The sequence below is a fragment of the Dermacentor variabilis genome, chromosome 4, assembly GCF_050947875.1.
Source record: "Dermacentor variabilis isolate Ectoservices chromosome 4, ASM5094787v1, whole genome shotgun sequence".
NCBI classification, from domain to species: domain Eukaryota; kingdom Metazoa; phylum Arthropoda; class Arachnida; order Ixodida; family Ixodidae; genus Dermacentor; species Dermacentor variabilis.
The window spans coordinates 181,563,420-181,707,598 of record NC_134571.1 but is presented as its reverse complement, the minus strand read 5'-3'; the positions used below and the strand labels follow the sequence as shown (position 1 = coordinate 181,707,598).

The 144,179-nt window shown below is 45.7% G+C and overlaps 2 protein-coding genes across 2 annotated transcripts; both read right to left on the bottom strand.

Moving 5' to 3' along the window:
- Positions 1 to 10,361: 10,361 nt before the first annotated feature.
- Positions 10,362 to 58,227, bottom strand: LOC142578086 (putative 4-coumarate--CoA ligase 3). Its single transcript, XM_075687504.1, has 7 exons — positions 58,120 to 58,227; positions 55,722 to 55,815; positions 52,662 to 52,830; positions 25,070 to 25,351; positions 19,663 to 19,807; positions 13,560 to 13,829; positions 10,362 to 10,671 (listed from the first exon to the last, which is right to left on the bottom strand). Exons 3-7 carry the CDS (start codon positions 52,761 to 52,763, stop codon positions 10,532 to 10,534), a joined length of 939 nt encoding a protein of 312 aa, XP_075543619.1. The 5' UTR covers positions 52,764 to 52,830; positions 55,722 to 55,815; positions 58,120 to 58,227; the 3' UTR covers positions 10,362 to 10,531.
- Positions 58,228 to 89,808: 31,581 nt separating this feature from the next.
- Positions 89,809 to 121,253, bottom strand: LOC142578447 (feruloyl-CoA synthase-like). The gene is made up of 6 exons (XM_075687829.1): positions 121,198 to 121,253; positions 109,518 to 109,665; positions 107,167 to 107,368; positions 97,145 to 97,248; positions 92,717 to 92,919; positions 89,809 to 89,965 (listed from the first exon to the last, which is right to left on the bottom strand). The coding sequence occupies exons 1-6, from the start codon at positions 121,251 to 121,253 to the stop codon at positions 89,809 to 89,811; spliced, it is 870 nt and encodes a 289-aa protein (XP_075543944.1).
- Positions 121,254 to 144,179: the final 22,926 nt, after the last annotated feature.

Below are 144,179 nucleotides of genomic sequence, written 5' to 3'. Positions count from 1 at the left end.
CATGGCAAGAACACATAGATACTCTCAGACAAGTCTTTGAGAAAATCAAACAAGCCAACCTCACAGTCAGGCCAAGTAAATTTGAAATAGGAGAGAGCGGCATAGCATTCCTGGGTCATCGGATTGGGAAGTCTAAAGTTGAACCACTTCTCAGAACACTAGACGAGATTCTGGCTACTATGCGTCGTACCAACAAGAAAGCAGTGCAGACATTTCTTGGCCTGACCGGCTACTACAGGAAGTTCATCCCGAACTACGCCGAACTGACCAAGCCGTTCGAGTCATTCACTGATGACATAATGGTCGATAGGGGTTTCTTCAATGATGAATTGTTTAGTACCCGTGGAATTAGCGTAATTCAGCCACATTTTCTTAAAAAGGACAGCCAGTTTGACCACAATGATGCCCTTAGGACAGCTGATATTGCTAGGGCACGGGTTCATGTAGAACGAACAATACAGCTAGTTAAAATATTTAACCTCTTCAACTGAACTCTGCCCTCGGAAGTGCTGCCTTATATCAATTAGCTGTTCACGGCTGCGTGGGGGCTAACTAACTTGTACGCACCAATATTGGCTGATGATAAATTTCAGTAAGCGCACTTGCAATGCTGAAACAGTTCATCATTATCATCACAAGCCTATCTTATGTCCACTGCAGGACGAAGGTCTCTGTCTGCGATCTACAATTATCCCTGGCTTGTGCCAGCCGATCCCAACTAGTGCCTGCGAATTTCTTAATTTCATCACCCTAGCTAGACTCCTCCCGTATTGGACTGCGCTTCCCTTCTCTTCGCACCCATTCTGCAAACCTAATGGCCTACCGGTTATCCAACCTACGCATTACATGATGTACACAGCTCCATTTTTTCAATACTGTCAATAAGTATATCGGGTATCTCTGTTTGCTCTCTGATCCACACCACTATATTCCTGTCTCTTAACTATATGCCTAACATTCTTCGTTCCATCGCTTTTGCGCGTTTCTTGCTTGCAAGCTTATTTGTCAGTCTCCACGTTTCTGCCCATATGTTAACACCGGTAGGATGCGCTGACTGTACACCTTTCTTTTTAATGATAATGGTAAGCTTCCAGTAAGGATCTGGCAGTGTCTGCCGCATGTGCTCCAACCCATTTGTATTCTTTTGCTGCTTTTAAGATAACTTCGAGATTGCTGGTGATATTACCCTTGTTATCTTTCAGTGCATACATTTTAGTTTGACTTACGCCAAGTTTTCTTCTCACTGATTTCATGCTGCGTCCATCTTTTACGGCTTTTTTCAGTCTTTGTCACGTTATAATTTCGAATATCACTTATTTTTGCCGTGTTGATCAGTTTTGACAGTCTCGCGAGTTCTATCTAATATCTTCAGTTGGACACTTTCATTCCTTGTCGTTTCTTTATTAGGTCCTTTGTTACTTGGGAGAGCTTGCCTACTGGTTGCCTTGGTGCCGTGCCTCCCACTTCAATTGCTGCCTCTGACGCCAGCCTCGTTACGGTTTCATTCATTACCTTTATATCATCGTCATCTTCCTGTTCTAAGGTTGCATATTTCTTTGCAAGTACCAGCCTGAATTGGTCTGCTTTTATCCTTACTGCGTCTCGATTGGCTTGTTTCTTCTTGACGAATTAGTCCTTGCCTCTTCAAATTGAAGTGAATCCTAGCATTCACTAGCCTATCAGTGTTGATCAGACACATATTGCTATGGTTAACGGAAGACAAACTGGCGACTGTTAATGTTACCTTAAAATAACAATCTCTTTTGGTTTATATTCGACTCAATTTTAGTGACATCATCAGCTGTTCAGGTATACTTACAGGCTATAGTATTCCTGGTACCAAGGGTCATTTCTGCGGAGCAGCACTTCTTTGAGTGTCATTAGCAGATGTCGTGGAGAGTAACGATAAGCTCTGGCAGCAGAGCCTCTGTCTGGGTTGAGGTCCACCAGGGGTGCTGACGGCCGCTGAGGTTCTCGAGTGCAACATGGACAGTTATTGCACACAGTATCACAATGACGTGTTGTCGACCATCGAAGACAGCTATATAAAAGTGCCACCGGTGCCTCGATTCGCCTCTAACGACAAGCACACCACCAGGACCACTGACCCGCCACTTCTATAACGTCAAGTGGCAAACTGTAAGATGACATTTACAGTTTTTGGACACTATGCACTCTCGATGTAGTTGTTTTTACTTTCTTGCATGACATATTGCACTAAATACCCTTTTGTATTGTGTCCATCGATTTCTTTGCCCTTAAGTTGTAGCAGATTGTTCTTTTTTTGTTCGAGTCTCTCAGGTGTACTTCAGCGTCTCATGACACAAAAAACTGACAACTGCCCTTGCTATACCACACTTGTATTCGCATGTGGCGTACATCTGTTTTCAGACAGCCTATGCAAATAGAATTGATGTGGGCACATTAAGTTAAGAGATATAAAAGTTGAGAGGTGGGCGAATATCAACAGTTTATAATATAACTAGTAAATATTCAATATCAAATAGCAAAACACAGACACATTTAGAGCAGGAATGTTTATTGTGGTAGGTTTATAGGCATGATGCGTGTACTGACAAGTCCAAAAAAAAGCAGCCAAGTATATCAGGTAGAAAGGACCAGCTTTAAACACAGAAACACCAATCTGCAAGTAAAAAAAATATTAGAGTGACTGCAAACAAGCTCTTCAGGAATTATGAGCTGCTGTGTGACTAGCTTTCCGAAGAATGCAAAATAAATAGTTGCTCAAAACATAAAGATCAACAGCTTTCTTTTCTGTTTTTGCAACACGTGAACTGTATACACTTGTAAACGAGTCATTTGCAGGGAAAACATCACACGTTGTAGCGTAAAAAATAAAACTGTGTGACTAGACATCCAAAAGCACTAAATGACAGAATACAAGCAAAATCGCAGGTGGCCATGTATACTTATGCTGTAAAACCTAGAACCAAACTTGAACTCCTCATTCTGTTTCTCCGATGCTTTAAGAACTCTTGCCATTTCAGTTCTCACAATTTGCTATACTTTCTTTAGCAGTCATTGAACAGTAAATATAAATTAACAATCGCTTAATTGCTGCTATGTATATTGCAATTCGTAAATATCAAAAAGTACTGAATAGCTTTTCTTCTAAATATCCCCCTCCCACTGAATGAAAGTCATCAATATGGAAAAAATCTAAACATCAACATACTTTCAAGCCTTGCTAATCTGCACAAGCTTGGTATCCTTTCAAAGTAGACATAGTGCAGTCTGTCTATAAGTGCCTGCATATGCTCGGTGTCTTTGGGCACATGAATAACAAGGCTCTCGGCTTTCGAATATACTATAAAGTGACCCAGCTTCATGTTGCGGAGGAGCATGCCCAGTTGTACCTGGGAATAATACTTGTGAGCATGTCTCAGTGCATAATTTTCTCCATCACACACAATAAATGCCTGCTTTTTAGCACTTAGAAGGTCTTGTATGCTACAGTGCTTGCCTTGAACAAGACACTAAACTTCCAGCAAGACGTTTGTTTCCCTCTGCTCACTTATTTCATCCGGGCTGTAGCCGAGCCAAGGAACATCTGGAATGACGACGAGTCCCAGCTTCCTCATGCTTTCGTTATGAGTCTTCTCGTACTCTTCAAGCGCAAGAGGCTCGTTATCTTTTCCACACATTGTGGCTTTATTTCCCTTGAACGGCTATCTGCAGTACAGCCTGTCCCACTTTGCTTCCCAACTGCGTGTTCCTCTTTCTTGAAATGTGTAAAGTTCTCTGCAGATGCTTCCAGTGATTCTTTTTTTTCTTTCGCTGTGCCACAGAGTGGATGACTGATCAGTTGTCTCGCGGCATATTTCCCTAGCTTTGGCACAGCAGAGGCAGACATTTTGAAGATAGAAAGTCTTTTCATTTTCATTTAAATGTTCAAGAGGGAACCGTTTCAGTACTGTTTTTTCACCATCTAGCACCGATTAAAAAATTTTGTGTACTCTCTCAAGAAGGAACCGTGCGTGAAAATTGTGTCGATGGCGCGGACTGTGTTCAAATTGCTGTTGAAAGGGGTTGATTTTCTTGAACGAGTTTTTGTTTTGCCAGAGCAGAATGGGGGTGGCACTGCGTCAATAAGTTCTTTCCTAATCAGGGCTTGATCATATTCAGGGACACTTCTCGGTTGAAGCTGCTCGACGTGGCAAAACAAACTAATTGGCCTTGGTTTGTAGACGCTGGCGGCACTGGCACGTCCCCACTGTTGTTGCACATCCGTGCATGACAATGAAACCAGGGAAGTGACACTTGTCCTGTACATCAAAATAAACATACCTTACTGAGATACTCTATGTTTAAACTTTTTTGTGCTTCTTTTATATAATTCAAGAAAAAGTTTCCTAATAGTGTCGCGAAGGGGCTAGTTGGGATTCTATGATGTAACTTGGTAGTGCGGAAAAAAATGAGACAGACGGGAACCATTTCAGTTTTGCGTTAGCGCTTGTGGACGATGGTTCCATTTTGTTTCATCCTTTGTTTCTGTGTTAGTAAGTTACATCAACATTATTTTACAGCAGATTCAGAATCAAAATCGTACAGTAAGCAAATAAAAAAGTCCAGAAGGTTTAAAACATTTCTGGGCCTTTTTTGGGTGTTAATACAGCCTGTGCCCAACTGGAGTGACTGAAGCAGCACATACTTGATTGCTGTTAAGAAACATTTTCTTGAAACTCGGTTCTGAGTGCAACAAGCACCAGATGGCATTGAAAGGGCATCATTGCCATTGGCTTCTATGTTCGCGTTTTACAATGTAGGTCTTAGTTCGACATAAGGTAAACACAGTCACGGTCACGTGGCGCACATTACAGGCAAGCCAACTAACGAAAATAAATAAACACATGAAGTAAAAAGTTTTAGCTGTTCAAATATATCAAAGTAGCAAACACGTGTTTGCATTGACCAGAGCAACCGGCCTTGCACGTGCATTCTCCCTGAAAACAAACCAATGTTAAGCATGCAAACGACCTTAAAACCGCGCTAATAATTTACAGGGTAAATGCGTAGGTTTCCACATGCGCATTGAATTCCGGAAGCTCAAAACAACGCATTGGTGCTTTCATGACACCAGAACGACGAAGTTGCGCGTTTAAGCCTGAGAAGTTAATAAAAGAAATTGCATTTAAAGCGTTGCACTTTGGCAAAATCACCGTACAGCACGCGAAAACGCTAATCGGGCTGGAAACGGGGCGCGCTGGCACACCTCATTGTCTCGCTCATATCTTCTAAATTGGCACTACTGAAATCTTTCCGTGTTACCTGTAATTTTCAACAAGCATTCCACAAATAAGCCATTGCAGGGAGCCATGAATGAACATAACGTCATCTGTGCACACAACGTTTATCTTATGCAGCGGCATGAGGGTTACTGCGCTTTGTTTACATCCGAGCGCTACCCATTAACTGCTTGCTGTAAACTCTCGTTACATCACGTATAGCTTCAAAAAAAGGTAAGGAGAAATACTGACCTTTACGGCGCCGGTTGCATTGCAGACTTGAACTTTTATAGTAATCAGGGGTCCTCTCACAGCGCTTGTCTGCTGGCAGAGTGACTCGACCTCGACAGCCGTGCTTGTCGTCGCTCGTATTCCACAACAAATTAAATGGCCAGCGTTAAACGCAGCCTCTCCTTCTACAACACATCTCTGCGTTTCCTTAGCAAGGTCAGGGATCGCGCTTAGAGATAGATGCCAGAGGCCCCTGAGCCGCCAGCACCTGGAGACGCGCGCGCTTTCATGTCGGCTCCATCACCTCTATCGCCGCCATATTCAAACGTTCTCCGCGCCCCCTATAGACACCGCCGCTTTGACGGCGGAGAAGCGCCCGCTTTGCATTGCCAATATAAACAGAAAAAACTTCATGCTATCGCGGGTATGTTCGGAAGGTTTTGTTCCCATTTAGCAATCGTCGAGAAACTCGGAACTGAGCAGCCATGATCAAACTGGGATATGAAAGAAATGTGTGTATTGGAGTCGCTAGAGTATTGCGAATGGATGAAGTTAACCATTTCTTGGTGCGCGCACATTAAACTTTCGGTTCAAACGTGTTCTAAGACTATCATGCTTGGCAACCAACGTTTTGGTGGAAGCTGACCGAGGACGTCTTATGAAAACAGTACATGCGGAATAAGAAATGAAGGTGTGTTCTTTTTTCATTCTGTAACCAAAGCCATGCCTACCGTGTGTCGGCCGTCAATACTTCACATGGGCTCTACCATGTTTCCGAATCTCGCCGGCGAGCTGTCGACGCCGCTCATCGCGCGCTGTATTACTGCAGGAAATAAAGTCACTGTTGCAAAAAGTAGCTCGTTTTTCAGCTCTCTCGAGTAGGAAAAGTGCCCTTGCAAGCACCGGCACCATTCTAGACCTCAATGCGCTCATAATCTTTCAACGCGTCACGAGCATATGGTTGATCATGGCATATTCGCGGCCATTGTCATGAGATCATTTCATCCAGATAAATAATGTTTATAAATCGTGCTGCGAAAATTTTAGGAGCGCAAAAGCTGTCAAAATGTGCTTCCTGAGAGCTTCGCAGTTATCTGGATTGGGATGTAGGCTGGTGCGGAACACCGCATCACACATGGAGACCCCTCTGATTGTTGTCGCCTGAGTGATTACTTACTAGAGTTGGAGGCTAGACATACAATAATAACCCGTTACATTTTACGTTACGTATCGGCAACGTTCCGACTCGGCTCGCCTCCTATTTCGATTGTGGACAGAGCTGCGGGAGCGCCTCTACGCCCGTCACCCTTTGATATTGCGGCTATATCGACGCTAAACGATTACTGACGCCACTCTAAGAAGTTTCCCTATCCGAACAACATGTTGACAACTCTCGGGAAAGCACAAGAACATGCCGCTCGTTCTCAACAGCACGTTCGCGTGCAACCTCCAGCGCTATCCCACATACGAGCATGGCACCGTACGATAGACGGAGCTGTGATCGCTAAATGGCGGCGCCCTCAATAAAATGGTCAATACAGCTTCTTTGTAAAACCGACGCGCTTGAACTGCAGATCATATTTTTGGCGGCACCCTGCAGTGCTCGCCGCTACCGTTGTGCTTTGTGTGTAATGTGTTTTTCTGGCCGCAGGTTCGCCCTACAAACTTCTACTTTCGTGATTTACAGTTTTTGGTACTGTCTTCTTCACTGTCACTACGTGGCAACGTGTTGCTAAACGCGTTCTTCTTAAATTAATTAACTTGTTGACCAAAGCAATGAGTGCGCCGCTTGGTACTATTTTTAACTGCGCAGGGAAGGTCCACCGCAAGCGGCTATCGTGTTGTGCTGCTAAGCACGAAGTCGCGGGATGAAATCTAGGTCGCGGCGGCCGCTTTAGATGGTTAGACAAGCAAGATCGTGTGCGTCCTGTACATTCTGAAAGGTCCCCCGGCGGTCAGCATTGTTCCGGAGTCCCCATTGCAGCATGCCGCATAATACATCGAGGTTATGACACTGAAAACTACAGAATTCAACTGCGCAGGGAAGCTAGGTAGACCTTCGGAACTCTACTGATTCCCCATTGCCAAGAGAACTTATTCGGTGAGCCTGAGGAAAAAGTATCTATATAAAAGCTATGTCATACTTAAAGAAAAGATAGTGTTCGTTAAATAAAGGTGAAAACATTTCGTTTGCATAGAACTTGCCTGTGCAGCTAAGCATATTGTACTCATTCGGTAGAGTAATTAGCATATCCGTGGCCAATATACACCATCACTTCGTCACACCTGCATCTTTATCTTGATTATTCACTTTCGTTTGTTTCGTCCCCGCTCTCTGTGGGGCTTTATATATACAACCGCTTCTTAGCAACAGCAGTTCTAGGTTGACTTACTTTGTCGCCTTGTAGTCCGCCGGTGACAATCGAATGCATGCCAAATGTTTTTACTGGCAGTGTATGGAAAAAAAATATTTCTGCAGTTGTCAGCGAGAATTCGAACACCGGAGAGAAAACTTGTCGTGCGAAGATAATCCTCAACAGCAACATTCGTCCCTTTTTGTTTATGACGGGTTTTTGACATATTACACTTCCAAACAATGATTAAATGTAAAGCACAAAGAATGATAACACAGGCACAGTAGCGCGTCCGCCGAAAGGGCATGAAGTTTTCATTGGTGACTCCTTTGGTCACGCATTCTGTTGCACATGCTACAAGAAGCACACATTCTGCTCCTGGAGAACTGGGTTACGCCACCAGCTGCTAATTGACTGACACCCGCTCAGCTTTTTCTCCCCTCTGCTGGACAACGCTGGTGTGGGCGCCTATTTCGTGTTCTTGCACGCAGAATGCCTTAGTTGTGGAGGATTGTAAGGACATCCCAATTTCTCTTCGTCTGGAAAGGAGACTTTTCTCGCGTAATTGCACATGCATGTTGGCACCGACCCCGCACAACACATTGCAAGATTTACCGCGCACTATATTATACGAGCTATCCCCTTACCGTAAGGTTCGCATTTTTGGTAAAGCTGCAGTTTGTTTCGAGCAACATACATATATTTCATAATATCAATGTATGTTTGTTTATGTGTGTTTTGTGCAGCTATGGTAAAGCCAATATTAGTATCAGGACCATTTCATCTTCAAAGACAAACCACCCTAATGGCTTTCTGTGTTAAATGCCCTTAAGAGTGCCACGTGGAAGGTGGGAGATGGAAATTCAAGACGATGAGCAAAACGAAAAGAAGATGAAAGCAGGAGACAACTTTTCGACAAGTCGACTTGTTTTCTTCAAGGCGACGTATGCTTTCTTCGCCACAGTATATATAGATGGGGTTCTAAAAGATAGAGGGCATAAGGCGGTTGGGTGCGGCAACGAGCGAAGGTGTGTTAGCGGTGAGGGTGCCGAATTGTGAATAAAGGAGGACTGTGCACAAGGCCAGGGACGCAGCCGTCTGTCAAACACATGTTAACGCCCGTGTGTTAGCCGGCTTGTCAACGGCGCACACACCAGACCTATATTACCTGTTTCGCTGGTGGTCGTGGGCTATCCTCTCTCTGAAAGAGATAATAGAAGGAGCGGTAGAAACTGGCGTTCGTGAAAAAAAATAATAGAAGATAAGCAAGTACTCAAATGGAATAAATAAATGAAAGGAACAAAAACGGAAAGAAGAAAGATAAACGCTAAGAAGCCAAACTAAGTGTTGTTGCGTACAGCTTGAAATTTAGCATAGCAAATAAATTCTAAAGCTCCCTTTCAAACGTTTACGCCTATTAGTTGCAATGTCTTCAACTTATAGATAAGGTATGATTCTGTCTATTTTCCTTCTCGTTCATAGCGGAAATTTGACTGCAAGATGTCGAGTGTAAGTTCATCAAAGTTATGACCTGGTTGGTTGAAATGCTCGGCGATGGCTTTGGGAAGCTCCTTATCTGTGTCCGCGCGATGTCCGTTTAACCTAACGTTCATTGGTTGACCCGTTTCACCGATATATTTTTTCTTACTGAAGGAACATTCAAGCATATAAATCACATCCGAACTTGTACAAGTGAAGCTAGATTCCACTTCGTGTGTATAACTATTTGCGGTGCTTTTAATTTTGATGTCACTTTGACGGTGCCTGCAGCTTTTGCACATGGAGCGACAACATGATCTTATTACGGGGGAATCATCTTGGTTGACTTTTGCGTGCACATGTCCTTAAAGTTCCTGTTGCTGTGATAGGTTGCTCTTGGTACATCGGGGAACGCTTTTATCAGACGCTCCTTACTTGATAATATTGGGTGGCATTTTCGTAGAATACTGTTTATGTTTGGGAGTGCATTAGAATATTTTGATATAAAGGCTGGCGGTTTGTCAGATTCTGGTGCAGGCTGTCTTTTCGCTATTTCCGACTCTTTCTTCAATCTTGACACGACATCATAAGCTCTATCCATAGCAACTTGTGGATAGTTTCTTTCTGCCAGCGTTGTTTTAAGGTCTTTTAGGTGATGGATTTATTCGTAGTCATCGCTACAGATTCTTCTTATTCGTTTCGCCGGCTGACACTCGGGCGTTGACACGTGATTGACAGATGGCCGTGTCACTGGCCTTGTGCACAGCAATCCTTTATTCTCAATTCGACACCTTCGCCATCAACACACCTTCGCTTGTAGCTGCACCTACCCGCCTTACGCCCTCTCCCCTTTAGAAGAATCCCTCCTATACATATTATGGCGAGGAAAGCATATGTCGCCTTCAAGAAGACAAGTCCACTTTTCGAAATGTTCGCTCTTGCTTTCACCTTGTTCTCCTTTTGCTCATCGTCTTTAAGAGTGTCAGGCATAGCAGGCGCCGAGGGCAGATTGAACGCTAACACGAAACCAAACTCCGCTTTCATTTTTGTCAATTTTATTCAAGAGAAACCAATGCAGCGTGCTGACACTGCTATCCCCAAGTGACGTCACTAAAAATTCTCAATAACTATGCAAAAGAGAACCCTAAAAACAATTTCGCCAACTTACGAAAATGAGAATAATTAATAGCGCCATAGCGTTGGCGGTGTCTCACTAAATGCTCAAACCTGCGCTAGCTTCCCTGCATCTGAAGTGAGAAAGCGCACCAGCGCCGGCCTGTTGACTTTCGCAGTGTCTGTCTTTGGAAGAGAATCCACAAAAAAGACACCACCATGTAGGTGCTTGTACACGGCGAGATGGTCTGCGATGTAAAAGAAAATAAAGCCAAAATGAAATAATTTGCATTCAGCTATGAATCTTTTTAAAGAAGATATTATTCGAAAGAAACAAAATGGCGGCTTCGGCTTGTGGTGACATAAAAATTTAGCCTATGAAAAGTTGACGTGTTCCAAGTAAAGGTATTCAACAAAGAGGATGGAATGCGCGCGTTTCACAAGTTTATATTTGAAGTACGCGATGACTTACAGCCAAGTGTTTCCACCGCACTGAAAAAAATGTGGCAATGTAAGTATTAAAGTGTACGTTCGCTTCACACCTGCTCTTTGAATACACTTAGCAATATAGTGTGCTTATTCGGACAAACATCCAGATGCCCGCGTGGTGCGTGATGGTCTGCCTAAACATTGAAAGACTGACGAAAGCAAAAATTTGTAAAGGATTATAAAGCTAGCTGGTAGTTGAAGTGGAATAAGAGTGGATAGCGCAAGTTCAATAGACGTTTAGCCAGACTTTTGTTGACGCTTCGATCGAATCACATGAAGGGAAGAAAACAGACTTTTAGCCCTGTTAATTTCATTTACGTTGAGGTTCTGGCCCAAGTTTACATGCTCTGTGGCGTGGCTGTTGGGGGAACTACCAAAGAGGACCGTAATCATTTCAGAATCTCGCCTGTGTCATATTTACAAGCATATAATTATTTCTAATGAATGTTTGCTTCTTGGGATTCACGTGCGAAAAACCACTAGATAATTACGGCACATGCTATAGTGGCGGACGGCAGAATGATTTTTACCACGTGAGGGCATTTAACGAACACCTGATTCACGTTACACAACCGTATTTTCATTTCGCCTCAATCGAAATGCGGCCGCCACAGCCGGGATTTGTTCCCACGCGCTCCAGCTTGGAAGCGCAATGCCAAAGCCCCTATTTCAACACATTGGCTGGCATTACGTATGGTACCGCGCAGCCTTCTAGTGTGACCTATTAGCACGGCCAGCATGGTAAATATAAGTTCGTGAGGGCGATGCTGAGTTTCCGGTGATATACTATGCTTTTGTGACAATTGTATGCGTAGCGACATTCATGTCGTTTGATGGCTAGGAAGAAAGGCACGTAGTAAAACTCCCATAGTGAAGGAGGGCATCCCCCATTAAAAATGATAGTTATTGAGCTACCACTGTTGAAAACAATTTTTTTCCAAATTTATGGAGTTTATTCGTACCTATTCGTTTACCAGGTTTCGGAGAAGTTATTTGAAAAGTATTTCGTGGAGAAATTCACAAATCATTATAACTTTGCCGAGGAAGATATGAATTTCTCCTTTGGTTTCACTCAGCTAATCTGTTCAACCTTGCGTAAATATTTGTAATGCATGCTTGAATTTGGTAATGAAAATTGCTATTTATTTATTTATTTATTTATTTCAGGAGTTCTGCTGACCTCTCATATGGGGCCTTAGACAGGAGTGCGTTATAACACAAAACAGATTTAGAAACAAAGAGAAACAAATCTAGAAGCGCAACAGAAAAAGTTGCCAATGCAAGTCCAATGCAGGTGCTAGGAAGAACGTGATTCATGCACATGTACAAGAAATAAACGCTAGAAACTCGAATACTAGAAATTATACAATTCAAGGGCAGAATGACGGCAATGGACAGCTCTTGCCAAATTTCTCTGCAACGAGTGAGCATACCATAATCAGAGCACGATAAATTTTTAAAACACTACGACTTGCGAACACTGAAAGATACACATGCCGCCAAGCAAATATTTTTAGCCCACTGGAAAAGTACTAGAAAACGTAAATTGAAGCGTAGTGCGCATGCGTTGAACGAGGCCAGATAGGGGAAGGGGGGAATGTACGATGAGGTAAGGTCAGGCGGATTGTTGCCGCAGCTTTGCCATGAACGACTCAACAGTCGTACAATTTACTGTAGCAGAAAGACCATTCAATTCATTAACGGTGCGCGGAAAAAAAATTGTTAAAAGCTCGTGTCTTGCAAGAATACTCCCGCACTTTCTTTGGGTGCTCGGATCGCGTGGATCGCCGATTAACGGATTCTATGCACGTGTCCTTGTTTATGCGCAGCTTATCATGGTAAAATAAAAACATGTATTTGAAACGATCATGTTGTCTTCTTGTCAGCAATGTATCCAGGTTAGCGGTATTTAGAAGTGTGGTGGGGGATGTAAAGGAACTTTAGCGATTGTAAACAAATCGAATTGCTCTCCTTTGAATCATTTCAAGCTATTGAATGTTTTCTTGGCTATGCGGATCCCAATGCACGGAAGAGTACTCGAGGATTGGACGGATGTAAGTTTTGTACGCAATTACTTCTTATTTTGGGGTGGATTTGCGCAGAGACCTACTTAAAGATCCCAATTTCTGCATATCTTTCTTTTCGATGTAGGCAACATGCTCATTCCACCTAAAATCAGCGCTAAGTATGACGCCCAAGTACTAGTAAGTATCAACGAAAGTTGTTTTAGCCCATTAATAAAATAATCGCATTTGAAGGGAGGCCATTTACGCGTCACGCTCATAGCCACCGTCTTCTTTTCGTTGACCTTCATTTGCCAGACTTCACACCAAGAAGATATTTTGATTAAGGCTGTGTTTAAGAGAGCCTGGTCGCATGGACTGCGTATTTCCTGATAAAGGATGCAGTCATCCGGAAATAACTTAATAGTAACCGGAATATCAAGGCTGATGTCATCTATGAATATTAAGAAGAACAGTGGCGTAAGCACTGAACAAATGTAGTTGTACCAGCACTGTTAAGTTATAAAGATACTTTTTTCACGTCTAATCAGGCAAACAAAACCTTTACAAGAGGTCTTCTAGTAACCGGAGCTCATTACTGGGAGCCCTAGGAGACAAAGGGGACCTTATAATAACGCACTCACTTTCCACGGTAGCCTTGATATCCTTGGCGAGGAGCTCGGGATGCTTCTTACGACCGTCTTGCGAGAGGACCACGGCAGCCGCAGCAGCCTCTACATACTCGAAATGGGGAAGCCCAACAATAGATAGCTCAGCAATATCGGCCGAGTGTTCCCGAAGCAGGAGTTCTTCCAGCTCCCCCGGAACCACCTGATTGTCCATGCACTTGATGAGCTGCTTCAGCCGCTCGACGATGTACAACCGACCGTCCTCGTCATAGTATCCAGCATCGCCTGCACGGTTAAAGAAGGCTACAGATATCGAGATTCCCAACACCTATTAAATGGTGCTGGCTTTTGCGGGACATTCTAAATACAGTGAATGATTAGTTTGGTGTGATTTCACTAAACTGAGCAAATACTATTTTTAATGCCGTGGAGTTCACGGGTGTGAGAACTTCGGAATATGGGTTGCAGCATATGAGCCCCTGTACCGAGTCCTGGGTTCTAACGGTGCATGCATGGTGGTGTTGACAAGTGGCAAATTTGTGGTTGCATGCATTCCAGCACGCACTTTTGCTAAGACAGCATGTGCAAGCGTAAGACGAAAATATTCGGCGTATTTTTGAGCTGCCAAACATATTTTAATGCTAATATCATGCTTCGTGAAGTACGCAGTGCTGCTAAAAAGCCACTTTATAATTGTACACCAAAGCGATCGTCCCATATTGCTTACTGTTTCGATCGCACTATAGAAAACACACTGTCGGGCCACTCGCTTTCATAATGCCTTGCAAACAAGGCCATATAACACGTCCAAAGTAAACAAATGAAAGGAATTTAAAGAGCTGCTAGTGCGCATTTGTTCAACAAGGGTGCAGTTGTATTTAGTCGCATGTATTGCAACACATGAATGACGTGGGAAGTGTCCAAGAAAGCAACAGCTTTTTTGGTAACTGCTTCCAAAGCTTATGAAGCACTGAGAGAGAGTGAGAGAAAATGATGTATTTAAATTATGCAGCGAGGCCTATCGGAGAAAGGGGCTAAAAGAAGGGAGATTGGGCTGAGTGTGCCTTACGCTGAGGCGTTCATATGTGTATGTGCCAGTAAAAAGAAGTATCACTTACGAGCTGGCCTAATCCCAAAGCCGGTGCAGCTAATAGATCATCTTTAATTGTTAGCGGCCATGAGGAAATAATCGGGAAAACTGACACACTTCCGCTCAAGACACAAGGGCAAAAACAGTGGTAGTTCTGTGGCCGAATGTAAATTAGCACGGGCACACGCAGTCTAACTCGTGCTGTGTGACATCAGGTACGCGCCAGTCATCTCAATGAGGTAATTGGCGTCGGCGCGCGAAAAACATATGTGCTATGGTAGCTTAACGATTAGAGCATCGAGCTTTCCTACAAGACATGCGTCTCCAAAATAAACAAAACTCCTTCCGGGTAACAAAACATATATAGATTCAAAGACTGTCATGGCGGGATACCACAATTTTCTGTATGCAGTAGGTACCTGGCCTCTCTCTTTCTTGGACAGATGCCGAAGACCATGCAGCCTTAAAATGTGGGCCGAAACATGCTACTCTGGACCTGGGCGCCTGACACCTGGATATATATATATATATATATATATATATATATATATATATATATATATATATATATATATATATATAGCCACTAAACCACCGCAACGGGTACCGTAGACAGTTGCCCGTATATGTGTATACATACATTCTGATATATTGGCCCAGGTACACATATATGGAAGGCGTCGCGCTTCAGATGGACGGACAAATAAATTCCTCAGGGAGATAGCTTTAAAATGCTGACGCATTAAAATTCAGAAACTCCCCACTGCTGAAATATTTCAGAGTGCGTAGCATTCTTTGGAATCATTGCTTATGAAGGTGATACCCTACCCTTGAAATCGAGAGAGCCGTTTCTTACTAGAGTTTGGACTGAACATCCACTCTGGGGAATTGCCATTTAATGCGCATCTTTCTTTAGCATCATTGCTTATCTCTGCGCTTGAAACCAAGACTGCTGTATTTTAAGATTGGGACAACTAAAGAAGAATAGCACCTATACTATCTCCCCTTCTTCATAAGGGGTCCCGTTCTTGTAGTGCTGTTTATCTCGCTTTTTAGTGATTTCGTTTATTTTACACGTCGATGCACATCGCCTGAATCATAGCGCGTCCTCTTCAGAAACTTCTCTTTTTGGCTGTAAACGCAACTCTCCCATTTGCTTTACCGTGCGAACCTTGTCCGCGCAAGATCTCTCCTACGTTCTAATTGCGTTATCCTGGTTGCTGAGTCACTTTGGCGTTCAGCTGCTGAGCATGAGGCCGCGCGATCAAATCCCAGCCGCGGCTGCTACATTTCGATGGGTGTCGTAATGCAAGAATGATTGTGTACCGTGCATTGGATGCAAGTTAAAGAACACCAGATAGTTGAACTTATTTCGGAGTCTCCCACTACAGTGTGCGTCATAATCATATCGCGTCTTTGGCACCTAAAAACCCAGCTATATCACTTTATTTATAACTGAGCCTCCATAAGGGCTGCATTTTGTCTCACCTGCTGCGGTCGGATATAAGCAAGGGGGCCCGATGGCTACGCGGTGACGACATGAAATGATACAGACGGATTTGCCTCAACAGAGCGACGACAGTTGTATAAAGCCCACAACATGTCGAGAAAGAGATGACGAATCAAAAATGATGACGTGACAGGGCTTTATGTGGGTCAAGGGAATCACAACATCTTCCATCTTAGAGACTGCAGGGATCCTGCGCTGGATCTTTTTCTGTGTGCGTTTCACCTCCCTTAGGTCGTCGATGGACTTGGTGCGTTTGTACCTTCATTCCGCGCGATGGCGAATGGCCGGAAGCCGCTCCAATTCTGCTTCGAATTGACAAAATTTAAGAATAGGCCTAAAAAAGCTTCTGGCCTCTTGATTAACGTCGTTAATTAGATTCTTGATGTTGCCAGGTAGACAGTGCTGGATCTTTCGGCAATTCTTCTCCATTAGCAACGTGTAGTTAGGCCAGTCGATGCGTTGAAGAGCTGCGTAGAGTGTTACTTGCGTATGCCCTCGATTTTAACATATGTTGCAACGAGGTCACTACCATGCGTTTCGTCGTTCGTAAACCCTTTCACACTGGCACTAAGGCATTTTGAAAATAAGTTAAAGTGTAGGTAGCTGCTCTATGTCAATCCCCACAGAAAAGTGGGACTGCCCTCAGTTAGGCAGCAGAGATAATGGTCCGACGCGAAGTATAGTACACGTCTTCATCGACAAGCTTTAAACTTCCTTAGCTTAAGCTTCTTAAGCTTCTCCATAGCGAATGATGCGTATTGTAGTCGCCGGTAATAATCCATGGTCCAGGGGTCGCTGTTAAAATTGTACTTACTCTTGCGTTGTCAAATCGACTCGAAGGTGAAATGTAGGCACCTAAGAGCGTGACTGCGACGTTCTTGCATTTTATAGTCGACCATACGCACTGATTGTCGTCATCAGGTGCCACTTGGTGTAGGACATAAGTGAAATCGCATCTCACGTAAACGATGACTTTGCTGCAGTCGCTACAGGTGGCAGACATGAAAGCTTCGTATCCTGATAGGCAGATGGCGCTCTCAATGTTTGGCTCACAAATGACGATTACTGGAAATTCGTTCTTAAAGACAATGGGACAAGAGTCCGAAATGCGGGATTTAATTCCTTTGGCATTCCACTGGAAGATAGACACTTCCTTCATTTATTTAAGAAAAGAGTGCGGAGGAACCGCCATGGTGCTTCTCAAGACCGAACGGTTCCTGATTCAGCGCATCCAGTATTTGAAGTGCACCTCGAGCCGCCGTAGTGTGTATGACCGTCATTAGTACTCGTAGCGTGTTCATAAGGGCCCTTGTCATGGTTACAACTTGTTTGTCGTCGTCTTGGTTGTTGTGAGAAGGTGAAGCATGATTCCGCGAGCGTGCTACATCTGGCCGCTCCGTTGCTTGATCTAGCCGTGGTAACGGCGGCCACTCCTCGCATGAGGCCGTGTTATTGGAGACCATCTGCTTAGGATCTTCATTGCTAGTATTGCTATTTGTCTGTGGAAGTTTGTGGACTGTCAGTGGACGCAGTGTATCCTTAGCAATAGCAGTAGGGTTCCTAGATCTCCGGTGATGTGAACGCCGACGTCGCATCTTAACGAGAGCCTCCCTGTGCGAGGAAGCATCCCTGACCGTTTGCGTCTAAACTTTAACATTATTTTTCACATGTGGGCAACTCTTTGAAGATGCATCGTGAGAGCCTTGACAATTGGTGCACTTTTGGATTCCTGCACGACAGGCGTCGGAGCTGTGCGACGCAGAACATCGTGAGCACACGGCAGCATTTGTGAAAACCGCACTCAAGTGCCCTATCCTTTGACTCTTCTGGCACTGAAGTGGCTTTTGCATAAATGACCGTAAAGGCACGCTGGAGGACTTAATGAAGTGCGATCAAAGCTACCTAGCTTGACTTACACTTTCACTTTTTTCTTCACTGAGCGGGGAGCTTGTGTGAAATAATTAGTAGCTCATGATTTTGCTGCAGTTGATGTCATTAATTATGCAGGCTGTATGCACAAGCCTACTGCTAGGATTTTGCCCTTTACCATGAGTTGGGTACCACAACTGTGATTCCAGAGCCGGAACTACGGCACTCGCATTTTCACTATGGCTGAATCCTATCATTCAGGTTACTCAGTTTGCCTGTCGGCTTACAAGGGCAAGTGCGGTGTGCGGATATATTAAGGTAAACTCGCACACTGTCTTAACTTCCTGGTACTTTGTCACTAGTAAAAAAAAATTATGGGGTTTTACGTGCCAAAACCACTTTCTGATTATGAGGCACGCCGTAGTGGATGACTCCGGAAATTTCGACCACCTGGGGTTCTTTAACGTGCACCTAAATCTAAGTACACGGGTGTTTTCGCATTTCGCCCCCATCGAAATGCGGCCGCCGTGGCCGGGATTTGATCCCGCGACCTCGTGCTCAGCAGCCTAACACCATAGCCACTGAGCAACCACGGCGGGTCTTTGTCACTAGTAGACAGCAGTCTTGATGTCGGGTGATGATGATGCCTTCACAGTTAAGAATCGTCGCTGCGCCAAAATGTATCAGCCGTTTACTTAATCGTAGTAAACCTGGCTGTGGCCGCCTTCCCTTTCCCCCTTGTTATTGCCCGATGTTGGCGCTTCTTTCCTTTCTTTCATTATCGTTACATCAGCCTTTTTAATAGAAAGGAAAAGACGATGCCAGCATAGTCTCTAGAAACGTAACTTCGCATACTCATAACATACCCATGACTGACAAATTAGTAGTACCAATTTATCTTAAACGTTTCTCCTTGAAGGGTAGCGCTACAAAACAACACAGATGGTAAAACACAAGCGTAGCTTGCCATGCAAGAAGGGTCCTACGGGGATGGTGCAGATCTGAACAAAAGCGATCCCTTTTCATCTGCAGGTTTACCCGGGCCCTTATTCGCATGTAGTAAAGCCAGTTTCGTCGCACTCATCACGTCACCAGGGTAAACGATATCTAGCAGTCAATCTCCGAGAGGTGCCAGTTCCAATTCATGCTTTAGACACCTTTGAAATACAGTGTCATTGCCCGTTTTCCCTGATCGCGTCACTTTTCTGTCATGCGCAATCAGTTTGTTTCACCTTGTATAACGTGTTTTGCGATGATTGTCCAAACTGCGAGCACCTTTTTATTTGCTTTTTGTTTGGAACGTATCCCGCCACGGCAGGAGTAAAGGTGTAGGCAAAAAGCATAGAATCTGGGTAACCTAAACTCGGCAGTTTCCATCAAGGGAATGGTACTACGTGACCTTCGACATTAATGTAATCTGCAAGTGGCTCCAATAAAACTTAGTAGCGAGCTGGCAGGTTAGATACAGCGCACGCTTCGTGGCATCTCATGAGACACCTGTAACGTTGATATTCCGGAAGAACGTAAACAAAAACACTGTTTCGAGTGCATGTTTATTGTGGACTAGCACTCATAACAAATAAAATATCTATTTTCTGGTAAGTATATCACAGTTGCAGCAGGGAGCACGACGATAAAAGCATTCTTACCTGATTTGCACCAGCCCTCTTCATCAAAAAGCTCCGCAGTTTCTTTGGACCGCTTGTAGTAGCCTCGGACCGTAGCTGCTGTTTGGTAGCAGATCTCCCCTATCTGGTGCGGCCCAAGCTTCTGACCCGTGATCAAATCGACCACCTGAATATATAAAAGCGATAAAATTTGAATCAGTGGTATTAGAGCTTCTGCAAACATTTTTATTGTTATTTTGTCTTTCAATATTATTTCGGAATGGGAATTCCCCTGAAATCAAACCTTAAAGCTATTATTATTCAGCAACTTCAAACGCGAGTTCTATCTCTTTGTAAACGTTCCATTTTTGATAAAGTTTGCATTTTACGATGGAATAATTTCTGCGTTATTTCTTTGAGATGTTTCACTCCACTTAGGCTAGACTGGTTCTTTATCAAGGAACAGTGTTATATAATTGAATGGCCGATTTCAGAGGTGTTAATGTTTATCAGGGTGTCCTGCATCAGATAATTACTACGCAGCACCATCAGTGCTTAAGTCAGGCATTTAAAGGTAAGGGAGCCGGCTTTTGACAGTTCAGATGCTTAGTCCACACACACAAGCGACGCCTGCAGAGTAGCGAAATTGTGAGAGCCACAAAGTAACCTCTTGCATTCTAAAAGAGAAGAAGAGAGATGAAATAAAGTAAAGTAGGGAATTCTTCGACCAGGGCAGAAAACGCCATCCCCTAATCTAAAAGAGAGACGAGGAAAGGGACGTACCAGGAAACATGAAACTGCATTGGCAAATGACTTCTGAGGAAACCCGATAGATTGATGAAATTTCATAGAACGACAGAACTGCCATACAACCGACGATAGCATAAAGCTACAAATGAAATACATACAGGCTGCTCAGAAAATCAGCGTCAACAATGCCGGTGTGAGGAACGATTCGAAGACCAATGGCCCTGTCCAGGACTTGTGGGCATTACCCTTCGAAGGAGTGTCACGGCAATGTACAAGCGTAACTGAACGGGCAACACACACACGTATATATATATATATATATATGAACTGACTGCAACGAGAGAGTACTCCCTTCTAACATGTGCACCTTGGCAACTAGAGCGAGCATTGGTGGACCATTAAAGCAGCGTTTTGGTCAGGGATTCGCGGTTAAATAACACGGAAGGAACAAATTGTCAGGCACCCTCCCGGCAGAGAGCACATTGACTTGAAGGTCTGCGGTAATGTTTGCGGCAGACGGACATGTTCTACCAGAGCTCCGTGGCGGCAACAAAAACCTGCTTTTTCTGCATGCTTTGACGTTGCATCTGTTTTTGATTTACTTAATTTTTTAGTATTTAAATAGTCATTAGCAAATTTACGTTTCTTTCTTTACCTTTTTTCGTGTGAGTGGGTGTATTCCGTGTATATTTGCTTTTGAAGGCCAGTCAGAGTCCTTTCGCGCCATGCGTTTCTACACGCGCAACCTTGTAGGACATTAAAGGGAAGCTGAAGAGTCTCTCGAATTCAATAAGACGCTCGTATACGGATGCGGGAAGCTTATAAACCATGCAGGTAAGATTTTGGGGGGAATGTTTCACTTAGGAGCGGCGTAATCACAGGTTAAAATTGCGGTGTCGCTCCGCCCCCCCGGCGAGCGTTACGCGCTGCTGCTGACGATGCGAGCGGAGACCGGAAACCGCGGCGTACTGACGTCAGCAGTGGTGTTCCCTTCCTTCGCAGTCTCAGCAACCGTGCCTAACTGCGCTTGTTTCTGCGTGCTTGCCGTCATAAGCTGCTTCGCTCGAGGCTGCATTCCTTTGATTGTGTGTATGTAGAGTGGTAGTTGACGTGCGCAGCATCAATTGAACCGGGGGGCGGATCATGCCGGCGTTCTGTGCAGGCTACGGTTGCACGAACACCGGCGGCCGCGACGATGTTCCAGTAATTTCCGCAAGACAAGAAGCTTTCAGCTAAGTAGGAGACTGCTGTGAATCGAAAGAATTTCAAGCGCCCAAGAACAACAGTGCTGTGCTCTAACCTCATCCGTGACAACGATTACTACCAGAGTTTATCAACAATGCGTGAATGAGTGAGAGTACGACTTGGTGCTAGCCGGCTCTCTAAGCGCAGTGCGAAAAGGTCGAGGCGACGAAGGCACTAGGACGGTGGGGGCAGACGTATGGCAACTGGTCTTGGAAGATTTTATGAATACACGAACTTGTCGAACCTGGATTTTGATTTACTGCTACCTGCTTCCTGCTAGCACGCTGAACGAAGGCGCCTGTTTATCTCCCACGCTTGACGCAGGTTTCGCCGCAAAGCGCCGTTAATTTTCAATTCGCACGTGTGTTGTGAAACAGCCTACATGCAGGTACCATAACACAGTGAAAGTATCAAATTTGCATGTGTTTGAAAGCCGGCGCACGTGAGGACGCTGCGCTCCCCCTCGCGCACAGAGAGAAACCGGCTGTCTCACGTAGCTGTCGGAATTCGCCGCCTTTACGGCTCCGGTTACGAGTAGCTTGCGGATGGCACACTGATGAAGGTCTGACAAGAGCCGGAACCCTTTTCCCGCGTGGAAACTGTCTGTGTAGATTGCTGACAGCTTTGGGTCAGTGCACAAACGCCGACGATCGCATCCCTGCTTACGTTCCATGAGCAGGCATGTATCAACATAACAGTACCGTTGTTTGCCCGGAAACGAACTCCACTGGATTACTGAATGCAGCTTCGCAAAAAACATAATAACATTTAACATAACATAATAACATAGCATAATAACATAGAAATAACATTTCTAACACGAGAAGATTCTAACACTTCGCTTTCGTTCGCGTAGAAAGCACTGCTTGCTACCAGCAACGTTTGCTTCTTGGAGAGGCCAGCTACGTATATGTAGGGAGATACGCCGAACTCCACAGGGAAACGCAAGCTCTCGAAATTTACGAATACCGTCACACCAAACCACTGCGCCAAACCACCTTGCACCGTGCTTCATGCGTAGCGGCAGTGGTCGATCGGACCAACACCATTGTTCACGTCACGAGGCGCCTGACCAATCACAGGCGGTAACGAGGCGCGCGAGCTGCCCCGAGTCTGCTGCTGCAATTTTCGTCGAAATAAAATCTGATTGCGCTTTCTTTCGCTCAATTTCTATGCGATATTCGAATTCGGAGGGTTGAAAACGATTACGCACAGCTCTTCACTCATTTTTTCTGGAATACTCTTCAGCTTCCCTTTAACTGGTTTTTATTTGCTTTTAGGGCAAAGAAATGCATGACACGAGAGATGGCTCACAGGACCCAGCAGAGAGTGGCGGTAGGAATATTTCCCGGGCGAGCATTGGGCGCTGTGTCCTGTGTACCTTCTCTCGTGTCGTGTGTTTCTTTGCGCTAAAAATTATTAACACACAATAGCAACTAGCCCCCGAGTATGTTTTCTTGAATTAAGTCTTTATAGCCTTTAAATATAATTTAGGAAGTGGCAATACTATTACATATTAGTGGTTTTAGTGCGTGTGTGGACTGGTATAGGGAATAATGCTTTGGCAGGACAGTGAGAGCGTGACTGCGTGTTTGAACACGTGCGAACGCGTGTCATACCTTAAGTGTGTGCGGAATTTATTGCTTCTAAACACTGGTGATAATTACTTTGCGGCATTTTAAGGATTTAGATTCTGTGCATATCTGCCGTTACTAGAAGCCACGTGCTCTGAAAAATGGTTTCGATGTTTGCCTTGGAGAAGGCTGAGTGCAACACATGGCAAGAAGGACGTTAAAACGTGCCGTGTCGACACAATCGGCAGACACATTTGTGTCGATGATAGGCGAAAGGAAATGGAGGATTTCCAGGATGAGCTTTGGAAACAGGTCGAAGAGCTGAAAAATTTGCTAAATATGAGACGTGATGCAAGGGAGGCCGTGGAAAACAGACTTCAAGCAGCGAAGAAAAAAACTGAATAGGGCCGCCATCGCCAACGAGAATGGTCGCGACAATGGAACGTAGGCTTCCGGCGAGACAGAGCAGGGAGTGTCAGCAAAGCAGGTGGAATGCGTGTATCGTGGCAACAGGGCAGCTTGAAGAAGCTGCACCAACCTGGAGGCGGCCACAAAAGAAAAACAGGAAAGGACCGGACAATGCCCCCTGCCATGTCCGAAACACGCGGAAAAGAATAACAAAGGGAAGCAGCGAAAGGCCTCGGCAGTAGCAAAGGATGAAAGGGTGACCATCGCCGGCGACTGAAACCTGGCTGGATGCTCAGAAGCAATTGTGGAGATGGTGAAACACGATAACATAGTGGTGGTAGGGACATTCAAGGGCGGGCATTGGGTGCTGTCATGGAGCGAGCAAAAGCAAAGGCCGCGAAAATGTCCTCGGACGCAACCTTGTCGTTGTAGCAGGTGGGCGGAATTTCGTCTTAAGCAGAAAAAGGGACAGGACTAGCACAGTGCTTGGCAAAGGGGTAGATGACTTGCGCGAGCTCTGTTCTTGGATTGATGTCGAAGTCTGGCTCGGAAAGTATGGCTGTAGACTTGTATGTGGTAGAATCCGAGAGAACCAACGCATTGCTGCTTTTCAGAATGTCCTGGATGTATGCAATCCTCATGGCGTTGCTTCCGCGTTAATGATAGCGTGCTTTTCTGATGAAAGCCTTTCGCATATAACAGGTCGCTGCAGTGGACATGACTTCAATCTCAGCAGCCCCGCCTCACCTCGTAACCGCCGTTGATTAGCGAAGATTGCGCTAGTTAAATTTCAATGTGTACCCACGTGTGCATATGCGTCTTCACCTACCGCCGTGTGAGCTTCTTTTCATGAGCCAGATTTTGTTATCGCTGTCATACACATCTCCACGAACATGCTTTTTTAATTCGATAGACTTGACACTAGACCTAAATACAAAAACATCAGAAGCAGTCAAATTATTCCAAGCAGCCGAACTTGATGCAGGTACTTAAGCAATCAAACACGGGCTTGGTCATTATCTAATGGTTAAAGGAATCTAGGACATTTGGTTTTTGCCCCTCAGAGAAATTGTGCCTAATGTCGTTAGTACAAGGTCATAGACACAAGATACGACAACTGTTCGTCGCAAAAAGAGGTGCCGCGTACTCGCTATACTTTCTAGGACTCTCAGTTGCAGATAATCAGAAGCAGGTGATTGCGATGCCCCAGCGCCAAGTCTGCGAAGGCAAAGTGTCTCCACTAGTGAAAGGTGTAGGCGAAGGAAGCAGACACCCGGGTGCACAGATGCGCTTGCATCCCGTCCGAGAATGGACTTCCCGGTTCTGGGAGAGCTCTGGCTCAGAAACAAGTGAGGCTGTTGGATTGTCAGGTGGTGATGGTGAGTGATTTACATTCATTTCACCAACCATCACTGCCACGCTGATGCTACTAAGCAAGGATTATTTAGCGATAGAATATAACGATGCCTTACCTTTAGCATTACTGTTGTATTAGGAACACCGGTGTCAGCTCCCCTGCAGATTCCACTGCTCTTTGGTGGAGCCGTTATGATAGAGCAAGACTCAGTCATGGCGTACATGTTTTGCAAACACTCTAGTCCCTCGAAGGCTTCACTTGCGGCATCAACTAGAGAGGCCGGCAGCACGCCTCCTATGACGAGGAGGTGCTTCAGGCTTGGCAGTTGTCGACCAGTGCGACGCATTTCACGTAGCACTGCATGCAGTCTTGACGGAAATAAGTGGGCTCCCGTAACCTGCGTGCCGACTAGAGTGGTCAACCAGAGACACAGTATTCAGAAACATTTTGGGTGCTTTTATAGGTAACCATTTCATATATAATTGAGCTTTGACCATTGAGTACACAAGAAGAGTATAGAGTACTTATCCTTTTATCGCTTCCTTCCACGTGTCTATTTTATGCATACGAGAAAAATTGGGCTCACCTGTGCAAAACGGAAAATTCACGGGCACGTGTTTGCATCATTTGCTGATGAAAAGGAGTTCGGCTTGAAAAATACTGTTACCTCACAAGAAAGAAGTTAAGGGCTCTTTGCTACAACTCTCCAACTTTCTTACTGGAAGATTTCCCGACAGCTAAAACTTAAGTTGGTTCACTGTTCTTGAATTATCATAAAAACAAGGAGAATACCAAAAATAGAGTGACTTGCCCCGTGAAACAGCTAACCACATTCGCTTAGTCGAGTCCACCTCGAGTTTTTCGGGATATTTTACCCCTCAACTAAAGTTATCTGGGACACCCTCTGTGATATATACGTGAGTCGCTGCGCGGCCGTAATTTCCCTAAACCACTAGAAACATATCAGCTCACAGTAACGTTTTTAGTCTACCTCAGCCCCTTGCATCTATCTATAAACTATTTTCGCCGAACTGCAAAAGAAAAGAAACAAATTCCGTTTAATATTTTACTGCTGAAGGGCATAATCTAACTTATGCCAGATGGCTTCTTTCAGTACAGCAAGCCTACGCTTTAGCGCTGCGACACATATGCCTGAGAGAAGCTAGGGAATAATTGTCAGCGTTACCACACATCGGCACGCCACGCAACACGAAGGTCACGCAGAGGAGAACGATTCTCGGGCGCGCCACGAAACAGACATCATATCAAGAAAAATAACTCGTGACAGAGAAGTGTGGTCGCAGTACGCGGCTCATATGTAACGGATTTTGTAGTCGGCAGTATGCTGTGCCTCCACTCCAGGTGGCACATCAGGTCGAGCCGATGCTCGAAGCGTGTTGGCAGTTCCTGGCTTAGTCAAGGCCGAAGGTTCACAGCGTGGTTCCCATTTGGGCATTTGTAATCTAACTGCTTGACCATACATTGCCTAAAACTAAAAGTGTTGCTGCGAACACCGGATCTACCACTCTGATAAAAATGCAACTCTAGCCCGGATTACAACACATCGCAGGAAGCTATTTAGCACTGCAGTGCAACAAGGCGGCCATTATTAGAGCTACATTCCCATAACTTGCCAACATCAGTTACTGCTTTGGCTTTCTTTAGAAAACATTCGCCCGTAATAATGATACCTTTTGATCCAAATCACCCTTAACGCTATTTCGGCAAGAGTTCTTAAGCTCAAAAAACGTTGAAGAAGTCAATGCACAGAGGATACCGCAGAAAGCATAGACGCCATCATCAATCAATATTACGCCGTGATCCTTCAGCAGAGTTGGTCCGTGGCTGGGTGGCTGCCCGACACAGGACAGAAGGATTAGCATATTTCCACTTAGATTTCACAACAACGCAACTTACGCTTCTCTACCACGCTGCTCTGATCGACCATGTTCAGAACGAGGTACTATATTTTTAACATATAGATATTACACTTGCACAGACAAGCTCTTTACCACTTTATAACATGATCGAACTGCCACAGGAACCGCCGATTTAGTTATTTCTCTGTTTCTTTAGCGTTCCTCTAAAGTTATTTAGTTCACCTTAATCTGAAGGAAAAGCTTTACACGCTACAACAATAAACACCTCCGGGTTTAATTTAGGTTTCACCTTTCTGGGAATTAAATGAGAATCGTCACTGCACAGCACGCTCGATACATATTAGTTGTACTCTGAGAACATGCGTCACCTCTTATTTTAATAGTATACGAGGCGTCACAAGCCGGAGTAAAAAACTCGGCACCGTGCCCAGACCGGATCACAAATTCAATGTTTCGAAACATGAATTCGCGCGCCCTAGCAAAAATAACAAATAACTTCAAGAGCGACTACTGGGACAAGGGTGAATTGCACCAAGAATAGAAATGGGCTCAAGTAATCATGATCCCTAGACCAAAAAATAATTCCTCGATCGATGCACTCCGGCCGGTATCGCTCACGTGTTGCCTGGGAAAGCTCTGAGAGAGTGATTCATAGCAGACTGCAGTGATATCTGGAAGAGCGGAATGGTTCTCGGACCCCATGATATGATTTTGCACGGGTTTATCGGGTCCAGACGCGTTCCTCCTACTTAGAGATGAAATTCTAATATACCGTACGGCGACGAGGTACTAGTCATAGCCTTCGACAACGTCTCTGACTCCGCGATACTCAGGAAACTCGAACTTGCAGGTTGTGGCGTGCGTACCTACAATTTCATACGAGCGTTTTTTTTTCCATCCGCGACGCAAGCATCAATAATGGCCAAATCAAATCGTAGACATTTAAAATACCTAGCAGAGGAACACCTCAAGGAACGACAAAATGCCTCGGCTCTTCAACATGGCGATGTGTCGCCTAGCACATGATTTCGATAGGATACCCGACCTAGGTTACACGCTCTACGCAGACGACATCACGCTGTGGGCGAGATGAGGTTCCCCAGGGAGTAAAGAATATACGCTCCAAAGCGCAGTATTAGCCATGGAGAAATTTTCCCGAAGAACTGGGCTGAAGTATGCGAGCGAAAAATCCGAGGTCATCCGGACACACGCCAAAGGCTACAAATCCAGAGGGTCGATTAACATTGTGGTTGAGGGACACATGGTCCCAGAGGTACCCACGATGCAAGTCCCGCGTTTGTGGCTTCAGAGCGATGGGGGAGCAGCACAAAAGATTAAAACCCGCAAATCCACAACATACAACATAGTCCAAATGACATGTCCAGTGACGCATCGAAAGGTGGGCATGAGAGAAGACAATTGCATGAGGCTCGTATATCATCATCATCATCATCATCATCATCATCATCATCATCATCACCATCATCATCATAAGCCTGGTTACGCCCACTGCAGGGCAAAGGCCTCTCCCATACTTCTCCAACAACCCCGGTCATGTACTAATTGTGGCCATCTTGTCCCTGCAAACTTCTTAATCTCATCCGCCCACCTAACTTTCTGCCATCCCCTGCTAGGCTTCCCTTCCCTTGGAATCCAGTCCGTAACCCTTAATGCCCATCGGTTATCTTCCCTCCTCATTACATGTTCTGCCCATGCCCACTTCTTTTTCTTGATTTGAACTAAGATGTCATTACCTCGCGTTTGTTCCCTCCCTCAATCTGATCTTTTCTAATCTCTTAACGTTACACCTATCATTCTTCTTTCCATAGCTCGTTGCATCGTCCTCAATTTAAGTAGAACTCTTTTCGTAAGCCTCCAGGTTTCTGCCGCGTAAGTGAGTATTGGTAAGACACAGCTGTTATACACTTTACTAAGGCTCGTACAGACCTTAGTAATTAGTTGAGTTACGTATGGCTTAGCTTACCGATTCCCGAAGAGGGAAGAGGAAAGACAACCGAACACTATAATTCGCACTGCTTTCAGGCAGCTCTGGGTCTGCCTAAATGTACCTCCAGGGAGCTTATGCTACCTTTAGTAGTACATAATACTTCAGGCACTGAGGCCGGGAACTCTGATGTGATAGAGGGAGCGCCTCAGATACACAAGAACTGGTAGGGCAATATTGGCTCGACTCAGTATCCCAGCATACCCCGTTTATCTCATTGAACAGGCCGTACCGCTCACTGCTTTGGTAAGATCCAAAATTACAGTAACCCCAAATCCCGCGAATATATATCGCGATCACAAAAAGGAAAGGCGCAAAGCCCGCGCACAAAATATTCAATCCATGTACTTTAATAACCCCAGGTACTATACGTACTACATGGACGCAGTTGCGTATACAGAAGCGGCCGGGCTGCTCTATCAAAAGAGCTACGCACTGGCAGTCATGAACGTGATCGTCCAGCAGCAAATAGCGTCGGCCACGGTGGGATCCCCCACCTTGACCGAAAGGTTAGCTCGGCATCTTTCACGCAGAGCGTGCGCTAAGGTATTCGTTTGCGGTCGCCCAAACCCGGAAGACATGTCTCATGTTTCTCAAGGGGCACATGATTGTGGCTACCTCCATGATAATTCCCAAATCTTTTAAGCACCGTCATCGCCTACTCTAGTGCCTAGGAAGCGTAGGGGTACAACGGAACGAACAGGCTAACGCGTTAGCTTGAGGGCGTACTAACTGAGCGACGGAGTCGTCCACAACCAACATCCTTCTCTCCCCAACCACTCACACTATCCCTCTCAACATCCAATCAATTAAATGCCAAATACATCCTTGTTTATCAGCGTGGAGTCCGCAGGAGATACCCACCGCCTCACCCAAAACTTAGCCGGGAAGAAGCCGCCGATTGGTGCAAAATGCAGATTGGGGTATTCCCCCGCATAAAATTGCTAAACTCCGTGTATCCCACTCGCTATAGGGCCAACTGCCCTTGGAGCGGTCGCACGCTCAGTCTGATTCATGCATATAACCAGGGAGTGCACTTAGCGCGCTTATAGGCCAAATAGCAATGACACAACGCAGCAGTGGCAGCCACATCTCGCCGTTACGACTTGGCAGGACAACAGTCCTTGAGATTATATATATATATATATATATATATATATATATATATATATATATATATATATATATATATAATCATAAGAAGCCAACAAACACTGACACCAAGGACAACATAGGGGACATTACTTGTGCTTAATAAATGTAATAATGAAACGATAAATTATTTGAAATTAAAGTTCATGAAAAAACAACTTGCCGCAGGTGGGAACCAAACCCACAACCTTCGCATTTCGCGTGCGATGCTCTACCAGGGGGGGGACACTCCGTATACATCCCATTGGCCGTTTTCGAGCAGACGCTCTTTCAACGCTAGCGCCAAGGTCCGCTTCAGTTACGGCCCTAACCAATGGACGACGCATTAGCAAAATGGAGGCGCACATGATTGTTTACGTTGGCATGGCAACAGCAGCCGCGCGGCACCTCCTCTCCCAAACGTTTCTCTTTCCTTTTTGTTTTTATTACGCCGACCCGCTCCACTCCCTTTCCGCCTAAAGTCCCTTGATAATTTGAAAGTAGCGACACTCTTTGAACTCTGCCGCCGCCGCGCGACCTCCTCGCCTCCTCCTCGCCCCTTGCGCGTTCCCCCGCGGCAACCAGTTTTGCCCCCGTTTTTCTGCACGACGATTGGTCTCCCTGCCGTTGCCCTTGGAAACGCGCGGATCTTGAGTTTGCTTGTGTTTTTTCTTTTTCGTTCGCGCCATTTTCCTCCTCAGCATGGCTGGCTCAGCGCTTTAGCTCGGCGTAGCGAACGTTGTACACGGTGTTTCCTGCTCTATGTTCTAGCGCTTAGCCAGGCTGTCGCGCATATAACTGCAGCAAGAAGCCTGAAGATGGTTCTGCCGTTTTTATGATACCACAAGGAAATCGTGACGGCTTGCGCAGGAAGCAGTGGCTGCATGACATTGGCCGAAAGAACTTTGTTCCGACAAAGAACAGCGTTGTTTGCGAGCTGAGGCGTCTTTATTATAGCTCGTAGCAAAGCATCCTGTAATGCTGCATTTTTTATATTCTTACGGCCTGCTCACCAGCGTTTTTGTTGCGGTTGTCCTCAGTATGCTTAATATTCTGGGGCTGCTCCATCACCTCGCACGTCGCTAACTGTTGTTATTCAGTCGGAAGGGCAGATTATAGATTCTGCTTTGCGCCCTGAAAAAATTAGTGGCAAGTATACCCGTGGTATTGCAGGTAATGAGCGTCAGCTAGTCAACATTGAGTTTTTTGTAAGTTTTAAGGCGAAAGCCTTTAGATCTCTATGTTTCAAGGTCGCGTCGTAAACTGGAAGTACCACGTGACCCAAGTAAGGCCAGAGGTGACCCAAAGCATGTCCACCCCTGTATAAGAGAATGATCACCTAAGTTAATTAGTGAATCATTAGTGATTGACATAAGGTGGATTAGGGAGGATTAAGGTTGATTAGAGTGTATTAAAGCAGATTAAGGTGGATTAGAGTGCATTAAGAAGGATTAGGAGGCATGAATAAAGATTAAGGTAGGTGGAGGAGGATTAAGGCGGAATATTGCGGATTAAGGGTTGATGAAAGGGTATTAAGACCGATTAGGGTGGATTATAGTGCATGAACAAGGATTATGGTGGATTAAGGTGGCTACAGGAAGATTAAGGTCGATTAATGCGGATTAAGGTGAATTAGGGTTGATAAAGGAGGATTAAGACCGATTAGGGTAGGTTAAGGTGGATTAGGGACCATGGAGCTGGATTAGAGTTGATAGAGGTGGATTAGGGCGTATTAAGGTAGATTGGGAGTATTAAGCCGGATTAAGGTGCATGAATAAGGATTAAGGTGGACTAGAAGGGATTAAGGCGGATTACGATGGATTAGGGTTGATAAAGGAGGATTAAGACCATATAGGGTAGGCTAAGGTGCATTAGGGGCGATGTTGGTTGATTAGGTTGTATTAAGGTGGATTGGGAGTATTAAGCTGGATTAAAGTGGATGAAGGAGCATTAAGGTGGATTGGGCTGGACTAAGGTGAATTAGGGTTCATTGAGTATTAAGACCGATTAGTCTACCATAATTAGTCCACATTAGGCTCATTAATCCATCGAATCCACATTCGTCGACCTTCATCCTCTTTCATTCACTTTAATCTACCATAATCCACGAAAGTCATCCTTAATGCACCCTAATCCACCTTCATCGACCTTAATCTACTCTAACCCTCCTTAATGCACTTTAATCCTCCTTAATCAACCCTAACCCTTCCTCATTCACTTTAATCTACCTAATCCACTATAATCGTCCTTAATTCACTCTAATCTACCCGAATCCACATTCATCCACCTTCATCATCATCATCATCATCAGCCTAGTTACGCCCACTGCAGGGCAAAGGCCTCTCCCATACTTCTCCAACTACCCCGGTCATGTGCTAATTGTGGCCATGTTGTGCCTGCAAACGTCTTAATGTCATCCGCCCACCTAACTTTCTGCCGCCCCCTGCTACGCATCCCTTCCCTTGGAATCCAGTCCGTAACCCTTAGTGACCATCGGTTATCTTCCCTCCTCATTACATGTCCGGCCCATGCCCATTTCTTTTTCTTGATTTCAACTAAGATGTCGTTTACCCGCGTTTGTTGCCTCACCCAATCTGCTCTTTTCTTATCCCTTAATGTCACACCCATCATTCTTCTTTCCATAGCTCGTTGCGTCGTCCTCAATTTCAGCAGAACCCTTTTCGTAAGTCTCCAGGTTTCTGCCCCATATGTGAGTACTGGTAACACACAGCTGTTATACACTTTCCTTTTGAGGGATAGTGGCATCCTGCTGTTCATGATTTGAGAATGCCTGCCAAACGCACCCCAGCCCATTCTTATTCTTCTGGTTATTTCACTCTCATGATCCGGATCCGTGGTCACTACCTGCCCTAAGTAGATGTAGTCCCTTACCCATTCCAGTGCTTCGCTACCTATCGTAAACTGCTGTTCTCTTCCGAGCCTGTTAAACATTACTTTAGTTTTCTGCAGATTAATTTTCAGACCCACCCTTCTGCTTTGCCTCTCCAGGTCAGTGAGCATGCATTGCAATTGGTCTCCTGAGTTACTAAGCAAGGCAATATCATCAGCGAATCGCAAGTTGCTAAGGTATTCTCCATCAACTTTTATCCCCAATTCTTCCCACTCCAGGCCTCTGAATACCTCCTGTAAACATGCTGTGAATAGCATTGGAGATATCGTATCTCCCTGTCTGACGCCTTTCTTTATAGGGATTTTGTTGCTTTCTTTGTGGAGGACTACGGTGGCTGTGCAGCCGCTATAGATATCTTCCAGTATCTTTACATATGGCTCATCTACACCCTGATTCCGTAATGCCTCCATGACTGCTGAGGTTTCGACTGAATCAAACGCTTTCTCGTAATCAATGAAAGCTATATATAACGGTTGGTTATATTCTGCACATTTCTCTATCACTTGATTGATAGTGTGAATATGGTCTATTGTTGAGTAGCCTTTACGGAATCCTGCCTGGTCCTTTGGTTGACAGAAGTCTAAGGTGTTCCTGATTCTATTTGCGATTGCCTTAGTAAATACTTTGTAGGCAACGGACAGTAAGCTGATCGGTCTATAATTTTTCAAGTCTTTGGCGTCCCCTTTCTTATGGATTAGGATTATGTTAGCGTTCTTCCAAGATTCCGGTACGCTCGAGGTTATGAGGCATTGCGTATACAGGGTGGCCAGTTTCTCTAGAACAATCTGACCACCATCCTTCAACAAATCTGCTGTTACCTGATCCTCCCCAGTTGCCTTCCCCCTTTGCATAGCTCCTAAGGCTTTCTTTACTTCTTCTGGCGTTACCTGTGGGATTTCGAATTCCTCTAGGCTATTCTCTCTTCCACTATCGTCGTGGGTGCCACTGGTACTGTATAAATCTCTATAGAACTCCTCAGCCACTTGAACTATCTCATCCATACCTTAGTCCCCGCTAATCCTCGTTAATCCACCCTAAGCCTCCTTCATTCACTTTAATTCACCCTAGCCCGCCATAATCCTCCTTAATGCACCTTCATCCTTCTTAATCCACCCTTAACCTTCTTTATGCACTTTAATCCACCCTAATCCATTATAATCGTCCTTAATGCAACTCAAAGCACCTTCATCCACCCTAATTCACCTTCATCGACCTTAATCCAACCTAGTCCTCCTTTATGCACCTTCATTCACCCTAATGCATCTTCATCGACTTTCATTCACACTAATGCATCTTCATCGACTTTAATCCACCTTAAAATCCTCCTTAATACACCTGAATTCATCCTAATGCAATCAGTAATAAATCATTACTTTGCTAATAATTAATCATCTCTTATAGCGGTTGCACATGCTTTAGTTCACTTCCCGCCTTCCTTCGGTCCCGGGATATTTTCTGTAGCTCACAACGGGACCTTGAAACGGAGGTGTAAGGCTTTCGCTTATTAAGCCACACACAAAGGGATGTGTCAGAAGCAATACTATATCAGACGCACGAAGTAAAGCATCTGATCATGTGGCAGAAAGATTGTCTGGTGTATAAAAGTCGCCTCAAAACTCCCTTTACATCGGTATGCCCCGTTCATACGGCTTTAAGAAAAAAACCAAACTCCTCATAAACGTTGTCGCCAGCATTATCAATGCTGCTATTAGCATTTCTCAAAATTTTCAACCCCACTGGGGCGCGCAACTGGCCCAAAATAACACGCCTCCATAGAATCCTGCGGCCCGTCCGCGGGAGCCCAGGAGGAAAAGCGGGCCGTGCGCAGCCGGCGGGCGAGGAGAATCGAGGAGGAAAGCGCCGTGAGGAGGAGAGTGTCGCTACTTTCAAATTATAAAGGGGTTTTAGGTGGCACAGGAAATTGGCGCCATCTCTGTAATGGTCGAATGCAAAAATCCGTTTCCCTTGCATGGCCTCGTAGATCGTCGCGCGCACCCGTGCCGATCCAGGTAGCCAAGCCCTTCCCCCACACTACTCCTCGCCCCACGCCCTCTCTCGTAACGCCCTCTCAACTCCCTCACCTTCAACTGTCTACGCGCTCGCGCCGCCGTGCCGTCCCCGCCGGCCCGGCGGCTGCTTAGTCCGCTACGTAACGCTTTATTTTTGTTATCTACTGTCATCGAGTTGCGTGCGCTGCTGTGCATTGACCGACGTGGCTAGTTTCGTCAGTTCTGTGATCCTCGGTAGCTGTATGATTGTGCTCCGCGATGTTTCACCCCTTTCACGACTCGTACCAACGAAACAGAAATGGCACTGTTAGAACAAAAGGACTTTATCCTGCAATCGCTTGAAGATAAAGAAGTAGCCCTTGGAATATACGTAGATTTCACGAAAGCTTTCGATTATTTAAATCACTCTATCCTGCTAAAGAAACTTGATATGTACGGATTCCGCGGTATGGTTCTATCACTACTGACGTCCTACCTTAGTGAGCGCAAGCAGTACGTATATTTAAATGGCTGCTCTTCTAATATATTACCAATTTCTGCCGGCATACCTCAAGGGAGTATTCTGGGCCCATTTTTGTTTAACTTATATTTGAATGACATTGTTAACGTCGATCCTATGGTGAAATTTGTCATTTATGCTGATGATGTGACACTGTTATTCTCTGCAGAAAGTACGGATGAGCTGATTCTGAGAGCGAACAGAACGCTTGTGAAATTAGATACATGGGCGCAACTTAACAAATTGAAAATAAACGTTAATAAAACGAAGGCTGTCATATACCGTGCGAAAAACAAGAAAATTGACATTACCTCAGACATTAAGCTGCAAAACTCAAAGGTAGAACTAGTAAGCGTATTTAAAATACTTGGAGTGTATTTCAGCGAAAATATGACCTGGGACACTCATATCGACCACGTTGTGTCAAAACTGTCTCGCATGGTTGGACTGACATACGCCAACAGATACTTTCTACCGTCGAAGGTTAAGCTTCTATTGTACAATGCGTTATTCTACTCACATATGAAATTGTTGCCAATTAGTTTGGGCCAACACAACAAAAGGTAATTTGCAAAGAATCATGATATTACAGAAAAAAATGTTACGAAATATTGAAAACGTCCCCATGAGTCACCCTTCCCACCATCTGTTCTTGAAGTACTGTGTAATGAAAATAGACGAGCTATATCCGCATTGCCTGTGTTCACGTTATAAGCTTGAAGTAAAAAATAACAGCTATTCCCTACTACGATTGGCATCGCTTTCTAAAAGGACCACACCTTATGAGAATCGGAACACACAGCCATGGCTAATCAAAACATGCAGAACCGGATAAGTACAACAAATGGTAAACAGAACCCTACCGCATTTGCTAAATTTCTGCCATAACAACGGTTTCACTCCCGAAACAGCATCGAACCAGAAACTAAAACTGTTCTTCTGTGACAAAGCTCCTTTCCCATGACAGAATTTCATGTGGTTTTTTCATCTCTGCGAGTGTACGCTATATGCATTGCAATGTACCAATGTACTGTTTCTTACTACACCAATGTGTGCCGTTTAATTTTTCGTTTTTTCCTTCATTATTTAGCGCTTTTTACTTGCAGTTTTTCATGTTTGTACCTTTTCTTTAACATCGGTGTATCACGCAGTTAACAAACTTTTTATTTCTATAGTTACCTATTCTCACTGTTATCGACAAGTTATTGCTGCAGTAGTATTTATTATTTGTTTGTGGTTTTTATGTTGCCATGCGAAAAAGTGTTTCTGTTTCTTCTATGTTGTACTCCGGGGAGCTGGGAACTAGTCAAGCTGACTCGTCAGCTTTTTTCTTTTTTTCCGGCACTCCCTCACTTCATGAGTGAAATAAAGATTATTATTATTATTATTATTATTATTATTATTATTATTATTATTATTATTATTATTATTATTATTATTATTATTATTATTATTATTATTATTATTATTATTATTATTATTATTATTATTATTATTATTACCGCTCGTGCATCGTTCAGTGGTGCACAAATACCTCAAAAACAAGTCCTGCAAGGTTGTTCCGGGTGCCTAAAGACAACAGGTGAGCGCTCAGACCCAAGGACATCAGAAGGCGCATGTACACGAACACAGCCCTGTCCATGTGTGTGCTCCATGAGCCTCCGGACGTAGTTGCGCCTTGATTGTGCTACACTTGCCTCTTCCCGGTAGAGAAACCTGACAAATAGATGTTCCTCCTCATTGTCACCTGGGCTGTGACTTGTGTTTTTCTGTGTCAAGTATCATTCTGCAACTTCAGTAACTTGCCCAGCTTTCCATACCGCCCTCAGTGCTTTTTCTGTGTATCACGTTCTACAAACCTACTAACAGCTGAAAAATTACTGTTAGTGTTTGTGTACTATCTCAGTAACCCCCGATGTGAAAACCGCGCGAACAACCTTCATGTGTAGGCATGATACGCTTTTTTTTTTCTTCTGGAAAGCATGAACATTGCAAGTGTCCTACATGCAGATTTTTGCAGTTCGTGTTTATTATACAAAGGAGAGCCCAGTAGGTGCGACTTAGTGCCTTAAGTGACCTAATTTTATTGCTAAGCATTGCATTCGGGTAGAAAGGAAAGTCGTGTTGGCTTGTTTTACCTGGTCTTTGATTGAGGAATAAGCCTTTCTCCGAATAGATATAACAACCTGCACATTCTACATAAAATTCACCCTGAAAGATATGCGGACACATGCCCATGGTGCGGAGCCACGCCAACCTTAGACCACATCTCATGGGCATGCACGGCATATACACAAAAGACAAACACAGAAATTACGGATCATACACAATGGGAGGCGGCGCTGTCCAGCTCACAGGAAGAGGTCCAAAGGGCCATCATCCGACAAGCGAAACGGCGTGCGGAAGCCAGTGGGGCCCTTGTCTAGGGGCTCCAACCATTGAGCGTTTTATTCTTCAATAAAGTTGTTCTTACCAGTTCTGTGTCTTACCAGTACTCACCTACGGGGCAGAAACCTGGAGGCTTACGAAAAGGGTTCTACTCAAATTGAGGACGACACAACGAGCTATGGAAAGAAGAATGATAGGTGTAACGTTAAGGGATAAGAAAAGAGCAGATTGGGTGAGGGAACAAACGCGAGTTAATGACATCTTAGTTGAAATCAAGAAAAAGAAATGGGCATGGGCAGGACATGTAATGAGAAGGGAAGATAACCGATGGTCATTAAGGGTTACGGACTGGATCCCAAGGGAAGGGAAGCGTAGCAGGGGGCGGCAGAAAGTTAGGTGGGCGGATGAGATTAAGAAGTTTGCAGGGACGGCATGGCCACAATTAGTACATGACCGGGGTTGTTGGAGAAGTATGGGAGAGGCCTTTGCCCTGCAGTGGGCGAAACCAGGCTGATGATGATGATGATGATGAAAGTTGTTCTATCTATCTATGTGCTCCTGCAAAAGCCGACTACCTTCTGTTCCCCTTGCCACCGTTACTCAAGTTGTGGCCAAGTACAAATAATGTGATAATGTGTGTTTCAGTTTTTAGTACAATGTTTTTTTCTGCCATGTTTTTTTTTCAATTTGTTCAGCAGTAATGAACATGTCACGCATTTCATACACTTTCGTGCAGATTTAGAAGCTTTCTTTTGGTATGGCTCTCAATCAAACAATGTTAGCATTTTATTCTATCTTTCAGGTATTTTGCGTGTCATTGTTTTTGCCATTACCAGTTAGCTTTCTCTTTTTATAGTTGTCATGACTATGTCATACATGTCGTCCAATTTTGTGCAATATCTTAGTGCACATATCAGGAGCTCGTCTACATTTAGGTCTTGAGGACGTTATATAAAAATCTGGTTTTTTTATTTGTGTACATGAAACGGCCTTCGCGTTTTCTAGTGCTTTCTTTTGTTATTTCACCATCTGTGAACTTTTGTCTTTAGTACTCTTTTATATGTCATGCACCTTTCACTTTTGCTCATTTTTTGAGCGTGTATCACACCACGTTGCAAGAAAGATCTGTTTTCGTAAACGAAGTCTATAAAGCGTGACTAAACATCTGTTGTGTTGGAAGTGGAATTTTTTCTATGTCCCGACACATGCTGGTATAATATAAGTATGGGCAAGACTGCGTGCGTGCCAAAGCATAGCCCAACGCATTGCTTGCGAGCTGGTGCGTGGCGCGCCGTAAAGCTGGAACCGCATGGCGCGTTTTCCGCGAGCGAAAAACGCGACGGGCAGCAAACGCCCGCGTTGCCGCCGACGCGCGAGCACCCGTACGAAAAAAAGGAGAGGCGCTTTCACGCCGCGTTTTCCGGGTTGCCAGACAACATAACTCTCAACGACATGTATTGTCTCTGTTACCGCATATATAATATGCCCTTAAACTTACAGAACACTACAATAAAAATGATCTGAGTGTAATTAGAAAGCGACGTTTCTTTCCGAAGTGTATTTATCAAGCTTAATTTCAAGCAGCAATATTGTGTGCGAAACTGCGACTATGTACCTTTCGCATGCTGAGAAGCCGCTGCTTGTTTACAACTTCACATATGTAAAGGAGGGTCGGCCGCTTACTACCGAACAGAAGAGGCGATTGCTACTATTAAGGGGGATGCTGATACTGAAGCAAGAAAAAATGCGGGTCAGGAGGTACATGTGGGTGCGGCCTGCCTGGTTGAGAAGAGAGCGAGCACCATACACTGGTAATATTATTAGCAAATTGTCTTGCCAGTATTAGCGATGAGACGCGACGCTTCTCCACTTTAGTTATTAGGGCCTCGTTGAAGGTTGCTTTGTTCATTTTAGGTGAACACAATGCGCGAACCAACAAGATGCGCGAACGAAATCACGGTAGCACGCGTTTTCCTTGACGCGCGCGCCAGTTCTGCCGAGAAAAAAAAAATGTTCCGCCAAGGAGGTTCCGTCGAGATGCGCAGAGAGCAGGGCCATTTTGTGGTAAAAAAAGAACCAAAATCCCACGTGACCAAATGCCACGTGACTTACCTGAACTCTGATTGGTGGACGCGCCGCGCGACGCGTTTTTTGCTACTCCGAGCAGCAGCACGCGGCGGCGCGATTTCATGGTGGATCATGCTGGGCACGCGTCAAAATGACGCGCGCGTCCCACCATCCGCGCGTCAATCGCGCCTGAAATCGCGCCATGCGGTTCCGCCTCAAGCGCGCTATAAAAAAAAAAAAGAACGCGAAGCTTACGGGTAAAAACAAAAAAAAAGTGAGCGGCGCGCACGGCATGGCGGAAAGTGCCACCCAAACCGGGGAGTGTGCCTCCCCCCCCCCCTCCTGGCTCTACCAATTGACGTTCCACGTCCGCCGCCAAGGTCTGTGTGTGGTGGCTAACAATCCGCTAACACTCCCAAGGTTCTACTAGGACACATAAATACCAAAGAAATTGGATGAGGAAACAGTGCCGGGGTAGCTCAATTGGTAGAGCATCACACACGAAATGCGAAGGTTGTGGGTTCGGTTCCCACCTGCGGCAAGTTGTTTTTTCATCCACTTTAATTTCAATGAATTTATCGTTTCATTATTCCATTTATTAAGCACAAGTAATTTCCCCTATGTTGTCCGTGGTGTCAGTGTTTGTTGGCTTCTTATGATATGACTAATAAAAATCGGGCCCCTCGGTTAACCCCCTTTCTACCAACTACCCTTTTGGAAGTCGAACTCAACGTTTTCAGCTGCTGGACCAGCCTTCGTCAGAATACTGTAACGCATGAGTATATATATATATATATATATATATATATATATATATATAGCTCAATGTATTTGTTGTGCGTACGTAGTAAATGTTGTCAGGCACCAAATGTGGATTAGCGAAAGGCGCAACCAGTTTCCCAATTTTCATGCGAAGCACATTCTTTGTAACTTCGTGCTACATTCGTGTGGATGACAATCTTTCGCTTTCATTCTACTTCCCCGACCTTGCGGGATTCCGCAGACCTAATTTGCCAAATTGCCTGTCCCTATGCTTCCAGCTGTCGAATTATTCAACCTGGCGCTGCAATAGGCTAGCCTCCTGGTTAGCTAAGGTGGTAGAGCTACCGCCCCGGAAAGGTGTTGGTGCCGGATTCAAATCCCGTGTCACGACGAATTTTTTATCAACTGCATAGATTTATTTGTGAGAAACCTGCGCGAATTTTTTTTATAGATTCATTCTGCATTCGGGTAGATGACAATTTTCCCCTTTCATGATTTTTGCTCCCCTTAAGGGGTTCCGCAGAACTGATTTTCCATGTCGAGCCATTAAGTTGATAAGGAGGGATAACGCGTTACATGGGTCTGATCACGGTTCATTATGGTACGACGCATGTAACCGATATTAAAGAACGATAAGGGGTTATATTGGTCGGAAAAACCCTGATGAAGTACATAAGCACCGATGGGTTGATAAAGGTCGGATCAAATCCGACAACGTTTATAAGGACGCGTAAGACAAGATATAGATGGGACCATGTCTGATAAGGTTGATAAGGACAGATAAAGGTTCATGATAATCGGATCAGTTGTGATAATGCTGATGGCTACTCCTAAGAATTGATCAGGCTCGCATCGAGTTCGAAAGATTGACAACATCCGGTAAGGGTTGATAAAACTTGTATCTATTCCGGTAAAGTTAAGGGTTTATAGTCGTGGACGCATTAAATTTGATGACATTGATAATACACCATGTTCTTTGGAGATGAGACGGCAAGCGGAAGTCATATCACGCCGGCAAACACGAACTCCTTTAGGATAAGGGAGCGCCAGAATTCCTAAGGGAGTTCAAACTCAAGGAAGCTGTCGTGTCACATAACCAATAGCGCATTATTAGACGAAGTCGTTAGGGTGCGTTCCATGGTGTTCGGTTTTCCTACAAGTGCAAAAATGCAACTTGTAATACGGCTCGTAGCTACCGCTTACCCCATGGGAGCTGACTGAGCTCAATTGGACGCTTCTTCAGCCTAACCAGCAACCGTTTACATTAACTCGACAGGCCTATTCGAGCCCGACAAGCGGAATATACCCACTTCTTTCAAGCTCTAGTAAACGCGTAGAAGGACGATAAAAACATGGCGCCAACCAGCCTAGTTACAAAACAATGTGTTTATTTAATATCTTTCGAACGTTGCGTTGCTGGCAGAACGCTAATGAGAAGGCCTGATGAGGCCGACGCACCCTACAGGGGCTTGGCAGTCGTACACGAAAACATACAAAGATACAGCGTAAAAACATTTTCAGCTAGCAAGCACAAGATAATAAACACACGATAGCAAGCAAAAGATAACAGAGTTGGTATTGTTTAGCTATACGTGCATCGATCTATATTTTTGTTTAATAAATGCGACATTATTTGACAAACATAATTAGTACGGGTCTCAGGCACAAACCATTTCAAGCTGGTTCGTGTTGAATGCTTAGGCTCTTTACGCTTTAATGCGGACAACTCTAATATAAGACAGTTATGTTTCACAACACTTGCTTTATACCGTCGGAGGAGTAAAGTTCCGTACAATTGAGGAAGGGGGAGGGAGGTTGATACAAAGTGCTGTAAAGATCGGCTCAGTGTGTTCTAGTTGCGGCGCATTCACAATATTTCGAATGGCCTTCTTTTGAAGCAGAGGCAAGCGATTGATATTGGTAAAAGATGTAATACCCGAAACCAAAAAGCAATGATGAGCAACAAATGGGTAAAGCGCATAATACAAGATCTGCTTAACACGCTTCAGCATGAAGTATTTCAGCCGACACAAATTACCAACAACCGTTCAAAATTTGTTCAGCCCGATTTCGACGTAATAATTCAATAATAAATTTTCATTGAATATGGCACCTGGATTTTGACTGCTGGAACCGTTTGGATTGGTGACGAACCCACCGATAAAGAAAGTGGCGGCATGTGAGACAGCTCCCGTGCCGCTTTTATTTTTTCAGTGTTTATTTTAAACAAATTGCATCTAGACCATTCTAGAAGGGAGTGTAAAGAATGTGAGGCTTGTTGCTCAAGATCTGACAAATGTGCGGCTCTGAAGAATAAAGACGTGTCATCTGCGTGAATGAGAAATGTTGGGTGCTTGCTTATGCAGAAAACGTCATTTACGTACTGGAGGAATAGTAGTGGTCCCGGAATACTACCTTGCGGAACGCCTTAAGGGATGTGCCTGAAATCTAACGAATCATTGTTTAGTTTTACCTGCTGTACTCTAGATCTAATGACTTAATAATTTGAAGGAAGTTCCCGCGATAACCCTAGTGCTCGAGCTTAGGTGATATTATTTTGTGATTGATTTGTGACATTTTACATTGATGCGATCGTCATTCCTATCAACTAGAGACGCAAAGTAATTATTGAAATTGTCTGCCAGCATTTTCCCACTGACAGGTCCATTGTCCACTAAAAGTTCAAGCACACCAGTAGCAGTTGTATCTCGATTTAAAGTTCGGTCGATGTTCTGCCACACAAGATCGCTCGTTTTTAATAAGCATTGATGGAACAGTATTTCAATATATTCTTGTTTCTCGTGACGAATAAACGACGTAAGTGGGTTTCGGCATGCTTTAAATTGTACAAGACCATCAGGTGCCCTGGTTTGGATAAGCGGTGATAAAGGTCGGTTTTCTTTTTAAACATTTTAAGAAATTCTGCGGTTATCCATAGTTTACAAGCTTTGTGGGGCTTTTTGAGTTTTACAAGAGAAAAACTTTGTTGATATAAAGATTTAAATGTGGCAGTAAAGGCATTGTAAGCATCAGCTGGATCATTTGGTTGCGCACAACATTCCAGTCAACATTTGCAAGTGTTGCAAGAATGTAATGTAAGGTGTCATTATGGGGGAGGGGGGGTCGCGCCGGCACTGGATTGTAGGATATATACATTGTTTTTTAGAGTTTACAAACTGAAGAAGCAGGTATTTTTGGGAGATAATCACTTATATGATCATTAATTACTCCACAATTAAGAGGATCTGTTGGGTATTTGCTAAAAAATCCATCTTTTTTCCGTCGTTGGCTGTAATCATGTGGATTCATTTAGGACGAAAATTAAACCATTGCATTGCAATTTGGACTGTATTTCTAGTTTGTTGGCAGAATATGAAAGAAAATTAATGTTGATATCCCAACCTAAAACAAGATTCACGTTGTTCTTTGTGATCCATTGCAAATATTCCTCAAGAAAGCAAGCAAAATTGGAAAATTGCTTTTAGGAGGCCGATAGATAGCAGAGAAGACATTTGTACGACTATGTAGGGAGAGTATTTCGTAGTCATCCTGAGTTAGAGTGAAATCACTGAGAAGGCTGCATTTTCAAGTTTTTCTGTTGCTATCATAACACCCCCGCCTCGTTTAGCAGGACGATCTTGAACATACGCGTTGTAGTTTGGCAACTGTAATACTTCATAACTATTTTGATACCAGGTTTCAGTGATCATTATTATGTTAAAACGGAAGTTAAGTGTGGAAAGAAGCGCTTCAAACTTGTTACCTTTGTTGCGCAAGGATTGTGCGTTGACGTGAAACAAAGACGTCATTTTCCTTTTGAGTGCACATAGCGAATACATAAGGAGAGAGTGATGATTGACACATTGTCTGGTCCGAAAGGAAAGGAATGTCTCCATTACGGGTATAAAAACGTTAAATATTAAGCCAAGCCAAACCCTTGGGTACTTGATCAAATTCACATGATTTTGACACAACTGCCAGCGACATGCCATCAGTTTGCCTTGCCGTTGCTGTAACAGACGTATTTGTAGTCGTGTTCTTTTGCTCAATCCTTCACTTTTTTCAGCCGTTCCCGTTGCCTCTCTGGTCAAATCTTCAAGCACGTACCTATTCCCACCTTGATTCGCGATCTTTTTTCTGTTTTCCCACCGCAGATCTCGGGTTTCTTGCTTTCCAAGAAAAACGGCAATGAGGGGTCACGACCATAAAAAACATACAAGGTTGAATATACTGTGGTGTCAAGTCGGGACAAGTTATACAAGAACGCCACGTAGGCCAGCGTGGCGAACCAGTCGCGGTGATTCTTGGAGACGTACATCGGCAGCATCTCTTGATTGTTCAGTTGAGACGTTCCGTAATAGCGTTTCTTTGTGGGGGCACGCGGTAAACAGCTTGTGCTCAGTAGCACAAGAGCGGAGGAGGTCGTCGTCCATTCGAGGCAAGAACGAGCGGCCGTGGTCTGTAACTGTTGAGGCGCCGCGCGGTGGAGAGCGCAGTCGTGGAGTGGAAAATTAGCGACGTCTGTTGCGCCCAAATTCGGAAACGCCTTTGTTATCACGTAGCGTGTTGCGTAATCACTAGCGGCGATGATGCACTTATTTCATCTAGTTCTCATCGGAAAATGGCTCAGCAGCTCAAGGTCTACGGAAAGAACGGAAAGGTCTACGCGAAAGAATTTCAATAGGATGAAGTCGTCCGAGAGGTGGCAGCGGAGGTTTCTTCCGCACTGACACAATTTGCAAGTTACGACATAACGACGCACAGAGCGGTTGAGACCCGGCCAGAAATACCGGCGCCGTACGCGGTCGTATGTACGCGAAAATCCAAGGTGTCCCGTCGTCGGTGGATCGTGAAGTTGTTCGAGAGCGACGGATCGCAGTTGCCGAGGAAGGACAAGGAGCACACTCGCGGCCGTCAGGGTTGATATTGTCACGCTGTAGTGACGGTTAAGAAGGCAGCAAAACTGATTAAGGAAATGAGCGTTTTATTGGGCGAACTTGTGCCCTCAAAAACAGGTTACACTCAAAGAACAACGGTAGCGGCGAACACATTCTGCGATCGTCGAAAATCTGATCAGAGGGTCAAGCGTCGGCTTTTATACAGCAGTCGTCGTATGTTCCAGACTAATCGTTGGGACCACAAAGTTCTGCACAAATCGCGTCGGGCGATGAAATCAGGGAACACAAGGTTCAGTGACAACAGACAGCGGATAGAAGCATCGATAACATTCCAGCAACTTCGTATACATGCAGGCGCGTCCTGCGCTGTGCGATAACATTTGTTAGGCGGCGAAACGTGGTCGCCCGATAAAGTTAAATACACGTGTCATTACCCCCTCTTACAAAGCATCGACCCGATGCTGCAAACAAACGAAATAAACAAAAGCACTCGTAGCAAAGAAAACAATAAAAATAAGGAAGTTCGTCAGCGTCCGTAAAAGGGTTTAAGGCGCACCACGTGGACAACTTCAGGTCGTACGCGGTGCCGCTGTGAATGCGAAATGCCGTCGAGTACGACCTCATAGTCCAGAGCGCCAATACGTCGGATGACCTTGCAGGGTCCGAAATAGCGTCGGAGTAGTTTCTCACTGAGTCCTCGTCGGTGTATCGGGGTCCATACCCAAACATGGTCGCTGGGCTGGTACTCGATGAAGCGTTGTCGGAGGTTGTAGTGTCGGCTGTCGGTTTGCTGGTTCTCAAACCGCAGGCGGGCTAGCTGTCGGGCTTCTTCGGCGCGCTGGAGATAGGTAGCGACGTCAAGATTGTCCTCGTCAGTGACGTGCGGTAGCATGGCGTCGAGCGTCGTCGTCGGATTCCTGCCGTATACTAGCATGAACGGCGTGATCTGTGTTGTTTCACGCATCGCCGTGTTGTAAGCGAATGTTACGTACGGCAGGACGGCATCCCACGCATTGTGCTCGACGTCGACGTGCGTTGCTAGCATGTAGGCGAGGGTCTTGTTCAGGCGCTCCGTGAGACGATCCGTCTGCGGATGGTATGCAGTTGTCCTCCTTTCAGAGCTACGCTGTAAAAGCCGTTCCTCTGTCGGTGATGACGACTTCTGAAGCGCCATGTCGCAGCAGGATGCTCTCGACGAAAAATTTCGCCACTTCGGCTGCGCTGCCTTTCGATAGAGCTTTAGTTTCAGTGAAGCGGGTGAGATAGTCCGTCGCCACGACGATCTACTTATTCCCGGATGTTGACGTCGGAAACGGCCCCAACATGTACATCCCCATCTGCTGAAAAGGTCGGTAAGGAGGCTTGATCGGCTGTAGTAATCCCGCTTGCCTTGTCGGTGGTGTCTAGCGTCGCTGACAGTCTCGGCATATCTTGATGTAAAGGGCGACATCGGCGGTTAGGTGCGGCCAGTATTACTTTTCTTACCTTTCTTATATCCTCGATTGCGTCCGGCAGAAACCGAGGTGCCCAGCGGTCGGATCGTCATGTAGGGCGTGCAGTACCTCTGGACGCAGCGTCGACGGAACAACAAGAAGGTAGTTGGTGCGGACTGGTGAGAAGTTCTCCTTCGCGAGTAGGTTGTTTCGAAGCGTGAACGAAGACAATTCACGCCTAAATACCCTAGGGACAACGTCGGTGCGTCCTTCCAAATACTCGACAAGGGCTTTTAGCTCCGGGTCTCCTCGTTGCTGTTCGTTGAAGTTTTCCGTGCTTATTATTCCAAGGAAGGCGTCGTCATCCTCGTCATCTTGCGGCGGCGGGTCAATGGGGGCGCGTGATAGGCAATCGGCATCTGAGTGTTTTCGTCCGGACTTGTAGGTTACAGTGATGTCGTATTCTTCTAGTCTGAGGCTGCACCGTGCCAGCCATCCTGAAGGGTCCTTTAAGTTAGCTAGTCAACACAACGCGTGATAGTCGCTGACCACTGTGGATGGCCTCCCATATAGGTTCGAGGGATCGCTTGACTGCACGGAGGAAACACGAAAGTGTTCATGACAAACTTAAGGAGTTCAAGCACGTCAACAACGGCGGGACGATCGGATACGTGAGGAAATTCTGGAAACCAGCAGTGCGTTTTTCCTCTCGGCTTCTGCCGCATCTACCCCGATGAACGGAGCTCCCGAACCAGACTTCGACATTAATCCAAGTCATCCCACGCTTAAGCAACAACAGCTCAGAAGTCTACTTCAACGATACAAAGAGTGCTTTTTGACGTCATCAAGGACTCGACAAACACCAGTCGCAAAGCATCACATGATTACTGAAGAGTGCGCTGGACCACTGCGCCAGAGCCCTTATCGAGGTTCTACGCGAGAACGTGAAGCTATAAGGCACCAAGTCCACTAAACGCTGCGCGACATCATCTAGTCGTCAAAAAGCCCGTGGCCATCTCCTGTAGCCTTGCTGAAGAAAAAGGACGGAACCCTACGTTTCTGCGTCGAATATCGTCGTCTGAACAAGATCACAAAGAAGGACGTACCTCCTCCCACGGATAGACGACGCTTTGGGTCGGCTCTGCAACGCTATATACTTCTTGTCGATGGACCTCAAGTCTGGCTATTGGCCAATAGAAGTCGACGAAAGAGATCGCGAAAAGACCGCCTTCATCACCCCAGACGGCCTCTACGAGTTCAAGGTTAAGCCATTTGGTTTTGTCCTCGGGCTTCGGGCTGGGATTACGGCTTTGCGGGGGCGTTCGGTACATGAACGCACTACCCAGCAGCTCCACCCGATGTCACGTGGTAGTTGCGGCTAAGAAGGCAGCAAAACTGTGAAAAACGAAACGAGCGTTTTATTGGGCGAACTTGTGCCCTCAAAAAACAGGCTACACTCAACGAACAACGGTAGCGGCTAACACACTCGGCGCTCGTCGAAAATCTGATCAGCGGGTCAAGCGCGTCGGCTTTTATACAGCAGTCGTCGAATGTTCCAGACTAATCGTTCGGACCCGCGTGCTTCCACAAAGTTCTACACCATTCGCGTCGGGCGATGAAATCAGATAACACAAGGTTCGGCGACAACAGACAGCGGATAGAAGCATCGATAACTTTCCAGAAACGTCGGATACATGCAGGCGCGTCCCGCCCTATGCGGTACCATTTCTTTGGCGGTGAACCATGGTCGCCCGATAAAGATATGTACACGTGTCAATATTGCGGCGGTAGAGGATGCCGTCGTGCAGCACGACCATGCGGCACGTGTCGTCAGTGCTGCCAGATTGCACTCCGGTGATGAGGGAATGTAAGGATTCGTCGCGTTGTTGTTCAAAGCGCAAGTCGGTCATGCCAGTAAAAGCCATCGCGCAGGTCACCGGATCATGCGCAGCCGGATCAGGGAGATCCACTTGGGGTGACGAGAGAGGCAGTCCAGTGCAGAGAGGCAGTACCTGCGGAGGCGTCCAGTCTTGCAACTGACAATACCTGAAAGCTCCTGGAGCCGCAAAGCCCAGTTACCCTGCTGTCTTGTCGGGTCCCGGAGGGAAGACAGCCAGCAGAGTGCGTGGTGGCATGTAACGACAGAAAACGTACGGCCGTACAGATAAGGCCGGAACTCGGCGACAGCCCAAACTAAAGGCAAGGACTCCTGCTCGGTGATGGAATAATTTCTCCCGGCACCTGACAGCAGGAGGCTGGCGTAAGCTATCATGCACTCGGTACCATTCTGTTTTTGGTCAAGAGCAGCGCCGATGTCTTGGCCGCTTGCGTCAATGTGGACTGCGGTCGGTGCAGATGGATCAATGTGGGCAAGTATGGGGGCGTGGTCAGAAATCCTATGAGAGCGTTTAACGCTTGAGCCTGCTCCGGGCCCCATGACAATGGCGTATTCTTCTTTAGAAGATCTGCGAACGGGGAGAAACGTCGGCGAAATTTTACAAACCGGCGAAAGTAAGAACACAAGCCGACGAAGCAGCGCACGTCAGAAGCACTACGTGGCACAGGGAAACTGTGTACGGCGCGAACTTTTTCCGGATCTGGATGGCCACCCGATGCGTCAAAGAGGTATCCCAACACGGTAATCTGAAGGAACTCGAACAGACACTTTGGGGATTTCAGTTGGAGACAGCCGTTCGGAAGACCGCAAGAATGGCAGCGAGTTGGGTAAAGTGGCTTCCGAACGTGGGAAAAAAACAATGACGGTCGTAAAGGCAACACAGACAGCTGGGCCATTTGTAGCCTCGCAGAAGAAAGACCATCATACGTTCAGATGTCGCAGGAGCATTGCATAGGACAAAGGGCATTACTTTGAACTGATATAAGTCATCCGGCGTGATGAAGGCAGTCTTCTCGCCGTCCATTTTATCAACTAAACTTTGCCAGTAGCCGAATCGAAGATCGATGGAAGAGAAGTGTTTAGCTCCGTGCAAGCAGTCCAAGGCGTCATCAATGCGTGGTGGTAGGTAGAAGTCTTTTCGCCTGATCTTGTTTAAGTGGCAATAATCGACGCAAAAACGCCAGGTACCATCTTTCTTTTTCACAAGGATGCCAGGCGAAGCCCAAGGGCTGCTTCATGGCTTCGGGATGGAGCGAAAATAGTATAAGGGCATTCGTTAGCTCTTGGGTTGGCAACATCGCAGACAGAATGGAAACCAATGTTTCCAAGTTGCTGGCGAACGATGGCTTGTAGGAGGGGAACTGAAAAAGTGGTAGCATCAGGACTCGCAAACGGCAGCAAAGAATTACGCCAAAGGTAGAATTTCCTGCGGAAGTCCTGTCTATTCTGTCCAAAGCGGGCAGATCCAATACCACGAGTTGGAGGATCACATGGTTGCTCGCGCACGTCACCACGGAACGCGGCGCGCTCCCGAACCTAAACGAGACGGCGCACAGGACGGCGCGAGACATGACCCGCCGCGACGAGCTGGGCAACGCCTCTCGCACGATAACGAACACTTCTCGCGCAGAACGGCACAGGCCCACCAGATACAATGTTATTACCAGTGCATATCTAAACGCCAGGAGGATATATCCACGGCCGAGTCCCAAATTGAACAGGAAGCAGGGCGTCGCCTGGAGACAGCTCCAGATGAACACCTTCCCTAATTCGTTGCGTCTGATGCGTATCTTTTCAGATAAGCATCAGGACGACACGTGCGAATTGCGCCAAGAAGAACCAGCAACACTCAAACACATGCTATGGGAGTGCAGTGTAGTTATATGAAGGATGGCATTTGCTCCGGAGAGCCTGTCGTCGAGGTGGACCACCGCGCCGCGCAGCTCAGATCTCGAAATCCAGACGTGTGCAGTCCAGCAAGCCCGTGAGGCAGCGTTGAGGCAGGGCCTTGACGTTCCTCCGTGAGAGACCAGAGCCCGGGTCACGTTAACCTTTGCCGGACGTGCAAGAAAGTTGTATCCAATCAACCATCCATCAGGGCTACGCAAACAGAAAGCTGACGGCGCCATCCCATCCAGTTCACTTCGAATAATTCGCACCACGTCCTATGATGGCGATGCATGCCGCTGTGCGGGTTGATCTTCACACGTAGGCGTTGCGGCCGTATTGGGAAGTCAGGCGAATGGCTGCAAGGCGCGTCGTCTTTTGGCCTGCTCAAATTGTCGGCACTCTTTAATAATAGCATCAACTCTAGAGCAGCTTTTGCACATGAGCAAATTAAAGGTGTCGCCAGCAATGCCCTTAAGCACGTGCCCGACCTTCTGAGCTTCTGTCATGTAGTGATCGGCTTTACGACAAAGTACCAGCACATCCTGGATGTACGAGACGTAGGACTCCGTGGGGGTTGGGCACGGGAGGCGAGTTCCTGCTTTGCGGCAATTTGACAGCCGTCTGGTTTGCCAAACAACTCTGTTAACTTCTCATTGCATTGGTCCCAGCTGGTTACCTCCTCTTTGGGGTTTTCTTTCCCCACATTTGCCGTGCCTCTTAGGCAGAACAACAGCTTAGCTAACATAAGCGTAGTGGGCCATCTGTTGATTCCACTCACGCGCTCGTACATAGCCACCCACTCTTCAGCGTTGGCATCATCGGTCCCACAGAATGTTCCAGGATCCTTGGGTTGCCCAACCACAACCGAACTTGACAGCGACGTAGCTGACGACGGTGACGTAGGAGTCGGCAATATCGTTGATCCCGCGTGCTCACCGTGATTCATCGTGCGGACGGTCATGCGACGTGCACAGCGGAGCTTCGTTTCCAGCCGCGTATCCAGAACCTCTCACTAATATGTCAAGTGGATGTCGTGAGTATAGGAAGATTGTATGGACAATATATATGCAAGATGAGTCAGAGTAGCTAAGATGGCTGACCATCAACATCACGCAGTAGCCAGCGTCCCACCATCTTCTTCTTCCTCTCTCTTCTTTCATCCTTGCTTAACAATATAAATATAAAAGGTTATTAATAATTGTAATTCGGCAACTTAAAGAGCTCTCTACGACGCAGTATTGAGCTGTCTCAACAATGAGCCCACGCAGCTTTAGAAGGAATCGTTGATCGCTATGCGTCCGAATCGTTGTTTAGCACCATCGTCCACACACATTATCTGTATGCCGTAGTTCCCTCGTTCGTGCCGTGCAGATAGTGTGACACAGGTAGTGAAACACATAAAAGCATATCACAAGCTGTTCCAATAAAGATAACGTAACGTGAATGGTGTTTGTGCATGAAAGTGAGTGTGTGGTGTACATAGTTGGGCATGGTATAAATATACTTACATGGCATTCGATCAGTACCCATAATCCACGTTATTTAGGACTATGATCAGGACTGGTCTACTTTTTTTTTCTTTGACACCCTGTTATTGGGCGATATCACGTCAACAAAAAGCGCAGTAACAACATTAACCCCTGCCAATAAGGGAATGCATGCGCATTCTCATTGTTATCAGAATAACTGAGGAAGTAATAATAATACAGCCGTGAAGAAAAAATAAAAATTAAGACTAAATTATTATATAAGCCTCTGTAGTCTGCCCCTAGTGATCTCCTCAAGCACAATTCTTTGTAGGCAGGTTTGAAACATGGGCAATAGCCTTCTCTTTTGGACATAATCTCCTAAAGCTCTTAACGAAGTCCAGTGATTTTGATGCTTTCATCTAGAGAGACAGTTGTTTAAACTCGGTAATAAATATAGAACGTTCTTACCTTGTACTTGTCGATGGCATCCATGATTTCTGTACTGTTCGACCTTGCAGAAGTTATGACGTTGATCCCGCCGTCCAACATCACTATCACAGCGTAAATCATGCCCGACTGGTTTGTAATTGGGTCCACGCCAAGATAAATCTCTCCCTCTCCATATGGTGTTATGAAACTGAAGAAAAATTAAAAAATAAACGTGTTAATAAACGTTCATTAGGCGCATAATAGAGAGCTTTGGTTTAGGGGACGCAAGGCATTGGGGCCTCTAGCGCTTGGGTGCGTTTGCGTTTGGGTACGCAAGCAGAAACACGTTATATGTTAGCGACCCCGAATGCAAGCCGCACTGAGGTCGCATGCGCTCGCAGCGCCATCAGCGTCTGATTGTTCCTGCGTTGTATTTTTTTCAAATATGAAATCAAGCACACGAAGTACACTAAATTATTTTTACTAAAAGGAGTTCCCATATATGTAAAAACGGTATCTGTCGACACAAGGCAGATGATTTATAACATTATCAACGCGGCTACGTTACGACTGAGGCCGAGCTGAAGCAATCCATCCGTACGTTTGGGAAACTGTAGTTAGCCGTGTTGTGCAGCGTAATCCGTTGTGTTTTGATTATTTAGAGCCTGCTGCAAATTCTGACATGCCGCAATTGCGGAGACAGCTTCTCTGTGGGCTATGCGACCAGCTTCTTTATTAGCACGTCAGCCGTGGAATGCACACATGCACACGTCCTCGCCGGTGCAGCCATGTTCTCCGTCTGTGTGGCGAGACGCTCGGCTTGTCTCGGCTGGTCTCGCTTCTCGTAAATTTTCGTACACCACGAGAGTCACATGGCTAACGCGACCTCCCTTAAGCAAATTTTTAATGTCTTATTTTAGAAAGCCTTTTAAATTTTTTCTATACATCTCTGTTGTGTTTGTTTTGATTGCCCATATAATTTTCCTGTAGCGCTCCAAAGTTTATTTGGCTACCGCGTTCTTATAGGAACTCTAAAGACATACTTCTATAGAACATTTCTATCTGCATTTCTGTTGCTTTAGAGATGCTAAAGAGAAATTTCCGTAGAATATTTCTATCGAGTTGCTTTAGAGATGCTAAAGACAAATTTCCATAGAATATCTTTATCGAGTTTCTTTAGAGATGCTAAAGACAAATTTCTATAGAATATTTCTATCGAGTTGGGTTAGAGATGCTAAAGACAAATTTCTATAGAATATTTCTGTCGAGTTGCTATAGATGTGCTTAAGAAAAATTTCTATAGAATATTACTATCGAGCTGCTTTAGAGATGCTAAAGACAAATTTCTATAGAACATTTCTATGGAGTTGCTTTAGACATGCTAAAGACAAATTTTAATAGAATATGTCCATGCACTTGCTTTCGAGTCCCTACAAGCAAATTCGTGTAGCAGCTAGGCCGATGTGGGTAAAGTGCTTGCAATTTACCAAAGCTTTACTGTAGGCAATAAGAACTACAGTAAATGCAGTGGCAAGAAATGGTGCTACAACCACAAACTATTCTGTTTGAAATGTTTATTGCACTTCAGACTAGATACATGCTTCATATACGTTACATACAAGCTTCAGACTAGAACTTGAAACACACAAACTGTAGCTGTCAACATGCTTCTCGGGTCATGCTAGTGGTGCAAACACACGAAACATGAGGTAAAAAAAAATCAGTGGCAGACTTGATTACAGTTGGCGCCTGGCAATAACAGGCTTGACTTGGACAAGAAACCTAACGAATAAAACTGCAAAAGGAGTGCCTGTTCCAGCAGTGCCCATTAAATGGTCGGATACTAAAGCCTGAAAATAAACTGATATGAATGTGCACTGCAATTTTGTGTCAGCCTCACAAAACGACACAGCATTTTAGTCTACGTTTACGTGTAAAATTAACCCTGGCAGTCCATGCAAAAATGTGGCAAACAGTAGTTTTCATAGAGAAGTACACCATATATCGTACAAAGTTTAAAAGCTTCAATTTCGTTGTAAGGGAAACAATTTTGAGATCAAAGCCAATATTCTAAACTTAGGCTTATAAATACAAACCAGACCTAGACACGCAATGCCTAAAAAAGAAATTTAGCTCGGGAGCTCCTATGTAATGCACATGAGCAGTAAAATTGTTTTTCTGGGCAACTATGGGACCAAATTTGATGAGTTTTGATACATTTGAAAATTTTTAACTCGTAGTTTTTACATTAACGCCATCAATTTTTATTAAAAATTGCTGAAGATAACAAAACTTCAACAAAGATAACTTACTCAGTTTGCAACTGTAATTAAAAAAAGAACTAGCACAAGTTCTTTATTTCTCTAAATTTTCCTGCTCAAATACATCCAAAATAATGAAATACTTTTGAGACAACCACATGACTAATTTGAACTAAGTTTGTGGCATTTGAAACTTCTACTCGTTGCAGGAAGAAATATTTGGCAGGTTTAAGAAAAATAATACCACGAAGCTTAATAATCCACGTCTCTGGGCCAGAAACAGATATCGCAGTTCTGCAGACTCCATCTGCTTTGTCTAAAGTCAAGAAATTTGACATGTGAATTTACAGCTTACATGAAACTGTTGCCATGTTTGAGAGTTTCGCGCATCTACTCATAAATTAGTGATTGTATATTAGAGCACCATATGGTATCTCAAATTTGCCAGATTAAATTATGGTATTAGGTCCAATAGAATGGTGAACGCATTTTTACTTATCAGTAACATTTGTTAAACTTACAGATTTGTTTCTTCAAAATTTGCAGTTTTCATTAATTCGTAACAAAAGCAGACTAGTTCTCCAAAAATGTTTCATCACGGTACTGTGCTACGTGAATTATGTTTCTTCGAATAATATGTTTACTTTGATGCAACAATATTTCTTTGTTTTACCTGATTCCTTGTTGGAAAACTGTACAGCATTTATGAGCTATGAATAAGCAGATATTAAGTGAATAACTAAACAAATAAATATTGCAGTTTGTTTTAGCTTTACACCCCCAGGATGACCTGTATGGAGCTTTGGCTACTGCTCACATGTTGGAAGTTCAATCTTACACGATCTCCTGCTATTTCACTTCCAAGGAAAGGAGCAAGGAAAGGCTAGTTTTCGCCCTCATTTGGTCCATCTAGTAATCGGCGACGGCGGAGCCTGGAAAATACAATTGAAGATAATTTTCAAAAGGTGTAATGAACATTCAGCCATAATGTATAAGCAGGCACAAACATGTCACAAATATCTGTATAGTTGTAGCACTATGCTAAGTTTCAATTCAGTATTTGAGAAAAAATTATACCAGGAAAGTGGCAGAACGCCCCACCTACCTCACCACTCTGCCAAACAGCGGCAGTTCTTTTGAGGATAATATTTAGGAATATTTTTTCTTTCCCAAGATTCTGGGACATCAGCACTGGGCCATTGTGCCGGGCACTAGAATATCATTGCTAAGTACAAAAAGTATCTCCAAACGACAACAGCCTAGTCACACATTAATCTCATCTTGCAATGACAACACATTCCCATTTATAACATAAACAAGCAGGAACACCCATGAGCTAAGAGCCCTATACAGACGTCACACTATGCATAGAAAACATTTTTGAGAGAAGAGAATGTCCTGCTGGCATCTATTGTTGAGCGGTAGACAACAATAATATTCCATCCACTGATAGCCATAGTTGGTATGTACTATACTTCATGTGCCAGTAATAAATCTCTCACATGGAGCTTGAGATTGAGCAATCATGATGATGCATGTAAGTATCCCTTGTATGGGGACCAATAATGTTTTAAGTTGCTGTCGCAAATTATGTTGGATAACTGCCAATTTGTGGTATTTCCAACATAGTCACAGTGTCACTGTCAGATACAATGGTCACAGTATATTCGTGCTTTTTGAATTATTGAAACAATTAGTTCCTAGTCTAGTACGGGTGTGTACACTGATATGTATCGTAAACGCAATGATAAGACTTCCCTATTGTAATTGAAAAGTTAATTCAGTTTTAATTAAAAAGGGTCCTTCGTGCAACATAGCATGTGAAAAACAGAAAACAAAAATTATGCTGATTACGCAACTTTGGAAATTGACTGCATAACTTCTTTATAGGTCAAGCAGAAGATTTGACAAGAAATAAGATGCCTGAAACTAGTTGCAACAAATTTGTTACTAGGGAGGTTGCGCACGATTGAGTTAACAGATTGTGACCCAGTCTTTTATGTGGGATTCCTCAGCGAGTTTCTTGGTGAGTTTCTTGAGTGAAATGTGACGCTCTCTTAGGGACGTGTTGAGGCACCGGCCAATCTTCTGCATGTACATTTCACCAAATATGCACATGATCAAAAGAATAGACTACACTACCGCTGACAGACACAAGACAAATTTTGTGGTATCTTTAAGCAAGCCTTTCTTGTCAGGGTGCCTATATGTCCAGGAAGAAGAAAGTATGCAGCATATGCACAGCAGTGTTCAAGGGAATTGAGAAAGCGAACAGGCAAGGGAGCCTTGCTCGGTGAAAGGTACCACCACATTTATCGTGTGTGTCACAGGCAGTGTACTGTATCCCTTTCATATGTGGTAAAGCATATATAGGGCAAACTGGCCGGTAGCTTATCATGTGAATAACAGATCACCATATTTCATTCAAAACACCAGTATGGTCATCCAACTTGGCCGTATATTTCCACAACGGGGTTCATGTTGAATAACAATGCTTCATCTGTTCTCATCCACCGTAAAAATTGACTAGTGAAATCGATGAGGCATACCACACATATAGCAAGAGATGTGGGGGATCCTCAATTTTTAATGCAACAAAAAAAGGCATCCTGTGTAGGTCACAAGGCATCCATATCAGTCTGTGCCTGTGTACTACAGAAGTAAATGCAGCATTGAAAATACTTACCTTCATATTAATATTCAAGAAATTCAAGCTCATGAAATGTGTATATTGCAGTGGCTGTTACTATAGGAACAAAGAAGTAACTGCAAAGATATCAGTGATAAACAATGGTGTACACACTTCGTGCTTACACCTGTTACATATTTAGACCACTACACTTCGAATTCCTACATGCACAGAAAGCTGCACGAGATTGTAGAACGAACAGAAAAAAAATTATGCAAATATAGGCTACAGCATATGAAATAGTTTTCACAGAATAAAACCACAATAAAAAGTGATAAATATACCACGCACAAAGCAAAAATAATATATACCTTCCCGGTAAGCAACTTATGGAAAGAAATGCTAAACATCAGGAAAGGTTAGGTATAGTTTTATACAGAACACAATAATGTGGGCACAATGGCTATGCCGACAAATATGTGGCAAGTTTAATAAAGTTGCATAAATAATTATTATCTTAAGTAAGCTGCGTTAAGTAATGTGTGGATCAACTTCACCATGAATGATACCAAGCCCACTTTTTGGAACATGTACATGTCATACACACCTGACATGGCCATCCAGATCACACGCCATGCTGCTGCAGCCACATATCCACGTTGTCTGCATTTCTGGGGGCTCCTCAATCTTGCGGTTTATGTTGTGGGTCACGGCCTCATCACTACAAAATCAGTTCTATGTTAGCTTACGGCATTGGCACACTAAAGCTGTGATATCGTGAAAACATGCAATCAGCACCTAAAAGAGTCATGAAAACAATGTCTGCACTAATGTGGAAAGAGAGCAAACGCTTGAAATCATTGAATGTCATGATTATAGGGACCTGTACATCCAATGAAATTTCAGACACGCCGCAGCAGCAGATTACAATCTAATCGTATTGTTTTTTATTACTTAGTATACGCAACTTTCCCCTTTCATCTTTAGTTAAGTCAGTTATGTCAGCACATCTTGTCTTGAAAATAAAACTTTACTACTAGCAAGCTGTGATTGGTTTACATTTTTCCCTAGAACTGTTCGTTAACCAAGAACCTCGTAAGCAGAGATTGTGCGCAACGTCGAAGCATTTATAAGCGAGGAAACGCCATTGAAGAAAGAATCGGTGAAGAGGTAGAGGGCTCGTTATTATGTAACTTTAGCAGACAAGCGGGAGCTCATTAACAGCTGCACAAGGTGAACACAGTTTGCGAAACTTTCCTCAGTGGAGGGAAACGCTTATCAGGATTGTCAAATCCGCACTGTGGCAATAAAGTTGCGTACATAATTCTTACAACCACCGCGCAACACGTATCAGCACAGGTTTCACTGTTGTCGTGAGTGTGCCACTTGCTACGTTCGCAAGGCACTACACTTCTACACACACGGGAAGAACACAACATGCACGAACGCACGTGTAGTTGGGAGGCACCATTGCTTACCGTTTGAACAGTACGACGAGGTCAAAAGGCACTCTCCAAGTTTCCGTTGCTGCCTCCGCGATGTTACTTGCAGCATACAAGCCGCTGGGTAGTGGACGAGCTGAGGCACTCTAATAATACGCATTACTTCTTTGCGACGTCCACCAAACTTTCCACGACAACCATCGAAGACAAAGGAAGCGCTCTCCAAGGCATGAAAATCGTTGGTCTATAGTTAGCCGGCGTGCAACGCATGCGGCGTGTTTACAGCGAGACGCAAGCCATCTTCTGGCACTTCCGTGATCGCGAACTACTTCTCATTCATTACAGCAAACCTAATAACACACGATCAAACAAACACATCAAAGTAGCTCGCACAACTGATTGAAGACGGAGCAATAACACCACGCCGTATCGTCGTATTCTACCGATCGCGTAGAATACGAAAATACCATCTACGCGATCACCGCCTGTATAATAGTGCAGCCGTTGTGGCCTCCGTGATTCCTACAATAACAACCACTACAGCCGGTTCTACACCGTTTTGGTCCGAACTACATACATATGTTGCGAGACAAGAAGAAACATTGATATGCTCATATTGTGTGCGACACTTTAGGGCACAAGTAAATTACATGCAGTATTCTTGCTTGTGAATCGCCTAAGACGCATGCAGTCAGCCAAAGCATGGTCTTCAAGATCTGAACAATTTACCCTGAGTGAGCTATTGCGGGGGTGTGATTTTAACAATTCCAACTTTGGCCACTAGCCTTAAAGCCCTAAATGACGTTATGCGCAGCCGTTACCTGCGCCGTCACTTCGTTTCTCATTGAAGTAACTTCCTGCAGTCGTTTAAATGTAGCCCAGAAATTGTTGACACAACCTCGGAGGTACACGTGTGCGGTGTGTGATGTTTCCGTGCGCTTTCTATCTGTGTCCCTCGCCCAGCAACAAAAATACGATGATTTTTAATTTTAACTGTGATGCACAGGTTACGCTTATTTGTTCCGTATTTTGCTTTCGCGGCGGTGTGCTTGTCGTGCGCGGATCGCACTCATGTTGTCCGTGCCTTCTCTGTGCATTGTGTGACCCACGAAGATTCCTAAAAAAAAAAAAAAACTTCAAGTTTCCGCAGCGTGCATTTGATGCATTTGATTTGTGTATGCCACAGATGTGCGGCGGCATTCGCTTTGTTCCCGGCCGAAATGTTGCAGTCACTGCATGCAAGCAAATAGATATGACGAGGCTGCTAACGCGTAGTTTTGCGTAGTGTTTCTTGGTTATCATTGGGATTTACTTGCATATGCGATAAAACCACCATGCCCACTTCCATTATATTACTTTAGTTTTTCTAATTTCGATTAGTGTGATGTTCGCCTTAATCAATGAGTGTCTTTTTAACGATGCCGATAGTAAAAAAAACCTCTGAAAAGCATATTGCAAAAACCAGCGTCTTCCAGTGCCTTCCAGTGTGAAACCAGCAGGTTTTTTGGCACTGGATCGCACTGGGTATTTGGCGCTCGCTGGGACTCACTCGAGACCAGTGAGAACGCTGGATAAGAGCTGGGCCACACTGGAAGAGGCGCTGGTTGCACTGCCATGACGCTGGGGCGCACTGGTTTTTGCCGTACAGGCGCTGGTTCGCACTGGAAACTGCACTGGTTGTGTTTGTGCCGCGCAGGCTGCTGTACGCCAGGACGAGCGCTGCTGAATAATTAATGTTTTATACAGTTTCATCGCTTGATACTAGCCTCTTGTCCTAAATAACGCTATACCTCGGGGTCATGAAACTCTATTTCGGGTCGCAGCGTGGAATAAAGGTGCGTGAGCTGCCTTGCTTATTCGTACACATTTGACACAGAAGATCACTTTCGTTTTTTGCATTTGCCCTTTTGACAGGGCGGACAGCTAAGTTCTTGAACAAAACCACGCTAGTAGTTCGCACGTAACATATGACTGGGAGTTGTCGCCGTTGTCGCAGTGTTGTGGAGTGCACATGAAATCCAGAAGTCGTTCAAACGCGCTCGAATGGACCCCGAGTTCGAAGCCTATACCGCTGATTGATATTATCACACAGCTAACAAAGCTGAGGTGATTCGCGCGCTTCCACTTTCCCTATTGTACTGAATGGAGTTCTGAGGTTTAATACACGCATTTCAGCTTTCGCCAGCTACCGGCGCCGAGATCGTTCCCCACCGAAGCTTAGGCCTAGCGTATCCGCCGAATCCTGTCTGCACGCTATCGGCGCGTCTAGGTTCAGGAATCAAGAAGTCTAACGAAGATAAATCACGCTATATTTCAAATTGGGCATCGGCGTTCTTAAACAAGCCAGTTTCTCATGTCTACAGTGCCAGCACGAGAAGCGATGAGCGCCGATGTGACGCTGCATAAACGCAGGTATATGTGCGGTCGCCGAAGGCACCCAGCAATAGCCTGCGCTTCTCTGACGAAGATATATCACTAGACATACGTGTAGACTGAAAGACATCACGGAACTAAGAAAACGGTGCGTATCACTTGCGGGAAGAACAAGAAACGGCTATCGAAATCGGCAGTAACAGCCCATAGAGTGTCCTGGGTCGGTGGTTCAATTAGGACTTTTTTCGAAGTTAAAATACCAATCTCAATAGAAAAATCAATGCCACTTCAGAGCACACTATTCAATACCGACAGGAAATTGTTCTTTGTGGTACAGGCGTGAGGTTTGGTTGCTCGGCGCTAGCGCATCTACCATGTCTGTGCGAGACGTCTCTCTGTGAAACTAAAACTGCTTTTAGATTTTGGCATGGTAAATTAACCCGTCAAGTTTGACTGCCGGCGTGGCATAGCGGAAAGGACCCGGGCTTCGGATCTGTAGGTGCGACGATCAAGTCCTGGTCGGAGCATTTTTATTTTTTTATTGAACTCAAACACTCCCTGTTGCTTCACGTATATACGGTGTCCAGGCCCCGCGTATTTAAAGCACTAGAGCTGTTTTTCGCACCAATAGCCAGCGCCTCGCAGTACGCCGCGCCTGCCCAGCGCACCATGCATCCAGCGCACGGCACTGTTTATAGAGCGAGAATATAGAGCCGATCTTAGACAGGCCGCAATTTGCTTCTTTGATGTCCAATAAACGTTCCTTTATAAAACCCAGTACATATGCCATATGATGGCACTTTTTTAGAACGGGAATGGAGAGCCTTTCTAGAGACAGGCCGCATTAGAAGTTCTGAAAACGTTCTATAAACATTTTCTATAGAATTTGGTACTTAATATACCAATACGACCCCAATAGAACGATTATGGAGGGTGGATTTAGAGCCATTGTATAGACAGGCCGCATTAGAAGTTCTGAAAACGTTCTATATACACTTTTCTATAGAATTTGGTACCTAAGATATCAATGCGTCCTCTATAGAACGTTTATGGAGGGTGGATGTAGAGCCATTCTAGGCAGCATTAGAAGTTCTGAAAACGTTCTATAAACATTCTTCTATAGAATGTTGTACATATGATGTCAATAAACCCTCTATAGACCGATTAGAGAGGGTGAATGGATAGACAGTCTATAGACAAGCCACATTAGAAATGTTAAAAGCTTTCCACAGACAATATTTTATAGAATGTTGTACATATGAAGACAATAAACACTCTATAGACCGCTTATAGAGGGTGAATGGAGAGCCAGTCTATAGACAAGCCGCACTAGAATTGTTTCTATAGAGACTATCTATAGATATTATTTTATAGAATTTAGTACACATGATATTATTACACTATCTATACAACAATTATAGAGGGCGAATGGAGAGTCATTTTATAGAGAGCTTGCGTTAGAAGTTTTAAATACATTCTATAAAAATTACATTATAGAATTTAGTACATATGACCCCCTCTATTGTACATCTATTGTGTGTGAAATTACTCGTTTTTATAGACAGGTTTCTATAGACTCCTTATAGGGAATCTATGCAGACGACTCTAATGATCGCGAGTTCCTATAGAGTCTCTTTTGACTCTATAGGAACTCACTAGAACTTTTAAGGAAGTCTAAATCCATTTTCGTGAGGGCTCTTAGGGGCAGCGATGTTTTCGGCCACCGCAACCAGCCCCAAGAACCCAAGGAAGCAAGTAGAGGGAGCGGTCTGTGCATGCGCAGTACCGTCGCCCCTACTTCTTGCATGCGTAAGCCGCTTACATCCCCTAAACTAAACCTCTCTAATGATGAGAAGTGTTGTCCTCAAGAGAAGTTGAATAATGAGCCGTGTAACAGCCGGGCATTGCCTACCAGTAGTCACACACTGTGCTTGTGTGCTTTGAGGGCATGAGAATTGAGACACTGAGTGATCTCACGAAGTCTGGTGGAGCATCGAACACAGCTGTGACCGTTTTTTCAAGCGAAACTTGAATTGCCTCACTCCTGTTGCGTCGGCGTTGCCGTACGATTTTTCATACGGCAAGCTCAAGCTTGAGGCCTAGGCCTCAAGCCGCGCAAGAATAATGATTGCTTGTCGGCCTTTGGATTCCAACCACCGACCTCGACGTTGCGACACGACCATGCTAACCGATTCAGCCATTGTCGGTTCATGATACGCACCATATAAAGCGGGGTTTCAAATGCATGAATGCAAGGCGCGAGCAAATCACCGGCGTCCCCTTCCTCCGGAGAAGAGAAAGGGTTGGATCAGTGGAAGAAAACTCCGCAGTTTCGGTGGCAGAGGTAATTGGCGCCATCGCTATATTGGGCGAACCCGAAAATCCATTTCCCTTTCATGGCCTCGTAGATCGTCGCGCGCACGCGCCCCGATCCAGGGCCGCTATATTGTAGCGATGCCTCATGCCTTATTCTATGCTATTCTTATCATCTACCACACACGGCCGCCTGATCGCGTTGAATATGTGGACAGACCGTCGCTCTGACCACTGGCCAAGCGCGAAAAGCCTGAAAAGGCATAGAATCGTAAAAGGCATCGCTACAAAATACCGGCCCAGGTGGCCGAGCCCTTCCCCCGCAACTCCTCTCCAATCGCCCTCCCTCGTTACTCCCTCACCTTTGACTGTCTCCGCGCACACGCAGTGCAGCCCCGCCGGTCCGGCGTCAGCTCAGCCCTCTGCATGACGTTTCATGTTTGGTTATTTGCTGTTATCGCGAAGTGTGCGCTGCTGTGCGTTCACCGGCGTGGGTAGCTTCGTCAGTTTCGTGGTCGTCGGTAGCTGTGTGCTTGTGCTCCGCGATGTTTCGCCCGTTTCACGACTTGTACCGCTCGTGCATCGTACAGTAGTGCACAAATACCTCAAAAACAATCCCTGCAAGGTTGTTCCGGGTGCCTAAAGAGAACAGGTGAGCGCTCAGACCCATGAACATCAGATGGCGCATGTACACAAACACAGCCCTGTCCATGTGTGTGCTTCATGAGGCTCCGGACGTCGTTGCGCCTTGATTTTATGCTACACTTGCCTCTTCCCGGTAGAGAAAGCTCACAAATAGATGTTACTCCTCTTTGTCACCTGGTCTATCACTTGTGTTTTTCCCTGCCAAGTCTCATTCGGCAACTTGAGTAACTTGTCCAGCTTTCGATACCGCCCTCAGTGCCTTTTCTGTGTGTCACGTTCTACAAACGTAGTAACAGGTGAAAATTACTGTTCGTGTTTGTGTACTATCTCAGTAACCGCCGATGGGAAAACCGCGCGAACAACCTTCATGTGTAGGCATGATACGCTTTTTCTTTCTTCTGGAAAGCATGAGTATTGCAAGTGTTCTACATGCAGATTTTTTGGAGTTCGTGTTTATTTTACAAAGGAGTGCCCAGTAGATACGACTTAGTGCCATAAGTGACGTAATTTTATTGCTAAGCATTGCATTCGGGTCGAAAGAAAAGTCGTGCTGTTGGCTTATTTTACCTAGTCTTTGATTGAGGAATAGGCCTTCCTGCGAAAGCTATGTGCTGCTGCAAGAGCCAAGTACCTTCTGTTGGCCTTGCCACCGTTACTCGAGTTGCACCCAAGTGCAAAATAACGTGATAATGTGTATTTCAGTTCTTATTACAATGTTATTTTTGCTCTGCCATGACTTTCTCAATTTCTTCAGCAGTAATGAACATGTCAGGCATTTCATATACATTCGTGCAGATTTATAATTAAGCTCTTTCTTTGTATGGCTCTCAATCAAACACTGTTAGCAATTCGTTCTATTTTTTAGGTATTTTGCGAGTCATTGTTTTTGCCATTACGAGTGAGTTTTTGCTTTTTATATTTGTCATGACTATGCCATACATGTCTTCCAGTTTTGTGCAATATCTTAGTGCGCATATCAGAAGCTCGTCTACATTTCGGTCTTGAGGGCATTATATAAAATCTTGTTTCTTTATGTGTGTAGATGAAACGGCCTTCGCGTTTTCTAGCGCTTTCTTTTGTTATTTCACCGTCTGTGAACTTTTGTGTTTAGTACTCATGTATATGTCATGCACATTTCACTTTTTCTCATTTTTTGAGCGTGTATCGCACCACGTTATAAGAAAAATCTGTTTTCGGAAACGAAGTCAATAAAGCGAGACCAAAGATCTCTTGTGTTGGAAGTGGAATTTTTTTTATGTCCCGGCACATGCTGGCATAATATAAGTATGGGCAAGACTGCGTGCGTGCCAACGCATAGCCTACGGCGCACCACGCGCCAGCTCGCAAGCAATGCCAATGGGCTGCGTAGCGCGCACATTGCTTGCGAGCTGGCGCGTGGTGCGCCGTAGCACGCGCGCGGTAAGTACAAACGCGCTTCGTACAGGTAAGGAAAAAAGTAAGCGGCGCACGTGGCGCGGTTTAAAGCGAGCGCAGCGGGTCGGCATACTAAAAACAAAAAGAAAAGAAAAACGTTGGGGAGAGGAGGCGCCATGCACTGCTCTTCCTGTTGCCATGACAACGTAAATAATCGTGTGCGCCGCCATTTTCCTTCTGCGTCGTTCATTGGTTAGGGCCATAACTGAAGGGGACCTTGGCGCTAGCGTCGAAAGAGCGTCTTCTCGAAAACAACCAATGGTAGCCACGCGGAGATTCACCCCCCTGGTGTGATCACGTGTTCACTCGCCTCGCGCCATAGAGTAACTCTATGCCTCGCGCCCCCCGTTTCCCGCCAGTAAGTCCCGGCCACGACCTACTGAACTGCAGACCTACACAGATCTCCCTCCTCCAGCACGCCTAGTCTCGTTCGCCCCTTTCGCCGCTAGGGAAAGAACGTACGAGCAGAGTGGCGCTAGTTATAACCTGTTCGCTGTCGTCTGCTTCTGCGAGCTGTTCAGCGCTTGTCTTGCCATTTCAGCAGGCACAAAGCGCTTGTATTGGCGGTAAGTGAATAAATTCACAAATAAACAAAAGAAAACATATTTGCGAATGCTTTGCGTTTGAGTAGTGAAACTAGAAGAGGAGGAGCGGTGCAAGAAATGTAAACAACGAGCATAGGCGGCAGCTGGAATGCTAGATCGACGGCATAAATTTCCCTTTTCTCGCCTCCGTAAGAGAATGGAAAAATTGTTAAACAAGATTCATAGGATAATCTAGCTTTTTTTAGTTGATTACAGATAGCCTAATGTCGTAGATGACGTTAAGATTTACCGCTGTGTGCCGTAGTGAAAGGCAGATGATCTGATGAAAGTATAGTAAAAGTATTCACGACTAAGTCCTCCGCCCGATACGTGCAATAGGATGATCGACTTTGTTTCAAGGGAAGGTGAGCATATCTTGTTTTTAATGTCGTTGGATGTCTAGCTCAGTAGAAAGCTTGCAAAAAATTAAGCGATACCAGTGCTTTAAAACGTGCTGCACTGCAGGCCTTAAATCGTGTCAGGGAACTCTTTCCAAACTGTAAAGCTAGCTTTTCTGCGTGGTACGGCGGCAGCATGACGGTGGTGCTTAAGATGCGTACGCAGTGAAGCTGTGTGTGTAATTCACTTTTTGAACTCACGACGCATTCACGGACAACGTTAAAGAGCTAAAATGAGTGCTAATCGTTCTGTCGTCGGACATTACGGTGGTTCCAAGTTTCTAAAGAACGCAGAAGCGAATTTTACAACGTGCACAATGAAACTGTCGTGTACGTTGCGAACTCTATACACTATGTGCTTTATAATAATCTGCTGGAAAAAGGCAATAGGAGTGGCTATTTAACGCTATTTTAGAGAGCAGTGGACTACACGCTCCGACATGTTTTAGGTTCGGGTAGTCAACTTTTGGAGCCGAGTGACCGATCAAAGCCTTGTGACATCACTGTCACTGTGTTAGCAAAAATCATTAACTAGACAAGCAGTGCGTCACAACACAACAGCTGCCGTACTAATTACAACGCCGCTCAGCCGCCCACCGCCTAGCAGACGAAAAGGTTATAAAAGCGCCACCTACGGCCGTCGGTTGAACGAAAGTGGAACGAAGCTGCTCCCATAGAAGGCGGATATCTGTGCAGGTCTGGAGCTCCAGTAGGTCGTGGTCCCGGCACTCAGGTGGGGAGACTGCGTTTGGTTCATTCTGCCGTAGAGCAGGCTGCGTTGAAGGAACGGCAGTGGGAGTGGACCGCGCGTATTGCGTTCGGCCGAAGAGCAGACGGCGTTTCATGAACGCCGCTAGAAACTCACTCGAGAAAGTGCTCTCGTCGACGTGCCGACGTCGCCATAAGGGAGCGCAAAGCCGAGGCGTTACGACAATGACGAGCCGCGGACCACGAGCTTCGCTTGTACCTCTTCACCGTTATAGAAGGACGCTCAACTTTTTTATTGTCTCTATGTCCATTCGTACGTCGTCGCACCTTCCAGTGACCTGGTACGTACAGCGTGCGGTTCCAGTAGGTTTCTGCTATCAACATGGAAATTGCTTGACTACATCCCGCATTCTGCGCAGCTGGTAAGCGCAGATATGAACAGACGTAGGAGATGACGCCTTTAAAATCGGGAGTGGTGTGACATCACGCACAGCCTTGAAATGGACACGCGAAATATCCCACCCTGCAGTCCCGTGAAGCATCGAACACGGCTCTGCCAGTTTTTTTTTTCTTGCCTCTAGGTAAGAGAAATTAAAGATATAACCGAGATTAATTCTATTCTACACTGGGTTGTAGATTTGGTGGTAATCTTGTGGTTAGTGCTTGTAAAAGATGTTGAAAAAACAATCAATATCTTGTACCAAACTTCTTGAAAACGATGCCAAGTTCATTTATGTAAACAATTTAAAAGTTGGTATCATGCCCGGGAAGTGCTCGCGAATTGCTAGAGAAACCATGAAGATTATGACAAATTAAAATCTCCTAGCTGGGAGTGTAAAAGTTGCCTGACATTGAAACAATGCAACCAGTCTTATTCATATTCTCAAAGCAGCGATGTACATAAGCTTAAAGACGAGAAAAGCTCAGATGAGTCAAACTTGCTAAGCAAGCAGATTGTCACCATGAATTAAATGCTTGCCACTGTTTCAGTGAGCCGGGAAGCCCTTGCAGAGAGAGTAAATCGCAAATTTGCAATGACAGAGGCCATCGAAAAGTGAATAGAAATGCTAGCTTCAAAATATGAAGAATTTGTGTACAAGACACAGAAGCAGGAAATGGCAATAGAACAACTAAAAGAAACATCAGAAGAGCTGGCCAAAACGCTGTCTTCTCAGTACGCTGAAATTCCCCCGCTAAAAGAGAGCGTCGACAGCGCCGAACGGTATTCCCGCGGAAAAACATGCAATATCAGAAAGCACAGAAGATGATGTGCAGCACAGACTTATTGACTTGAGCAGAAGATTCGAAATACAGGAACCACAATAACAGTTACTCAAAGCAATCCAACCAATGGAAGCAGGAAAAGTTTAAATTCAACGAATCATTTTCATGTTCACTCACCAAGGCAGCCTGGACCTTTGGATTGCCGAGAAAACCGCCCGTACCACGATATTCAAAAAACTTATTTTGGCACTGTCGAAGCCTTGCCATCCTAAATAACTACAATTTTCTCTCGGCGCGGAATGGCAAAGTATTTGCTAGAAATGTGAAAATTGCTGCAGTGGTTAAACTTTATATAGAAAATAGTTTGTAAAAGATAGGTTAATGTCTTCTTTGCAGCCATTTGTCGAATGAGATAAAAACGTGCAGAAGGCAGTCGCTTAAGATGTACTTAGCAAAGAAATTAGCATGGTGCATATAAACATACGAAGCATAAGAAAACAATGGGTCACCTACGTGTTTACTTGTGGCGAAATGTGGTTACTGACGTGATTGTTTCACCACAAGTAAATTAGGATGCAACCAGAGAGACTTGCTGTGACATCGACAGTTATCAAAGTATGTGCTACGTCCAGAAAAGAGAAAAGTAGGATAAAAGTTAGTTTTTGTCGAACACGCATGGGTATGCCTTAGGATGTAGGTCAGCTCTCGCCATGCAGAGGTTGTAGCGAATTCTGTTGACGAAAGAGAAGAGACATACATATTGTATTGCATTTCGAGGCTGCCATGCAAGTTTCCCAAAGTGAGTTTGAGAGAATTGACCACTTCTTTCAACATCATATAAATGAAACACAGTTTCTGTTGGTTGGGGCCCTAAATATTGATATTTTGCAAGAACCAAGATCAGCAGTTGCTGTTTACCTGAATTTCTTCGTTGAATGCGGGCGCATGATGGTAATAAAGGCCTACAGCAGAGAAGAATATTGGTACACAAAATCACGAAAGCATGCATTGACCGCGTTACATTTAATCTAACAAAACAGTCATACAGATAAGGCCTGATCAAACTCAAACTAGCCGACCATTATTTTGCCGCTGCTGACCTCATCTCCGAGAAATATGTTGAAAGAGAGGGGAGCTGGGCAATACGCGATCTCTTGGACAAAAAAAAATGTTGATGAATTGATCAAGGATACTAACGGGACACCCCTTCGCTCTTGACCATTTAAAAGCATGCAGTAAACTATTGGAAATATTTCAAGATATTGAAATACCACAGTCGAGACGACGCTTTATTCCAAGAAGGAAAAATGGTGCTGAAGCAGAAACGAACACGAGCCGATGATTGATGATGACTTTGTACACATGAAGTTGAAGTCCGCATAAATGCTTGCACTAATTTCTCCCGTGGACGGAAGCCGCCAGCCTGGTCGCACATTAGAAAGAGGAACCGAGATGGAAGAGCTTCAGGCGGGAAACGTGCCCGATCTCTGTTCCGTGGCAGCGTCGGTCAGTTGGGGCATCAACAGGTGTAACGCGATAGTTCAACGGCGAGGTCTCCTCTATGACTTTGTAGGGGCCAATATATCGAGACTCAAGCTTTCCACATTAACCGGGTGCTCGTGCAGGTGTCCATAGGAGCACATCCTCACCAGGCTGTAGGAAACGACACGGTGAGAGGCATCGTACCGATGTTGGCGATCGTCTTGGCTGGCTTCAGTCTTCATACGGTCGCGACGACGACATTGAGCAAGACGAGACATAAACTGTTCGCAAATGAATGGTGAAGCGTTGACGGAGCCAGAGAAGAAAGAAACGTCAAGTGATGAGGTTGGGTGGCGGCCGTATGCTAAGGAAAACGGAGAGTATCCGGGGGTCCGTTGAACAGACGTGTTGTATGCAAATGCTACAAATGGGAGAATTGCATCCCAGTTACTATGTTCAGGTTGAATATACATGGATAGCATGTCGCACAGCGTGCGAAGAAATCGCTCTATTAGGCCGTTGGTTTGAGGGTGGTAGCTAGACGTTGTCTTGTGCACGGTGTTGGACGCTTGCAGATCTTGATCAAGAGTGCTTGAAACAAATGCCTTGCCTCGGTCGCTCAAAAGAACGTGAGGGGCCCCGTGACGTGAGTGATAGCCTGCAAGAAGAAGGCCGCTACTTCTGAGGCAGCTCCTGAACGTATTCAGGCTGTTTCAGCGTACCGGGTCAAGTGGTGAACAGCAGTGACGCTACATCTGTTGCCGTCTGGAGTAGGTGGGAGTGGCCCGAAAAGGTCAATGCCGACGACAGCGAAGGGTTGGGCTGGACAAGGAAGTGGTTGTAGAGTCCCGACCGGAGCAGTAGTAGGTCGCTTACGTTGTTGGCTAAGCGAGCACTAGGCAACATATCTAGCTATGTTCGTTCAATGACCTGGCCAAAAGAATTGACTGCGTATACGTTCGTGTGTTTTGTGGTAGCCCAAGTAGCCTGACGTAGGGTCATCGTGTGAGGCCTCCAGAACTGCAGCGTGAAGAGAGCGCGGTAGAACGGGAAACCATCGATGGCCTTCCGAGTGAAAAATGTACCGGTAGAGCACGTCGTCTTCGAAGTTGAGCAGTTTGAGCTGTTTCCGTAGCCTGGCATTGGACGGTGATGAAACACCGCCAAGGCGCTTGATGATACTATGGCAATAAGAATCTTCGCGCTGGTGAGTGAAAAGCACTGAAGGGTGGTTTGATGGAGTCAAGGAAGAAATCGGTGTAATAGACGATGCGTCCTCCGTGCAGCCAATTTTTCTAGGGGATATGATGTGCTCGGATGATGGTGGTAATGGGCATCGTGAAAGAGCATCGGCATCTTGGTGCTTCCTTCCAGACTTGTGTACGACATCCAAATTATATGCTTGTAATTGGACTATCCAGTGGCCAAGACGTCCAGACAAGTTTTTGATTGTCGACAACCAACATAGGGCATGGTGGTTGGTCACAGCCATGAAATGCCGACCGTGGAGATATGAACGAAATTTCTGAATGGACCAGACAACAGCCAAACACTCTTGTTCGGTGATCGAGTACTTCTCTTGCGCGGAAGTGAGAACGCGGCTTGCATATGCAACCTCTTCGCAAAATTCGTGGTCGCGCTGCAGCAGTACGGCACCAATTCCTTGACCACTAGCGTCAGTATGCAGTAATGTGGGCGCCTGGTTATCAAAATGACAAAGAACTGGTGGGGATGTTAGTGCGCGCTTGAGTTCTTGGAACGCTGCTTCACACTAATCGTTCCATACGAAGGAAATTGAACTAGCAAGAAGCTTGTGGTGGGGCTAGGCAATGCTGGCGAAGTTCCGGATAAAACGTCGAAAGTATGAGGCGAGTCCAATGAAGCTGCGCAGTTCTTTTGCACGAAGTGGGCGTGGAAAGTTGAGCGCTGCGGAAATTGTGTCCGGTTCGGGCGGCATGCGTCTTTGGTAACGAGATCACCCAGGACTTTAATAGCTGTGCTAGCGAAACGGCACTTCATCGTGTTTAGTTGAAGTCCGGCATTAGAAAGACATGTGAGCACTTAATCTAAGCGTTGCAGATGGTCAGTGAAAGTCGAGGAAAACGCGACGATGTCGTCTGGGTAACATACACCAGTTTTCCTCTTGAGGCCGTGAAGAACAGTGTCGATCATTCTTTCGAATTGGTGGGAGCATTGCATAGACCGAAAGGCGTTATGGTAAACTCGTAAAGACCATTCGGAGTAAAAAAGGCAGTCTTTTCTTTGTCCGCTTCGTGCATTGGAATTTGCCTATATCCGGAGTGAAGATCAAGGCTGGAAAAGTATTGCGCGCCTTACAAAAAAATGAAGGGCGTCATGGATACGGCGCATCGGATATACATCCATAAGGGTGATCTTGTTTAGCGCGCGGTGGTCCACACAAAATCGTACTGATCCATCCTTCTTCTGCTGTAAAACGACTGGTGATGACCAAGAACTGGCGGAGGGACGTATGATGTTTCCTTTCAGCATATCGGTGACGTTCTCCTCCATGATTTTGCGTTCGGCCAAAGAGACTCTTGTAGGGACGACGGCGTACAATAGTCTGGCCATCGTTGTCGATATGATGGGAGGCAACGGATGTCTGTCCGAATGACGAAATGTCCATAGAGGCCTTTGCCTCGTGAGCAATTTCAGCAACGCTTCACTCTGAGCAGTACTAAGATCAGGACTCATCATGGAAGCAAGGGCAGATGAAGCAGATTTGCCCTGTTGAAAAGGAGCATGCGAGGGGGCAAGAGGAAGCAGGGAGACTGGTTGGGTATCCACATAACAGATCGCTGCGGAACCTCGAGGTAGTAGGATTGTCTCACCGGTCGCGTTTAACGCGACTATTAATGCAGAGCTTTCTTTGAACCGCACCAGGCAGGAAGCGAAGACAATCCCACGGGCAAGACAGCGGCCGTAAGGAGTGATGAACACGTCGCCATTGGTGATGTCCGTAGAAGAGAGACTTATGATTTCCTCGTGGCCGGGAGGCAGTACAGAATCGGCAGCAGTGAGAAAACGCAGTCGTGGTTCATCGGCACTTCCGTTGTAATGAACTGTCTCGGTCATATGGACTACACGTTGACGGCAAGAGATTAAAGCGGACGCTGACAAGAGAAAGTCCCAACATAAAATTAGTTCATGAGCGCACGGGAATAAAATCGCGAACTTAATGTGATGACGGATATTATCAATCAAGAGGCGTGCTGTACATTGGGCTGATGGTGGAATGATTGCTACATTAGCCACAATCACAGCTCATCCAATATAAGGCGTCTTCACTTTCCGCAGACGAGAGCACAGGTCCGCCCGCATAACAGATATTGTAGCTCCCGTGTCAATCAGAGCTAGCAAACGCACACCCTCCACAGACACCGATAACATGTTCGAGGGACGTTCAGGGGGACTTGGAGCACTTCGCGGTGATGCAGTTTTCCCTCCAAAAACTGCACTGGTTAGTTTTCCGGTCGGTGGACATGGAGTTGGGAGACAGGTCGAAGTGGCGAAACAGTACGTCGGAGAGGCGATGGGGAGCGGCGTCTTGAGGCGCGTGTGTTGTGCGCGGTGTCGGAGAAGTCGGCCGGAGATGGAGTTCGGCGAACGGGAGGATTATCGTCATAAGTATGATAGACGCGAGGAGGTGGCTCATCGCGTTCAAAGGCAGCGTAGCCACGACGTTCGTCTTGCTGGCAGCGTCGGCAAAACAGGGAGGTATGTCCTCGAAGGCCGCAGTAATAGCAGAGAGGCTTCGACGAACGCCAGGCAGAGTAGTAAGGCGGGTTCAGAGCTCGGGCGGCTAAAGGTGCCAGGTGATCGCGAACAGGCGCAGGCGGTGTGATTGGAGACAAGTTGTCGCCCCAGTTGCTGGCATTGCTGCAACCTGGGCGTAAGAAGCCGGTTGTGGGCAAGGAGAAGCGTTGGTATGCTGGGCGTTCTGCCGGGAGGCCAATTCCTCCGTAATAATGCCGCGCAGGTCAGCAGAAACAGGTTGGACGTGAGCGCTGCTGCAAGGGGTTGAGCCATGCCCTTGCAATTCCTCGCGAATTATGGCTCGAGTGATAGACCGGAGCTCAATACTGTCTTCCTGGGTGTTGTCGGAAAAGTCCGGTTGCAAGCGGATTGATTGCACGGCGTCGAGGCGCTGACAGACGGAGACGACGTCCGACTCCGTCGAAGGGTTTTGAGCGGCCAGTGCGTTGAAGGCAGTACATCCTATGCTCTTAAGAAGGTGTCGCCCGCGGTCAGTTTCTGGCATGGTACTGTCGACAAGGCGGCAAAGCGCGAAGATGTCCTCAACGTACGAGGTATACGACTCGCCATAGTGCTGGACTTGCTCAGACAGCCTCTTTATCGCAACTTCCGCACGAATCGTGGGTGTGCCAAAAATCCGCTGTAGCTGCTCCCTAAAAGACGAACAATCACGGAAGTCTCTTTCGTGATTCAGGAACCATGTCTTGGCTACTTGAGAGACGTAAAATGGCACGTTGTTTTACCTCGATGTCTCGTTCCAGTTGAATTCGCTGACACGATCGTAGTTGTCGAGCCAGTCTTCAACGTGCTCACCAGGCAAGCCAGTGAAAATTTCAGGATCGCGATACCGGTTGTTGGCAGGGCTGGGAGTGGGAGTAGGTGGCATTTGAACCGAGATGGTAGACGCTACGGTCTGGTCTTGCGACATGGCGGCCTCTTGGCGTAAGCGGCGTCCCAAACGTAGTTTCAGGAGAGATCTTGAAGTGGATTGAGCTCGGTGGCATTTTAAAGCACCTCCACCACTTGAAATACCGCGGTCGAGACGACGCTTTATTCCACAAAGGAAAAATGGCGCCGAAGCATAAACGAACACGAGCCGATGATTGATGATGACTTTCTACAGATGAAGATGAAGTCCGCATAAATGTTACAATGTGTATATAACCGAGGGACTATGTGCGTCACATTGAAGAAAATAAATATTTGCCTTAAATGGAGGACTCATGAGATTATGAACCTCGGCTACATAAAAGACCAGGCCTCGCACAGATGCAGGAAACAGCCGCGAGATAACGAAAAAAGAGTTTGGTATATTACGAAATTTGCTGACGGGAAAGATGAGACAAGCGAAAAGGCGGTACTTGTTGCATGAATTTACAGCGAGCAGATATGAGGTGAGAACAACATGGAAAATAGCCACTCAAGTTATAGGCAGATTAAAACAAGTGAGCATTGAGGATATAGTCAAAAAGAACTTTCCCAACCAATGTGTACCGGCAATATGCAATAAGTTCAACGGTACATTCATTACATTTGCGGAAGTGCTGAAGGAATGTAGTGACAGCAAATTGGACATGTACAAATCAGTGTTCGCGCATGCGAACATCTGACCTTTTTACAAACTATCAGTGAAATGGATTTCTGGAACAACATGCGACAGATGAAACTTTCCAAACCGCCGGCAATTGATAAAGTGCGTTTTACAGCGATGCTGTATAACTCTACCATCCAAGGAAATTTTCATGTCCTTGGCGTGGTACGCGTGGGCCGATACCGGAGATAGTGCAATGCCGGGCCGACCACTGCTAGAGGTGAAGCAGGCGTTAAGCACGACGTGGCATTAAACCATACATGGGCAGATGTCGAAGCTAGCGCAATGCTGGGCCAACACTTGGTGGAGACGAAGCAAGTGTTAAGCACTCGCCATACGTGGGCCCATCACGAAGATAGTGCAATACTGACCCGATCCGCGGCGGCGGAGAATTAGGCGTTAGCACTCCCCATACGTGGGCCGATCCCGAAGATAATGCAGTGCCGGGTCGACCAGCGGTAGAGGTGAAGCAGGCGTTAAGCACTCCTCATAAGTGGGACGATCCCGAAGATAGTGCAATACCGGCCCGACCCGCGGCGGATATGAAGCAGGCGTTAAGAGAAAGCTTTAGCTCGGGCCCAACTCCGGTGCGCCCTATTGAAATACCTGTAAAATACAAAAAACCTTTTCTGAGAAACCCCTGGTCCGATTTAATGAAAATTGTTGAATTTGAGAGAGCAGGGTAAAATATAGTGACTTTTGGAAGTAGAATTTCGATTTAGGCCATGAATATTATTAAAATTATTTTTTAAAATGCGAAGGTTCGGGTAATATAGAACAGATATCACGCTTATGTAAACAGCATCCATTAGATTATTGAAAGCATAAAAATTTGATATGTATTTTTCATCTTGCGTTTGTTTGTTACGTTGTGTTCAAGGGTTCTGCAAAATCTCTATTTTCATATTACTAACTTTTTCAGGTTCATGTGAAAAGTATCAATTTTGGGAGCATTGGAAGAACCATCAGATGTAATTGACATAATTGTGATGTCATTTTTCATTGCTGAGTTACAGCGTTGTAAACTTGATACTATCGTTTTCTGAAATTTTCCGATTTTTGCCACTCTATAACAAAAAATTGACGTCCTAACTAAAGAATTCGAAACAACAGTCGCTGGATTTTAAGTTTTCTTTTAAATGTAAAGAACCTCGCAAAATTTTGTGCAGTGGTTGCCGAGAAAAACGAGTTCTTCTTTTACATGTATTTAGATCGGAGTACCCGAGCTAAATTTTCCTCTTAAGCACTCTCCATACGTGGGCTGATACCGAAGATAGTGCAATGCCGGGCCGGCCAGAGGCGGAGGGGGAGCAGGCGTTAAGCACTGCCCATAAGTGGGCCGATCCCGAAGATAGTTCAATACCGAGCCAACCCGCGGCGGAAGAGAAGCAGGCGTTAAGCATTCCCCATACATGAACCGATTCCGGAGATAGAGCAATGCCCTGCCAATCCGCCGTGGTGGTGAAGCAGGCGTCAAGCGTTCCCCATACGTGGGCGGATCTCGAAGATAGTGCAATGCCGGGCCGACCCGCGGCGGATGTGAAGCAGACGTTAAGCACTTCCCATGCGTGGGCGGATCCTGAAGATAGTAAAATGCTGGGCCAACCCGTGGTGGAGGTGCAGTTCGCCACTAGCGGCCCACATACACAGCTTCTATAGGAGTTCTATAGGAGGAGCTCTGTAGAGGTTTGTACAGTACCAGTGGCAACCACGACGATAATGGAAGAGAGAATAGTCTAGAGTAATTTGAAATCCCACAAGTAACGCCGGAAGAAGTAAAGAAAGCCTTGGGAGCTATGCAAAAGGGGAATGCAGCTGGGGAGGATCAGGTAACAGCAGATTTGTTGAAGGAAGGTGGGCCGACTGTTCTACAAAAACTGGTCACCCTGTATACGCTATGCCTCATGACTTCGAGCGAACGGGAACCTTGGACAAACGCTAACATAATTGTATTCCATAAGAAAGGGGACGCCAAAGACTTGAAAAACTATAGACGGATCAGCTTACTGTCCGTTACCAACAAAGTGTTTACTAAGTTAATTCCAAATAGAATCAGGAACACCTTAGACTTCTGTCAACCAAAGGCCCAAGCAGGATTCCGTAAAGGCTACTCAAGAATAGACCGTATTCACACTATCAATCAGGTGATAGAGTGATGTGCGGAATATAACGAACCCTTATATATAGCTTTCGTTGATTGCGAGAAAGCGTTTGATTCAGTCGAAACCTCAACAGTCATGGATGCATTACGGAATCAGGGTGTAGATGAGCCGTATGTAAAAATACTCAAAGATATATATAGCGGGTCCACAGCCACCATAGTCCTCGATAAAGAAAGCAACAAAATCCCAATAAAGAAAGGCGTCAAGCAGGGAGATACGATCTCTCCAATGCGATTCACAGCGTGTTCACAAGAGCTATCCAGAGATCTGGATTGAGAAGTATTGGGGATAAGAGTTAATGAAGAATACCTTAGTAACTTGCGATTCGCTGATGATATTGTCTTGCTTAGTAATTCATGGGACGAATTGCAGTGCAGGCTCAGTGACTTGGAGAGGCAAATCAGAAGGCTGGTTCTAAAAATAAATCTGCAGAAAACGAAAGTAATGTTTAACAGTCTCGGAAGAGAAGAGCAGTTTAAGATAGGTAGCGAGGCACTGGAAGTGATAAGGGAATACATCTACTTAGGACAGATAGTGACCGCGCATCCGGATCATAAGGAGGAAATAATCAGAAGAATAACATGGGCTGCGGTTCGTTTGGCAGGCATTGTCACATTATGAACAGCAGCTTGCCATTATCACTCAAGGGAAAAGTCTATAATAGCTATGTCTTACCAGTACTCACGCACGGGGCAGAAAACTGGAGGCTTACGAGAAGGGTTCTACTTAAACTGAGGACGACGCAACGAGCTATGGAAAGAAGAATGATGGGTGTAACGTTAAGGGATAAGAAAAGAGCAGATTGGATAAGTGAACAAACGCCCGTTAATGATATCTTAGTTGAAATCAAGAAAAAGAAATGGGCATGGGCAGCACACGTAATGAGGAGGGAAGATAACCTATGGTCATTAAGGATTACGGACTGGATTTCAAGGGAAGGGAAGCGTAGCAGGGGGCAGCAGAAAGTTAGGTGGGCGGATGAGATTAAGTAGTTTGCTGGGACAACATGGCCACAATTAGTAAATGACTGGGGTAGTTGGAGAAGTATGGGAGAGGACTTTGCCCTGCAGTGGGCGTAACTAGGCTGATGATGATGATGATGATAGTAATAATGATAATGATGATACTCAGCTTCGCTGTTTATTCGCTGTCCCTTCCGCACACCATTAGCCGCCTGCAGCCGCGAATTTCAACTCTGCGCTGGCAGTGCAGCCTGTGGCCATGCCTCTCACCTATGCGCAGCCAATCCTGCCTGTGGCCGCGCCTCTTCCGTATGCTCAGGCAGTACGCAAGCCTCCGCCGGCGTCTTTCTGAACCCAGTCCCAACCGGTGCCACCCGAAGGCCATGCTACATCTTAGACCACACCGAGAGCTAATCCTTGGAGGACGCTTGACAATCGTCCCATCTGGTTTTCTTGCTGCACTCCCGGACACGTCGCCCGTTATTGCCGCCGTCGCCCTCAAGCGTTGGGCGACGCCTCTCGGCCCTTCCAGTACGGGAGCGAGCCCTTTCGTCAATACACCGTTCCTTCTGCTATACCGTATGCTTGTGCTGACCTACCAGAATTTCCTTCGCGTCGCTGGCCATTCTCTCGCTGACGCTCGCTCGCCCCAATGCGTCGGCGACCCGCACCACCTGATCGGAAAAACTGAACGTCGCAGTTCAAGACGCAAGAACTGCGCCCCATTCGAACTAAGTCCTCGCGCCTGTCCTGCTAACGTGGTCGAAATTAGCAGGTGTTCCTGCACTCGGTTTTGTAGATACTGGCGCAGCGATTTCTGTGATAGCCGCCAAACTGTGCCGTTCGCTGCAAAAGGTGACCACGCCGCTTTCTGGACTGTCGCTTCGTACGGCAAGCGCGCAGCACGTGACTCCGCACGCAGCCTGTACTGTACATGTGCTTATTCACGGCATTGTTTACATCACCGAGTGTATTCTTCCCACCTGCTGGCATGACATCATTCTCGGATGGGACTTCTTATCCCGTCATAAAGCCGTGATCCACTGCGCACGCGCCGAAATTGAATTTTCCCCTTGTAACGCACCCTTGGATGAAGATTGTGACCGCTCTTCTAAACTTACGGTGCACAAGGACACAAACATTATACCTGGCTCCTTCGCCATCGTACCCATTTCTTGCGATTCCATCCCTGATGCAACGGTCCACTTCACACCGTCCGACGTCTTGAAGAGCCGTAAATCTCCCCCACTACCCTTCGCAACGCTTGAAATGGCCGGCAGCTGCAGCAATGTATACTTTTAGAATCCCCTCTGTGCGCCTATTACGTTGCTCGTTGGTAAATTCCTTGGCTTTCTGGAACTCCTCGACTCTTCGACTTTAGTTGACGTCCCCGGAGACTCTATTGATGTCGACTCCAGCCAACCATCTTCGATTTCCGCGCTTGAGGAGACGTCCAGGGATGCGTTCTCGAGTGTCCTCGCCGGTACCCTCACACCTGCCGACCGCGCCGACCTTCTTGATCTCTTGCACCGCTTTAGAAGTTCATTCGACGTTTCACAACCTCACCTGGCCGCACGTCGGAAGTGCAGCACTACATTGACACCGGTTCACATCAGCTGTTACGTTAACGACCGTACCGCGTCTCTGCCGAAGAGCGTCGTGTCATTACCACCCAAGTCGAAGATATGCTGCGCCGTGACGTTATTCAACCTTCGCACAGTCCCTGGGCATCTCATGTCGTTCTCGTTCGCAAGAAGGACGGGTATATTCGCTTTTGCATCGACTACCATCGGTTAAATAAGGTAACGCGCAAATACGTCTATCCTTTGCCGCGCATTGACGACGCCCTCGACACTCTTCAGGGAGCAGAATTCTTCTCCTCCCTCGACTTGCGTTCAGGGTGCTGGCAGGTCCTGATGGCTGCGGCCGATCGCCAGAAAACCGCTTTCATTACGCCTGACGGCTTATATGAATTTAACGTCATGCCTTTCGGGCTTCGTAACGTCCCTGCCACCTTTGAACGACTCATGGACACCACGCTGTGTGGGCTCAAGTGGGCTATATGTTTGTGTTACCTCGACAATGTCGGGGTTTTCTCGCCTGATTTTCCGACTCAACTGCTCCGCCTTAGACTTGTTTTGACCTGTCTAACGAAGGCTGGCCTCCAACCTAACCTCAAGAAGTGCCGCTTTGCTGCGTCGGAGCTCACCATTTTAGGTTATGTTCTGTCGAAGCACGGCGTTCTACCCGATCTTGCAAAACTTCGAGCAATCGCTAAGTTTCCGAAGCCTGAGACCATAAAAGAACTTCGACGCTTTGTGGGCTTATGCTCATATTTCCGGCGCTTTGTTCGGAATTTAACATCGATCATGGGGCCATTGACTCAGTTTCTACGCGGCGACGCCGCCCTCTCCTCCTGGTCCCCTGCATGTGACTCCGCCTTTGCTACGCTGCGTTTTCTTCTAACCTCCCCACCTATTTTTCGTCATTTTGACCTGTCAGCTGCAACTTAGATACATACAGATGCCAGCGGGGTCGGTCTCGGCGCTGTCCCCGCCCAACGAAAGCCCGGCTACCCCGAATACGTACTCACCTATGCGAGTCGCACGCTGACGAAGCTGGAGGCCAATTACAGCGTGAGCGAAAAAGAGTGCTTGGCCTTAGTATGGTCTCTTGGCAAGTTCCGACCATACCTCTATGGGCGCCCATTCGACTTGGTCACAGATCACCACGCGCTTTCTTGGCTCCATTAACTTGAAAGATCCGACTGGCCGCCTAGCCCGTTGGGCACTACGCATCCAGGAGTGCAATATTCGTGTCGTTTACCGCAGCGGACGCACACACTCAGACGCCAACACCCTGTCTCGTTCACCTTTACCTCCAGGCTTAGCCTGCGGAACAACTTCCGCACACTCCGTGTCACCTCTCGACATTGACTCCTTTGCCACCGCACAACGTCGTGACCCGTGGATCGCTTCTCTTTTTGGCTATCTATCTGGATCATCCACCATCCCTGTATCCTGAACCCTCCGACGCCAAGCATTTCATTTCGCCGTTCGTACTGCACCGACGCAATTACACTCGTGAAGGCCGTCAGTAGCTTCTAGTGATTCCCCGCAGCTTAAGGTCACAAATATATGTGTCTTTCCACAACGATCTGCAGTGTGGACACGCCGGAGTCTTCAAGACGTTCGAGCGAATTCGTCACCGCTACTACTGGCGCGGCATGTACAATTTTGTACAAATGTTTGTTCGGTGCTGTCTTGACTGTCAACGCCGCAAATCGTCACATTTACGCCCATCAGGTGCCTTGCAGCCGCTCCCGTGCCCTGCTACGCCCTTCGATCGCGTCGGCATCGACCCATACGGCCCGCTTCCCATGACGCCAGACAGCAATCGGTGGGTCGTAGCTGCTGTTGACCATTTGACACGCTACGCCAAAACTGCTGCTTTAGCAAGTGCTACAGCGCGGGGTGTAGCCTCTTTCGTCCTAAATCGATTCGTGCTTCGACACGGCGCACCTCGAGAACTCCTCAGCGATCGAGGTTTCGCCTTCCTCTTCGAAGTAGTGGAATGGTTGCTTTCGGAATGCCATATTATTCGTCGGACAAGCACGGCATACCAACTCCAGACAAACGTGCTCAATGAGCGACTTAACCGCACACTTGGTGATATGCTTTCGTTGTGTGTGGCATCTGATCATGGTAACTGGGACTGCATCCTTCCATTCATCACGTTCGCGTACAACACCACGAACCAGGTCACTACGGGATTTTCACCTTTCTTCCTCATGTGTGGCCGCGAGCCTACGCATACCACAGACACGCTCCTTCCATACCGTCCTGAGGCCTCCGAGTGTCTACCTGTGTCCGACGTCGCCCGACAAGCAGAAGAATGCCGCCAGCTAGCGCGCTCCTTTACGCGACAGAGCAACAGCAGCGCCAAAAAGAATACCGAAACGAGACGCTTACAAACACCACCTACGCTCCAGGCGTTCTTGTGTGGTTGTCTGTCCCTTTGCTCGGGGGCTTTCCTCGAAACTCGTCCCAAAGTTCGAAGGACCTGACCTTGGAGCGGACATCCCCGTTGAATTTTCTCATTGAGCCGATGTGACCACCTGATGACTTGCACCAGTGTGGACGTGACATTATCCCCGTCTCGCGTCTCAAGCCCTACCACGACCCTCTGCCTCCCGATTCTTAAGGCGCCAGGAGGGCTCTTTTTGTCCGGGGGAAGATATTGAAGAAGAAGCGTCTCGCGGCGCAGCAGCAACGCCAACGCTCGGCTCGGCTCGGCTCGCGCAGTTGATTGCTGGAATCATTTTGTACAGTGCTTCGGGCTGTCTCGCCATTCCTGGTCGCTGTTCCTTTGCGTTAGGAGCCGCCAATTGACCTTTTCTCAGTGTAGATAAGCAATCCCAACTTGCTGATCTGCTTTTTGCCTAAACTTTTCTTTTCACTGAGAGTGCTTTTACGCCGTTATTGCTTTCCGTGCTAGAGCGCTACCGCCAAGCCTCTGCAGGGTGCGTCCGCCTCGCTAAGCCTTCTCACTGGCTTTTTGGTGGCGCACCCAACATCCTTATTCTGGTAAATATGCATACGTTGTATTGCCTTGATATAAAGCGTCTTTTGGGGGAAAATTTACATTCCATGTGTCACAGACATGGGCGCTATAACGTGAAACTATTCCAAACTTTTCTATTCCATTTCTGCAATGAGCCCTCTAAAATTGGTCAAAACTTCTTCGAACCACCCCTACTTCACCTGTCTGTCACGCGACGTCACGAACACCGCGGTAGCTCGTCATCTGATATGACGTCTACACTCTGATTATGCATAATTTGACCAAACAAAAAAATAGTTATTTCCGATTGGATGCCTTTCGCCATTAGTCCTCGGCTATTGGTAAAAAGTTTTCGGGCTGCACCTACTTCACCTGCCGGTCACGCGACGTCCCAAAACCGCAATAGCTCACTGCGTCAATGTGACGTGTACGCGTTAAAGATACATTAATATGCCGAACAAAGCTGAATTTTCTTCTGAATAGCTGCAGGCTGCCCCTTTCCGAAAGGAATAAAAGATGTCTGCGGCCGATCGCTAAGGCACTGGCTACTCGCACTTGCCAGAGAGCATGGCTTTAATTACGTATAATAAAGGTTTTTGCGCGGCCGTGTAAGGTTTTCGAGCGCTTTCGGCACGTTTACGACTGCGCTCAGCAAGCTTTTTTTTGGTGAAGATCCTTTTTAGCGGCATTCTTCACCTTCCGTTGCATGCCGCCGCAATTTTTGACCACACACCGCAAGATAAATAAGGGAAAGTACACAAATCACAGACGCCGGCACCACCCTCTTCTTTCGGTTATCGATTTTCACTGCAGTGGCTCAGCCCCATCGAATCCCGCTCCACTTGAGCGCGCTCCTCGCCTGTTGTCAGCCATTTGTATAAGAGAAGGCGCTCAGTGTAGGCAATGTCATTCGTTTTTCAAGCAAACAAAAGTCACCTGCTATGAACAAGGAGAGCGCTTGATTGGTCTGTCCAGACTACCACGCGGATGACCGCCCGATGCTTGCGTCGCGGGTCACGCAAATTTGACGTCAGGAGAATGGAATAAAACATATTGGAATAGTTTTGCGTTATAGGGCCCCAGGTTACATAAATGTAGACTTTCGATATAGAAACTCACGAACACGCATCCAGTAGCGCTTGCCGGTCATGACGCAGAAACCATTGTGTTCAGAACCAGCGAGATGAGGTGGACCACCGAGATGAGGTGGACCCCAAGGAAGCTTGCTTTGACCACAAGGTTGTATTTATGGAATAACCTCTAAGCTCTTGTCCTTTAAATAGGTACCGAATGTTTCCCCGGTGCTGTTCAGTTAAACACTTCACTACGACAGCCTTTGTGTCCCTCATGTACTTTTTTCCTTACTTTCAATTAGCTTCGTCTGGCTGCCAGCTTAAGCCCTTACAACTCTCTTCTTGAATCTGCGTCCGCCTATTGCTGACAGCGGCTACAGCATTTATCTGCTTGACTATGTCGTTCTGAAGCATAGCGTGTCGCTCATGTGAACTGTTGTCACCACTGTCGTCCCTTGTCTTCCGGTCCCTAATCTTTATTTTCCTACAAATTTTCCTGCGCTTAACGTTGCATTTCTCCATCTGTAACATGTACGCGAGCGTCAGGTATCATCTGTACCTGCGGCTGCTCCTTCATCTACCAGAGCAATACTGTAGTAATTGTGCTTGCCTTCTTCGCCTCAAATAACGTTGACAAGGTGATGGCAGCTGAACTTCCCCTGCCCAAACTATGTACCTTTGTCGCCTGCTGCTAACTGATCACGAATTTAGTTTTTCTCGACGACCGTCCACTCGACCAGACAACAATTTACAGCCACCATATTCACACCGCTGAGGCATGCCTCATCGATCGACGCCCTCACCGTGTGCATGCCGGCGACCGCAACATCGTGTATACAGAAGTTACACGGATGTTGAAAAGGAACATCGTCGAAAATTTTTGGGAAGTGTGCGTGAGGGGTGGTGCTGGCTTACACTCCCAGGGTTAGTTCTAGTAGTAAAAAAAAACATAAATACCCCAGATTGTGGATGGGAAAACTGCGCCGTGGGCGCAGTGCGAAGACATGGGTTCGTATCCCACCTGCGGCCAGTTGTTTTATAGTTAAGCTATGTACCGCTAGCCGATTCTTCCGTGCATCCGTCCTTTCGTCGCCTCTACGCTGCAAATTCCTAAGGCGCAACCCCATGCGCAGGCGCGAAAAGAAAAGAGGGAAGGAGAGGCGTGCGATTGGCTGCGCCAGTAGCGACCTCGTTGCTCTCTGTCGCAGACGAGCGCGCGCGTACCAGTTTCTCTTCGGCTTTGAAATCGGAAGGCAACGCATCGCACGTACTGCTGCAGAGCAGGCAGCTTTCCATCAGCAACGTCGCGAGCAGAACTGAAAGCGAGCTCTCGATTCAATGTAATAACTAATTGCGATTAGTCATTTATTTAATTACTGTTCTCGATGGCGTGCTGACAATGAAGAATTTGTAGGAAATTGAAAGAAAAATTTAAGCTAGCACATTTTTACTAAGGTATTTTTGCCCGTTTTATTTGGAAAAACGAATAGATTCACTGAAAGAGGAAGAAAATTATTTCTGACCAACCGTCCACCCGCATCAAAAAGCAGTGCTCTCAAACAAGCTCCATAGTACTTAGTGGCAGAGCTGGCGCCTTATCTGGCAGGCCCCGCCCGCGACAGCGTGGCGTCTTCGTGTTGTCAAGGAAAGTGTAAAATACTGGTAGTTGATGTTTCATCGAAAGAGTGCTGCCCGTAACTCCTGAGGAGCATGGTTGACGGCGCTCCTTTTGGATGTGGGTGGGTTGTTATTCATGTGATATGCTTTAAATTTTGCGGGCTCTTTTATCAGCAGCGAAAGATAGAGATGGAAAAAGCGCCTGACTCTAAACTTGCCAGTTTTTGGTTTGCCTTAATTTTCTACCTATTCCTCATTGACAGAGCGCCACTCAGAGCAGTAATTTGACATTACCCATTTAAATTAATTATCGAACCGAATGCTAGTGACAAAAAAATACCTGGAGGCTTCCCTATTCGACTGTAAACCATATACGCTTGGTCATATTCGCGTAGTACGGGCTGTCTCCTTCACAACCACGATAGCTCGCACACCCTGCATATAGAATAAGGGCTTGATATATCTGTTCATACATCCGCACAGGCTCTGCGAACTTTTCAGCATGCCAAGACACAGGCGATAGCAGAGTTTTTTGGTGGTCGTGCCCAACATACTTACTTGAAAGCAACACTCTTCTTGAGAACCTGCGAAAGAAGGACATCGGGCGTCCGCAGCACAAGCCCTCAGGGATGCTTCACGTATTCAATTTCGAGAGAAAGGTTGGATTGAATGTGGCAGTGCACCGCAACGACATTCTAATTGACGCTCAGGTTGAGCAAATAAAGCCCCTCAAACTTCTCAAAGTAGTCACACTCTCCTCCTCCCCCTTCGCTCCTCCTCTTTCTACTCCCTTTCGCGGGCCCTTCTCAACCGTGGCGCCGCTTACTTTGCCTCAGCGTAGCAGACGACCGTTCGCGGAATAAATGTACGCGTAGCAAGATGCTACGCTTTAAGCGCCCCCGTTGGCTTTCTAGCTCCGAATAACTTGATGCATAGCATAGAATTTCTATGCGGAAGGTTCTACAAAATCAGTGACTGCTGCTTCTCCGTAGTTTTGGTAAGTGTTTAAAAAAGGTATCTCAACGAGTGCTACCGTCGTCTCATGACGGCAACGAATCTATCGTGTACGCTACAGTTAGGTACGCAACATTTTTTATGCGCGTGTCGCAAGATCTGCTTGCGAAGAATAGTAAATAATACCATTATTATCTCCAAATACCCCTCACTATCCTAAATAATCGGCGCCGTCCTTAAAAAGGGGAATTCTTAGCGCCTAACAGCTAAGACTGGCAGAGGCTGGCAGAGTGGGCGAACGATCGTTGCGGTGAATGTTCGATAGATTATTAAAAGCTACAGTGTCACCTACGTGCTAGCCTTTGTGTGTGCTTGCCAATCTTCCAAGCATGCGCAAATTGCTCGCGTATAGACGCTGGTTCTCTCTTGTCTCTCGTGCCTGCAAGTCGAGCGGAATACGCGCGGCCAACGATCGCGTCGGGACTGTGAGTGCGTAGGCAATGAAACCGGTTTTTCAGCATTCGTTCGCCAAGCGGGAACGCTGTAACAGTGCTTCACTCAGTTTCAAACAACAGCATGGTGAGTCTAGGTTGCGTAAACTACTTTTATTATTTCAGGTTATTGACTGATCACAGGTAACATTTCATCTCGTCCGTTCAATCTCTTCCGTTCCGAAGTCACGTACGTATCTTCGTGAATCGAGTTCCGCCATGAGTAATTTAGAGGTACATGCATCGAGGAAGGTTGCGCCCGCTGCGAAATAGCATTTCCGTGATATGACTTCCGCGATGTTATGACCGAGCGCACAACTAAAGCGAGTGAACGACTAAAGAAGATGCGACTAAAAGACCCAGTGTGTAGGCGGGCGACGGCACGCTGTCGTTGCGAGTTGTCTACTGCCGCATCTGAATTTTCTCACACTTTAAAGCTCACGTGAAAGAAGCACGCACACCTCAAATATCTGTGATGCTGTAGTCCGGCGAAGAACGCATTCCGTGACTTAGTTTAAGGGGAGAACGCACGCTCTTCATCTGTGCTTTCGTATCGCAAATCTACCGGCCGACCGTCAACGATGAACACGAACGAAATAGGAAAACAAAGCTTTTCGCCTTAAAGGAAGCCAGTAACTAGCCAGCGAATAGAATTGCTTTTCTAGCATGCGCTTTCACAATCTAGCCTCAGGTTTGTCAAAAGCACTGTGCTCAGTCTAAATGTTTCGTGATCAAACTTGCGCACGCAGCCCCACGTTCCCCCGATTTCAAGTGTGTTGGCGCACATAATTCTTAAACACAGAACACCACCACGTTGTACTTATATAGAAGAACGTACCAGTCGCGTAGGGATTGTATTAAAACGTGCAGATAAATGGCAACATCATCAGCGAGCTGCGTAATATTAAGTACATTATGGTCTGCATCAAATTGCGCTACTCTCAACACATAATGCTCCTAACTTCGCAAAGTAGAGTGATGGATGGCGCTATGGAATTTGTCCCTTCCAATTCGTTGAACACACTTCTTTCTTTTTAACACACCGCGCTTAATAGGCGGTATCGCAAAAAGCGTTTTGCCTTTTGCCTACTCTCAACACATAATGCTCATAACTTCGCAAAGTAGAGTGATGGATGGCGCTATGGAATTTCTCCCTTCCAATTCGTTGAACACACTTCTTTCTTTTTAACACACCGCGCTTAATAGGCGGTATCGCAAAAAGCGTTTTGCCTTCGCTGACACTATTTCCGCATCCGAAGGCAGCGCAGTTAATTGTGATGAAAAACGCCGCGAAGCGACGTTGCACTTCCCATAAAACGTAGTTCGTCGCGTTGGCAAAAAAAGAAACATAATTCACGCGGAAACGCGACAGCGGGAACGTGCGCTCCTCGTTAAAGCTGTTTCACACGATGCTACTTTCATCGCACAGGATGTGTGGTTTCTGCCGCATGTGGCGGAAATCGCAATCGCAGTGCCCTCCCCCCCCCCCTTCCTCCCTCCCTCAACTTTTCGACGGCGACGTACCCACTTGGTGGCCCGTTGCACTGCTTACAGCGCTCGCTGCGATTTTTTCGTTAAAAGTGCGCCGACAGCTGTTTCATGGTCTCTTTTCTCAAATTTCGCTCTCAACAAGTGCATTGCGCGGAGGCTTTGATTCCTAATCAAGTACATAACACTGACAAACGAAGGGAAAATTATAAAAAAAGACAACTTGTACCGCAAATGATATCCTCCCAATTTTATGCGCGCGTTCACACACCACGAATGAATTGAGGTGCATTCTTCATGGCTGAATCGTGTTGTATACATATACTTACTACACACCTTTGCCAGTTGCCAGTACTGCGAGATATTTGATCGCGAACACCCGAAATGGCCTTTCGGGGAAGTCACAATTTTCTTGATTGTTGTGTAAAATAGGAAGAATCTTGCGTAGACAGCTGTTTAAACAAATGTTTAAATCCTCGACAACGTCATATAGCAAGACTGGAAAGTACCCGAAGTTTCAACGTTGCGGTGAAGGCGTTGCCATTCGGTTGCATTTTCTTGCAGGTAGGTTTTCCTGTAATGCGTAAATTTCCCGACGCATGATGGAGGTTATCATACATCGCCTGTTTATTAAGTTTGACATGCCACACGTGCAATGTATCGTAATTATTTTTTACGATACATATTTAACTCCATGGCTTTAATAAAGAGAGTCGTCAATTTAATTTTGAATATTTTATGCACGTTGAGTTGTATTTCTTCTCGGACAGAGAATCTTTTCATTTCCTGCACAGAAACCAATTCATATTGAACATGTTGCTGCCTTTTTATCCTTAGTACACCTCACCTAAATTTTCCTTTGAACGGTACTTAACTATCAAGCGACCTGAAAAAGATTAGGCACAAGAGGGAGTGGAAAAGAGGAGAATAAAGAATAAGTGAATAATGGAGATGTGTATCATATTTATCCTGTGTTCTTTTGTACAGCTTCCCTACATATTTTGGTGGGGTGACACTAGAGACCATGATGTGGGTCGCATTTGTTTCCAAGTGCTGTGGTGGCCGCTTGGTTTTCAAGAAATGCCAGGTCCAAGACGAATGTGCTCTCGGCCTTCTTGAACACGTAACCACAGATGAGCTTGCCAGCATTGCCTGGGCTCAAGCTTCCATGCCTTCCAAGGAACTTTTCGATAAAGGGTCAGCAAAAGTAAACTTATCAGCAGACTTATTCGGCGAACTTGTGTTGTCGCGCCTTCGGACGTGCCATTGGGTTAAGCCATTTGCATTTCATGTGCGGCCAGCTGTATTGCAATCATTGAAGGCAAATCGGCAGCAAGTGTTGCAGAAAAACAAGCTAATAGAAACGGTAATGTCAGCAGTGAATATTGTGAAAGTTGGCATTTCGAAAGTGTATGACCAGCGATATTCGATAGCTCCACCTGCGGTCCAGAAAGTCCGATAGGTTTCTACGAGCAGGCTGCAGAATACAATGAACGGAAGATCAGGAGAGAGCGTATAGTGAACATGCGATCACTTCTTTTCGGAGTAGCAGGAAATTGACATGCGCCTCAGCTGCTAGATTGGAAATGCGAACCATGGTCGAAATTGAAAGCAAGCTTTATAATAACCGTCCAAAAATTCAGTAGAAAGATGGTACCAGGCTATTTAATACGGCGTCCAGTTTGGTGCCCTAATAGAGTATTTCATTCAAAAGCAAGACATCCTCCGGATTGTTGAGGCAAACCTGCCGTTAAAATCCGTACTAACGCTGACAACAGCTGAGCTACCAAAGGAACTGTGGCGTCTGGTGCAGATTACATGTCCTGAAGCACTCGACGCTGCGCTTTAGCTTTTGCACGCTTCCCGCACTGCTGATGAAGGGAGCCAACAGACACAGCCGAGATACTCAGGAGAAATGAATTTGTAGTCGCGGCGCCACTTGACAGTGCTCTCCGCAGAAGATGCAGGAAGAAACTTCCTAACTTGATTCGGACATTTCAGGACCTAATAATACCTAACGTGGTAAAACATTTGGCGATGCAGACCTAAAAGAATCAACATTATTCAAAAGTGCACCTTTATTGACTATGGAGACGGTCTTGCTGACGTCGTCAAGCGTACCGTATTTCCAGGTAGCATTGAACGGAAAACTTATACGAGTTCTTGAAAGTGGGGCTTCGGTATCCGTCTTTTAGAAAATCAAAGAAAAACCATATGTATGCCCTAGCAGACGAATACTTGTACGGGGGCAATAATGCAAGGTAGGTGAACACTGCCACTGTGAATGGGTACTTTCTAGGCTTACATATCAGTCACAGACTACGGAGGTACTACGTTTGGCTTTTGAAAACCTGGAATAAGATTTACTGCTACCCCTTCCCGACATGAAGTTAATGAAACTGACTATTTACTATGATGGCACTGCGTGGGTGCGCCGTAGCGTCGAAACGCGAATGCAGAACTCATTTTTTAACAAGTACGAGTGCCGAAGAATGGGTAGGACATTCGCCAAGTTTATCCAGAACTGGCCTGTTTAGGTGGCTACCCACCAGCCACAATCAAATTTCAAGTCGTATTCAGGTCAAACGACAAAATGGCGGTACGGAAGAAGCCATACAATCTAACGGGGAAAAGAAGGCGTGGCTCAAAGGACTCTAAAAGATGCTGTATGTCAACATCATTTGGCGATCGATGTACGTGTTTACATCAGCGATAACAATGTCTCTGAAAGGAGGTGCTAGCCTGCGTCTCTGTATAGACTATAGGACAATTAACAGCCTAACGAATCTGATCCCATTTCCAATTCCCAAGACAGACAGTATTGACCTTTGCAAAGGTTTTGGCAGATGCCAATTCAACAAGAGACGAAACAATACAGAGCTTTTATGATCACTGTACTGTTTATTGTTTACTGTTTCATTAACTGAATGCGCCATTGACAGCCACGCTCGACAGACAGCACTGCGCCGAAAGCGTATCGCCAGCGCTACGGGGGCTGTGAACAACAATCAAAGATTACCTCTGAGTCAGCGCAGCCGAGCTGCTCTGTGGGTCAGCAATTCGTCTTACAGGGCAGTTTTTCAGCACCCAGCAAGCCACTCCGCCAGCGGCCGCGCAGCACTTAGAGAGGCTACATTCGTGGCTCGACCAGCTTCGACCTACACCCCTACGTGTCGCCCGCGGGCAGCCTGTGTTTAGTTTCCCGACAAGGGACACAACCATGCATTTCTGCGGCACAACTCTATCAAGCCACCTTTGACTTCTTACAACGAAGGTCCCTTTAGTGTGGTTTCGCGTTCAGAGAAAACCTTGAAGATTGATGTTCGCGGAGGAGACAGTGTCGTGCGGCTGCTTGAAGCCAGCATATCTTGAACATTAACCTTTCATTCCTTCCACCATCCACACCAATGCCTCCGGCATTCTAAGGTGGGGGGTGCCATTGTAGCGACCGTCCGACACTTCATTGCCCCTTGCTCTGGAAATCTTGTTTACCTAGCCGTGCCTCGCCGTAAGGGTCATTGCCCCCTGCTCGTTATTGAAACACAGGCGGCTGCCCGTTTGGGACGCAACTACAGCCACACGGAAAACCAGCTTTTACTTTTGAGTAAAGCCAATCGACTCTGCGTTTTCCACCTGTCCAAACGATACAGTCGCGCCTGGCGTGTTGCTCAGCTGCCTCTGCCACACTCCTCTCTACCGCTGCTGCTGCAACATCACGGTTCTCAAAGAATTCTTCGCTTTAGGCACATGTGAACTGTAATAGTGAATGCCTGTTCTTTTTACAAGCGTTGAAATGATGAAGAATCGAGGTAGAATAATGAGTGGCGGCCCTTCAAGTTATCGTTTTATTCAGACATAAACCTTCATATTATCAGCGCCCACAGTGTCGTTGGTTAACCGGATGTGCTTCTTACGCTTCTTACCTCGACGTGTAGCAGCAGGCCACGTAGTTGTAATGCGTAATCTCCATGCCCTTGGGCGTGCCCGTGCTTCCCGATGTGTAGCACACGGCGAGAACTGTGCTCTTTGGATCATCAACAGGAACCTCTTGGTACTCGCTTTCGTCCAGCTCAGCGAATTCAGCGGCCGACACGAAGCCGGCAGTGCGTCCCATGCAAAATAGACCCTGGTGTAAAAAATTTGCGTTGAGGAATCTCTGACACGCCTGGCCGCTTCAATTCCCGTACTGGCTGTCGCCATGAAGGTTAAATACAGAGAAAAACCAAACATTAGGACTGTTTACGCATGCATAGTGATGAAACAAATCTATGCAAAGTTTTCTGATTATATTTCCAGCCTGGCATACGTCATGCTGATTTTTTGTCGCTAGGGACCCGAATTTGTAACGCAGCTCACCAGCGATGGCCGGCACCTACCCGCATCATCTGTTGCTATTACAGAGCACCCCCTTGGCACGTCATCTGACCAGTATTTCCTGTCTGCCTTGTGAACGATGCGGTGCCCCCTTGCGGGGAAGAACTGCAGCTAATAGACCCACCTGCCACTGCTCGTCTAACTTCGGAAGGGAAGCTCCCGGTTACCATTACCTGCTACGCCACCAATGCTGCTCACCAAACTCTCTCTATCCGCCGTATCGGATCTCAGGAACGCCAGCCTCCGCGCATGTCGCTGAAACCGTCATGACCTCGTTTTGATTGGACATAATCTCGGGTGTTAACCGCACGCACTCCAATGAGCTTCGCAGCACACCGGAGAATCCTACTCGCCGTGCGCGCCACGTACTCGTACATGGCATTTTTAGTGCTGCTAATCCCCAGCTATTGTACTACTACATTATGCGTCTGTGCATCTGTACTACTTAATCTCTTCTTTCTCGCGGACGATGTCGGGCAGAACCCTGGCCCTTCTACTCGATCTAGCCCAGAAGCAGCCGCATCATCACCAGAAATCCTTTCTGCCCTTCAGAAACTGCAAGGCGGTCCGGCGACAGTATTGAACGAATTAAAATCTATGCATAAACCATAAACTCAAAGATGGCATCTCAAAAAGCTATCTTAAATAGAATCCGATTGCTCGGCTTTCATTGCGCTCCAAGGAGAAGCAGGAAGTGTGCGTACACTCGCTTTGCCAAAGTCACATCTAATCTCTTCACTTGCGGACAGAACAGACGATCCGGCAGACTGAGCTAGCCGATAAAATCTGGTGTTCTTCGGCCTAAACAATTGCGTCACTGAGTCGTGGGCTGGATGGGGCAAATTTTTAATTGACGTTTGTCAGGAATGCACGAACATATAAATCAGCCATAACGAAATCGGAAGAGCGCATCACCTAGGCCGGTCCACACCTAAAGTAAACATATCTATAATCGTTAGTGTGTCACATTCCAAAGACAAAGAGCGCGTTCTGCCAAACATGGGGAAGTTAAAAGGGACCAACCAGCCCTTTAGCGAAGACTTTTCACCGAACCCATGGCTTGCGCGGAAAAAGCTATGCGAATTCGCAAGAACTTAGGGTAAACTATTTAGACTACGTAACAACAAATTGCTTTCCGACAATGTCACATATGTCTACGACCACTGCTCACAAAAAGTCCTTCTTCTCCACACTAGCCATCAGCCTGTCGTCATGTTTGCGTCCACACAAACCCTACGCCTATTATCGTCATCTGTACAAACGTTACGAGCATCATACCCAGCGCGACCAAGTAAGAACTATTATTGAATCTACTGAATGTAAACTTGCTCTTACCGAAACGTGGCTAAACTCAACAGTTTATGAAATTGAGCTCTCATTGTATTTTCCTGAGTTTGAAATATTTCGCTGAAACTACAAAGGAAGGCGTGGTGGGGGTGGTCTCATAGCTGTCCACAGGATTTACGATGTTCGGTTGTTATTATTGAGACACCAGTTGAGGCATTTTTTGCGTTGTGCGGCGCACATCGCTGTCTCACGCATGTCGGTGTGTGCTAGCGGCCTCCCGAAAAAGGTGCGCATTTCGTCGCAGAATCTGAGAATGCTCTGAACTCAATTTCTAATAGTCACCCTAACGTTCACATCAATGTTTTTCGGGATTTCAATTTTCGGAATATTTCTTAGGTTGATCTCGCGTTAATGTTGTCTAAGTCCCATGAGGAAGCTTACGTCATTGACACATGCCCGAAATTCGGACTCACAAAACTTGTTTCAGCACCCACAACAGTGACAGAACATGGGTCAAATATCCTTGACCTTCTACTTACATCCCAACCTGATAGTTTATGCTCCCTTTCATTCCTTAGATGTGTAAGTGACCATGTTGTAATAAATGCTTCATTTATTATTATGCTGGCCAAAACAGAAAAGGAAAAGAAATCACTAACGCTTTTCGACAAAGGAAATTACGAAGCTTTCAATGACGAGCTTTCTACCTTTTCTGACTGTTTCTCGCTTGATTATTCTCAGCGCATTGTTGAAACTAAATGGTGTCTCTTTAAATACAAGCTACACGGCCTAATTGAAGACCATGTTCCTCCCATAACTATAACAGAACGATCTCAATCCGCGTAGTTTAACAGAACATTAAAACGACTTAACAACGAAAGGAAACCTCGATTCTCGAACGCGAAACTGGTAGACACGGAACGTGCTTCGGAAAGTTATCGCGACACCGAAAACCCCTTCTTTTAACTCACTACTGATGCTCAGCAATCATACTTTTACTTCAAGTCTACCTGATGCGATACGAGCTAACCCAGAGAAGTTCTGGAATTATATCAAGCCCACCCTCTCTTACACCCTAGCGTTGCGTGACAAGAAACGTTGTCAAACTTCTGCGCAGGACATTGTAGATGTACTTAATAGCGATTTCTGTTCATTATTTACGAGCGAACCATCTGACACCTTGCTTCCCCGGCTTCCATCAGATAATCCACTGATGCCTGAAATTATCACCGACAATACTGAAACTTCTAAAAGAATCGATTCCGTAAAACTAACCTCATCCACCGTGGTGAATGGCGTACGCCCGAAAATGTTAAATATACTAAGCGTGTTACTAGTATTGTTTTGTCGTACATAATTCAGAAGCCCCACTCCTTTGGCTTGGTACCCTTGGATTGGAAAGTGGACAAGGTCTTTCCATTTCCGGAAAAAAGGAAACCCGTGAGCACCTAAAGGTTACCGTCCAATATCCGTGACAGGTAAACTCGACATAGTTTGTTCCAAACTAATGGAACACGTCCATTATCCTCAAATTGTAAACTTTCTTTTTTCAGAAAATTTTTTCACCCTATTCAGCATGGTTTCCAAAAAGGTTGCTCGTGCGATGCCAAACTTGCAATATTTATTAACGATATCAGTTCTTGTCTTGACGCTCACACTCCCGTTGATGTGTTGCTATTTCACTTCGAGAAGGCTTTCGGTAACGTTCCTCACAACTAATTATTTCAAGAACATTTGATACAAAGCTTAACTGCCATCAATTTGATTGGATACGTAACTTTCTATGTAACCGCTAACAATTTGTCTATGGTAATGGTCACTCTACTGCACTTTCCCCCTTAGATTCTGGCGTTCCACAGTTAAGACTAGCTGACTCCCTGCTTTTCATTGTATATAATAACGACCTACCGACTAACATTTCATCAGAAATACGGTTAATCGCCTATGATTGCGTGCTATACTGAGAAATTAGTAATAATGACGATTTACTAGGCCTTCAAACTGATCTTCTTCTTATCGAATCTTTATGCAAAAATACGCTTATTGTGCTTGAGTACTAACAAGTCATCCCTTTTATCTTTCCACTGCAGGCGCTCCTATCCCGTCCTTGAATACGTGCTCAATGTTTAGCACTTACAGATACTTTGGTATCAGCCTTCGCTCCAACATCTCATGGTTCGCACACATTAACCCTATAACTAACCATGCTAACTGCATGCTTGGCTACTTATGCCATAACTTCCGACTTGCTCCCGCCTCTGTCAAACACCTAGCATATTGTACATTCACCACACCTAAAGTCGAATCCGCTTGTTTTTAATGGCACTCTCACCAAGCTAAACGTATTAACATGTTAGAAGGAATTAGAAATCGCGCAGCGCGGTTTATTTTCTCTGATGGTTCCTTCACTTTCAGTGATACAGAACTTAAGTCAAGGGCTAACCTACCAAGCCCTAACCACCGCTAACCAACTTCATTTTTGCTTGTACTTCAAGAGACTGGAATGACGTTCCAGCTTCAAATGTTTTCATGAAAACCCTTTTCACTCTAACCGCACCATCGAATATATATATATATATATATATATATATATATATATATATATATATATATATATATATATATATATATATATATATATATATATATATTCATATAATCGCAAAGATTGAGAGATTGGTAAAACAAACCTTCATGGACAATGAGGCCACTGCTCTTTTAATCTTCTCTGCATTTTCCAAATCAGTAAGAATGTGCGTGCTGTCACTGTCGTCTGCCTGGTAGCGGAGGTCACCTTCAAAGAATTGTGAGACAATCGTCACGACAACGCGTACAAAGCAAACTGCTACAAAGCATACTAATCCTGCAATCAACTAAGCATTGTGGTAGTATACAAGCTCGATGAAGCTGTCATCGAGATAAGTGAAATTTTCAGCATGCTCAAAAGTTTGCTTCTCGCTTTGCCCAATAGATTACTGCGAAACTTTACGGATTTCTTATAAGTTATACAGAAACGTTAGGGCAGAATCAACTAATGAACAAACACTTACTGGGCCAATATTTTAACGTATTAAGTCACGGCGCATAGATGAATTTACTAATTTTAGCCGTTGAGTTGGCTAGGCTTGTTGAAGGCACTTGGCCGGAGTCTTGTTCGTGGTACCAGCTTAGAAATACTTTTTCTCCAAGTGTGCAACGAAATACATTGTCGCAGCGCATATTTGTGCCTGAGAACGTGAAATGGCGTTTACTGCAAAACAAAGTAAAGCAACATTGCGGTTTTAGCCGAAGTTTGACAGTACACAGTACTAAAGATTACTTGTTCAGTTTTTAATTGAAAGAGTCTAGTGCGCATGTGATCCCGTCCTCTGAGATCGAGAAACACAGCTCACTGAGTAGAATTGTGTTATCTGACATAAATACTTTTCAGACTTGTGTATAATATATTAATTATGGTTTTTTACTTGCCAAAACCGCTTTCTGATTATGAGGCACGCGACTCCGGAAATTTTGATCACCTGGGGTTCTTTGACGTGCACCTAAATCTAAGTACACGGGTGTTTTCGCATTTCGCCTCCATCGAAATGCGGCCGCCGGGCCGAGATTCGATCCCGCGACCTCGTGCTCAGCAGCCCGACACCATAGCCACTGAGCAACCACGGCGGGTTTATAATACAAAATATATGCCCGGTATATGGCATGCATGCTATGAGGTAGAGGAAAATCATTATATCTCTAACCAAGAAACATTTCAATTCCGTTTTCCGAGGTGTGCCCTTGTGTGCAAATACACGTGGTAAACCATAGTGAAGACGAAAATACCGAAATCTGTGCCTTAAAAGTGCAGCTTTTCAACTTCCGTATTCCCACTCTTCTGCATTTCAGTGTTTTTTCATATTTAGTCCTTATTACGATGTAACAAATGAAGCTTCGCGATCTGCAAATATGTAAAACACTGTCGACAGTTTTTTTTTCATACGAAGCCTTACATAGGAAGCTCTCCGCAAAGTTCTACAAGGTATATTAAAATTCTTTTTATGCTTAAAAATTCACTTTGCAGTTTGCACAACCTGGAAAATAACGCTATAATATTGAGCTAGGCCTCGACATGTGTATAAAAATCGAAAGTCACCTCGATATCAACAATATTTAAGTCAAATTATCAAATAAACCTCAAGTTGCTGGTTGTGTGAGGAGTCTGAGTGATGATATAACTTAGGAGCTTGGAAAGAGCTTATCTGATTTATCTATGCAGTAAAGGTTCGTTTTGGTAGATCACCTGACCATACCTTAATTTTGGGAGTCTTGGTTCTTTTGGGCAAGAAGGCCACATTACCCGCATCGTACAAATGTTAACTCCTTTCACACGCTAGATATCCAGCTACCGCGCAACTCCTGAGTACTTGGTGCCGAGGTTCGCGCTCATCGGTGCAACAACTGGACACTGGACGCGATCTGCCACAAACCACAGCTGTTTATGCTCCCGAGGAGACTGCAAAGATGCATCCGACAAAGAAGGGAAGCGTTGCCTCCCCTTCTTTGTCAGAGATATGCAGCACTACGCTAATCTAAAGGAATTAGTGAAGAGGGTTTAGCTCAGCAATGCTTGCATAAGGAGGCACTACACATTGCCTCGCACAATGACAATTCCCCTTTAGGCAGCTTCCGACGTATTAACGCTATAGCATTAAGGGCCTCACGTCATAGAAAATCTGGCGTCCACATCCAGCGTCGACCGTCGTCTCGGCAAAAATAATACCGAACCATGCAAACTCAAGCATGCATACCCAGCCACGCAGGCCCTCCCGTTAGCGCGAAGAACTTGACGGGCTGATTGAATTTTTGAAATATATATGAGAACATCTATAAGTACGACTTACACACAAGCTACAGAGATGTTAGCATATGATTGTAATTTGAATATTCGAGAAAACATAATTCTGTTACGCGGAAACTCAAACCCCTTTCCAGCGTTTATTTTTATATTTATTTATTTATTTATTAGATACTGCCAACTGCCTCTTGGCAGTCCAGGCAGGAGTGAGTGTATACAAAGTCGGCACTGCAAGTCAAAATAACAAAAACATGGGTTACAAGGAACCATAAAAAAATGCTTAAATATACAGACTATTGCATCGGGAAAGGCAGCATGTACAAAATTTACATAAATAGGAAAAGGGTGATTCTAAAACGAACACGCTTCATTGCAAAGATTGTACGGCAGACACAAATGATTCAACCGAGGACATACAAGCGACTTCGTGCATATACCGGTCACGGCGTCCTAGATTTGTGAGCGCCGACGCGCACTAATCTATGACACCCCGGAACAGCACGCTCAGTTCCTGGCAACACCTCCACATGGCGCTCTCCTCCGCCGCAGCGCGGCGGAGGCGAGGGAAAAGAAACCTGCCATGAGCAACTACTTAAAAGGAAAAAAAAACGAAATCAGGAAAGAAACAATTTATGACAACTCAAAGGGACTCTCATTACTTCTCGAAGCGAGATCGGGATGCCTTAGAACACGCGCCTATAAAGCGAGATATAAGACGGAAGTAGAACATGACCTTGCTGCGGTAAAGCCAGGGAAGCTATGGAGCATGTTTTATTAGAATGTGAAGATGTTTACCCAGCGGTCAATTTAGACACCACTGGCCTCCTTGAAACCCTTGGGTTAAGCGAGAGCAGTGGAAAAGTAAAAATGTCCGCAATAGGGATTAGTAAGAGGCGATCGGAGGATTGGTGGAAGCAGGAAAACGACAAAAATAAGGACGGACATGTACAAAAGCACAGTTCGCTAAAGGGGATCAGAAAATTTGGTTGTGGGAGTTCATAGTGTTTTTGTAATATTTAACCTTGGTAGGACATTAGGAAGTATAATAGCAAGATGTTGGTGACGCAACTCGCCGCCCTATTTCAAACGGGACGCTCATGACATCCACCCATCTATCACGGCCAACGCAAGAGGCCGCGTTTCTTTCAGAAAGCTCGCCTTCGTACATAGGGCCCACCATCAGCATCTTCCTGTGGCTTGGTGGTCGCGCTGTTGCTTTTTAGGGGGCCCGCGGGTGCTCAGGAGGTCAGAGTAGATAGTGATGAAGAAGGTCCCCTAGGGGAACATGAGAAGAGGATAACCGTCGATAAGAGAAAAAGGAGGAAATCAAGAAAAAAGCTCGCCATGCAATAGGCTACATAAACATGCAGGGCGTCAGAAGAAAGGAAAAGTGGGGAGAGATTGAGGAGCAGCTACATAGAGAACAAATTGGGGTGTATGCGGATACAGAAACGCACCTTAGAGACTCAGGAGAGCCGCCAGTTATTGAGAATTATGTTTGGGAAGGATGCAACAGAACTAAGTCGGAAAAAGAGGGAAGGGGAGTCGGAATGCTCATCCATCAGCGAGCCAAACGGAAAAGAGTAAATTCACAATGCGAAGAGCATCTTTGGTTATCAGGTAAAATGAGTGGCAAAGAAACTTGGCTGGGCGTTACGTATTTTTGAACCAGAAAAAATTGCAGAGAAGAATAAAGAGTTATTGGAATTCATAAGCGCTGATATTAGGGGTTTCGGGAATGCTGCTGAAATTGTCCTATTAGGTGATATCATTATCGTCATCAGCCTGGTTACGCCCACTGCAGGGCAAAGGCCTCTCCCATACTTCTCCAACTACCCCGGTCATGTACTAATTGTGGCCATGTTGTGCCTGCAAACTTCTAGGTGACACTAGGTGCTATTAGGTTGTCAAACATTAGGTGACATGAGTGCCCACATAAAAAATTTAGATGGCTATACCGACAATAACGCGAAGTCAATACTAGACCTTTGTGAGCAACATAACCCCGTTATCGTAAATACAGGGCCTAAGTGTGAAGGACGAGCTTCGTGACGACGAGCTTCATGACGCATAGCAAGAGCTTCGTGACGCAATCCACTGCCCTGTTCAAAAGGGATCGCTCCTAACATCCATTCATCCATGCATCTTTACCGTCGGCACTTTGACGACAGCGTGGGAAATGCTATGTGTAGAGGGTGTTATGCTGACAAAGAGACAATCAAACACTTGGTCCTGCACTGCGCAGGCGTGGAGAATGACAGCAGCACCTACAGATGTCACGATGCTAACGCAGGCGTTTGGCTTCTCCCCTACCCATTCTATCAGGCGGTGCCCCAGTGGGCACGACCAGAAGTCGACTCAGTGAGTGTGCGCCATGATGCTTGCATATTAACGGCTAAACATGGTATGTGTGTGCTAGTATATTGATAGTGATATCGTGCGTAAATGAACTTATTTTTGCACGTGCTTAGCTGTAATTCCTACACTATAAGATTACGCCGTTTTACTTGCCAGAACCCTGGTCTGATTATGAAGCGCGCAATAGTGGAGGACACCGGATATTTGGACCACTTGGGGTTCTTTAACCTTGCACCTAAATGTAAGCACATAGGTGTTTTCGTATTTTCCCCATCCAGATGCGGCCACCGTTCCCGGGATTCGATTCCACGACCTCGTGCATAGCAGCCCAGCACCATATCCAATAAGCAACCACGGCGGCCAATTTTTGTGCTACCTGCCAAAGACAATGAATCGATACTTTCTTTTTCACTCTGACGCCTGCCCGTTATGAAGGGTGCGGCCAATAAACCCAATCCAATCGTCTGTATGGAAACAATGCCCTTGATGAAGTCTGTCAATGGCGGCTGCTATAAATCGCAGCCGCCATTGGGGGAAAAGGGGAAACGGTGTAGTAAAAATAGAGAAGGCATTGATTATGTGAATTAAAGGGGCGGTTAAAAACTTGTGTGGTCCAAGACTCTTCAAAGCCTCTTGTTGAGTCCGCTCTCATGAAAAATATTTGTTGAGAACATTCACACTACCAGGCTGATGTAAAGGGTCAGCGAATTCCCCCATATAGCTTTTCCTTTGAATGGTGCGACGGCTAATTTTGACAATAGGTCTGTAGGCGATTTTCTCGGTACATTAATTCGCGGGCAGATGCACAAGAGTGTTATGTCGTCTCAAGAATAACGCGTTCCTCACAATTCGGACTGTCTGTCCGGCCGATGAGGGGCAGGTAGCGCTAGGTGAAGCCTACACCTAAACGTAATCCGTAAAGCAAGCTTTTATTGTATATTTTCATGGTGTGCGGTATCCATATTTTCATCTTTGGGTCGAGTGCTTGAAGGTGGCGATGACAATGACCTTGTGAAGACCAATATACTGCGGTATTATCGCGCAGAAGTCTATACATTAGGGCATGAGTGTAATGGGATCTCTGCCTCCACGCCAGGAGCATTCCCATGTAAGCCACAGTGTCCCGGAATCCACTGAAACTTTACGCAATGGTCAGCTCTGAGGGCAACGTCATATGATTCGATCACCACTTGAGCAAAGATATAGTAAGGGCGTCATCTAGGTGCAGAATTGATCATTTGGAGTGCCGGCTTGGAATCGCAAAACATAGTCCAAGTCTGATGTGGCTCCATCTATATATATATATATATATATAGTGCAGACACAAAGGGAAGACAGAAAGGGACAGAAGACACAAGACAAGTGAAGACAGAAGAAAAGACACAAAGGGACACACACAGCGCTACAGCACTGTGTGTGTACCTTTGTGTCTTCTCTTGTCCCGTCTTTGAATCGCGCTACCATACTCCCCTTGAAGATATATGGTGTGTTACATACGGTATGGTTGCGCCGTTAACCGAAATCTGGCAGCGGTTCATCACCTTGCGTGTAAAAGCAAGGGCAGCACACTTCGCAGTCGCCTATTATTGACCTCATTGCTGCAAATGATTCGAGCTGACCACCACTGCACGTTGCAGTCTTGCACGAAGTTCTGGACGTGAAATTCCAGAAGCCCATATGCAAATATTATCAGCGTATAAGTTCAGGGAATACATCTACTTAGGGCAGGTAGTGACTGCGCATCCGGGTTATGAGACTGAAACAATCAGAAGAATGGGCTTGTGTGCGTTTCGCAGGCATTCTCAGATCATGAATCGCCAGGCTGCCATTATCTCTCAAAAGAAAAGTGTATAAGAGCTTTGTCCTACCAATACTCACCCACGGGGCGGAGACCTGGAGGCTTACAAAGAGGGTTCTACACAAATTGAGGACGACGCAACGAGCTATGGAAAAGAGAATGATGGGTGTAGCGTCATGTGATAAGAAAAGAGCAGATTCGGTGAGGGAACAAACGCGAGTTAATAACTTCTTCATTGAAATCAAGAAAAACAAATGGGCATGTGCAGGACATATAATAAGGAGGGAAGATAACCGATGGTCATTAATGGTTACGGACTGGATTTCAATGGAAGGGAAGCGTAGCAGGGGGCGGCAGAAAGTTAGGTGGGCGGATGAGATTAAGTAGTTTGCAGGGACAACATGGCCACAATTAGTAAATGAGTGGGATAGTTAGAGAGGTATAGGAGATGCCTTTGCCCTGCAGTGGTGGTAACCAGGCTGCTGCTGCTGCTGCTGATGATGATAATGTTAATGATGATGATGATGATGATGATGATGATGATGATGATGATGATGATGATGATGATGATGATGATGATGATGATGATATACTTATACTGGTACAAGGTTTGGGTACGGGCTAGTTGGTATTCAATTCTTTCAAACATCAATTACAGCGCATACATAGACAAGGGACCGATGGAACAGCGCTCGTCTTCGTCTTTCTTTTGGTCCCTTGTCTATCTATGCGCTGTAAGTGATGTTTGAATCATACTAGTAGTCTGGCACTATATCTACAATAAAGTAAGGGTTATGTTGAAAGGCCAAGGACTTAGTACGCTTCCTTGAGGAATGCCAGGACTAATCTGACGATGACTCGTCTTGCCATTATTTATCGTCATATGTATGGTCAGGGAGCGTCACCAGTAGACTACGGCAGTCGGGCAAGGTAGCATGACGTAACGCATCGGAGTACACTGGGCTCGTGCTATCTTGGAGGCGTTGGCCCAGCGTCTCAACGCGCTCGCTTGCCTGCGAGGAGTCCATAATTCGAAGTACCGCTCAGCGGCATTTCATCGAGCATTAATGCTTTCCCGGTCATTAAAAGTGCTTAGGTGCCTCCAGTTTTTTCAAAGCGATCTCTGACTCGACGGAGAGTAATTACCGTATCTGGATTCGTCACAAATACCCTTAGTATATTAACAAACGTGTGGCTCTATCGCTTATGATCGATACTTGCTCAGCCGACCTTGTTACATCAATGAATCTTGACTTTCGGCTCCCGTACAAGATGCGAAAATATTCGGCTGCGAAAAAGGTTTGCAGCACGTAGAAATACAGCCGTTATATTTGTTAAGGTGGAGGAGTTTTGAAAACCATTAGTAAAGCAGTTGTTTCTCATGTCATTCCCATTTATTCATCCTTGGCGTTGTTTGTGTCCGGGTAATTATTTCCAGTCGGAAACTGATACTGGGCGCTTGATATATATCCCCGACAGCTCCTACTTTAGGTGGTGAGGTTCATGATGTATTATTCCCGATAGTTATAAGGTACCGTAACATGTTATTATTTTTTCTGTGATTTTCATTTTCTTTATAGGGGGTAATCCAGTCATGCAATACCTATTAAGCAATACTCGACTGAGTTTGCGGAATTATGGAATATTTCTCATGATTTGTACGTGACACAATGTCATAAGGTTACATGTATTAGCCCAATAGATAACATCTTCGATATCATTCTTACGACTGCACCTGACCTTCCTCTCCTTTAATGTATGTGCCAGTTCTAAACGATCTTATGATGCTCTATCTTACTCGGAGTGCGCAAGTTTCAACTAACAAAAGCTAATTATTCTAAACTACTGCAAAACTGGTTCTGGTTTTCTAACATATGAGCCTGGGACACTTTTGACTTGATACGGGCGAGCTGTAAATAGTAAGTGCAATATCTACAAATCTGAAATTCTTTATTTATACCATCGGTATGCATCAAAAAAGCGTTGCTGCTAACTCTCACTCGCTAAACTTCGTTCAGTAACTCTTTAAAGCGCCTGCTCAACAATGTGAAGCTTCTGTTTCGCTGTCCAAAGTCGTTTGATCATACACTTCGCTCGCCTGAATATTATGGTGTTGACAAAATTACAATCGTGGCATTTCAACGGACAAGAAAACGTTTCTCATTAAACATCTCTTTAGATCTGCAGTATAACCCGCGAATGCTTTGAATCGGTTCTAGCTGTGCTAAAAGCAGGCACAATCAGCTAACCCTTTCCAATATCCCTGTTGCTTTGCAGTGGAGCACTGCCTTAGGTAATCCGTCTGCATCATTTTTCCACCATGTGCTTTATGTCACTTCCACATATTCTAATGTTTACCTCACTGCCTACGGGTGATATTGTTTTGACACCTTCGGAATGTCTATAATGGTCAGCAACCCGCAAATCTTTTGATCCGCCTAGCCCGATTTTATGAATTCGAATATATTTAACTGCTATAAAGAAAATGTATTGTTAATCCTTGCAGGAATGTTCTGCCTAATTGCTACTGGTTTTTGTGATACCAAATATGCGGAACGTGGTGTCTACAAATCACGTAATCTTTGTTTTATCAGCTATCAACCTGTTCGCTTAATAAGCATCTCCTGCATGAATTTGAGCACATACCATATATGCACATAGTTGACTTCCGGCAAAACAACAGTTTCTTTAGGAATTATCCGCATGGGTATTAGAACATACTCACTTGTGAAACAGAGCTCATGTCAATTACTAATGACGTCCTTTCTAATGGTAACCTTGGAACTGAATCCGAGTGTAGCTGTCTTGATTACGCGAGGACTTTTTTCGCTGTATTACACGAATTACCTAATTAGAAACTTTCTCGGCCTTATATTGTTTCGCCTGTACCTAATTGGTTAAAATGCTTCATTTCCAACGGAATCTAATGTATTACCGTTAATTATCATTCATCTTATCCTTCTGCTGTAAATTCTGGCGTCCCTGAGATATCAGTGTTTAGTCCTCTGCTTTTGCTATATATATAATAATGATATTCCCAGCTGTCTAACATCTCTTACGACTAGGATGTTACGGCATGACTGCGCACTTTATAGGAAAATTACTAATACAACTGACAGCCACAACCTTCAAGGGGAGCTTTATAATATGTAATAGTTATGCAGTGATTGGCTTATGAACCTGAATGCTATGAAACAGAAAAGTATTCGTGTATTTCGTTAGCCTAATATCTGGAATGCGTGCAACCATCCTAATTGCACGGCTCCCTCGCCAGTCGACACTTAGGACTACCTAGGTAATTCCATTTTCCTGGATCTGTGGGTCTGTAGATCGCACCCTGGCATACTTACGTCTTTGTATTTAGTTGTCCGCCACTCATCGCTGAAGCTCACTATTACCATCAGCCTGTTTTTATGTCAACACCATGACGACTGCCTCTTCCAGCGATCTACAAATATTTCTGTGTAGGGTTACCTGATTCTACCTTGCGCTAGCAAACGTCCTGATGTGGTGGCGCAAACGAAATAAAATCCACTTTGTTTTACCTTATGTCCCTAGATTCCAAACAGTGTTCATTCTCTTAGTCGCACGGAGAAGTAGGCGGTGATGCCTACCTTGGCATGGCTATTCAGTGCAAAACTGACCACTATAATAATTTCTGATACGCCTTGATCACTAATGCAAGAATTTCAAGATAACTGTATTCCTTATTGTAGCCTTACTGTCATTGAGTGACGTCTTAGCCAAGACAACTGCAGCGCCAGCCAAGACGCAGCCGTACATGGCTAACAGATTCTCCACAGAATTTTTGAGGTGAATGCAGATACGGTCTCCGGGAACGACGCCATTCTGACGAAAGCCCACAGCGTAACGTTTCATTCGTGACAGGACCTCGGCACGAGTTACACTGGTGCTGTCATCGACCTGAAAGAATTGATGCACTTATTTTACACATGAACATTACAGATTATATAAACGAGACCGCATAGCGCTATTTGCAAACCGCAGCCCTTCATCCCACAAGGCCACAGGACAGTCACTCTAGGCTCTATGTCACCCCTCAACGAGCCCTACTAACGTACATTGCCGAAACCAGTCCGCAATTAGATAGCCAGTTGCTTATGCGATTCAGCAAACTTTCGAATATAAATCGGTGTCCCTAGCAAAAACGTCCAAGCCACATTTTTACGCTAGGCCACAAAAAGAAATACATGAGTGAATTATCACTTGCTGAATGTTCGCGCGCATGTTCCTCTTTTTTTTAAAAGCTGATCATTCTTTTACTGGATTTCAGCGGTCGTGTGTCGATCAAGTTTCCATGCACTCGTCTCAACAATCGCTTTGAACGTAAAGCGAGTTTCCATGTTTGATGAGAAAGGTCATAACTTAGCGCGCGAAACTAGTCAGGGGTAGCCAGGTGCCATAGATGCGCCTTTTGCAACATATTCCTTCGCATAGAAATTTTTCGGTTGTTTATATTACTGTATCGTGATCGTTTTCTACTAATGTTACAATTTTAAACATTTCGAAATGTATATCACACCTAAAATCAATAAATAAATAACTATCATGTGGAACTTGCTCTAAACTTCAATATTGATGTGGAACATTCTTTAAACTTCAATATTGCTGAAGTTCTGAGTGTAATGTTTCATTCTGTGTTATTCTCGGACACTGTCGGGCATTTTGTGAAAATGAAAGTCGAGATATGCAGTGTAAAATAGTTACTAGACGTGGACTAGACAATATATTGGAGTGAAAACTGCTTGAGGTGATCGGAATTCTCACTTACAACTGCATACATTGTTATTACAGCTGGTACTCAAACTACAGTTAAATATTAATTCTGTGTTGGTCTATCATAAAACTACACAGCAAAGGGTACAGATACTTTTTTCCGGCCCCAACTCCAAAAGCGTTTGCAGCATCATGTCCAAGAAGAATTATTTGTTTTCCCCAAAAAACGCATCTGCCTCGCAATCGAAAGGTGCAGTCCATAACTTCTCGTGTAACCAACACTATATTCACTTAAGCTTCGTGTGTAAGGTTGCGAAAGAACCAGACTTTATTTATGTGGCGCTAGTATCATGTATGGGAACTTCCTCGCGTGTGTGATTTCTGTGAAAACGTGCACATTGTCTTTTACGCGGGTTTTTAAAGTTGTAATAACATACAGGAGGTTCGTGAAAATCTATCACGTTACTGTGCATTAACGCTTTTATCGTTCTGTGGCTGCTCTGGAAGCAATTGTGTTGTTATTGTGCAATTACTAAATAATAAAGCTCGAGAAGGATGTCGGCCATGTTGGCAATCACGCACAATGGTCGTTGCTTGAAGATATAAGGGCACAGGCATGCGAACAAGGCCTTTAAAGTCAACTAATGGCCGTAAGCACGTAAGGACGTATCCCTGCGCGCCTTCTTTCAGAACTGTATCCCAGTCAAAGAATCAGAGAAAAGGAATCACAGTGTCGACGATAAATGCAATGTACAAACGAGCGAGAAGGCTGAAGCAACAGCAAAATGAATATGCTACCTTTCCTTTATAGGACTTTAAAACAAAAATTTAGTACGTATGTATGTTGCTCGTTCAGCGCAGTAAGACTTCATTATCCTTGCTGTGAAGGGTGCTAGCAGTCCTATAATCTTTCTCCTTCAATTTCCTATGTAAAGTCGGCATGAAGGTTACGACATCCACATTTAAGAAGAGAGTACGTGCAAGGACGCGTGGAGTAGCAAGTGCTGCGGCCAGCCTTGGTGGTAGTGAAACGTCCACTTGCCGCAGGCGTTCACGGGACTGTCTCCACTTTTTCGGTGATGCGATTGATGTAAAAACCTTTGAAAATCGCCCCGTCTTCTATATATGAAGCTCAGTTGAAGACCAGTGCTCATCCATGTATTGCCTGATTTCCCTACAGTGTTCTCGCATTTGAAGTGTAGTAGATTTAGGACTAGCGGAAAATACACCTAACAAACAGTACATTAAAGAAAAACTGCTAACTACGACATCTAGATTGTGGTGGCCGAGAGAGCGCAGTTAAATAAGCATCTGTTCATAGAACCATCGTGCTCACCAGTGCCACTTTGTGGGGCTTCCACAGGAGCTTTTCTTTGAGCAGATCATAAATTGAGCACACAGGGATGTCAATGGACGGGTATGGAGAATACACGACACATTCCTTAATTGGAGCCTTCATCTTTTCGCCGTCAGACGACAAATTACTGCAAAACAGGCAAAAAAAAGAACACATACATCAGTAAAAGGTACTGCAGGAGAAATTCCAGGAATAATTTGCTGCGCTTTCGTGGCCATTAAAGAACAGCAAAATGTACTTCTGGCCAAGCGTTGGGAAGGCTTCCCACATGTGTATGGCAATTCCAGCCAACATTTAGGGCCCTTAGGCATCGTTATTTAATTCAAGTCCCAAAATTTGACGAACTAAACGCTACAATAAAGGATTCCGCCAGTTAGTAACAGAAATGCAGTAGCGGTATTTCGAAGAGCTTTCTAACAACCAACTAACCGTACGCAGTAATGACATAGGTTGTAAGACTTATTACCTAAAGAAGCTCAGGCCCCATACGACTAACACAGATAGTAACAGTATACGAACCGTGGATATTAACGGAACCAGTATACTGGAATTTACGAACTAATGAAGTCAGTAGTGAGGCCTGTTTTCTTTAGAAGCAGCACTTCCATCACGGAGGAAGCGGCAGGTCGCTTCTGTGCTAAAACCTCATTGATGCGAAAGCATAAAATTGTCCATTGAGCGAAAAAACTACGATGCTAATGATGATATGATGCGATGCTAATGCCGACTTTTTGGCATCCCCTGTGAAACGGGATGGTCACACATTCACTTAACTAGCTTGATTTATTTAGGTATGCAGTTCACGTTTCTTTTTTTATTCAAGCGTTTGGTATACATCTCCTTAATCTTCTTTCTTTCTGAAGCCTTCGCTATCCCTCTTGTACCGCTACATGTGTTCGATTGATGGATGTTATGAGCGTCCCCGTTGGAACGGGGTAGTGGGTTGCGTTAACAAGCTCTTGCTATGTGCAACTCCTACATGGAGAGCCCGCTGGTGTAATAATATGCAACTACAATGCAAAGTGTACATGTATCGACGCCGCGCGGCACGCACATCACGTGTCTTCCAGAGCGCTAAAATGTGTGTTTGTGCTGGGGCGCTATAGCGTAAAACTATTCCCAACTTTTCTATTCTAATTCTACAATCAGCCCACCGCGATTGGTCAAAAACTTTTTGTGACCATCCCTGCTTCACCTGTCTCTCACGCGACGTCACGAAAACCTCGATAGCTCCCCATCTGATATGACGTGTGCACACTGATTACGTATAATTTGACCGAACAAAACAAAAATTCTGATTCGACGCCTTTTTGCCATTAGCTTTCGGTTATTCGTCAAAAGTTATCGGGCTGCACCCACTTCATCTGCCTCTCACGCGACGACACAAAAGCGCTAAAGCTTACCGCGTCAATGTGACGCGTACGGTTTACCATGCATAATTATGCCGAACAAAACTGAATTTTCTTCTAAGTAGCCGCAGGCTACTCCGTTCCGAAAGGAATAAAAGATGGCTGCCGCCGATCGCTTCGGCACTAGCTACTCGCCCCTACCAAAGAGCGTGGGTTTATTTGCGTGTAAGAAATCTTTTTGCGTGGCCACGTAACGTTTTCGAGAACGTTCGGTGCGTTTACAACCTCGTTCTGCTAACTGTTCGCTACTGAGGATTTCATTTAGCGTCATTCTTAAGCTTCCGTTGCACGCCGCCGTGACTGTCGGCGAGCCACCGCAAGCTAAGTGAGAGAAAGCGGACCAATCGCAGACGCCGGCACGACCCTCTTCATCTGGTTATCGACATTCATTGGAGTGGCTCGGCCCCATCGAATCCCTCTCCACATGAGCATCCCTCGTGCGTGTAGTCCAGGAAAGGTTTGATGTCCGAGTTAAGCTTAAATATTGGGAAGCAATAACTTCAGACACTGAGTTCTTGTTATTGCAGTAAGAAAAATATCAATGAATATGTTTCCGAGTGAACGACATATTTATTTGGATTAAGCGACATTATCCGTGTGCTGCACTAAGTGCTAATAATGTCAAGGAAATCTACATTTACGTGGTCATCGATACTAGTAATCACACGGTAAATTATACGCTCGTCAAAATAAATACAAACATGAGAAGATATGTTATTGAGTAAGTTGAGATCAGTTATCAATAAATATATCGGGCCAAGGACACTGCCCAGCGGCACTCCAGAGAAAACGTACGGAAAGGGGAAGGCAACATTACTTACGACGGTTAACTACCGCGGATAGTTAAGATGGATCCCGATCCTAAACAGCGTGAGTGAATCTAAGCGCCAAGAATATATATATATATATATATATATATATATATATATATATATATATATATATATATATATATATATATATATATATATATACTGTCGCATATATACTGTTACTGTCACAATTCATACAGTTCAAATCACCAAACAAACAAATAGCAATTTGTTTTTCACTTTACTATGGTGTTCCGAAATAGTAACATGTTCAATTTTTTCTGTGAGCTATGCCATAATTGCTGCGGCATATTACTTTTTTTACGTAACACTGCACATGGTAGCCAACCGTTATTAAATCTAATAAAAATTTATAGCACAATGCACATGATCAGGCACGTAGCAGTTAATTGCACTTCCTTAATTTTTGTTTTTTTTATTGTCACACTATAATATATATATATATATATATATATATATAGTATTATTGCCCGAAAGCTACTGCATTGAAATAATATTCTTGGACATACTTAAAAATTTACGATTTTATATTACAACAATATTCAGTCAGTCAATCAAATGTTTATTATAGCGGCCATGAACGGCTAGAGAGCGTTTGTACTGGTGCACTTAAAAAGCAATATTCGAGCGATAATGTACAGAGAACACAAATGTGGCGGACAAAACAATGCGAGACAGAAACAAATGTGAAAAAAATAAAACGAGAGAGCGTGAAAGGTAGTTAATCACGCAACATGATTATCCGAATTTATGCAAAACAAGAAATGAACTCTCAAATAGGTCAATACAGGCGCAATTCTTATGATTTTTTGGAGTCGAGCAACATAGAGAACAGTCTTTAGTTCAAGGCCAGGACGGGAATGCGGAATGTTGTCTGGTATACTGTTGTAGCACGAAACATTACATATGATGAAAAACATTTGGGGAATGTATAATGCCATGGACAACCTTAAACAGGAACAAAAGGCCTGATTAATTAAATCTGCAAGTCTAAAACATAAGTTGATGCATATTTGATAAGGCTGAACTATTGTCGTGAGAACAGCAAAAGCGGTGCTTGAAAATAGATATCAATTTGTTCTGGACGCATCACACGCAGAATTAGATTTGCACGTTGCAGCCCCACCTACATAGGCATACTCTAGAAGTGGAAGGCACAGAGCGGAATAGAATTTATAACCGCAACAGGTAAGCGAAAATTCTGCAGTGTACGACATACAACTCCAAGAGGGTGAAGGGCTCATTTTGCATATATAACGTGGGAAGAGAATCCTCGTAGTTTCAAAGTACACACCAAGATCTTTCATTTCATTCACCCTGGAGTTTCGGGGATCCTAAAGGGTGTATAAAAATTGCACATCATCTGTTTTCTACGTATGACTTCATGCCATAGTATTGGAAGCATTTAAGAGTACCTTATTTTGTCTGCACCAGTTCGAGAGTGAAAAATGTCTTTTGGAGGTCGGTGCAGTGGCGAACACTGTGTAGTCTGAAATAGCTTTAAGTCAGCAGCAAACAAAGCCATGCTGTTCATTAACGAGGGTCGTCCGTGAAATAAGGAGCTGCAGTCGCGACGACCATAACCGAACGCGACGACGCGATAACCAACCCTTATATATAGCTTTCATTGATTACGAGAAAGCGTTTGATTCTGTCGAAACCTCAGCAGTCATAGAGGCATTACGGAATCAGGGAGTAGACGAGCCGTATGTAAAAATACTGAAAGATATATATAGCGGCTCCACAGACACCGTAGTCCTCCATAAAGCAAGCAACATAATCCCAATAAAGAAAGGCGTCAGGCAGGGAGATAGGATATCTCCAATGCTATTCACAGCGTGTTTAAAGGAGGTATTCAGAGACCTGGATTGGGAAGAATTGCGGATAAAAGTTAATGGGGAATACCTTAGTAACTTGCGATTCGCTGATGATATTGCCTTGCTTAGTAACTCAGGGGACCAATTGCAATGCATGCTCACTGACCTGGAGAGGCAAAGCAAAAGAGTGGGTCTAAAAGCTAAAAACTAAAGGTCTAAAGGTCTAAAAACTAAAGTAATGCTTAACAGTCTCGGAAGAGAGCAACAATTTACAATAGGCAGCGAGGCACTGGAAGTCGTAAGGGAATACATCTACTTAGGGCAGGTAGTGACGGCGGACCCGGATCTAGAGACGGAAATAATCAGAAGAATAAGAATGGGCTTGGATGCGTTTGGCAGGCATTCTCAGATCATAAACAGCAGGTTGCCATTATCCCTCAAGAGAAAAGTATATAATAGCTGTGTCTTACCAGTACTCACCTACGGGGCAGAAACCTGGAGGCTTACGAAAAGGGTTCTACTCAAATTGAGGACGACGCAGCGAGCTATGGAAAGAAGAATGATAGGTGTAACGTTAAGGGATAAGAAAAGAGCAGATTGGGTGAGGGAACAAACGCGAGTTAATGACATCTTAGTTGAAATCAAGAAAAAGAAATGGACATGGGCAGGACATGTAATGAGGAGGGAAGATAACCCATGGTCATTAAGGGTTACGGACTGGATCCCAATGGAAGGGAAGCGTAGCAGGGGGCGGCAGAAAGTTAGGTGGGCGCATGAGATAAAGAACTTTGCAGGTATGACATGGCCACAATTAGTACATGACCGGGGTTGTTAGAGAAGTATGGGAGAGGCCTTTGCCCTGCAGTGGGCTTAACCAGGCTGATGATGATGATGATGATGAGTCGCGACGAACACTGTTACGCGGGATCCGGCGACACTTGCGTGTAGCTTGGTTGTCCTCTCTCAGTCTTCGCCCGGCGAGCTGTCTGCGACGCTGAGTCTTGGCTTGGTAGTAGTTAGAGATGGAGCTTCCACTCACTTCTCCCGCCAGGTGCGAATTAAGCTCTGTTATAGGTTTTTTTGTGCCCAAAAAAACTACACCAGTGGACATTCCTTTCCAACTCTGTGAAGACTACGGATAAAAGTATATGAGTGTACAACAAGTGCGCCATTGGTGTAGATAATTCAAAGACCGACGTTCAGACATCCATGGCCAACAGCGTTCTGGACGGCCATCGCTATCGGACAAAACGATTGCGAAAGTGAAGGAAACAATGCTGAAAGATCGAAGGGTGACAGTTCAGGAGCTCTGCGAAATGATCTTTGATGTCAACAAAACCTGCATTAACAAAGCTTTGACAACACATGTTGGGTACACCATGGTTTGTGCAAGGTGGGTCCTGAGAATGCTCACGGAAGACCACAAACGGCAACGTGTTGCAGTGACCCCCGAATTTTTTCAGGCCTACGAAACCGATGACGAGGAATTCTAGGACTCTACTGTCACTGGGGACAATTCCTGGGTCTACTACAGGACACCGGAAACAAAACAATAATACTGTCACTGGAAACGTTCAGTCGCCGAAGCCGTGGAAGTTCAAACAAAGACTGCCTGCCGGGAGTGATAGGGAGTGTCTGTTTGGATTGGAAGGGGTTAGTGTTGTGCAAATTCATACCTGCCGGTACAACAGTCAATGCGGATGGCTACTTTGAGACATTGCACAAGCATCGCTGCACGATTCAAAACAAGAGGAGAGGCATGCTCACGAAGGGAGCGCCTTTCCATCAGGACAACGCCCGTCTGCACATCGCCCTTATAATAAACAATCTCGTCATGAAATTTCAATGGAAAACTGTCACACACACCAGACAGCGCACACACCAGCCCAGACATAGCGCTAAGGGACTACCATATCTTCTCTGAATCTATGAAACACCTGGGCGGGACGCATTTCAGAACCGGAGGGGAGCTGAAAGAAGAGGTTTTAGGCTACCTTCCCGGCCCGGCAGGGGAGTTCTCGATTCAGGCATAAAGAAGATGGTACACCACATGCAAAATGCATTGATCTCAATTGCATTAGGTTGAAAAATAGGGGAAAGTATAAGTTTCCGGAAATGTATTATTTCAATTCCGATAAACATGTTTTTCATCGTGAAAAAGTGTTCGGAACCTTATTTTATGGACAACCGTTGTATCAAAATGTTCTTAGCAATAGCAGAAAGCAAGGAATGTAATACCGATTCAAACACTTTTGACGCAGGGCAGAGGATAGTTATAGGTCAGCATTTAGTAACGGCACGTCTAGCACTAGATTTGTTCACGGGCAATATCCATGCTACCTTCAGAGTGTCAGAAAACGTACTAGATTTTATGGAAGTATTGAAGATGCTTGTGAAAGCAGAAAACAGGTGTGCTCCCATACGTCTTAACTCTTTCAGATGCCAATTCAACCCGTTGATTAAAACTTGCTTTCACAACATTTCTTGCATTTTCAGAAATTGTACTACTGCAGAAAACATAAAGAATTTCCAATCGTTTATTGAGTTTCGTAGAGTTTACAGAACGTGGACTCAATGCGAGCGCTCACTAAACGAACATCAAATTTGAGAACATAAACTGTTTCATGTGTTCAAAAGCTTTGAAAGCACTTATCCAGCCACTTGAAAAGTATGCCTGGTGCATGACATTGTGAAAAAAATTGACCGCCCTTACATTACTGTGAATAAGGGTGCAAGCGAAGCTCGGGATCCGCGGCTCATCGTTGTCATAACGCCTCGGCTTCGCGCTCCATTGTGGCTAGACCGGCACGACGACGACGAACCCTTTCTCGAGCGATTTCCTGGCGGTGTTTGGCAAACGCCACCTGTTATTCGGCCGAACCCACAATGTGCGGCCCGCTCCCGCTGCCGTTCCTTCAACGCAGCCTGCTCTTCGGCAGAACGAACCAAAAGTGGCCTCCCCATATGAGTGCCGGGCCTAAATGGCGGGAAACGGCGGGCGCTAGAAGGGCGAACAAGCTATCACGCCACTTGCGTCCTCCGGAAAGGGGGAGGAGGTGCCTGCGATTGTCTCGCACTTCTTGCTGCGTCTGCTTCTTCCTGTATATAAACCTCTGCTTTGACCCTACCGTGGCTGCATCGGTTAGCGTGGTGGTCTCGCAGCTCGGAAGTGGGTGGTTCGAATCCACAACCCGACAAGCATTCTATTTTCGACAATTTCTATTTTCGCGCGGTTTGAATTTTTTCGTACGACAGCAGCAACACCAACGCCCACACTAGTGAGGCACCACAGGCTTCCCTTGCAAAACAATGAAAAAGGTGAACCCGCTGCATACCACATACTGACATTGAGTAGAAACACCAAACCGTCTACCATCCTGCAAGAATATTCTGCACGTTACCCAAACTTGCAGCGGAGTTCGAGTAATAAATGTTCCAATAAGTATGCAACACATTTTAAATTTAATTACTCTCTATATAAATATAAATACTCGTCAGTATGTTATTTCTCACCAATTCGTTGTATTTAAAGAATAATACACTGAACTGTCATCAGTGCTCTTGCTGCTAATGCAGTATATTGACCCCCCCCCACAGTTCATCAATCCGAAAGCATGGAACACACATAGAGCAAGAATTAGGCAGTCGACGGGTGCACAACGTGCAGGAGCGCCGATTCTCTCCATTCGCAAACAAGGTGAATCCAAATGACCATAGGGGTGTTGTAACGAAATGAAAAAGAAAGATGAGTGCTTTCCAGAGAGCCGTTAAGCACCCTGCAGAATAAATATACTAGTGCAGGGTTGCGCTGGTATGGCAGGGTGTGCCACTTGAGGGCTTTGAGGCAACCTCGTAGGCCGGCATGAGCTCGGGACGACCCCGAAGACAGGATTGGAAGGGCACGCGTTACCCGGCGCTGAACAAAGTCAAGCTTGTCAGCCAGGTTAGTACGGCACAATGACTATACTGATTAGCAGCACTCAAACCGTGGCAGACTGATACAAGTGTAGAATTCTGGGAACACCTCAGGTCCACAGGGAATGGAGACAAGGAGCACAAACCCAAGAATGCGAAGAGTCTTAGATAAAGTGCTTGTGGCATATGCGGAAAAGTCGAAAGAAGGGCTGAATGTTACACCGAGAATGGGAAGTGCCCGAACCGTCTTCATACGGGTGCCTCCTAGGAAGTAGGCTGGACACGCAGCTGTTTTTTAGGCTCATACAAATGACAGCACCTTTTGCAGTGATACTACATTTTCTTATTGCAGGCCCAATCGTTCACCTTCACAGAGCGTACTTTGTTCAAGCGCATACGCTGTATATTGGAATAATGTTACAGTGGAAATGCTAATTTTTCAATCAAACGCATTCTGCGAAAATGCATGAGGAACTTCGTTTTGAGTTTATCTTTTTCCTGAATACAGTTTACGGTATCAAAGCGAGAAACGTTTCAGTGGAAGCTCAGGAGATTTGCGTAGTTTAGGCATACCAACTGTACAAGCCAATAATGACACCTTTTCACCCTCCCAGCAATGCGCTCACACAATCTGCTTTTTTGGTAAAGAAAAATAGTGATCAAGTGCCAGTTACAGTTAATTGGCTCAGTACGTGCTGCTTCTCAAGAAAGCATGGAAGCGATTCTGGTATAGGCGCTGCATGCATAAGTCTCACATGTTGCAGGTCTGCCTATTCATTGCATACGGCGCACCTATTGCAAACAGATCATTGCGTATTGCAGTGCTCAAATATAAGTGAACACTTGACTCAAACATGACGGTGTTGTATCATGTTTCCTTCGATGCGTGAGCGTTCTTGAGTTTTGCACGTGCGGTTTATCCCCAGCTAGCCCATAAGAACGGTTCCCATGAGAGAAGTTAGTGAAGAAGTACTGGAACTTGTGCTGAACTGGATTCGCATGTTGAATACAAGAGCCGACTCTCAGCTGCAAGGGACGGCATTTTGATGTACGTACTTCTCAATGTTCGGCTACTAGTGTTTTTCGCCTTCGAAAGTTATTTTTGCCGATGGAAATAGCGAAGGCGAAATGCAAAAACACCCGCATACTTATATTTAGATGCACGTTAAAGAACCCCAGGCAGTCCAAATTTCCGGAGACCCCTTGTACGGCGTGCTTGATGATGAGAAAGTGTTTTTGGCACGTAAAAGACCATAATTTTTTTCCTTTAAACTTGAATCCCCTGGGACCACATAAGACACACCACGGCTCACCACCTGAAGTTCCACATGGCTCATTCACAACGTCACACACTACACGAAGATGGGAGTGCCGTAATTTAAATCGCTGCAGCGCCAAGCGGAACTGAAAATTCATTTCCTTAGCAGAATTTCTCAGCTGGGCTCGTTCACTCGCCAGTTCATTCGATGGAAACGCTACGCGTGACGTAAATATTCGGCGGTAGGCCAGTGCTGATTATCCAGACTTCGGAGTGCGGAAGTATTTTTCCATTCGTTTCGAGCACGACAAAATACACACACCAAGTACAGACGTTGCGGCAATCATGATTCGTTTGAATATTTTAGCAGACGATCGCATTGAAACTGCAAGGATCCTGTGGGCAGGTTGGATTTGGTGGCGTCGTTCGAACTCGGCTGATATCCACGTCGCACTGCCCCGGCTCACGGTCGTCAGTCGTGTCGTTGTCTGCCTAGTACAACAACAATGCCTTTCAGGAACACTGTCGCGCGCATCATGCGTCCAACGAACGCAGAAGATCATTGCAGTCTTCATCTTTGTTGCAGTTCTGTATTCGCATCGGCGGCCATCAGGCATCGCAGCGTCCGATTGGTGGACGCCGGCCACGCGTCGCAGCCTCTGACCGGTGTACCCCGCCGAAGCGTCGCCACGCGTCACCCTGTTCGCGGCCGACGCTTTTGACGCATTGACGTCATAAGTGATAAGGAAAACGCATACAAGAAACTGCGCTCAATCACAAAACTTTGTGAGTGATGCTGGAAAACTTTAGGAACCACGGCCCCACAACTACACGTTTATTAATATATAGTTTCAAAAATTTGGTACAGAAGCTACACATTAGGGAATTATCATATAGTGCGTAGAGTTCTTTGGCGTTAGTAATTATAAGCCTTACAGTCTACTCTTGAAACCAAGGCTGTCGTATCTTGGCAGATCATCATCATCATCATCATCATAATCATGAGCAGCAGCAGCAGCAGCCTGGTTGCGCCCACTGCAGGGCAAAGGCCTCTCCCATAGTTCTCCAACTACCCCGGTCATGTACCAATTGTGGCCATGTTGTCCCTGCAAACTTCTTAATCTTATCCGCCCACCTAGCTTTCTGCCACCCCGTGCTACGCTTCCCTTCTTTTGGAATCCAGACCGTAACCCTTAATGACCATCGGTTATCTTTCCTCCTCATTACATGTCCTGCCCATGCAACCCCCCCCCCAGTTCTTTTTCTTGATTTCAACTAAGATGTCGTTAACTCGCGTTTGTTCCCTCATCCAATCTTCTCTTTTCTTATCCCTTACCGTTACAGGCATAATTCTCTAATTAGCCATAATTAGCTCATTGCGTCTTCCTCTGTTTAAGTAGAAGCCTTTTGGTAAGCCTTCAGGTTTCTGCCCCGTAAATGAGTACTGGTAAGACACAGCTGCTAAACACTTTTCTTTTGAGGGATAATGGCAACCTGCTGTTCATGATCTGAGAATGTCGGCCAAATGCCCCCCAGGCCATTCTTATTCTCCTGATTATTTCAGCCTCATAATCCGGATCCGCGGTCACTACCTGTCCTAAGTAGATGTACTCTTTTACCACTTCCAATGCCTCGCTACCTATCGTAAACTGCTGTTCTCATCCGTGACTGTTAAACATTACTTTAGTTTTCTGCAGATTAATTTTTAGACCCACCCTACTACTTTGCCTTTCCATGTCAGTAAGCATGCATTGTAATTAGTCCCCTGAGTTGCTCAGCAAGGCAATATCATCAGCGAATCGCAAGCAACTCCATAGAATAATACGCACACTATGACAATTTTCGCCTAAGACTCATTGTTAGGTGCACGCTTGTTCTTGGTAAATTAATTGAATTGTGTTGCAGTGTTTTTCTTTTTTCTATAGTTTACGCGCTGGCGTGCTCGCCTAGGTTGCAACGTGTCTTTTTGGAAGCTTCTCAGTGTTGTTGCGGACGTCATTCTGTCGTTGCTTGCGTTTTCCGCGCGTGCCTATATCTCTCCTGCATTCTAAATTCGCCTCCGCAAGAGATGTTTTTACATACGTTTCTTTATCGCGTTCTGATGTCTCCATTTATTCTCCCTGAGCGGTTTCTTAAGACGCGGCACACTCATAGAATGGCATTCTTGATTAGTTCATGGATCAGTCTGATCGTCGTGCTGGTGGCTTGAGATGATCTTGTGGCTCTGTTTATTACGCTTTATGTGCCTTCGTTGTCAACGATTTCTAGACATTTTATAGTCGTGTAAAAGCAGAAGACTCCATGAACACACTTAATTGTCACTAATTTCGACGGTTGAGCCTGTCGAGGTAGGCAAACTGAAACGCGCTAAGGCTCTCAACGCGCTTGCTCGCTAGCGAGAAATCCATAAGGGTGTTCTAAGCTCACAGGTGGTGCTCGTGTCCATTGGCGATGCTCGTGTCACAGGCGTAGCTCGTGTCCATTTCTATATCGGGCTTCTGTACTGTATGTCCAGAGTTCAAGTCATGCCATTGGTAAATTTTAATAGCGTGTATTTATTAATTTATAACAGAATACTTTCTTTTTAACAATGTGTTCACAAAGTCACGAAGCCATTTGAAACAGGAAGGACGAAGTTTAGAAAAATCTGGGTACTAATAACCATTCACTCCTGGCTGAATCACCCTGCTTGCAGCAACCGTAAACACTACTGCCACCGTTCCCTCTACTATGTACGGTATCAGATTCTATTGTTTAGTCTTTGGGCGCATGCATGTTGGCGGCTTTCTGACAAAATGTAGCATCAGAGGCTCCTGCTCTCACAATTAAGTGGCGTCAAGTCTACGGAACCTGCACTATTCAAAGATATTCAAGCCTAGATGGCGCTACAAGTTCTTGGGACATGAAATAGAAGGACAAACGGAACGAAGCAGAAAGTGACACCATGCAACTAGCCAAAGAATGATACGCCCTACAAGACAAAACTATACTGTTTCAGAAAGCAGGAGCAACTCTGCCGAGGCTAGGCATGAAGTTCGGTCACGATATGTTACCACTCCGCGCATTCTGTAAATGTATATCATTCGTGCAACCGCTGTTTGCTCGCAGGAAAACGCACAATACGCTGCTGAGACCAGCTGCAAATAAAAAAACACAAGAATAACTAAAATAAGAACGATCAAATACAGATTAGCGCAGGGTACCGCTATGTGTTTCTCACGATAAAGCTTTTTCATGCAATGCTGAGCTTATATAAAAAAATGCACCTCCATTCCCAACGGCTAAAGTCGATGTCGATGTACGCCTAATTTAATGGGGCAAAATGGTATTACTCTCTGGCGTGGATGTTAGACAAACTTACGCAAGCACCACCACTACAAGCGGCGCACCTCCCGCACGTGTTTGGAAGTGCAGCATACATCCTCATTCTACCAATCTGTCTGGCAAGCGCAAGTGTCTTGTTTAACTAAAGCAAGTTTTAAAAGTAAACATCGTCAGAAAATGCATGTTGTACTCAGTACACGCAATCTACAAACATGAAAGCATCGCACTGTAATTCAAATATACTATAAAATAATTACGTTACGCGGACACTCAAACACACACTTTTTCCAGTTGACGTAGAGGTACTGTTGTTGGACAGTGTTTGCCATAATGTTTATTACGGTCGCAGGCCACGCTGTGTGACAGATGCAACGGGCAGAGCAACTACCCATCAAGGACAGATACATTGTGCGCACATGTTTATCACGTGCGCGCACACGTATGCGGAAGTGCTGCATAGTTCTTCATCCTTGTAGGCCGTCTTCCTGACAAAAGTTCATTACTGAACTAATTCCATTTCTCGAAGAAAACTGCATCCAAAAATTAGTCAATTACGACTTGCACACAATATGCAGACTTGATAGCATCAGACTGTAATTCGAATATACGAGCAAACCTATTTCTGCTACGCGGAAACTCAAACACAGATCTTATTCCAGCTGGCGGTTTTTGGGCAAGCACGCCACGAGAAATGCAGACCATGAACGAGCTAACAGCTTTGGTGTAAACCATTTTCAGATTGCGGTAAAAGAACTTCAAACTACTTCTAAGTATGAGCGCCGTCAGTGAAACATGTCTATCCGGCCTGCAGATGTGACGTATGAAACTGAGTATGCAGATAATGTTTTCGCAGAGGCTGCTAAAATATGGTCACCTATGGAAATTAGCTTTGTGGATACATTGAATTAAAACCACGACGCAGGTGAATTAAAGCGCATTTACTAGATTCCAAAGTTCATTTGACAGACGTTCTTTCCGACAGACGGCAGGCGTTCATCCGACAGTGCTCATTCGACAGATGTTGCCCATGTTAAGTACAAAACCGACGGAGCGGCGCGCCACGTTGCGCCGACTTGCTTCTTTGAGATCTTGCAGCCAAGCTGACTGGGCATCACAGTGTTTCCGCAGACGAACTTGTTAGAAAATTGAAGTTCAAAGGCCTTCTTTGCTGCCACTAGAGCGCTTGCAAATTGAGGGGAGCGGAGCGTAAGCGGAGCCTTGCTGAAACTGTCTTTTGAATGAGTGCAGAGAAAGAAGAGGAAAGGAACTCTTTGCGTCATCAACGTTGAAAAGTGTTCTCTGGGTAGATGGCGCCATGTTTCCCTTTTGCTCTTATTTCTAGTTTTCTTTGATGGTAAACTGTAATGACGTTATTTTTTTCCATTTATTGACAGTGAATACGCCGCTAATGAGATGATCAATCTGAATCTTAATACATTTAGTACTCTGTTTGTAGTATCAAAAATACAGAAACTTACACGCGTTTTGCGATACCTATCACGAGACAACGGTACAAGATTTGCGTTAAGTATCCTAAAACAATACCTGAGACATGTACCTTAGACACTGTAAAACTCTGCTTTCTCATCTAGAACTTCACAAGCATATTATAATGTTTATGATAGAGGCAGCTTTTAGCCATTGATCAGAAACTATAAGAGGGCCGAACTAAGTAAGAAATGCGCAAACAAAAGCTTTCCCAGAGCAAGCAATGCGCATCCCCCCCACCCCCCCAAAAATATTTTAAATATAGGTCCACAAAAAGGAGTTGTCAGACAACGACTATTACCTGCGTTTTTATTCTGACTGTATGTTCTTCGGCCTGTTCAGGTGGAATATTTTGAGAAGTGAGCTTAACATGTATAGAAACCACAGCCTTTCACAGATAACCAACAACATTCAATTACTCCCTTTTTAACTATATATTTTTGCGCGCAGGACGCCATTGCTGAATTGAGGTCGACTAGTTGTGTAGCCATGTTTGCTTAGCAGAAACACTAATACCAGCACAACTTTTCTCTAACCACGGGAATCGAACCCGTTCCCTCGGGTCAGCACACGACACCATGGCCACTGAGCATTTTAAATATCCCTCCGGGCCTCTAAAAAAATAATCTGCTGATTACGCGTGCGAATCCCGATGCTGCTACCTGAGAATGAACATTCGAAAAGATGAAATAGTATGGAAGCGGGCTGTATATTTCTCCACAACACCAGCAATGTGAAAGCGCATGGAAGCGAGTTGCTGCATTCAGCCCACCGGTAGAATTTAGCGATATCTTTTAAAGACAGACTTTGCTCCGCAATCGTTACTGTTCCGCCAGCAATCTAGATTGCGTAAATACATTATGAGCAAAATTAAGCACCCGAGGACCACTGATTGCTTTCCCTGTCCTCTAAAAAATATTGGGCTCCGCAGGGATCTCGCAAGTTTACGAGACAGCAACGACATACATTGTCGCTCCCGCATCCTCCAGAACAGCTGTAGCAGCAGGTGACGCCGAGCCACTTCCTACCCCACAGCTTTTGACAATGAAACAACACAGACGAACACAAGCCGCAAATTGCAGTTGTGCGTGTTAGTTGAGCCTGTGTGTGAAAGTTTCCTGCAATTTGCTAACTGCGAAAGCCAACTGCCGCAATCAGCTATTAAGGTAGACGTGACCAGCTAAATATCCGGCCCTCACTTGTGGGCTTGATGCTGGTAGATATTCTAGAAATCCCGGTCTTTTGCATGTGGTTAGTGCAGAGATTTTAGCTTTGTACGCTGTTGGTCTTTGTCATATTCCAATATAACGTGGACGAAAATCTGTAGTATAACATTTAGGGCTCATTCACACAGGCGACTGGCAGTGGTCGCTCGACCAAGTCTGTCGCAAAGCGACCAGTCGCAAATGGTCGCAAACGGTCGTTTTTCTCGAAAAGCGACCATTTTGGGCCAGTCTCTTTCTGCGCGATTTTTCAGTCACGCGACCATGGTCGCAAAACTGATAAACCAATATGCGGTGCACCCGAAGTGATCTTTCATATGTCTACATCCGGCCTCCACCCGCGTCGCGGCAAATTCCGCGTAGATTCCGAGAGTTCTCGCTGAGAACGATAATCTCCGGGATTGCGACTTGCCGGTCGCGCTCAGCCGGGCTTGCCGGTGTGAACATCAGTCGCCTTCGGTCGCTTTTTGATCGCGAGTCGCAAATGGTCACGCGACCTCCTCAAGTCGCCAGTGTGAATGAGCCCTTAGGCCTGTATCGATACAATGTTTGTTCAAAATAAGATCTAAAGAAATTTGTTCAAAGCTTATCAAAACTTTTTTATGAAGTAGCCAAACTGTGCGTCTTTACTGTACTAAAGTTATTTCACATGAGGCAGTTTCATTCTGCTATTCGGGTTATTTCCGAAAGCGTCGTAGAGTAACTGTTAGTGCTAACGCATTATATATTGAAAGCAATTATGCGGGCACTCCAGGAACATTCGCCACAGCCCCACTGAGCCCGCTGTCGTGCTATTAAGATATCGACAGACATGCGCGGCCCACGGCTGGATGGCGAGAGAGTGTCCTTCGACATACCGTGCGTTTGGATGCAAAAGCAACAAAACTGAGTGCAGGCACCGTAAAGCTCCGCTCGGACGCCCCTACTTGAGCCAGGGCAGCATTCTGGCTTCCGCTGCAGGCATGATCGATTGTTGTGCGCATGCGCATTCGCGTTCCTGCTAAGTAGCCCTGTTCACACCACGCCGTCGTTGGTGCACCCGTATCAGCAAAACAGCGAGTAAACGTCAAGCTAAATCTTCCAGTGCGCACTCAAAAGCACTGACGGTTATCTTTAAGCGTCAGCGCGTGCACCATCGATGTGTAATGCCTGAAACGCCGCTGGCGGTTCTGCTGGCGCTCCTTATATCATAGAGAAAGAAATTCAGCAAGAGGGGACACTCAGCAAAAAGTGGCAACAGGAAACACGTCACGCCTAGTTTCAACTCCATCCGTTATTTGACGCGAGCATCGGGAAAAAAAGAATCTCAAATAAACTTACAGACAACGTTTAATTTTTTTTCTTCTTTCGCACTAAAACTAAAAAAAAAGTTTTGGGTGTAAATGAACTTATACTTTGCGATTAATTTTTGTTGCGTTGCCTAGGAACAAGCTAGTGGCACGCAAGACGCGCCTGCATACGTCATGCGCCAGACATGCTACAGGAGCCAGTGAGGCGAGCTGCGCATGTGAAGCTCCCGTGCTCGGCGACCCGTCTGTTTTGGATCTATCCCGTTTCTTGGGGCTCCCGGCTTCCTCTTGTGTCCCCTTTGCATTTCGACACGGCACCGCTGCACTACTGGACTAGAGCAAGGTGAGGAATTTTGTTTGACAGTCTGCGACGAATTTCAAGCCCATTTAGGCTTACTGCACAAAACTGAACCTATATAGTGACGCAGTTATCGAAAAACAGCGCTCCGCCGTCCAGCCTTAGTTAATTTGAGTTAACTACTCGTACTGGGAGGTGTTTGCAACGCTTTATATGAGCCTAAGCACTGTTATAACGTATTTCGGTAGCTTTAAGGCATGGGGGGGGGGGGGGGGGGGGGGGGGCTTGCCGCACCTCGCTTTCCGACGAACAGCATCTCGGCCGTGTGGCGCAGTTTCGCGTGTACTGAATCTTACCGGGACAAGTTCTGGCGCTTTCTCTGACCCCTGACGTTATTGCAACTAATTTCGCAATTTCCTGGGCTACTTTTCAAGCACAGTGGCTGCGCTCGGCGTAGTGGCGCAGTTAGCGAAAAGCAACTCGGCTGTGTGCCGCAGTTAGTTTCGCGTGTACTGAATTTTACCTTGCACGCTCTTTCTTATTTACCGAAATAACGTTTCTATACCTGCTATACTTTACAGACTTGCTAACAGTGCACCCATTTATGCGTTCGCTCAACACACGTAAAGTTTTCTGTTACATATTTCCAAAGCGGATTGAACTTTGTCTCTAATGCTATAAAGGCATGCATGACCAGTTGTGAAATTTTTACCGGGAGAAGTTCGTGACGCATTCTCTGACCCCCAAAATTATTGTAATTCATTTCGCAACCTTTTGGGATACTTTTGAGGCGTGCTCGCCGCACCTGGGGTTGTGAAGCTGTTAGCAAAAGAAGCAAGCCGGCCCTGGCGAGTTCCTTTTGCGTGTACTGAACTTTAGTGGGGCAAGTTAGTGACGCTTTTTATCGCCCTGCAACACGATATACCTTATTTCGGTACGCACGCTTGTGGAAAACGCGACGAACGATTGCCGAGAGTAATAACACGGGAGTGTGTTGCTTGCGCCGGCAGGACGCGTAAAAGATAACGCCGAGGGGCTCAAGAACTTGACATTTCTGTCTTCTGAGCGACTGAAAACAGGTTTTGCACCAGCGAATCTATGTTGAATGCGACTGGAAGGCATTCTGCGAGCGTGTAACATGGTCTGGCTGAGAGCCTGCCTTGTAGCCACCTCTGTTTACTTGGCGTACCATTGCGTCGACTGAGGCCATCTTTGGAAACGCGCAGTCACCCGTGTATTTGCGCTGTGGAAGTGCAGGAAATAATGCCCGGGAAGGGAGGGATGCTTGAAAATCGAACGTTTTCGTCAGAATTTCTGGCATTTGTTTGGGAGGAGTCTATTTGCTACGAAATGTATGTAAACGTGAATTTATCTGTGATGCAGCTCATTCGCCTCTTACGCACGTATCTCTTCTACATGCAATATTCCTGTTAGGTCAATATAACAAAATGGTACATGCTTGTAATTTATTTATTTTTTTGCGCTGATGGCATCCGGTGGAGCTTCATACGGCAATGACTGCTGCTTACCTGGTGCCACAACTTTCGATGAATGCACAAGAAGCTCGGAACGAGCATTTATATAGAGCAAAATAAACATTTCATCATTTCAGAAGACGTCTTGCGTTTTCTTTATGAAATTGCACGTCACACACATTCGGTGGAGACTTGTAACGATCGTTCGCATTCATTTTTACTAAATAATAAAACGATTCCGCGCCAAGGCCGCGCGTGGTTCACCAGTAGAAGCGAAAAAAATAAATGCTGCGCCGATCAGCGGAGCTGGCGTGGCGTGCACCAACTGGTGTTCAAAACGCGCGCGCCCATAACCGGAATCGGAAGCTGGTAATACCGTCCGCTTGGTGCCCTACAGTCAATTCGGCTGCTGGGCTCTATGGGAGTGTCCGCTGTTGTCCGAAAATTTCTTTCTCTATGCTTATATCGCCAACCTTCTGGGACGACATCAGCGTAACGCTAAGTGTTTTAATCCATTGTAATTATTTGCCTTTGGCCAACTGCCATTTTTTGATGTTCCAAAAGTTCAACAGAAATTATAGAGCCTTACTACAAGTGCGGTTCAAGCTGGCCCCACTAAATGAACGTGGCGGCGAGCGTCTGATACCTACGTTGGAAGTTAAATTAGTCGGTTCCCGATGAGCTGAGGTGACTTTACCCTACAGGAACGTTCCGTATCCAATACCACTGATTCTCCATGCGTTCTGTACATTCCCCAAAGAATAAAATTGATGGTCCTATAAATTGCGAGTAATTTCCGCAAGAATCGTACGGGAAACTTATCAACGAAAGCGGAGCGGAAGTGTTCAATTTCTGACGCTCGCAATTTTCCGAAGGCAACACTCAATCAAGCGAAACAAGATCGTAGGCTAAATGTCTGAATACACAGAAATGAAAGTGGGCGATGAACGTAACTTGTCAGAGGTAGGAAGCAAGCCCACGTCATCGTTTTATGAGTTTGGTGCTTGTACAAATTCAGAAAACAAGTCGGCTAGTTGCCAACTACTTCACCCGCTTTTTGTGCGTTCTTGCTTGATCTAGACTTCGGAATGCTGGCCAGTGTCGCCGCTCATCGGTGCGCCAGTGGACGTAGAACGATCACGGACGTCGCGTCGGGCAAGAACATTGGAAAAACCAAATGGCCAGTCGGTTCTCCTATGTGCCGGAAAGCGTCAAAGCTGCCAAAGTTGAGACCCTCGCTTTCTAACAAACAAGGGGCCCATTTTCACTGTTGGGCCCGTCAGACAAATTTTTAGTTTCTCATCATCATATGAAGTCAACAAACAATGAATGCAAGAAGTGCAGAGCCCAAACAACGTCGTTTATTTCATATCAGGAAATAATGGCGTAACGAGCGATCATATGAAGATAATCACATGAAAGGCTCTAATAAAATAGGTCCGTACAGCTTCTCGCACTATATTTCACAAGCATACATATTTTTGACATCCATCAGGCTCTAAAACTAATGTTCGAGTAGCATTCACGAAGGCGAGGTACGCAATCGTTTCGGCAATTTCCCCTGCAGGGTGAAGCAATAACAATGATATCAAGGCGGCCATAGTAAGTTGAGTTGGTGGTCATACGCTCATGGCTGTGTGGCTATACGCAGTTCATTACCCTGGGGCAAACTCTCGTGACATTACCGGTTTTGGATTCTGAATTCACGGGAATGAGGTCGCCGCGGCAGAGATTGAAATCGGTGCCCCTTTACTCCAGCCGAAAAACGCACTAATATTTAGTTCATTGGCCATTCACTGGGTGTGCTTATGGTTTCTTTCGTAAACATCGGCTTAGTTACTTTCCGCATTGCACTTGGGCACCATTATGTTGTAAAATAGGTATCACCAAAGGTATCTTACCGCTAAGTAAGCAGTCGAGTCCGGTGGGCAGCAACTAGTGTTAACGCTGTGCACGATGCTAGTACAGTACGCGATGCGGCAGCTGTGAGGTTTGTGCGAGAGCACACTTTGTTCCGCGCTTACGAGTGCAGCTGGCCTGAGGAGGAGGGTTTCTGTCCATGTGACAATTATACTGCCATCGATAATGACGCGTGCACTTGTTTATCTTTATCGGGTGACCGCGTTTCCCTGTCCAACAAATGACAACGCTGAGGGCAGGATGTGCCTGCATGTGTCGGAAGTTTCTCGAATGTTATCGATGGTTCTAGCCCTTCTGTAGTGCTTAGATTTGTGCAGGTAAATGAACCCCAGGTGGTTCAAATTTCCGGTGACTTACTATACCGCGTGCCTCATAATCAGATGGTGCTATTGGAACGTAAATTCCATAATTTTATCCGTTGTCGGTGTCACCGAATTCTGTGTAATCTGAGTGTTTGCGCAACTCAACTTCTGTAGTACTTTCTGGAAGACTTGCGGCCACCAGCTATTACTCTAGAACGTTCGATGTTTCATATATAAAAACCGACGCGTTTGACACACTGAGATTTTCGACTGTCGCGGATTGTGCTTGCCGCTATCGTTGTGCTTTGAGTGGATAGCCTTTCTTGAGGGCACAAGTTCACCCAATAAAACGCCAGCTTAGTCATTTAGACTTGTGCTGCTTTCGTCACCGCTACTACTCTATGATATTACAATACGTTCCCTGAATTTTCTGTTAGGCAAGGTGTGTGCGTGCGTGCGTGCGTGCGTGTGTGTGTGCGTGCGTGTGTGTGTGCGTGCGTGTGTGTGTGTGTGTGTGTGTGTGTGTGTGTGTGTGTGTGTGTGTGTGTGTGTGTGTGTGGTGTGTGTGTGTGTGGGGGGGGGGGTGTGGGGGGTGTGGGTGTGTGTGTGTGTGTGTGTGTGTGTGTGTGTGTGTGTGTGTGTGTGTGTGTGTGTGTGTGTGTGTGTGTGTGTGTGTGTGTGTGTGTGTGTGTGTGTGTGAGAGAAACACCTTTTTGGACGAGTCCCTGCGGTGTGCGAAAGGGGAACGCAGAGGCCAGCTGGCTAGTCTAAAGAGAGTCCCCTTTCCGTTAGACGTAGACCAAGTCTGAAACCGTAGCGAAGTCCTCCGCCAGCCGGACAGCCCACAGCTGGTCTTCTTTGCAGTCGCTGAGCAGTATAGCCTCGCACTGCTCGGGCGTCTTTGTTTAGCATTGTCATTTATGCTGTGTCTGATATTGTTTGAGGCTGATGTCCATATAATGTGATCGAGGTCTGCACGTTGTTTATTGCATGTCTTAGAGTGTGAGAATGCTTGTGGGTGTATTCGGTGCATAAATAGTGCTGTAGGGACGGTACTTGTTTGTAGAAGTGTCCTTGTAGTTGCTTGGTCTTTGTTTAATAATTTGTCAGAAGGGTATTTTTAGCGAGCATTACGACAGCATTGGAGGGTTTCTCTGACAGTAGTTATTTGTTCATATTGGGAAACTATTCTTTCTTGAACAGGTTCTGGTTCTAGGGGGAGGATAGGTTTGTTTCGGTCTCTTCGGGGATTTCTTGTACAGAGTGAGATAGGTGACGCAAGTGACTCTCCCGGTTGATACTTGGTCGGGCAGCGTGGTGCGCAGCGTTACTCCCAATTACTCCAGCATGGCCTGGCATCCAGGTCAGTCTAATAGTTCTTCTGCTGGTACGTTTTTTTTCGCTCAGAATCCGGTATGCTTGAGGCGATATGAATCCCTTGGTGTAATCAATTATGGCTGCTTTGAAGTCGGTGACAATGAATAACACAGTGGTTGATGCGTATGCTAAATCTATTTCTGCCTCTTTCCCTTTTTCTGGATTTTTGGCACGTAAATATCTAGTTGTTGTGATATGCAGTTTTTGTACCAATAACAACTGCCAGAGCTATGGCTGGTTGTGACAGATAGTTTGCAGCATCAACATTTGCGTTCGTTAGTTACGTTCAGCGTATTTGAGTACTTTGGTGAGTTCTTCAGCTCTGGCTTTCCGTCGCTCTGCGTTATGGTTTTGGTGCATGCCAATGGGCGCGGCGGGGGGGGAGCAGGGGAGGGAGGGGGTTATGAAGGTGTTCTTGATGTCCGATGTAATGTCACGGTTTTCTTCAATTCCCGTCTGGGGCAGAATTGCCAACTTGTTTAGTATCGTCCGCCCTGTCGTCATGTGTGTTAGGCGTTCATGTGATCCTAATAATCGTGCAATGCGTTGTGTAATCCTAGTCCTGAGAGATTTTGCTTTGCTCCGCTTAGAGGAAGGTGTACTGCTTGTTTTGATTCTTTCCTTATCATTGTGTCGATCATGTGTTTCTCGGTATGCGTAAATTGAAAAGCCGCGCACTTTACGCTACAGGATAGGTGACAAGAGCTCGAACCAGTCGAATGACATTGCTCTGTTTCATGTCTGTGCGTTGGCAGCAATTGTCAAAATAAACCGACACACCTCTGCCGTTTATGTCTTTAGGCATTGGATTGTTGCGGTATTTTTTCGCCACTTTTCATGTACAATCCCAGTACTCTTAAGCATGAGACCTGGGGTGCGAGAATACTTTTCGATTCCAAGGCAATTCTTTCTTGGTTACAGGCTTACGATTTTCTTTGATATTTTGGATTGATCTGCAGGACCTCAGATCAGCAGGAGCTACGGGGAACAAGAGAGTCCGCTCGACTCTACGTATGTCATGACTACATTTATTGCTTCCTGCAGGGTCTCCGGGGTTTGCCATGGGTGCCACCCGTCGCCCATACACTCTAAGAACAGTTTACACCCTTCGGCATGCCCCTTCTGCCACACAACAATAATTGTCATCTGCCTTGATGCGTTTCCTTTCTTTAACGCTGCGAGCCCGGAACTTTCCAGTAACGAACGGCACGCGCGTTATCAGAAGGGGCACTCCAAAGGGTGTAAACTGTTCTATACTGATAACGCGCGTGCCGTTCCTTACTGGAAAGTTCCGGGCTCGCAGCGTTAAAGAAAGGAAACGCATCAAGGCAGATGACGATTATTGTTGTGTGGCAGAAGGGGCACGCCAAAGGGTGTAAATTGTTCTTAGAGTGTAGGGTTATATTATTCGCATATAAGCTGTAATGTAGTCGCTGGATGTTCTTGAATCTTCTGTGGAGCCTAATGAGTGCGATGTTCAATAACATAGGTGATAGCACCGATCCGTGAGGCATGCGTTTGTCGCCATTGTTGGAAAGGTTCGACTTGACTTCCGCAAACTGAGGGTAGCTGTTCTGCGGGCATCCTACATTTGGGATAGAAAATTCTACTATTGTTATATGACTTATATATATACGTTACTTATATATATACGTTATCAAATGCTTTCTTTAGATCCAGTCCGAGCATGTCCATTGTATCCAACCTAGGAGCGTGATGCTGATTTGTGACATTACGGTACAATTGAAGCATTATATCTTCCGTTGAAAGTTTTGCCTTAGATCATATCGTAGTGTGAGACAGTTGCTCATTAATTTCTGTTTGTGTAGCAAGTCTCCTTAGTATGGTGTATTCCACGGTTTTAGGTGACATGATGTCAAGGAAATTTGACGATTATCCAAGTTCAGAGTTCTTCCCGGCTTTGGAATAAGTATAACCTTTGCAGGCTTCCACATCTATGGTAGCGGTCCAGATTCCCGTATTGTCGCGCAGTATAAGTACGCAGTAGCAATACTGTGAATTACGAATTACTTTTTATTGTGCGAACCGGTTCCCACGAAAACAGGCTATACATAAAGCACGACTATATCGGCGAAGACAGTCGGCGATGGTCTAAAGATAAAGACATTCAATGAGAGCGGGCACTCCCATAGAGCCCAGTGGCTGAAGTGACTGTAGCGCACCAAGCGAAAGGGATTAACTCCTTCCCGTTTGGGTTTTGGGAGCGAATTTTGAACGCTTGCTGACACTTGCAACGCCGGCTACGCTACTCGTTTTTTTTTTGCTTTTGCTGCTCAATCGCGCACCTTGTTAACTAAGTATACGATTCGTGCGGAATCGTTTATATAGTGAAAATGATTGCGAACGATCTTTTCTAACCTATATCGAATCTTTGCCACGTGCGATTTCATAAAATGGACGCAAGACACCTTGTAAATGAGGAAATGTTTATTTCGCTCTATATTATTGGTCGTTCGTGATTTTTGTGAGTTCATTCAACGTTATCGCACCAGGTAAGCCGTAGTAATTCCCGTACGAAACTCCACCGCACCTGCATTAGCTGAAAAAAAACTAATTACGAACATGCGTCATTTTGGTATTTAGACCTCATCGGAATACTGCGTGTAAAAGGGAAACGTGCGAAAGTGGTAAATAGGCGACATTACAAACAAAAGCAATTCGCTTTTACATATATAGCAATAGTACGCAATATACAGAGGCGGCCACAAAAGCTCTCAACCAGACTGTGCTAGGCACTGGCAGAATGCCTTCTACTCGCATTCAAGAGAAATGCGTGGGTGGAAAGCCAGTTTTGAGGTTTTTGATTTCCTGGTTATTGAGCTCCTCGGCGTTATCTATTGCGTGTTCTGCCGGCGCAAGCAACACAATCCATTGTGATCACTCTTGGAAATCGCTCCTCGCGTCTTCGACAAGCATGAGTACCAAAAGAAAGTGTATGTTGCTGGGCCACAGAAAGCCTAATGAACTTGTCTAAGATTCAGTACACGCCAAATTGTCACCATTAGCCGCTTGCTTTTTGCTGCTCCACAACTTCAGGCATGGCGAGTGTGCCTTAAGGTATCCGAAAAAGTTACAAATTATAATAAGTTTGGGGATTAGAGAATGCGTCACAAACTTGTCCTAGTAGCATTTACTGTCTAAAAACGAATACAGTTCCGGGCACTCTCTTTGAGGGAGTATCTTCTTGACCTATATTTCACTCTTTTTTCTGGGGCAAATCGACTCTCTTTGAGAAAGAGTAGGACAACTCCTATTGACGGGATTTGTTACTCCACCGCAAGAGAGCTTTTCATTTCCATTACGGTAAGAATGCTATACTTGTGAGAAGCAGCTTGTATAATTACACGATCGATTATTGTGACTCGTTGAATATGCAATATAACTAAAGAATAGCATGGCTTCAAATGTGAACCAAAAATCAGATGTGATGAATATGATGCATAAAATTTAACATAAGCCTAAGTACAGGCAGGGAAGCGAACGAAAAAGATGAACAAAGCAAAACATAAATTGAGAATGGCACTATCCTGTTTCACATATCCCTTCCATGCACGTGGATTTTTAATGAGGCTATGCATGTACTTGCACAACAAACCATCTTCCTGAAACCAAAGTTTTTATCCTACTGAAGTGTTTAAGATGCGCTAAAGTAAGAAAAATTATTGCACTTCAGATAGTCTGCGTCTGAGAACAAGTGCACATGTGCATGGGAAGATTAATACATTACCCCATTCTTCACTCTACCTTAAGTCCAGAAATTTACCATATGCAAAAATGCTTCAATTGTATTTTGCCTTATAAAAATTATGTCTACAGAAGCCATGAAACTAAGGAGATTTTGCTTAACACTATATGTTCCCACCTGCCAATTGATGAAACAGAGTTGAGTTGAGTTGAGTTGTTGCAGGCTACTGGTGGGATTAGCCTTGCAGTTGCTGCCGACAATTGCTCAACCGTAGCGACACTTAAAATAAACAAATCAGGTAACCAGACACATACCTCCGAATTACAAATGGTCACTCCTCAGTTCACCATGTGGAAGCCAAATCCGTGTCCTGTAGGTAATTTAACAGAAGGCGAGAGACCTCCTTCCTACACAACCGGTTCCCGCGCGGGAAAACAATGTCCTGAAGAGAGCTGTGAGGAAGCATTGTGTTCTTGAGGGACCCAAATAACACCCTCCGTTCCGCGTTATACACAGTACAGCACATTAGGTAATGTTCTATGTCACGGCACACACCACACGTTGAACATAATGGTGATAACGCCAGGCCAGTCTTATACATCCACGCAGGGGTACGAGCAGAGCCCGTGCGAATGCGGAGCAGTAAGGTGGCTTGGTTTCTTTTGAGACCCTTGATCACACATGTCTTGTGAGGTGAGCTCTACAAAGAACTGAAGTGGCACGACACCGCTTCTCTGAAGAGTCTCTTGTCTTCTTGAGGCACTTTTCTCAAAGGATTCCCAAACAGCGCTCTATGGGCGAGGCTGTCCGCCATCTCGTTGCCTATGATACCTATGTGTGATGGCACCCATTGGAATCGTATGGAGAAGCCTTTGACATGGAGATTTTGCACCGAACGTAGTGAGCTTAGAGATAAGGCATTAGTAGGGAACCCGTGCTCTAACCTTCGAAGGATGGATTTCGAATCTGTAAGAATGACAACAGCTTGAGGCGTACAAAACCGTAGCTTTTTGAGAGCTGCCTCAATAGCAACGCTTCCGGCCGTTGTGGAGGACACGACTGCAGTGAAGCGAACGGACCAATCATACTTCAAAGAGGGAATGTGAAAAGCAGCTGCACTAGATCCTCTGACCTTGTACACAGAGCCATCAGTAAAAATTTGAAGATGACGGGTATATTCAGTTTCAAGATGTTCCAGTACGAGCGAACGCGTTGCCGCCAAAGGAAAACTCCGCTTAGCACGAACGTGAGGAATTGACAACGAACAATTCAGGCTCGCGAAAGACCAAGGTGGTTTCAACCTCTTAGTTCGACCTCTAGCGTCAAGACCCAGGTAACCAAGAGTATTAAGGGCCAAGTACGCTCGGGACTCGGATCTCTTTCGAAGGCGCTGTAGAAGGGCTCGGCCGGCTGGCGTCTGTTTGAGGCGGCCAATTTGCATCAATAACCTTTGTGAAGCGACTAGGCTAAGAGGTCTCGATAGAGATTCATAAAGTACTGCATTGTTACGAGCAGTCTGTGGAACGCCAAGAGCCCTTCTTAGGCCCTTCCTATGCAGAACCTCAAGTCGTTCCAGCTGTTATACCGATGGGAAATTAAAGGGAGCTGATATATTATTCGACTCGTCACTAGTGCATCGTGCAACCTGCTCATTGAAGAAGGGTTATTTCCCCATCGCTCACTTGCCATTGTACGGATCACATTGAGACGCGAAGATATCGATGTCACAACCGAGTCCGCAGCTCGTCGCCACTGTAGGCGGTAGTCAATAATGACGCCCAAAAAGCGCTTGTGTTTCACTTGTCGAAGACAAGATTGATTAACATCTATCTTCAGCCGCGCATACCTTCTTCCTCTACCTGGAAACATGATGAAGCCATATTTTTCCACCGAGAGAGTCAACCCAACACTGTGAAGGTAATTTTTAACTGAAAGTAATGCCTGTCGAGCTATCAGAGCTAAACGCTTGTGTTGATATCTGGTTAACCAAAGACAAATGTCGTCCGCGTGTACCGACATATGGACATGCCTGCAATGTTTTTGCACTTCAGCGGGAAGACCAGCCATTGCAACGTTAAAGAGCGTTGGGGAAAGAACACTTCCATGAAGTACACCTCGCGATACCGCCCTTTCGGTGCTTGTGGTACTTCCTAACCGCATTTGAATTTTACGATCACTGATAAATGAATGAATGAATCGCAGAAGATAGCCCTGTACGCCCATGGCCTGCAATATATTTAGTATTGAGCCCTGAAGGACGCTATCATAAGCCTTTGATACGTCTAGGAAAATAACTAGTGTTGAAAGGCCGAAAGCTCTATGATGTTCAATATGGCTTATCAAGTTCAAGACGCTATCTTGCGCGATTAAACCTGTTCGGAATCCAGTCATGCATGTTGGCAGAGCCCTTCTATCTTCGAGCCACCAAGATAAACGCTTACTTGCCAGCTTCTTCATGAGCTTAGGCACGCACGACGTCAGTAATACAGGACGATACGAGGCCAAGTCTGTCATTGCCGGGCTTCAGCACTGGGACAACGCAAGCCACCTTCCATGAAGGAGGAACGTCGCCAGTCTCCCATACTCGATTGAGACAGCTTAGGGGCATCTTCCGGTGTTCCAGAGGTAGGTTCTGCATCATCTGGTTGGTGATGCCATCAGGACCTGGTGCACATCGACGCCGCAGGCTGCTGAGTGCTGTCTGCAGCTCTCGAAGTGTACACGGGGCGTCCATTACAGACGTAGATGTTGCAGGCAGAGCGCAGGGATCAATTCCTGAACTTGCACTTGCAAATGCATCTGGAAATTCCTCTGCCAAGCACACGAGAGGTTTCTGCTTGCGCAGTGCAAGCGCTTCGAAAGGTTTACTAGGACGATAATCTCCAGCAAGACTGCCAATGACTCGCCAAATTCTCGCCATCGGTCAGAAAACCGTCAAGCTAGCGCAGGACGACGCCCACTGCGACCTACAGAGCTTGTTCGTATGGCGTCGAATGGCAGAGTTAAGCCTATTGAAGGTCGTCTTAAGGATCTGAAGTCCTTCTTCCGCATCAGTTGTCGCTCTGCCCTTCTGCGCGCTGCGCAAAGGTTCCTGAGTTTTAAATCCGGAGTCGGAAAATGATTAGGCAACTTGACCGCTGTGGTAGCAGCCATCTTACCAGAAATCATTTTGTCTATCACATCACCAGAAACAAATGAAAGTTGCTCCTTGTATTTGTCACAATTAACAGCATGGCTAACTTTAGAGCCGCGCATATGGAAGTCGGCAGTAAACACTAAAATTGGATAGTGATCACTTCCCATGCGGTCAGCTGCAGTTGACCACTTCCCACGGACGTCAGATGAATGCAAGGTTAGGTCTATGGATGTGGCTGAGGCTGGAGGCCGGAAGAAAGTGGGACTTCCGTCATTGGCCACGCACAGGTCCAAACTGTCGATAACTTCTACAAGTTTGCGTCCGCGGAAATATGTGTTCCTGTCACCCGAGATAGAGTGATGGGCGTTGAAGTCCCCGCAGATAATTCGTGGCGCTGGGCAACGGTCACAAAGCTGCTGGAGAAACAAGTCCATTGCAACCTTATTCCGCGGAGACACGTATATGGATGCAACAGAAGGAGTTCGGAAGCCAAGCCGTATCCTTACAGCCGCTACCTCAATACTATCGGTGCAAAGATCGGTGACGTTCAAAGCCACATGAGGAATCTCTCTTTGTATGTAAAGGGCGGCACTTCCCGCGGGAAATGACTTTATGCTGCAATTCTTATGGGCGACATATCGAGTCAAAGATCTTCCGCTTGGTAGGCCAGCCTCCGAGAGGGCTAATACTGGAACACACGTATCTTTCAGAAATAATTTAAGTTCTGCTAATCGACTTATAATCCCAGCGCAGTTCTATTGCATAATAAACGGCACTTTTCGGTGATTTTTTGTTGCACGATGTTGAAGAAGACTAGCCATATTATAAGGTAAAGGTCGCTGCGAAGGTGGTAATCATGGGCTCAAAGGAAAGAACGAGCTGTAGAAAGTTCTTCAGGGTGCCAGTCTGCATCGCTTGAACATATGAACGCAGGACTTCAAACAAAACTCGCAGAAGGTCGGACAGGTCCTGATTTTTGAGCTCCTTATTTTGCTGTACGCACTGCCTCACAACTTCAACAAAGGTTGCGGACTGGGACCCACTCTTGGCCGCTGTAGCTGGTTTCTTCATCTCTTTTGAGGCGAGGGAATGTCCTCCATGTTGTCGAGCCTGGCTGTAATCTGGTCGCTGAGAAACTTGGACACTTTTTGCTGCAGCAGATCGAGCAACCGACTCACCCACAGAGGACTTTGCCGCCTTGCTAGGCTCAGGTCGCTCACTGACGTTGCTTGTTACCACGCTACGAACTTCCGACTCTAAAGCAGGGAACTCAACTTCCGAATCTAACGCCGGGAACTCGTCACTTCCAGGTATCCGCTTCTCAGTAGGTTGTGGTTTGGGACCACTAATGAAGGACACTCGGCGGTGTAAGGCGCTTACACGGAAGGGGCAGCCACCGAAACTCGCTGGATGGTCACCACCACAATTAGCGCAAGCAAAATCTGCCTTGCAGGATTTGTACTCGTGGGCGCACCGCATCGTTTGCAACGTTGATCTTTGATGCAAACTTTAGCTACATGCCCAAAGCGTTGGCACCTAAAGCATCGGGGAGGAGGTTCAACGAATTCTTTCACTGCATGCTTGGTAAAACCGAGGTCAATTTTTTCGGAGCGCTCGGTGTTAGGAGCAAACGTTATCACAACAGAGTTAGTAGGTTTCGCTGCCCATTCTTTTTCTTGAGTCTCCACCCGGTGCATGAGACTTTTCACATGCAGAACACCTTGCGGTTTCAAGTAGTCAAGAACGTCTCCTTCCGAATACCACACTGGTACTCCCCTAATAACACATGTGTTAGTCATGTAGGAGTGGGGCAGCAGGGCTTTAACTATTATGTCACCAATCTGAGAGCACCGGAGAAGAATGTCAACTTGCTCTTCCGTTGCGATATCTAAATAAAGAGCGCCTTGCGCTGTGAAGCGGCTGCGAATCGGGGCAGATCCCAGCAGTACTTTAATGGCTTCGAAGAGCCTGATAGGGTTCCACTCTCTCAAATCAACCCCTTTCTCTGTTGGCAAAACTACCACTGGGATTCCGACCGTTCTTTGCTTCCGATGACTCACCACCTTGAAGCCGTCGCTGTGCACTTCCGCCATATCAGCCACTTCCTCGTCAGGGTCGACGTTAGTTGTGTCGTCCCCACTGATCGATGATTATGCACTGGACTGCTTACCGTCCCTGATATCTGGCAGCTCCACACCCTGCGAGGCCATGGCCGCCTCCGCCACGCTGGCTTCCTTCGGATGGCGCTGTCCCTTTAAAGATGCCGGCGCCGGAGCAGCCGTACCCTTCCCATAGGGACAGTACCACCTTAAAGATGCGGCCGCCTTCCAAGGATATAAATAACTCAATTAATAAATACCAAAACCTATGCAAAAATTACAGTGCTGAGGTGACAACAGATCGAACAGCGTCGTCTTCCTCTTCCTTCCGCAGCAGCAGCTTCCTTGATGAAACAGAGTTCTGCTCAGATGCTCTCAGTTCTGAGCATTGAACGCATCTCTACCTCAACTAGCATACTTTGTTGGCATGTAGCTTGAGTCACCCCAATCAAAATGTCAAATACCTCCGAGAAGCTGTATGACTGTTTTTTAGAAGGAGAAACCACAATTTTACATTTTAAACATAATTTTCGATTCCAAGTGAGTCTCCGGTAGCTAAGATGTAGGTTGTGCACCACGGTGACCACAGCTAAAGGCCTTAATTGCTCCTTGCTTTCTCTTTGGGAGGCACGAGTGATTCTCATGAACTAGTTTCGTGAGCATGCACGTAAACGAAAATGAATTCTTAAACATGAGATTCCCTTCCCTCAATGCTTCCCCTTTGTGGAATTTAAAAGGAAACCATACTTCTAAAATTAGGTGTAAAAAATAGATAAAAGGGAGGACATGAAAATCTGTCTGCTTCATATCATCATTTAAGATACAGAATCACAGTGCTTTGTAGTTGCACCCTTGCCTTTACCTGCTTTGAAATGTAAGCTATAAAAGCTGTTAAATGTATTTAACCACATAACCAAGCATGAGCTGTTGTTTTTTATAGTGAACACAGGTGCCGTGCTCATTGCAAGTATGTAGGGAAGAAGGAGAAGCTCGAAGCGTGCAGACGCGCTTTGCATCGGCTCCGTGATTTCAAATTATCCAAGCGTCCAAAATCTTCTGGTACCACTGGGATCAGCGGAACATATTTCTAAACATCAAGGGGATTCTACGGAACCGAACTTCGGTGAGCCGCAGTTTTAAGACCAACGAGAGCCCTATTCGTTCGGCCACGCCGACGGTAGGGTTAGCCCTAACACCGAACGCTGACGCGCGGGAGCTCGGAGACCCGCAAGCAGCCACCGTTTCTACGGTGAGCTGTGGGGGCGACCCAGCCCAGAACGCTTCGATCGCGGGAAACCCAGGCACCATTGCCCACCAACCCACCGACACTGAAACCATGGAAGTCGTATCCGAGAGTCACCCGAGACCCCTGCCTGACGAGGCCTTGCCTGGGCCGTCTCCCGTCCTCTCGGAGCAGCTCCACAATCAAGAATCTCAGTGGCAAACGGTCGTTTCACTTCATCGGAAACGCCGTCTTCTGAAACAACAATCCACTGGTGAGCAAGACCCAATCGGGCAAACCCCGCCATCGAAAGCCACACCGTTAGGGCTAGCTCTAACCCAGGCGCCAGCCGCCGCAGCGAAAGCCACGTCGCAAGCTACCTGCGAAGAGCGCGGAGCCGGAACACCAATTTCTGAAGACGCGGCTGCAAGGAGCAGGCCTCACCGACGCGCGCCTCCACTCCCGCGCACTGACATGAAAATCATTATCCGCCCGACCCCGGGCCTCATAGTTCGAAAACTACATACCCACCAGGTGGCCAAGGCGATCGTCCAAGCCAGCGGAGGTGCGCCGACCTGCAAGGGGGATGATTTCATCGTCCGCCTGCGACACGGCTCGAACATCATCATCGTGAGCACCCCTCACGAGGCCACGGCGGCCACCCTCATGAAAATTGTAAGCCTCACCTTTCACGGACGATCACACCCTGTGAAGGTGTATCTATCAACACCCGAGGGCCTGCTTAAAGGTGTCGTACACGGCATCGACGCAGGCACCGGCGAAGAAGAGCTTATGACGAATCTTCGGGTCCGCACACATGGAGTCCGCATCGTGCGGGCCCGTATGCTCGGACAATCCCAGACAGCCCTACTCCACTTCGAGGGACCCCAGGTGCCTAGATTTGTGTATTACTAGGGAGGGGAGATGCCTTGCCGAGACTACCAGCCGACAAGGCAGTTCTGCTCCATCTGTAGAATCACCGGACACCGACCAGACGTCTGCCCCAACCCGACGGTTCGTGCGTGCAACGTTTGCAACCACATTAACCCAGACGCCGGACACACTTGTGTTCCGAGGTGCGCCCTGTGCGGAGGGGCCCATCTCACGGCCGCAACAGAGTGCAACAACAAGCTCAAGCCCATTCCACCCAGATGGAAGCCTACCTCCACGACCACACCCAAAACCCAACTACAGCCCCGCCCGGTCACTCAGTCGACCAAGGCGGCTGAAATTCGCCCGCGATGGTTCAGCTCCGAGCGGGAAGACTCCGACTACTCGGAGTCTCCGAGCATCTACGGATCCCGGTCCGTTTCCAACCCAAGGTCGAGGTCCCGCTCCTGCTCTCGCCTCCGGTCTCACTTTCGGTCGCCCAGACGGCGATCTCGGTCGATGCCCAAACAAGGAGAGCAGGCAGCACCAGCCACCGCGGTACTCAAAGACAAGGGGCCCCAGCAGCACCTCCGAAAGACCAAGGAAGCCTCACCCAAGAGGACTACCACCAAAGTACACGAGGTAAGCTGGGCAGCAGTAGCCTCCCCCTCGTATAAAAAACCACAGACGCCACTATCTGTTAAATTGGAACAGGAACTCGCCAGCATGCGCGCACAGATACAAACACTCACACAAGAAAACAGACAACTCAAACAACAAGTGATACAGTTCACACAAATACCACAAGAGATGGCTCCGCACATGGACATGATCGACCTACAAACCCATGTCGATGCCATCCGCAACCAGATGCAAGCCTTCATGGACGCTACACGCGCCCAGTTGGAACAAATAACACGGACTGCAATACAACGCACAGATGCAGCAATAAAACACATGGAATCCACTGTAGATAGCAAGCTTAGGAACCAGCTTCACTCCATAAAACTACGGAAGACGCTACGACAGAACCTTTACAAGGACACACCTGTAGCAGCACCGAACCAAATCGTAACGTCACCGACCACAACGTCCAACAATGCCTAGACCATACAGGCAAGTCAAAGAAAACAGAAATTTGGCAATGGAACTGCCGTGGGTTTCGGAGGAAGAAAGGGCTGCTGACACAATTGATCGCCCATTCCTCAAAGCCACCGGGGGTCATAGCCATACAAGAGCCCGGTACCCGACCAACACTACATGGCTACGAAGAATACCACACAAGTCAAGACTACAAGTGGAAGGTAGCCACACTAGTAGACAGAAACATCACAACCATACAACACAAACCCGTAGACGACGTGGACATACTACATGCACTTCTCGAAATAATATACAAAGGCAACCAGAAACAGAGCGCCTTCATCCTCAACATTTATTGCCCCCCCAGCCAAAGGCGGGCAAACATAGGAAAACTCTTTGGGGACACCCTCCGCCTTGCTAAAGACAGTCCCCTGGTAATCATAGGCGACTTCAACGCTCAGAACACGCTATGGGGGTACCAGAGGCAGGATCGGAAGGGTCTCCAGCTACAAACACTAATTGAGCAGTGTCACCTCACACTCATCACAGACCCGAACATACCAACGAGGGAGGGAACAGCGTAACACGCGACACCAC

What these genes read in the sequence shown, in the direction of transcription:
- LOC142578086 (XM_075687504.1), bottom strand. Translation starts at nt 52,763, where the DNA reads ATGATTTACGCTGTGATAGTGATGTTGGACGGCGGGATCAACGTCATA. An exon ending in ATACAACAGTAATGCTAAAG is followed by an intron (nt 19,808 to 25,069) that starts GTAAGGCATCGT and finishes TTATATATTCAG; the next exon opens with GTGGTCGATTTGATCACGGG. An exon ending in AGAGGGCTGGTGCAAATCAG is followed by an intron (nt 13,830 to 19,662) that starts GTAAGAATGCTT and finishes TTAACCGTGCAG; the next exon opens with GCGATGCTGGATACTATGAC.
- LOC142578447 (XM_075687829.1), bottom strand. Translation starts at nt 121,253, where the DNA reads ATGGACACGAGCTACGCCTGTGACACGAGCATCGCCAATGGACACGAG. An exon ending in TAAGACGTCACTCAATGACA is followed by an intron (nt 97,249 to 107,166) that starts GTAAGGCTACAA and finishes AATTCTTTGAAG; the next exon opens with GTGACCTCCGCTACCAGGCA. An exon ending in GCCTGCTGCTACACGTCGAG is followed by an intron (nt 89,966 to 92,716) that starts GTAAGAAGCGTA and finishes GTTCCTTGGAAG; the next exon opens with GCATGGAAGCTTGAGCCCAG.